At 32.6% G+C, this 144179-nt stretch overlaps 2 protein-coding genes and 1 non-coding gene across 10 annotated transcripts; 2 read left to right on the plus strand and 1 right to left on the minus strand.

Moving 5' to 3' along the window:
- Positions 1–1445: 1445 nt before the first annotated feature.
- On the minus strand, positions 1446–71829 carry LOC118193612 (uncharacterized). 2 transcript variants are annotated; one of them, XM_035364719.2, is made up of 8 exons: positions 70927–71829; positions 49697–49818; positions 47684–47841; positions 27390–27562; positions 23351–23453; positions 13702–13793; positions 13369–13474; positions 1446–4335 (listed from the first exon to the last, which is right to left on the minus strand). In XM_035364719.2, the coding sequence occupies exons 1-8, from the start codon at positions 71016–71018 to the stop codon at positions 3271–3273; spliced, it is 1911 nt and encodes a 636-aa protein (XP_035220610.1). In that variant the 5' UTR covers positions 71019–71829; the 3' UTR covers positions 1446–3270. The 2 variants fall into 2 exon arrangements, with proteins under 2 accessions (XP_035220610.1, XP_085669965.1); XM_085813839.1 differs by lacking the exon at positions 70927–71829 and adding an exon at positions 50309–50645.
- A 121-nt stretch (positions 71830–71950) lies between these two features.
- On the plus strand, positions 71951–101850 carry LOC118193613 (GPN-loop GTPase 1). 7 transcript variants are annotated; one of them, XM_035364723.2, is made up of 5 exons: positions 72052–72306; positions 72761–72841; positions 72935–73041; positions 73158–73266; positions 100606–101850. In XM_035364723.2, exons 4-5 carry the CDS (start codon positions 73212–73214, stop codon positions 101712–101714), a joined length of 1164 nt encoding a protein of 387 aa, XP_035220614.2. In that variant the 5' UTR covers positions 72052–72306; positions 72761–72841; positions 72935–73041; positions 73158–73211; the 3' UTR covers positions 101715–101850. The 7 variants fall into 7 exon arrangements, with proteins under 7 accessions (XP_035220617.2, XP_035220614.2, XP_035220616.2 ...); XM_035364725.2 differs by having other exon boundaries at positions 72935–73026; XM_035364721.2 differs by having other exon boundaries at positions 72761–73041.
- Positions 101851–112707: 10857 nt separating this feature from the next.
- Positions 112708–112779, plus strand: TRNAN-GUU (transfer RNA asparagine (anticodon GUU)). Its single transcript has one exon. It is a non-coding gene; the product is annotated as a tRNA-Asn (tRNA).
- The last annotated feature ends 31400 nt before the right edge of the window (positions 112780–144179 follow it).

The following is a 144179-nucleotide window of genomic DNA, read 5'->3' on the forward strand; positions in this document are numbered from 1 at the left end:
ATTTTTTATAAACAAAGTCGGAGATCTTGTATTGGATTGTATAAAATTTCAGATATAGCTTTTATACAGTTATGCTTAGAGATATGGATGGATAGTCTATAGAAATTTGTACTGCTTCTAAAGGTCCTACATATAGAATTTTGCGCAATATGTGTAGAATTCCACTGAAAATATCACATCCAGTTTACAGGAAACTGGAAGGATAGACATAGAATATAAGCTACAAAGATGGGAACACTGGGAAATGCGTAAACAAAGTGTTAGATTATGTGGGTGAATAAACAGCTTAATGACACTGAAAAAATATCACGACTAAAAAAAAAAAAAAAAAAAAGGGGATTAATTAAGACTTGCGTGTATAAGTTTTCTTATGTACTGAAGTGAATTTTCTGTCTTGTATTCTCAAGCAGCTGGTAAAATTAAAGTATGTTCCTTATGCAGAAAATTGGTACAAAATAATAATAAAATAATAAAAAGGATTACACACATTTGTTGTAAAAAGCTAAGTGGATATATATGAAAAGCAGAATTAGTTAACCATAAGCAAAAATTCTATATTCTGAAGAAATCTAGAAATTTACTATTCAAGTGTTAAAATTTAATTTTTTAAATTATCAATAACAGTTTTTATAGCAGAAGCCATTACAAATAAGCCTTTCATTATCAATAGAAATAAGTTTGCTTTGATTAAAAACGCAATTTTAGTACATTTAGCCAAAACTGACTGCACCTTGTAAGAAACTTAAAATTTTTAAGAACACAGGATTATTGTTTTATTTAATTAAGATGTAGACTTTAATGTACTTGTTTTCCAAAAACATTTTACTAATGTAGTCTTTAAACTGCATGATTGCATTCTTGGATGGGGGAATGCATTAAAAATAGCAATAATAGAAATCATACAGATGGAAATAAATGCTATACCAAATAATTAAAATATCTATTCATTACAATATTAAATAGAAAATATGCATAAAATTTAATTAATTGCATTTATAGTTATTATTTGTTAATAGAACTGTTGCATTTATGTTTAGTTTACTAATGGAATATTACTTAATTTACTTCTGTTTTTTCTGCCTCTTTTTGCCACAAGGTTAATTTATTTCAGAATTATATACATTTTTAGTGCTGAGTAGTTTTATTATAAAGTTTAGGATTTTACAAATAAACATGCAAGGTTTTGGTTTGCTTTCACTGCCCTGCCTATCAAAGAAAGATTATTGGCAACAAACACTAAGGCTGTTTTTGCTGAGATTATGTCAGATGGACTCTAAATCTTGTTTGATAAGCGTGTGTGTTCGAAATTCTGTCATAAGTCATGAAATCTTGCAGTCTCTGCTAAATTAGCTTTAATTTGTTGATTGAATTTAATACTTTTATTTTTTTATTTAATTTGTAAATGTGTTAGATGTTTATATTCTTGCATATAAACTGGAAATAGCTTGCAATTTTAGGAAACTTTAATATGTTATGAATGCATTGTTACAGTATAAGCAAAATAGTCTTATTTCACAACCTGAACTGGAATCACATAAAATCTTTAGATATTCAAACATGCATGTATGCATGTATTTGATATGAATGGAAGAAGTTCAAAATCAGACAGAGAAGTTAACCATTATTTCTCATACTTAAAATACAATAAATAATAATGATATTACATAAAATTGTGTAAAATATTTTCCAAAAAAAGAAAAGTATAGAAAGATTCTTGTTGTGAAAGGAAGTTTTTGTGTCAAAACTCCACATTGCTGGTAAAATTGAGTTTGTCTAGTATAATTTAAGCACTCACATGCACTAAAGTAGAATAAACTTAAAAGTATTAATTCTGTTGCCAGTTTGAGTGCTTATTAATTATTCAGGTGGTGATAATTCACTACACAGACCAGACAACACCTTATTGAGTCTGAGCTAGCTAAGTAGTTGGAACCCTCACAGGTATTACAGAACTATAATGACAAAATAATTCAATAATTTATTTTTTTTTGCAACAAAATTTCATATATTTTTTTTAATCCACTGGAATTATGCACATTATTTAATCAAATTTCATTACACAAACATTTTATGCATTTTAAATTACTTTATTTCTTATTCATTCATTCCTGCGTTTTCATTACAAATTAAATGTATTTTCTTGTTTTTATTGCTTACCTATTGATTCAATTCATTTATCATATGATAAAGCTATTAAAATTCTGAGATTAGGTTTACATTTTTATTAGAATTTCAATTGATATTTCACAAAATTTGGAATCCTGTATTATGCATGTTTTCAAATAAATAGCATTACCCTATGAGTTTTTAATCCATGCTTACATTTTCAGTATTTTCACTTTGTAATTTCTCTTGAGGCTGCTTTTATTGAATAAATAAATCTAAACTGCACATTTACTTACAATTACATATGCTATTCTTGATTTAAAATAAAATAAAATAAACTAGCTAAAAATATAGCGTAATATATATATACATACACACATACACATATGTTAATCAAATTCATCTACGTGACAAGATCAATTTGAAAAAATTGTCAAATCATGAACTGCTTCTTATATATTTATGCATAAAACCTATGTAATAAATTATATCAAATTTACTTAAACAAAAATGCATTAATAACTTTATGGCACAAAAATTTTAGTGTTTATATTTCAAGACTAAAAGATTAAAAATAAAATCATATAGCAAAAAATTGTAAAATAAAAATATATAAACTATATTAATTTCCTAACCAAATGCTTTATAATGAGTAAATTTAATTATGTTTCCCAGATTCCTTCAAGCACTAAAATTTGATCTGCAATCAAATTTACATGAAATCCATTTACAATGTTAAAATATCTTATATCAAATATTATTGATATTATACAAGAATTGCAAACTGCTAAAAATTAAAACTATTAATCAAAGAACATCTCTTTATGCTATCTATCACTAATTAGAATTAATTTTTTAATAAGAACACATATTTCCTAAGAAATTAATAACTGTATTGCAATTCCTACAGCTTATTTATTTATGATAGTAGACATCTTATATCAGCTACCATTGGATAAATTATAAGAACAATTTGAATCTGTCAATAATTTCAAATTATTTATAGCCTAAAAATTAATAAAAATCTTCTCAAACTTCTGCACAGGAGATAATTCATACTTTTAATTAAAATTATGGCAAAAATGTTAAAATTTTTGCCATAATTTTAATTAAAAGTATGAATTCTCTAACTAATTTGTTATACAGAAACTCTAACTAAATTTGTTATACAGAAATTTCATAACTTATTTCATGTTCTTTTTTTTGACCTTTATTGTCTTGTAAAGTGCTAGAATTTGGAGACTGCAGTTTATAATTAGATGGCATATCATGAGGCATTTTGTAATGTAAAGCATTTTCAGAAATTTTATATTGTTGGAGATTATTTGCACTCCATTCCAATGTTTCAGACATTTCCATTGCCTTTACAAAAGATAATGGCCTGTTACCTGGTGTACGTACAAATTCACCAGATACACTACTTTGGCAAGAATGATTTGAAGAACTCTGCTGGCAGTCAACACAGTTGTTAACAAAAAGTTGTTGTGGTGTCTGAGCAATCAATAACTGGTGAACATCATGGCATTCTTTGCTTGGGCTATTATGAAAACTACTACAGCCTTTAGGGAATGCTTCAAGCACAGAAACTTCAGTACACTGGCCACTGATCATAGTCCTATTTGCAAGCTCTTGTAATTTATCAACAGTCTGATTACCTAAACAACAAGTATCAGATGTTAAAGCTTTGCTGCTACTTGAAGATTCAGGAGAAGTAAAAGATAACCCTTCTTCTTTTGCCATAATATCTTTCCTCTTATAAAGATATGAATAAAAATTTGAAGATGCTCCACAACCATCAGTGGAAGAAGTCCCGTAATCATACTTAATTAGTGCTGGATTCTGATTTTGTGAGTAATACAGTGTAGAATTAGAAGAATGACCAGATGTACAAGCACCTACTTTTGAAACATCTTTCTGTGTGTGAAATACTGTTCCATGAACTGATTGAGCAACTACATAATGAGGAGAAGGAGCATGAAGTCTGTTATGTGGGGGTAAAGATCTTCTTGAGCAATCAAATCTAATTGGCACAGGAGGTGTAAGTGCACGAGATCCTCTGTTTTTAACAGAAGAATCTGGATGCTTTACATATAATGATTCACTAAGACTTAAGTGAAGTCGTCCTCTGTTTAGATATGAAGGAGGTGATTCTTCACAATCATCTGATTTGCTTTGTTTAGGCAGCATGTAATCTGCTTGATCAACGAACTTGAAATGTACTGACGAAGTCTGAAATATATCAGTAAGAAATTTAAAAAATAAATAAATCAGATAATTAACTTGATTACTACAAAAAAACTTTTACTATTTGAACACTGAAAGCCACAAATGCTAAAATTAACTGAAAGGTAAAATTATACAAGATGGTGTGATTAATAATTTCTCAAACATACAAATAAAGTAAAGCAGTACTAATTCTAAAGTACAATTTCCTTTGTACTTCAGAAGTTCAAACTTTAACAAAATCTAAAGTGCAAATTCTTTTGTACTTTAGTTTGTTCCTTTCCTCAAAGTACAAATTCTCAAATGCCTTAGTACAAATGAAAATAATTTTATTTAATAAATATCACTTTAATAAACATATTAATAAAGAAAACAGATTTCACTTGTTTGTAAAATTTTTACTACAGTGCCCCAGTTCAATCAAAATACATAAAGCAATAGTCAATTCTATGATATATGGGTTTTAGTTTGATCACTCATAGAAAGAACTAGTGTTATACTTCACTGAAGCTTTTAGAAAGTAGTGACTAAGGACAGCTCATGCATATATTTTTTAAAATCTCCAGAGAAAAAAGGTCACAAGGAATTAGATCTGGAGACCCAGGTATTCAAGATTACATGTGTTACAACATGAACCATTTCTGAGTTGGTGTATACCAAATGGTTGAAAAGAAAATTATGCATTAAAAAATATAATAACTTTGCAAGCCAGTAAAATCTGCTCCTTCTTTTTTAAACACCTTAAATACAGATAAGATTAAATTAAAATTTTATATGCCCGTCATACAGTTCTGCTTATGTACCAGTGGGAAGTGAGAATAAAATCATTGCTGTTGTTGTCTTGTCCATATCGCATGGAACAAATTGCTATCAGAGCCTACTCTGAAGAGAAGTTAGACTCTACTTTCCATCCCCAATTTTGAAGGAGAGCACTGTGGAGGAAGCCAGGGGTGTGACACCCCTCTCCCCTTCCACGAATCCACACGAGAGGACTTTTGGCTTGCTGCACGTTTAGAATGCTGCCATGATGCACCGACTATACATTTACAAACATCCATGTCTTCTCCGAGATTCGAACCCAGGCCCTTTGGTACCGTAGTACCCCTAACCAGTATATTGTCTGGGCGATTATAAAATCATTTATCCAATGTATTAATGATAATTTTTTTATATTTGGTAATCATAAAACAATACTATGTGGATCTATCAACAAATAAAGTGACCAAGTGATAATAAGCTAATAAGATACATGTAACTAATTTTTAAAAAATGTTAAGTCTGTCTCTCACAATTTTCTCCCTTCTGAATTCAAGAAGCAAGCAGAGTTTCATGCTTTTGGTATTTTCACCTGCCAGTTATTTAGCCATTGTACAAAGAACTGCTCTAATTTTATTTAATATGTTCAACATCTGAAAGAGCTAATATAAAATTAATGCTTCAAAAGCCAAAGCTGCCTCCTACATTATATATCGGATTTTAAAGAAAGTTTCTCGCCACCACAAATATTGTCTACGCAAACAGTTCATGTTGGCATGTTTAATCATATTTTGTTAAACAATTTTCAGCATTTGAAAGAAACAGACTTGCTTTAGAACACTGCAGATTAGAACCATCATTTACTTCCAGTTCTGCTGCAAAAAGTCATCTACATAATGTCAGCAAATCATGTGTACAGCTTTAGGTGCTAATGCTGTATCATATGACAGTGTGAAGGTTTGGTACTGAAAGTTTAAAAATAAGAACTATGACATTCAAGAAGAGTCTATCTTTTGCTTGCACTCTGGCCAGCCTACTGATGTTGATGAGACCCACCTGCAAGAAATTGTGGAAGAAGATCAGTATACAACTACTCAAGAGCTTGCTAATTATCTAGATGTTAGTGCCATGTCCATTAGTCGTACTATGCATCGCCTAAACTTGACTTAAAAGTTCAATCTCTGGGTGCCACATGAGCTGACTCAAACAGATAAGGACAGACGTGTTCGGGCTTGCACTAATTTGCTCAAATATCAAAGCAAGGACAAACTTCTGGACCAGATCGTCACTTGTGATGAAAAGTGGATTTACTTCAATAACACAGGCCAGGCTTCTGGCTACCAAGGGCCGAAGGTTTTGAAAAACTACCAAAACATTGGAAAAAAATCATAGATTTGGATGGTGTTTACCTCCTGCACTAAAAGTACTGATTTCATGTTTTTTTTTCCGCCTAACTTTATTAACAATGCTTTTTTCATTACAACCAGATAATTAGTTAATAAGGATAAAGGAAACTATATTCTTAAATTGATTTTGAAAAGCTATTCATTTTTGCCTTAATGTGTTCATGCCAGTTGCCCATAGTTATGTCTTGTGGAAATAGAAAATGAAGAATATAGTTATTAGAATACTATCTTTTGCTTTGTACCACTCAAAGCATAACTTTAATGGATTATATAATTAGCTAAATGCTTGAGATTTTAGCACGATTTGGTCATAATGCTTTTATTTATAGATTAAACTTGCTATACCATTAAGAAAACCTTACTTTTAAAAGACTGTTGACCAGAATTTTTTTTCAGTTATCTCATGTCACCGACTATTATTTGGGAATTGCATGCGGAAGTGAAACAATGTAAATAATTTTTTATAATGGTTTAATATATAAATGAATTGTACTTAATATATTTTTTGGTATGATAAGCAGTGAAGCAATCACCTATGTGCAATGTTGCACAACAGGTTTTGCAAATATACCTTTTTTTTTGCTATGTTTTCCTTTTGATTAGCATGCTCTAGATGTTCTAATTGAATTTTCTTTTTTTATCACTGACTATTTTTTCTAAAATGTGGTCTCTCAGCTGTCCAGAAAGTTTGCTGGGTGGATCATTGTAAGGAGCTGCAGAAATATTAGAGGAAGCATCATGTACTATACTGTATTCATTGGAATCTACAGTTATAAATTTCCTAGCCACTTCTAGTAGAAATTTTTGTGTATATTTTCTGACCAATAGTAACAGTAAATTTTGAATGAAATTAACAAGTACAGTTTATGAGAAAGAATACTACTTTTTTTTTTCTTTTTTTTTTTTCTATTTCAAAACTTTGTAAGATACTACTGTTCACCAAATACTAATCTGCACGATCGAATCCATTCATGTGTTAACTGTATTCTAATATGCACAGAGGTTTAACCACATCATCCACAGAATTTCTTTTTTGCTTGCTACTTGATTTCACAGAATTATGAATAGCTGTTATCATGCGCACTAGCCCTGTATCTCTCCACACAATGAAAATATATCCTTTCCAGAAAAAAATTCCTTTCGCTTTTGCATAGACTTTTGGACTTACCAGAACCTTTGGCAAATCATAGTTATCTCATATGGTATCACAGATTAGTGTTTTTCCTTCTTAGTAATACTTTGGCTGTAGAAATGCTGTTATAATAATTGCCTTGGTATATATGATGCCAATGATCAAGGTATGGCTCTAACACAGACAGATGGTTTCTTGCACTTTTCCCCCTGTTCCGAATAGACTTTCAAGTTGCATATGTACCCACTCTGACTTTCACAAAGCATTCCAACTAAATTTCTACATTTTATTATCTCTGCCAGATTATATGTTCTGAAGCTAAGGCATCTACTGTACAGTACCATTGCTTCATCTAGAGCTAACTCCTTTTTGGGTATGCATAGGGATTGAAATTTCAGAATAATATAATCCAGAAGTGGTCTAATTTGCAAGGTCTCTTCAGTAGATGTATTTTGTGTATTGTTATTCAAATGAGAAAAAGAAAGTAAGAATTTGGTCAAATCACATTCTGGATATAGTTTTAAGAGCTACTGGTGTTTAACCAAAGGGTCTGTTAACCAATAATCTTTCCAATGTGATGTTTTAGTTTGGTCATCAGTATCAGTAATCCAAGAAAACTTTATTTCATTAGTTTTAACATCTGACCATGGTAACATTTTCACAGTTTTTTTTTTTTTTTTTTTGAATTCTTTCATCTGGCAATAGTACAAATTGGTCTGCACAAAAATTGAATTAAAAAAACTATTAAAAAGTAAAGCCGTTACTTCTAAATAATCCTCTGAGGTTGGTGTTATATTATCCTTGATCCACTCTTCTTTTCAATCATTGTCACTATCAGATTCTATTACATTTCTTCATCATTGCATTCCATTATGGTTAAAATTTCTTTTTTACAGCAAAAGGGACACAACTTGAGAGTTTTTATTGGCTAAATATTAGCTAAAGAAGCTTGTGGTATGCTGAACAACAATTACACTATAATCTACAAGAATGCACTGATTGAACGAAGCTGACATGAAACAAAGGCGTACTAATCATGAGTTTACTCGTGGCTGGTCAGCAATGTTTGGGCATGACATGGTGAGTGTACTTATGACCGTTCAGCAGTGTTTTGGCATGAAGACACAGGTTTACTTATGGCTGGTGAGCAATGTTTTGGCATGACATCAATAGTATACTCGTGGCTGGTTAGGTACATTTTGGCATGATGTCACAAGTTTCCTAGCAGCCGGTTAGCAATGTTTTGGCATGACGACATGAGTTTACTCGTGGCCAGTCAACCATGCATTAAATGATCAAACACTTAAATCTATGCTTATAGTTTCTTTACAGTACAACTTATCCTTAGATTTCCTGCAACTAGAGCAGAATTCATTAGTTGAGTGGTATTTCTTGGGTTTAATTATTTAAAAATACACAGAACATTTTTCAGAAGCTTTTGTGCCTCAGAACTGAAAAGGTCCATTTTACTTAAACATATTTCTTAAAGATTTCAAAATTGATTAAAACATTAACAAATTGGGTTTCAGATAACTTTTCAGTTAAGTATGTTTAATCTTCTCATGGGACGCATATATTATATTAGAGACGCACTAGAGTTGAATTTAGTTTTACAGCTTTAGGCTGGAAGGCACTATAAATGCCTAGTCTTGGCTATCCTCTCCACTCTCTTTGATGTATTTTCAGTTATCATCTTAATTTTGAAGCACTAATAAGACACTGAATATTTGGCATTTGTATTTTAGAGATATGCACAATCATTCAGATAAGTTCTTGTTAGATCAGAATGTTATTATTACTATTATAAGAAATATTTATTGTTTTAGTTTTAAACATTTGTTATTTGCCATAATTTTTGTGTCTACTTATTTCCAATGTTAAAATATAGGCCTTGTATCTATCACATATGCACAACTGTTAATGATATATGAAACTTGTTTATACACTCACGTTTGTGAAAATTGCAACACCAAGAAGGAATCGTCATAATTGAATGCAATTTAATACACAGTTGAGTGGTAGTGGTACAAATAAATGATTAAATGTTCAAAGCAAACAAACAAGAACAAGAGATCAGAATCAGTATTTTGTGTGGCCACCACGCGCCGCAATAAGTGCTGCTACACGACGTGGCATGGAGTCAAACAAAGTTTGAATGTCTGACTGAGGAAGAGCATTCCATATCGTTTGTATGCGTACCCAAAGTTCGTCTGCAGACGCAACAGGACGAGGATCATGAGCAAGACGCCGACCAATGACATCCCACACATGTTCAATTGGCGACATATCCGGGGAACACGCAGGCCAAGGAAGAAGCTGTACCTGCTGCGCTGTAAAGAAGGATTTAACAATCCGAGCAGTATAAGGGCGGGCATTGTCCTGTTGAAATACAGCGCCTGGCAAGCTTTGAAGGAAGGGAACAGCTTCGGGCTGTAGAACTTCACGGATATACCGGTTGCTGTTCAGATTGCCCACAATTCGTAGCAACTGAGATCGTCTATGATATGCTATGGCGCCCCAGACCATAACTCCGGATGTTCGTCCACTGTGGCGTTCGATAATGCACTCCGGAAGGTGGCGTTCACCGGCATAGCGTCTGACACGAATGCGGCCATCATGGTACCACAAATTAAAGCGGGATTCGTCAGAAAACACGACATGCTGCCAATCAGCACGCCAGTCTCTATGCTGATTGGCCCATTGTAGCCGCAGGCGGCGATTGTCATGCGTTAGGGGGATCCTGTATAAAGGAGTCCGTGCGCGCAGTCCACACTGCAGCAGACGTCTACGAATTGATGAAGCACACAATGAAACACCTGTAGCTATTGACCACAGTGCTGCCAATTGTCTAGAGGAAGCTGTATGGTCCGTCCGCGCCATGCGGACCAGGTGTCTATCATCGCGAGCTGACGTCACATTTCGGGGTCCACTCCCGGATTTCCGACACTCGCCCGTCCACTGCTTCCAAACGCGCATCACTGTGCTGCTGTTACGCTGCACACGAGAGGCTACTGCACGATACGACAATCCAGCTTCACGAAGGCCGATGATTCTCCCTCGTTCAAACTCTGTAAGTTGTTCAAATCTCGCTCTCTTTCGTCGACGAGGCATAAGTACAGATTGAGTTAACGTTTACCACTAGCAGATAACCACCGATAACCATACACGCCTCGCTACAGCCGTCTATTTATTCGGATCCATCAGCCGTTCAGAGGGCGCTGCTCAGCATACGCATGCGCTACGGATTTGCAATTCTAATCATTTGCATATCATGCGCTACTTTGCATTTCCTGAAAATTTCGGCTCACTCGCGTAAGTCCTTCATGGTGTTGCAATTTTCACAAACGTGAGTGTATGTGAGAGTAACAATGAAAAGTAGTGTTTTAGATGAAAATGGGACAGAAGGAAAGAAGCTTGTTTATCAAGGAGAAGGCAATTCAGAATTAGAGTTAAGTGCATCAAGCAGTGCAGAAGATGAAGATAATGATGACAGCTTTTATGAGGTTTATATAATTCGTATAAAGAAAAACAAAACAAAATTATAGACTCATAAATATAAAAAATTGAAATTAAAAAAATCTAAGAAAACTGAATGAGTACTTTGCAATAAATATATGTATTCAACTTCCTGCAGTGGCCATCACTGAATCAACTACTACTCTCATGGATATTTTGGATACATAGAATTGTCTTATTATCAATCCCATAATTGAAAGAATAGTTGAAGAGACCAGGTACAGGTAGAAGTGGGCAAGATATCTGAATTTAACCATCAGTCATATTGTTCCACCGCACTCACAGTGAAGTTCAACTTCAATATTGAGGCATGAAAGCTCAAGGCTATGTGCCTGAAGCCCTTCATTACCTATCTCATTCAAATGGTATATATTGTATAAAATTTCTGTTCCTTTTGCTACTGCTCTAATGCTTTTTACAGTCTAGTCTATTTCTCTTTGAAGGGGGGATATGTAAGATACAATAAAATATGACAGAAAGTTATTAGTAAATTAAATAAAATTAATTGGAATAAATTGGCAATTGTCTTTTAAAGTTCTAATGTTAATCCTAATACAACCCTCTTCAATGCATTTACACTGTGCCACTGACATCAATCCTTCACTACACTTTCTCTGATTGCTTAATATAATTCTATTTTTAACTTGCTGCTGCCTTGATAAGGCATGTCTCTCATTTCACTGTACTTCTTTTTCTATTGCCTAAAAATGTAAGCTGCATATACAAAATTGTGATGTGGCTATTGCACCCATAATCATGCATGAAGTAAATACATACTGTGTCTTCACAACTGCTTTATCCAATAACAAAATTATGTTGAATTTGGCCCTGTCTGTCTGTAAGCCCATTATTCATCTACGCAATAAACCACTGCCATTCCATTACAGACATTATCTGCAAAGTTTTCTCAGTCATTGCTAAAAAGTGATTGGTTTCATCTTCTCTAGCCAACTCTTTACTAAGTTCTATCGATGTACCAAGGAAAAATATTATTTATATGTAAATACTGATTTAGAAATTGATAATGCATTAAGATGATTCACAGACTGGCAGAACATGATCTATAAAGATATTAACAGATGTACTTTATATTATTTATTTAGTATTTTATTATTTATTATTAGTATTTTATATATTTTTATTCTTCAGGACATTCTTATCATGAACTACAGTACAGTAAGTACAATCTGCACACCTGTTCTTTATCACATTTGTTGCTTTTCTATATCTGTTAAACAATTAATTTCACTAAGAAAATAGCAGGCATCAACTTAAAGATAGAAGAAAAGTGGGGGCAGGAATGGGACATACCCAACATAAAAATTTGGTTCAGAAAAATTTAGTTTTAGTTCAGCTTCATTTTTATTACTTTATTTTATTAATATTCCTCTTGGGAATATGTAAGATGAAAAATATATTAATCAAAATTTCAGAGTTCAGGGACTAATTAGCAATAGCACTGTAACTGCCATTTTAATTTGGTTAGTTTTGCTTTCCATCCTAAAAATAGCAACTGTTTACAATATATCTATACGTTGCACATTTCATAATTATTCAATGTCACTGATTCTTACATAATGCTAATAATGCAGATACTTACATAATGCTTCAGCCAATAATAATTTTGAATGTGGAGGAGAAACTTAATATTAACTAAGCAAAATAAATCTGAATTAAAGGTAAATCATTCTGAACTGGGTTTCATCTTAAATACATAGAATTTCTCTTTTTGCAGTCACCTGTTTACTCCTTTATCAAAATTAATTGTTAGAAAGATTTAGAAAATGTGCAAATGTGATCAAAAACAAACATGCCGAGTGCATCTAATGCATGCAATTCTTCCAGGAATGTGTTTCTCAAGAATAAAAAAAAAGTATTAAATCAACATTATTGATGACATTTTTTATGCACCAAACTCCTTTACTCTGAAATCATATTATCAGAGCATCATCAATTTCTAAATGATTTTTTTATATATATGTTCAGAGATGTTTTTCATATATAATATTAAAATTTTACTAATGTTAATTAGGAAATTAGTTATTGTTTTATTTCAATTCTTATTTTGTTAAACAAAAATACCAAGAACTTCAGTATTCTAAAATAATGTAATGAACATCTTTTAATTGAATAAATTTTTTTTTTATTATTTTACTTTTAATGGGTCAAATTTACAATAAATGAACAATTTAGGGACATTAAGAAGCAGAAAAGGAAAAAGCACATTACTTTTTCTGAACTCTTAGATTCACTGTCTGTTACAGCTGGCTGCTCTGTCAAATTTCTGCCAGAATATTGATTTACAGATGTATAAAATGAATTTCCTTTTTTGTACCTAAAACATTTAAAATGCTACAATGCATTAAGATGAAAATGACTGAAGTAAATTTATAAAACTTTAAAATAATATTTTTTTCAGAAAATATTAGATGATATAATTTTGCTTACTTGTATAAAAATAAAAGTTCTCTTAGTTTTATAGGGGTAGACTAGTTATGGATTTTAATTATTTCAAAATGCCACTCATTGCCAAAGTAGGGGGGGGAATCACCATACACTTACCTAGGAAGTGGACTATTACACAAACTATACATGATATTTTTACAACATCCTCTAGTGTACGGACTTTGGCCATCTAAAAATTTTCCAGTAACCTACAAAAAATGGTTCTTGTATAATATATTAAAATTTGACATAATTAAAAAAAATAATAATATAACTTATGTTTCTAAAAATATATATATATATATATATATATATAAAATTTCAGAATTCAGATAGCCTGAATCAATAATTTCAAGATATAACTTGCATAATAAAGGTTTACAAAACATAGAATTTCAAATGAACAACTTTGAGATTGTTATAACACTTGTAACTGAAATATCTGCAATTGCAAATACTAAATAAGCATAAGATGTAAATAAAAGGAGAGCAAAAGTTCTTGGACTCTATATCTAAAACATTTCTAATTAATTACTAAAAATCTGTTTTTGAAAATAAATTAGTTTACAAGTAAAATATGAAACTACACAGCTGAAAAATAGTTTGCAAACCCACACATTATCCATTCTTTAATCCTCTTTTATTTACTAGAAAATATTTTCCATTTATCTCTAAATTAAGCCTGACCCTAAAACTAAATTTTTAAATAAAACTGTGATTTCTGCTGGAGCGCCAAACAAAATGAGACTACTATTTAACTGTTAACATTAATTTAACTTAATTATTTGATTTTTTTTTGTTTATGTCTTTACATTTGACTTCATTTTAATTACCCCTGGCAGTAGCATACTGCATTGGCAGGGATCTGTACTCTGGCATTCTCAGCAACAGGGGATAAAAAGAATGAGCCTATCAGTTCCCCATGGCCTGTGAGAGAAAAGTTTTATCCCAACTTTCCACAGGTCTTGGTGGCATATATCCTTTCGCTGGTGGTGTCAGTACCTTAGTGGATGCCTTGGGGCATTTAGAGTATTTTATATAAATCATTTTAGTAGTTTCACACATCCTTCTGGGCCCACACAGTTTTCTTTACAGAGTGTGTAATTCCTCCAGTGACGGATAACCCATGTATTACTGATGGGTAGCAAAGTGACCAGTCTCACCTTCCCGCTAATATAGTCACAGTCTCCATAAGTTCTGGAACCAAGAGTGGTGGCCCGGGGGTCCAGTTCAATGGTGGGTTAAGAAGGAATTTTTGAAGTCTATTGTCTAGTTAGTGTGGGATTAGGCAGCTGCACATAAATGTCTTTTAGCTCTCTAAGGTGGTTTTTTTGTCCGATTCCCGCCTAGCAGTTTAACAGGCCATGTTTTGCCCTTAATAGTGTGGCAGTACACATATTCTATCAATCAATCTTTATTTTAATTAATAATTATTTATTATATTATTTATTTATTTATTTTCTGTTCACGTTTCCTGATGGCCTTACATATGTTTTTGGTGCTTTTAATCTTAATAAGTTAAGCCGTATCTAAATGTAAAATAATTGGTTTGGTTATATGAATATTGCAAAATATATAAAAGTTATCTGCCCTCAAGTGCTCAGAGAGATACATTCATGAAGCACTTTCTAAGGTGAAATAATTGTGAGTGTATGTAAAATGAATATACATTAGTTAGAAGGACATCTGCAGACTTATCAATAAATCTATGAAGTGACACATCACATGCTACTCTATTTTTTAAATATATAATGAGGCTGATTATGACATTGAGAATTAATCTTATTCTAGAAATTTCCATATATTCCTTCCATTTAGCAACTGAAAATCAAGTTGATAATGCAATGCTTCAATATAGATAGGACTGATGGATTGTGCCAAGTGTTTGTTTTCACACCCCAGCAGAAACTTTCAAAAACAAAAAGAAATATCACATCATATTATGAGAACTGCTTCAGTTCACAAGGTTCAGAAGTTAAGGCCTGTTGCTTGCATAATAAAAAATTTATCTACCTTTCTTGTCCACTTTTAACAACAAAATGGAAGTTGCTTTCTGAATAGACCAACCTATCCACATTATATATCCAAAATACTTTATGTTGTATGGAAATATATTATTTGAACTCATATGTACAAAAATAAATAAATAATTTAATGTTATTTAAAAAGATAAATATATTGTGATTAATAAAAGATATTTTTGATTTATGCTCAAAAAACTGTTCTCAAACAATACAAAACATAATTACCTATTCAATAAAAATAAAATTTCATATTTAATATCACCTTTTTAAAAATTACTTCAAAGTGCTTCACTGAAGAATTAAAAAAGAAAAAAACAGAAACTTTCATTACAAATTTCAAAAATCTTTTTAAAGTTTAGAAGGGGGGGGGGCAGATCAAAATTAAAATTTAAATACAAATTTTAAAAAAGCACCTTCTACTCTCAGAAAATATATATATACTATTCATTATTATGCACAATGTATGCAAGAAGTAAAAATTATTTTATATGCATTTAAAACTATGATAAAACATACTTAATTGAAACTTAATGTAGCTGATTTAATATAAATATTAAGAAAAATGGGCACATTGCAACACAATCTCAGATAGGCATCAAATTAAACCTGATACCACTGTTTATACATCTCTTCCCAATACTAAGACTTATTTGCTATTTATATGCAAGTAAAAAAAATAAAAAATTATGTACATTTTAACTAAATGATCTTTAGATCTTAAAGTGTGTTGCATTAAATACATCTAGGTTAATGGTCGGCAAACCATGGAGAGCCAAATGTACTCTTTGGCTCCTTGAGTATGGCTCTTCACAAAATAGCACATGCAGGCATCCACACTTTAAAGCAAGAAAAATCTTGACAATACAATACAATGGCAAATTTTTCACAGGCATAAAAACAACTGAAAACATAACAGCCAATGTTATTCCTTGGAAAAATTTTTTTTGGTATTGATTACAGCTTATTGATTGCACTGATTATACATCAAATTGTGCTGTCAATAGCTGTCATATGCTAAATTTTAACTAATGAAATACTTTGAATTAATATACCATTTAATGGAAAATTTAACTTGAATGAGAAACCATATAATGTAAAAATGAGTTTTAGTTTCCGAATATCAGGATTTTTACCCTCTGAGATCTTTCAAATTTGAAGTTTTTCCAGGGTCTGAACAAAAGTTTTCCTAGCAACTCAATTTAGGCAACATAAAATATATAGATGATGTTTGGGTTGCATATAATATGAAAAAACTTCAAATTGAAAATGTCTAAAAACTAAAAATCCAGACACTTTGTGTGCATACATTTCCAGAAAAAATTTGAAAAATTACAGAATTGGTGATTAAGATTATCAACTCCATTATAGCTAAATATTTTAATCATCACCAGTTTAAAGAATTTTTAGTTGAAATGGAGAGTGAAAACGTAGATCTTCTGCTGCATAAAAAAGTATGTTGGTTATCAAGAGGAAACGTTTCACCAGCTTATTAACAGAAATTAAAGCATTTCTTCTTGAAAAAGAGTGTTTATTATCCAGAACTAATGAACAATCAGTGGATCCAAAAATTTTATTTCATGGTAGACGTTACATCTCATCTGAATCAGCTTAATCAAAAATTACAGGGAAAAGGAAACACAATGTTTTCAATGTTAGAATAAGCTATTTCATTTGAAAACAAAAGTGAAAAAGGTGAAAAAAAGATGTAGTGTTGAGAATTGAAAAAGGTATGCTAAGATGATTTGGACATATAGAGAGTATGAATGAAAGAAGATACATGAAACGAGTATACAACACAAGTGAGGATGCAAGAGCTGGAAGAGGGTCGACCTCAGAGAATGTATGCTGATCAGACTGAGGTCGTTTTTAGTAAAAGCTAGCCTAAGAGTACCTTAATTAAGTGAATAACAATACACCTACCTATAAAATTTAAGTTAAAAAATGTGGCTTTCAAAAGAGATTTCAATCGCTGAACTGTCGATAATTGGCTCTGTTCACTAATGAGTTTGCCGACCACTGATCTAGGTGCTTGAAATATTTACATTTCATCACTTAAAGTAAAGTAAATAAAAAATTATAATAGATATAGAATAATATTAGAACAGAATAATATAACTTTATAGTTTTAATATATGCATTAATATGCTTATTTTCCCATGTGAACTGGGCACACTACTTATTCAAAAGTAAAATTCTAAACTAGTTAGTTGGTCATACTGAGAATCTTCAAAATAGCTTTTAGAAACAATCTGTAGTGTGACACCAAAGCCTTTTTTAGCTGAAAATTATTCCTCAACCCAAAAAATAAATATAAAAATCTCTATTTACATTTTGACATATGTTCAACACATATAAAAATAAAAAATACTTTTCTGTTACATGGATGCCAGAAAAAAATTGTTAAAAGGTGTGATAAAAGACCAAAGATAACAATAATGCGATTAGCTAATATACTTTAGTTTCACTTACGAATTTGAAGTAGTTTCATGAGTGCACTTGAGCCATAAGTGAAACTGAGCCATGAGTCAGTTTCACGAATGAACTCATCTGTTATGGTTTGCAATCCTTTTCTAGAACTGCACAAAACATAATTTAACAGGGTTCGTACACATTTCCTTACATGAAAATTAAGGACTTTTAAGGACCATCAAAGAAAAAATTAAGGACCTATCAGCAAACAAAAAAACGAATAGAATAAAGCAATTATCCATACAACCGACTTCATGCTTGTAATTTCACTTTAAGAAACTAGCAGAAGTGTGTATTATGCACTATTATTAAATTCACTTTAATACTTACCATAAAACAATTTTGAAAATTAAACTAACTCCCTACAAGTTATGAAGTAGATAATATTAAATAATGAACATAATTTCTTTAAAAACATGTATAAGTGTATTTTACACTAATAACAATCACTATTTTAGTGATTTACATGATTATTATTTAACTTATTTGATATTTATTTAAGCACAGTCAACTACTATTATAATCACAATGTAAGAATATTTTGCAGATTAAAATAACTGATTTGTAAACATACAATTTATTTCCTTGGTTTTTTTAAAGATACTAGAATAATAAACTGTACAATAAAAGATACAAAACATTTGTGCTTTTTTTAACTCTGAAATCTTTAAAGCTATTTTAACATCTAATTTATTTATGTCTATTTCCTTTTCTTTAACTATTCTTTTAAGTTCATTTGCTTTGATAAACAAATCAATGTTCATGCTGGTCTCAGCTTCATCTACTAAAGCATCTACTTCTTCATTAATATCTTTAATGTCCCTTTGAAGAAATTTTTTCTTCTGCTTCATATAATCAATTTCTTCCTCAATGATATTTCTTTTCCTCTTTGAATTTTCAGATTTAGTTAAAGATTTTTGTTCTTCTAAATACTGCATATATTTAGACCTTGCAGAAGCTGCTGCTGATCTCATTTCTTTATTAATTTCGATATTAAGAACACCTCCAGAAAATTCAACGCATCAAATACTGTGCATACATCAAATACATTTTTCAACGCATCAAATACTGTGCGTTGAAAAATGTATGATGACTCACTTAAATTTTCAATTTCAATTGCTTTATTTACAGAGAAGCCCCTTTCCACAGAGGCCTGTCCATGTGACAAGATAAGAATCATTTTCACTATTTTCCATACTTTTGCATAGTGAAAATCATGAAAATAAGAAGTGAGAAATGTGTCAAGAGAAAGATTTTGAGGATCAAAAGTAGAAAATTCATGTAAATTTGTCTTAACTACTTTGTCTAGAAACTCTCCAAACTGCAGCAGAATTTCATCCCAATCATCTTGTAAAACATGTTTATTCTGCATTAATACCATTAGAACTATTTTCATTTTGTTCTGGGCCTTTTCTGGACTTTTAACCATCAATCCCGGGTCTATACAAGATGCATTTCGAATAAGAGAATAATTTATTGGACATTTAGACATTAAGTGTTGTACCATTGTTAAGACACATTGTTGACCTTCTTGTTTCAATGCAAAACTTTCAGCTTGTGAAATGTTGTTCTTGCGGCATTTATCATTCATTAACTGCTCAGCAATGAATCCCAAATAAACTTTACTTTTATCATTATAACAATTTGGATCATTAAAATTAAATTTATAAAGATTTTCTGCTTTAGTTATTTTTGAATATTCTAGTTTCAAAATTTTAAAGTGCTGAAGACAATCATTTATGAGTTTTAAGATATCTTCAGCAAAAAAGGGAATAAGTGGTTTATCACTTTGATAATATTCAAGGAAAGGCAATAATATTTTGGACAGAGAGAGAAAAAAATTTAATTTTATAAGAAATGTTTTATCTTTAGTTGCCTCCAAAATATTTGAGAAAGATTTCGATGAATTTTTTTTAAACTTCTCCATTTCAACTTCTTTAATTTACAGTAGCAAGTCATCCCATATTTCAATGGCTCTTTCAACTGCTCGGACATTTTGCAACCATCGGTAAAAGCAGAACTTCACAGGTAGCTTTTTTAAGCCAGATATACTTAAAAAATCTTCACGTCTTGCAGGAGAATCTTTAAAAATCCAATATAAGGAGTATAAGAATGATGGAATGTCCCAGCCAGTGGATGACATCCTATGCTTGAAATCATTGTTAAGAATGTGTAAACCACATGTCCTAATGTCAAGCATTGAATGTTATATTCCTTTGTCAAGTCCTGTTGCAATAAATCATAAAATTTCCAGTTTACTGCAGGACCATCCATAGATATTTGTAAGAGTTTTGACACAAATATCGATGGATGACACAATTTGTTTTAGTTTTTCAACACATTCATAAAATTTGGATAAAATAATTTCACTTGTTGCATGCCCTATAAATGCAGAAGTAAGGTACTGAGTTCTGACCTTATTTTCGTGATGCCAGTACCTCACATAAATATCTAGTTGCTTCTTTTGATTTGTCAGATTAAGACTCTCATCAAATAGTAATGTAAAAAACTCAGCATTTTACAATGCTTTAGTAACAAAGTTTTAAAATAAGGGCCAAGACCAAAATAACAGATATAAGCACATTTCTTTTCACCACATGAAAACTATTTTGCAATGGAACTATCCAGGAACATTTTAGTGAATAACGGCCCAATATCATCGCACGATTTAAAAGAATAGTGGCTTTTGATGCACTTAAAAGCCCACAATATTTCTGCATCTGTAACTTCAGATTTGAAAAGAAAAGAATTGATTTTATTATTTTCTACACTTATTGATGTTGAATTAGCAGTTACATCTTTTCCTGAAGTAGATGGTTCTTCTAACTTGACAAAATTCATGATACTGTTAGAAGAAACTCTGCAGTTGAGAAGCGAAAGATGTTTTGCAGCTAATCCTGATTCTTAATCTTCCTGATTCTTATCTCCCGATCGGAAATCCCGATTCTTAATCTCAGTTTGGCGCTAAATAAAATATCTCATTATTGAAGAAATAATTATTTTAGCATAAATTTGTGTGATTAGTAACTTGACTCCATAGCTGCGTATCTGCTTGGCATAATCTCAAACTGAAACATTTGTTAATTTTACACCAACTAATATTTTATATCCTTGATGCCGAAATCGCGAATCATTATTTATTGTATTTTGCTTTCATCACCGCATGTTTATCAACGGATGACAACTTGAGTGATGACTCATGCAGCGACGCCAAATAACAGAGTATCCGATTACAGATTTAAGTTTAATGTGCTAAAATGTTGACAAGGGGAGATTTAACAGAAATTTCTTTCCTTATGCTAAAAATAGATTTTGTTAATGATAATCATAGGACAAACGATTATATTTAGTGCTATTTGAATTAAGAATAACTGATTTGTTATTCACATAAAGCCAGAACCAGCGCCAGAGCTCGCATGGCCACACCAGGCGGCAGAATTTAGGGAAGTTAAACAGAAGTTTTTCATTGCGATGACAATGCCCCAATCATCAATCAATTAACGGAGGGCGAAATCTGTAGTATGGTTCTAAATCCAGAAAATACAGCTACCGATAGTGAAGAAAGTAACAGAGAGGTTACTGAATGAGAAAAAATTTTGATTGACAAGTTATTCGGAATTCTCGACACAGCAATTACAGGACTTGAACAATGGAACTTAATAACTCAACAAGAAATTATATGTCTATAGTATTAGTCTAAAGTATTAGCAGAGAAAACAAATCAAACAACTCACATTTAAAGAAATGTTTAATAAAGTAAACATATAAATATTAAGCTCTTTTCTTTTGTAAATTTTGATACCCTTTAAATCATAAATGCTTCATTATTTCATAAATCACGATTTCATATTTTCAATTTTATAATTTCTATGTGCCATCTTACTAGATTTAAAATGATCTAATATCCGGAAAAATCTCAAATCTGGGATCGCCGAGCTGTGCAATTTTAATTCCATATTCATGAGAAATCGCAATTCACACATAGTAGCTATGTAGACCTGAAGTTAAAATTGGTGGAAATGACATAATAGCAGAGGTTGGCAAAAGTCCTTTTATGAGAAGAAAGAGTAACTTTGGATGTGTATTTATTTTACAGTGGGTTTTTGGAGGCTTATGTAGGGAAACAAAAGAATGTTTTCTCTTAGCTGTTTCAGATAACTCGTCTAAAACGTTAGTTGGTGCGATTGAAACAATTTTGCTGACAGTAGTAAAATTTTTCTGATGGCGTCTGTTCAAATTTAAATTGTATTTCATTTATAATGTATTTAAAATTTATACTGTTATAATAAAATACATCTTTTATTTTAAAATTAATTTTTTCATGTGACCATATAATTGAAATGTACCAAAAATAATTTTGATTTCTAAATTTCTCTTCTATCAGAGTATAATGAGGCAAACAATTTTATACTAGTATTGAAAAAAAAAAAAAAATAATTTATACCCCCATATGATGTTAAAATAATTTTCATTTCTCCACTTTTTTAAAATCACTTTTGGGTAGCTAATAAAGTTTTAAAACTTTTATTTTAATAGCCAATAACCTTAAAGAAAGAAGATGAATCATCATTCCTTGTGAAGAATGTATCATTTCCACATTCATATACAAATGGTGAAGTTTTCTTTTTTTTTTTCCATTTAAACACCAAACAAAAAAAAAAAAAAAAAAAAAAAAAAGGGATCAAGTTAACACAGGGATTTAAATCAATTAACATAACAACAATAAATTCAAAAGCCAGTTGAATTTTTATGGTGTAACTTGAATGAGGAGAAGTAAAATAATCAGGTATTATATCATGAAAACAGTACCGTTGACATTACAATAATTTTTAAAAGGTTTATTAGGGAATGCTTTACTTATCATTTTTGGCCTTTGTACATAAGAAAGGGTATACAGAAAAGACAACGAATGAAAATTTCCAGATTAAATTATCTATAAAATGGATTATATTATATATGCTACTAGTTTACTAATATCAGTACTAATAGCAACATCTTGTATAATCAATGGATAAAAAACAGGATGAATAATGAAGACGTTTTGAAGAAAAAGTTAATCCATTTGGGCCTACATATCTTTGCCTTTCTTTTTCCTTTTGCTTCTTTTCTTTCCCCCCCCTGCAATTAAGGGGTAAAATTTAAAGCTTGACTGACACATAGGAATTTAGCTATACTTTAGACTTCCTTAATTATCAAGAAATATCTGCCAAAAAAGTAAAAATAGAAGCAAGCAAAAATAAATTCTTATATAAGTATACCCATTATTAAATTACCTGTTCATTGGTAGTCCTTCCTTGCATTATCAACATCATATGATATGCTGTTAATCCAAGAATAGGGATGAAAAGAATTATGATAATACCTACAATAACAAGCCTTTAAAATGTTAAGCAATATAGTGCAATCAGAAGAAATAAAACAATGTTAACCAATATTATTATGGAGCTAACTATACATGATTCAATTTTTAACATGATATAGCCACTGTTGCTCTATTTGTTTTCAGTTGGTAACTGTATACTTTTATCAAAGACACATTTGAAACAACTACAAACTACAAACACTGCTACAAACAATTATAATATGTTGCTTCTTCAGTACATTTTTAATGACATGCCTGAAATTAAACTAAATTAGAAAATAATCAGCATTTTAAAAATTAACATATTTAATTAACTTTTGCAAATAGATAAACATACTAAAACTTTATCTTTTAATTAAATGACAAAACAGTACCCAAGAATCCACAGATATGATTACAACTGACATATTTTATATGAAAGAAAACATGCCAATGAAAAATGAGGGCCGAGTTTTCCATAGATTTCATATAAATCTTCATTACATTTTTAAAAGCACAGAAATTTTAATAATAATCTTGCATCTTTATAGAAGAAAAATTAAAATATTTGATATAATTTCAGCCATACTTTAAAAAAAATACAGTGGAGCACTGTACACGTTTCTCATTTATGCATTTTTTGCATTTATATGTCATTTCATCTTGGTCCTGATTCAATCCTTTACTTTTTTGGAACTAATTCTTTAATAGGAAAATATTTCTTTTATACATTGCATAAATTTAGTTACATATCATTTTTGCTTGACTTACTACATTGGTTTTACATCTCCCAGTCCCAGCATTCAAGTTTTTTCCCCAAAAATGGGGATAAGAGAAGGAAATACAGACATCACAATCTGGTTCAAGAGTTGAATAGAAGGGATACGTGAAAGACAAAATAGATACAGTTTATTTCTTCTGAAAAGGATGCTGTGTTAAGTAAACTAGGTGCAGCAAAATTAAGCGATACAAAATGTCATCAAAGCGAAAGGCACTCTAAAGATAAAATCTTTGTTGAGAATACTGGTTTAATGAAAGTTGAGTTAACAAAGAAACTGGACATTACTGAGACAACACTAAAAATGGTTGTTTATAATAGGGAAAAGTCAAAGAAAGAGCATGAATTTGTGGACAGTCCACTTCAAAGAAACTGCATGTTCAAGCTTCCTGAGATCAAAGCTATTTTGCTAAAATTTTTGGTTCAGTGTCGTACATCCAATATTCCTGTGAATGGTGTTAATTGAAAAGTCAAAAGAAATAACACTTTGATTCAATATGAAAGAAGCCTGCCTTTTAATTGGATGGCTGCATAAATTTAAAGTGTGGCATGGTATCTCATGTCATATAATAAATAAAAGAATCAAAAAGATTTCCTGATGAGTCATTTGAAGAGTGGTTCAAGAATTTATCCACCAAAATAGATGGATTTGAATTAAAAGACATTTTTAATGTTAATGAAACTGGTTTTTTCTTTAAACTTATGAACTCTAGCTTTCAAAGGTGACCATTGTCATGGAGCTAAGCAAAGTACGTCTCACCGTTTTACTTTGTGCATATGCTGATGGTTCAGAAAAAATGACTCCTTTGGTTACAGGAAAGTTATAAAAATCAAAGTGCTTCAAATGTGTCAAACTCTGCCATTAGAATACAAAGCAAATAAGAAAGCACGGATGACTATGGAATTTTTACAGAATGGTTCAAGAAAATAGACAAAACTATGAGGAGGCAAGACTTCAAAATTTCCTTTTTATAGATTAGAGTACCCCATCCTCAAGCCACAGATCGCAAAACGTGAAAGCCATTTCCTTTACGGCAAATTGGACTACAACAGAGTAGTTCTCTAGATCTGGGCATCATGAGGGATTTGAAAATATTCTACAGCAAAGTTTGATTTAAATAGCCCTTCAAAATACAGGAAATGCATAGAAACATTTAAATAGCCTTAAGACTATGGAAGTAAAAGCACAAACCTGAGATCAAACTGTGATTATGGATGAAGAAGATGTGAAATCTACTGGGATTAGATATCACAGTCGGCAAATATGTAAACTGTAATGCCAACGTAATGATGTCAAACTTGTGCATGGTTGAATAATTGTTCGAAAACGTTTTACTAGATGAACATTTAAGTGGTAGAGATGAAGAAGGAAATGAAGAAATAATACCAACTTCTTTTCAAAATGCTATCTATTATCTACTGCACTGATACCCTCAGAAATTTCTTTGTGTATAACAGTGAGAAAACATTTCAGGAGCTGATTTTGATTCATAGCACTTTGCTTACGATTCAAAATCAAAAGACTTGTCAGATGACAATGAAAGATTTTTTTCTTTAAAAAATGTTTAGATTTGCTTTAAAATGTTCTTAGAAGAAAAAATGTGACTGATTCAGAATAGTTATTCAAATAAAGCTATGACATATTTCCCCCCTAATTTTAAATTAATATGTACAGAAATTTGCATTCTTAGGATTAAAAAATTATTAAATTTGTATTGATATCATGTTTGAAATATTAATTATAAAAATTATTTAAATTGTTTATTAATGCGTGGGGAGTGATAACAGTTGCCTTCATGTGGTGTTCCCTGTTTAAACTAAATGACTGATACCTATCACCTTTAAAGTAGCCCTTATTGATGAGGAAGTAGAAAAGAATTTCTGACCTGGTGACAGGTTCAAGCTCTTGAGGGTTTTGGAAGTAAAGAACTAAACCAGCTCTTATGCTTTCATTTTGGAACACTGGCAGTTTAACTCATGACAAATTTACTGAATTGAAGACTTATTTCTTATCATGATTTTGACGTAATGGGCATTGTTGAGAGTGCAACCACTGCAGACAGTGAAATATATTTTAATATTCCTGGATATCAGAAATTTGTGTTAAAGTGACCAAGACAGATTGCTTCTGACATTATTGTTTTTGTAAAACATTCTTTATAGGCAAAGTTAATTGCCTCTCATGGAATGACTACTAATGATAAATTAGAATTCCTAAAAATACATGTATGGAGACAAGAAACTCTACATAAGATATTCTTCTTGTACAATCCTCTAAATAATAAACCCAATTTGAAAGAATAATACTCGACTGGGATAGAAATTCACTTATACTCGGAGATTTCATTGCCCCCTGAAATTGCTGAGGTTATTCGACATCAAATAGTATAGGTCGTATAGTCAAAAATCTTACTGATTCCAACCCTATTGGTTTTATTGAGAATGAAGGAAATTCCCCAACTTCCCTCTCTTACAATTGATGTGTCTTCATCCTGATTTACTCTTACTTATGATAATAATACGGTTGTAAATACTGATAAAACCACCTTTCAATTGTTTTACCTCAGTACAAAACATCACAACATCCAACTTCAGTTTAATGACAAAGACCTGAATAGAACTTTCGATACTGTCTATTTGGGTATTCACTTAGACCCAAAATTAACTTGGATGAAGCATGTTGATTCAGCCACTGATAAAGGATATGCCAGATCAAGACTATTGAAACAGCTGGTGTCACTTAGGGCTCAACCCAAATGGCTTGTGCACAGCCTATAAAAGTTATGTTTGTCCTGTTATTGAATATGGAAACAAGGCTTCGATAACTGCCTCCGCCAGAAACAAGCTTGACCTATTCCAAAACAACAAGCTGCGATTTGTGAATGTATAACTAGTGCTCTACTGTATTAGCAAATTATTTTCCAGAAAAATATGATTAATGCATACACATAGCACCACACACTAATAGGTGTGTTTAAATACTAATATGTATGTTTACATGTAATTAAAAAAAACTTTTCATGAGAAATATTAACTGCAAGTTCATCAACAAGGAAAAACTGCCAAGAAAAATGATAACAGATATTCAATTTTTAGTAGTTTGTGTATTATATAAAATATGTAATTACATAAATATAAGTTTATAATAAATAAATACAGAAATAAGAAAATAAGAAAGATTGCAAAAGGATACGTCATAATAGTTTCTAACTGCTTTAGATTGTTTATGTGATCCTTCAGGTAAAGAGCACAAAATGTTAATATAGAAACCATATGAATGCTTAGCCAAAACAAAAACATGAAAAAATAACGATAATTCCGTCGACCAATGCAATTATTCACCCACGGACAATGATGATCAAATGTCTATGAGAAATAAAAAACATAAAAATTAACATACAAATTAAAATAAATAATAAAAAAAAAAAAAAAAAAAAAAAAAAAAAAAAAAAAAAAAAATTAAAAATACTGCAAAACACAAAACCAGTTTAATGCAGAACTATTCAAGATTAGAAAGCAACTCAATTTCAACTTTAATTGAACTAGATTATAATAAAATTTATTTTCAAAGAAATCTTATCTTTGTTAATATCCACATAAAAATTAAACATTTCAAATTTATTATTTGTTTTACTTAATTAAAATATATCAAAACTAAAATTAGTATTTAAAAATATCACAATGTAATATTATAGTGAAACTGACATTTTAAGATCTTTACAAGTGTCTCACCTTTTTTTTTTTTTTTTTTTTAGATCACAGGGAAATTTGCTTAAAAACCTAGACTATTTTTATAATTGTGGATTCTAAGCCCAAGAGAATGACTGATACCATTAAATTAAACACTGCACTTACATACCAATGAACTGAAATAAATACACTAATGTTGAGCACTGAATAAACATAAGGGAAACAAATTTTACAAAAAGAATAATTTTAGAAACATATCTTAATCCTTATATTTCCTTTGTTTAAATATTGTTTACACTCAAATTATTTTCCTTATCTTAGCAAATAAAAATTAAACTTTATGAAATGTATGAAGTACATTAGCAATATCTCTTCTCCTAACATTAAAATAAAATTTGTATAGGTTTCTAAAAACTGCCACATTACTTAAAAAACTTCAGAAAGGTTAAAAGAATTTAATACATATCAAAAATGAAATGCATGATATTAATACTAGCATTACGGCATTTTCTGTATACCTATAACTACAATCAGCAGTCATTTTGACTGCTTGTTCTGAATAGAAGAAAAAGCTTGCTTTTTGCTAATATTATGTAAAGTTAATGCTTATAATGATACATTTTGTTTGTTTAATAAATAAATAAAGTAAACTGAGTAAATATGTGCAACCAAAAGATAACTGATTGTAACAAAGAACAAAATAAAGCAAAGTGAGTAAATACAGGATGATTATACAGAGGCTGTTCGTACATTTTTTAGACGGTTTTGGTAAGCGGTAATAAAAAATCGTTTGCTGCAAAAGAAGTAATTGCAATTGTACTATGTTTTTAAAAGTCAAAATTATCGTCTGTGGCTTGAAAGTTTTGTTTTTATTTAAAATGGTGAATTTAACAAAGCAATGGTTCGAAGGCTACATTTACGTTTCTCCCGAACAGAAATAAAAATTCGTTTGCTGCAAAAGAAGTAATTGCAATTGTACTATGTTTTTAAAAGTCAAAATTATCGGCTGTGGCTTGAAAGTTTTGTTTTTATTAAAAATGGTGAATTTAACAAAGCAATGGTTCGAAGGCTACATTTACGCTCTTTCTGAAGAGAAATAAGCATATTCCATTATCCAAAAACGATGTGAGAGTCATGGTTTTGTTATATCTAAAGCATCGATAGGTAATATCATCAACAAGAAAGGAAATTAACCGTCAAATTGCAGCTTCAGGTGGGACAAAAATTCCAAACAAGTATTCAAGGAAAAAACGGACATCTTCGACTATTGCAAAGGTACGTTGCTTAATGTTAAAAGAAAATCCCTTTAGTCAAAGGACAGTTACAAAATCATTAAAATGCTCGGAGTCCGCTGTAAACAAAATGATAAACGTTGATTTAAATCTTAAGAAAGCGAAAAAAACGTAATGTGCATAGTCTTCTTCCAAAGCATATCGCTCAACGCAGGACACGCTGCAGAATTCTATATGAGAAACACTTATCCAAAGAAATATGGAAAGCAATTGTCACAATAGATGAAGCATGGGTGTATTTAAATGATTGTAACAAGAAAAAGAGCCATTTATTATCATAAAAGGGGAGAAAAAATTTAAGTACATGGTTCAAAGAATCGAAAGAAAGTTTTTCTAAGGGATTCATGATTGTTGCTGGTTTTTCATATAATGGCAATTTAAAAATAAAGAGAGTGCAAAAAAAATGTCAAGATTAACTCCAAATACTATCAGAAACATATTTTATTGCCAATTTTTCTGAATGAAATGCCATCGCTTTACCCACAGTGCCATCAATCTGAGAGACTCCATCAGGACAAAGCTAGCAGTCACAAATCAAAATCCACTGTAAATTTCCTAAAAGAAATGGAACAAAAAACTGGTATCAAGGCCATACTCTTCACTGATATTCCTACTAAATCTCCCGATGTGTCACCTATGGATTTTTGTGCTTTTGGAATTTAAAAACTGCATTATCCAAATGTTGTCCCAAAACCCTAACAGGACTCTGGAACGCTGTTCGGGAGGAATGGGATAGAATACCTCTTCTGCCACTTCAAAAGGCATTATTATCCTGGAAATTGCAGTGTCAAAAGATAGTTCAGAATAAGGGATGCCAAATAGAACATTTAAAACACAAGAATTTTATGTAATTTAGTTTTGTGAATACAATATACATCGTCTAAAAAATGTGTGAACAGCCTCTGTAATTAAAGTTGCGATTTCAAAACAATCTAACTTTAAAACTACAAGTCAGAACGACTTGATATTTTACCCGAACAATCCTGAGGTAATGGAATTTTGTTTGGCGAAGGAAAAACGATAGTTCTAAAATTTATCGATAGATGGTGCTGTCAGTGTTCACATTGCTGTTGTAGATGTATAGCCAAAAGGAAACAATAGACTCCAAGTGTTTATGGCAACTTTATTAGCAAAAAAACAAGAATATGTATTTACAGAGAAAACAGCAAGAGTGACAAGAGAAGTTTCATGAAACAAACACCTTACGGATGATTAATTCATAAGTTGTTCGATATGCTTTCCTTCTTGTTCCGCTGCTCTGGAAGCACAGAATTTCATGTTCTACAACAGATCGGAAGGTATCTGTGCTGATGCTATGAATGTGGTGCATGATGCTTTCCTTCTAAGTGATCCATACATTGACATTGCTGAAGTGCTGGAAGGACATGGTTATGCAAAAATGCATCATACTGCTTGCCAGTAATGGTGCAAGTTAAGGGACCCACAAGTGTGATCTCCTCGAAGAAGAATGGACCAACAACAAACAGAGTGAAGAGGTAATGGCTGTAGTGGGAACGGATTCTTGGTCTCCCATATCCTGCAATCTTGCGTATTTACAGAACCTTGCAAATGGAAGTGAGCTTCGTCAGACCACAGAATGTTCTAAGGCCATTCATTATCCACTTCGATCCACAAGAAATTGTAGTGCAAATGATTCATGTGTTCCAGGTCAGAGTGCTGCTGCACATGAGTTTTGAACGGAAACATACATCAAGGGGTGGGGTGTCGAAGGTGTGTAAGGAATCGGAGGATATGTGGATGTGTGCCAGGCAGTTGTTGTCGGAGATGAGTTAAAATACGTAATAATTTCAGATTATTATGATTTTGAAATGTTTAGTCATGTCATATATATATTTTTTTTGTGATTTTATGATCCTACTTTTCTGAAACGAAAGATATGCTTTTATGATGTTTTGGTGTATATACATTGTTTTAATTAGGTATCGAGTTGACACGCTTATATATATAATGGTGAGACGCTATGTGATAATAATTATTCGCTTCCCTTGGAAAAAGGAAGGAGGAAAAATAGTTTTAGAACTAAAGAAAAAAAAATGAGGATACACGTCCGAACGAATTTAGATTACAGGATGTTTTTTTGTTAAAAGGATGACAACTAGATTGGTGTGGTTCTTTATTAAGTCTATATGAGTATAATGACAGAATGATATATGGTATTTTTTTTTACTTTCGGAAAAGAACAGAAAACGTTTTTAAAAGGAGGAAGGAAAAAGGTTTAAAAAAGAATGAGGACCAAAAAAAAACTCGAGAGAATATAGATTACAGGAAGGAACGGTTCTTAATTTGTGATTGACATATGACATGATTTATTTTACTTATGGAAAAAGAGTAAAATAAAAAAACTTTAAAAATAATAAAAAAGGAGGACGCACGTTTTTTCTAGAGAAATTAAAGATTGCAGGGGAGCGCACACGTTATCAAAACAGATGAGTATTCCGAGGGTGGGAGCATAAAAAGATGTGGAAACGAGGATAGTTTTTTTCCTTCTTCCTTCTTTGAATGTGCCATCAAAGTTGCATAGAGGGAACGTGAATGGAGGTCGTAAAAAGGGAGATGGGAACCTCAAGTATGGAAAACGAAAGCAGTTAGTTTTAGCGCAGGTGGGTCAATCTATTGGGTCGAATGTGAAAAAAATGTGGGTCACTGAATAAAGTTTAGCAACTCGTTTTTCTTGGTAATAGAAATAATATGTGAGGGGAAAAAAGTAAGCATATAAATGTACTGGAGAGGCGACGAGGGAAATTAGGACACGAATAGCGTATTTAATGAGAAAAATTCACAACGAAAAACATATTCCTTCACTCGTTTGATTTGCAGTTCCTGAAACAATGGAAACTTCAGCTTCGACGAGCAATGGTAAGACATTTTTATTTTATGCTTTGCGCTACGTTTTTCAAAAAACTATTTTTTTTTTTCTGCCTCCTAGAATTTCGTTCATAGTATGTGTAGTTTTAAATTATTTTTTTAGACTGTAAAGTGAAAAGACACATTAACTTGCTTGACGATGAAGATGTGGAATTGAATAATCCCCACCGTAAAAAAGCAAAGAGCTTTGATTTAGATTTAGCAAGTGAAGAGAAAAAAACCCTCTTCCCATCGTACAGACCTCCAATAACGACATCAAAAATCGGTTTAATATACCTTTGGAAATGCTGGATACCTTGAAACAGGCCTGCGAGCACATGATCAACCACATTAAACGCAATCGAGTGGTAAAAAAAAAAAAAAAAAAAAAAAAAAAAAAAAAAAAAAAAGCTTGTTTTTAAAATTTAATTGTATTATTTATTTAGTTATTTTTTCATTTTCTTTTTTTGAAATCAATGTGTTATTATGTATAAATGAATGTGTTATATATTTAACATTGACTACTTTTTTTTTTTTAATTGTGTAGCATTTGTAAAGTACATGTTGTTTAAAATTATTCAAAAAAAAAAAAAATGAATATGTCAATTTGAAGTAATTTAAAAAAATCATATGAGGTTGTTATGTTCAGCAAAACCTTTTTGTAACAATCCAAAATAATAGTTTCTAAAATCAGTATGCTAAATTTTAATGTGCACAGAAATGCCCATCGCGGCTTTGTGCGTTCGTATAGAGCTATTTGCAACAATTACAGAGATCCTGATTTACTATATCAGGACAGTCGACAAATAATTTTTTCATTATTAAGTAGTAGTAATATTCTTAGGTTAAGAATACTTATATGCTTAAGCATATTATTTAAGAAAGGTGACGGAGACAAAGAAACAGAAAAAAGTTTCTATTTTTGCTCCAAATGTGAACGAATCCTAACACGAGGACAGATATTGATAACGATTGACAATGCATTTCGAAAAATATTCCTAGGCATTGATAACTTTATTAGAAACGGTAGTGGATGGACAATAAAGTGTCTGAACTACATCGACATTGAAGTAGGCAATTTAAGGGAAATAAGAGGTGGATGTAAACATATAGAATTGCCAGCAAAAATTAGAAACAAAAAAGCGGTTTTAAACATTAATTGTTATGATAATAAATGCTTTTTGTATTCTGTTATCGCAAAACTATATCCAAGGAAACAGAATAAAAACACGTTAAATTATTATAAAAAATATTTGAGATGTTTTAAAATTAACGGGATAAAATTTCTGATTTCCTTAAGTGGAATTCAAAAATTTGAAAAGTTAAATGATTTAAAAATTAATGTATTTGCGTTTGAAGAAAATGAAATCTTTCCTTTAAGTATAAGCAAACAAAAAAATATCGACTTAATGAAAGAAATTGATTTACTTTTTTTTTAAAATAATTTTTTTAATCACAAACTTAAATAGATTATTAAATGTTCATAAAGGTATTCATCACTATTGTAAAAACTGTTTGTTAGGGTTTCAGCGAAAATGCAGTTTAGAAACCCACATAAAATTGTGCAAAGGCAAAGAACCTCAGAAAGTAAGCATCCCTCAAAATTTAGTAGTTAAATTCACTGACTTGTCTAAACAATTATATCATCCATTTTGCATTTTTGCGGATTTCGAGTCTCTCACTAGAAAAGTTTCTTCAGCTTTTCCGTCTGAGTTTCAGAGTTTTTCAGTAGCAGTAGAACACCACGAACCTATCAGCTATGCAATTCTTGTCACAAACATTAATGAGGAAATAATATTTACAGAATACTACTCCGGAAATAATGTCATTAATAACTTTCTAAAAACTTTGAAATACCTATCACATAAATTGTTACAGAAAATGAAAAGGATTCTACCGATTCTGAAACTTATGACAGAAACTGTTGTCACATATGTCAAAAGCAATTTTTACCAAACGAGATACGTGTTCGAGATCACTGCCACTGGAGCGATGGACATATACGCGGATTAGCATACCAGGCTTGCAATCTAAATTATAGATGCACATATTTTATTCCAGTGGTAATACATAATGCACGTAATTACGATTCCCATTTAATTTTACGAAATATGCCGAAAGATGTTTTCAAATGCATTAATATCACACCAGTAAATTTTGAAAAATTTACTATGTTTACTCTAGACGAAATCAAATTTTTGGATTCTTATCAATTTTTAGACGCCTCGCTAGATACATTAGTTGAGAACTTAAAAAAGTCCAAACACAAGTTTGAGATTTTTAATAGTTTTTTCAAAGATGAAACAAACAGTTTTTTACTGCTGAGGAAAGGAGTATTCCCATACAGTTATCTGGATTCAGAAGCAGTTTTAAAGGAAACCTGCTTACCAGATAAAAGTGCTTTTTTTAATATTTTATCAAATAACCATATAACAGATGATGAATATGAACATGCACAACTCGTGTACAAAACATTTCACGGTGAAACAATAGGAGATTATTTAGAGCTTTATCAAAATGTTGATACTGTTCTACTAGCCGAAATATTTTCGGCCTTTCGCCGAATGTCCATGATGTACTATAATTTGGATCCCCTCCATTTCGTGACAGGAGCGGATCTCACATGGAATGTGGGATTGAAATATACAAAAGTAGAATTACAGCTATTCAGCAATGCCAACGATTACATGTGGATAGAATCACAAATGCGTGGGGGGATTTGTTTATTAGGCAAGTGACATGTAATGGCTAATAGTCCGTATACTTCAGATTATGACCCATACAAACCCCATAATTCATGAGTCAGTCGCTATCATATGGACATTTCACATGGTTGACGACTGACGAAGTACGACATTTCGATATTTTGAACATCGATCCTAATTCAAGCGTTGGATATATTTTAGAGGTAGATCTCCTATATCCACCTGAATTGCATGATATCCACAATGATTTTCCGTTGGCCCCAGAACATTTAACAAAAACATATAACATGTTGTCTCCATATGCGAAAAAGATGTGCGACAAATTAAACATGAAAAGTGTTTTACCCTGCAAAAAATTGACACCGAATTTTTTCGAAAAGAAAAATTATATGTGCATTATTTAAACTTAAAATTTTATCTTGAACAAGGACTTGTTCTACAAAAGATACATAAGATTTTGGCTTTTTCCCAATGCAAATGGTTAGAAAGCTATATAGCTTTTAATAACGATAAAAGAACGGCATTCGAAAATGATTTTGAAAAATCTTTCTTTAAAAAAATGAATAATAGATTTTACGGCAAAACATGTCAAAATGTAAGAAAGCGTGTTAATGTTAAAGCAGCCTTAAATGAAATTCAGAGCAAAAAATACTTGCAAAGTCCCTTACTGGATTATTTTGAAGTGATAAAATGAAAATTTATCATTATATAAAATGAAAAAACAAAATTTGTGTTTAGATAAACCAATTTATGTGGGTTTCACTGTGTTAGAATTGTTGAAATTGCATATGTATAATTTATATTATAAGTATTTTAAGAGAGTGTACAATGATAAATGCGAATTGATTTATACTGATACTGACTCATTATATATGAATATTGAAACTCACGATAATTTTAATGAAATGAAAAAGTATTTCAATGAAATTTTAGATTGTAGTAATTTCGAAAAACATCATTTTATGTACAGTATAAATAATAAAGGCAAATTAGGGTTTTTGAAAAATGAAAACAATTTACCCATCAAAGAATTTGTGGGGTTAAAGTGCAAAATGTATGCATTCTCTTTCGGAAATACATGTAAAAAAAAGTTAAAAGGAATTAAAAAAGCTAGTGTCGCAGATCTGACCATTGAGTCATATAAAAAGATTTTGTATGATGAAACATTAATGAGACAGTATCAATATACAATTACTTCCAAAAAGCATGATATATGCACTGTTCTTCAAAACAAAGTAGGATTGTCGCCATTTTACGACAAGAAGTTCTTAAAAGCAGACGGCATAAATGCCAATTGCTATGGTCATCATAAAAATCTGCTTCTAGAAGATGAATGTATAGAAAACACATTTTAACATGTAATTATTTTTATATAAACAGCAGTCATTTCAAGAAAATTGAAAAAACTGTTTCATGTATTTTTTTCCTCTACTTAGAATATAAAAAACAACGAAATGTTGTTCCACGTCGATTATTCGACCCCGAATTTCTTACATCATGTAAAAGAAAGAATCTCACTACGAAAGAACTAATCAACATATTTGTCAATGGATTTTATCCACTCCAGTGACAAACATGCTACACACAATATGGTTTTTTAATAATTTTTTTGTATGTATATTTTTGAATGCTATGTTTTTTCATGTTATTTTATGTTATTCATATTCTGTTATTATGTATTATGATTTGTATAGTTACTTTTTTCATGTAGACTAGTTTTTACAATAAAAGTGTAAAAAAGAGAGAGAGAGAGGGAAAAAAAAAAAAAAAAAGGCAAGCCCCCCAAGGGCTTGCATATTCACGATGAAGAGCAATCTGTCGGAATATATCAGATGCTTTTTAACGTGAGTATGTCAGACAGAGGGAAAAGATGTGGTATGAAACTTATAGTATAATTTGTATATTTTTAAAAATATCTAGTCTGTGTGATTATAAAATAAGGGTGAGTAAAAACATGTTTTGTTAAATATACTTTTTTTATTTATTGCAGAAAAAAAGAGATTACATAGTTTTTTTTTTAACATAATAATTGTTTACAAATGAAGTTCCCGAATAACTTCGTCGTCAGGAAGGATGATGAAGTATCCAATCTTCTTTTTAGTGCAAGGAACTGTATCTGGAACATCTTCACCGCCGCATATATTTTGTTTCCCCATCATCACACAGTCAAATAAATTGTTAAACAAATTTAGTGATGAGTCATGCAATAACATTTTATCGCAGGAGAGTTGTAGTAGTAAATATCCATATTCATTTGCTTTCGAATGAGCATGAATGTGATTCATCACTTCCGAATTGTTCAAAATTTTAAAATAGCATCGTTTTCCCAATCATTTCATTTTCAATTGAATTCCTGATACAGCTAGTAATACCTTTAAATAAAACATTATGCACATAATAATATTCTGTGCCATTGGAATCACACAACAGATATTCGTAACGTTCCATGTTTTGTCGATGAACTAATGTTTGGTGGCTTTGCTCATATATATAAGCGCAGTACAACGTTGATTTCCCCGACGAAATGTGTGGTGGCAACATCTATTCAGTTTAAAATTTTTCTTCACGAATAGTTTGATAAATTTTTCATTTTTTCTTGTATTTCTTTTGTTAAGATCCTTTAATGTCAAATTTCTTGAATACTGATATAAAAAATAAAGTGTAAAGTAACTGCACGAGGAAGAAAAATTATTCTGAAAGCAAAACTTGTTATAAAATACTTTTTGAGAATTTTGATTCAAAAATCGCAGGATGTTTTTGTTTGATGGTGGTAATCCATAGCTGTCGAAATAATACGCTTCACCGTTTCTAAAATAAATAGCAACCCAGTGACTGCCCGGTAGATTTTGAGGTTCTAAATTCACTATAAAGCTTCTAAATTGATTTTTTACTTTAGGTAAAATATCCGATGCATATACTCCGCCAAAATGTTCCTTGATTTTTAAATCACTACAAGCTAATCTACACAAAGTTATTGTATTCATTTCTCCTTTCACCACAAGATATTTTTTTTTTTTTTAAGTAATCCGTAAATACACTTCGAGATTTATCAATCTCTATGACATTACGATATTCTGCAAATGCCAATAAAGTGACTGTCTCTGGTAAACTATGGGAAAACTTTATATCGATTCTGATATTTCCATTTTTATTCACGCTTGTATGTGATTCACTTGCCGCATAATCAGGAGTCAAATCAAAAACATAAAGCGTATATCCATTTTTATATTCCTCATAATTAATGTTAATATTCTGAAAATTATGGTAGCGGTTTAAATCAGTAAAAAGATTCATATAACATCTTGCATAACAATCCTGTTTAAAATCAGGTTGGAGAGGCTTAGAAGGAATCATTTGGCTCCCATTTAATATACAAAGATAATTTAAATTATAATGAGAAAATTGAAAAGGATTTTTTGAAACGTTCCCGTTATATGCTTCATTTGATAAAAAACCTAAAATGATGTGCGTTGGTAACTGCCCAATAAATGTATTCGCTATTGTTGTCGATTGTAGCCCATATGATAGAGCAAAAATCTTAACTTCTATTCGAGGTATTGGCATTTTAATCACGCCACTTACTAACGCTTTTTCATGCGCCAGAAAAATGGAAGGTGAGACGTTTACCTTACGAACATATAATTTTGCAGAATGAATCACAGTTTTAAATTCGTCGTCTTTGGACATCAAAGAAAAAATGTCTTTGTTCTAATTTGATGCGCACATTAATGCTATTAATCAGTAGCTTCGGCTGAGTAGCTAAATCAAAATGAAGAGGTCCTATTAAATCCATTAAATTGCTTTTAGCACAAATTTCATGTCGCTTCTTGTATCCTGAGTTGGTTGAATTTTTGCCAAATACATTATGTTGTGATGCCGTATCTTTATAAAACAATGAGGATGTTAACATATTCTATTGGCTAGATTTAGAAGAAAATAAAAGGCTTTCGAGGATTGAGTGATATGCGTAATTTCCCTGTGAAGAAATTTGTCTGTCATTGAGGTAAACACTGCACTCGGAAAACATAGTGTTGAGGAAATAATCGATCGGAGCAACATCATCTCTTTCTGTTAAATCGTGTCCGTTTTTTTTTCACAATCTTTGCCTGTATATGTATAAGAGTATGTGCCAAATCTAGATAATGCTCTCCATTTCCACTTATATAAAACTCTATCGGAGTTTTATAATTCAGCGAAGCCACAGGATGAATTTCTAAAAATGAGGATTCTTCAATAGCAAGTTGTGTTGGTGAAGATGTAAAAAGATCCAGTTCACTTTTTAAGCACATGGATTCCATCGTGAAAAATATCTTTATGCTGTGTTTTTCAACGTTTCGTTTTAGTAGACTGAGTAGATTTTTTGTTTCGCTTTCTTTTTATACCCTTTCCATGTTGTAATTTGTTAAAAGTATCATCTTTTATTTTTTTTTGTTGTCTCATGTAATCTAGAGTGCGCCGAGTCTTTTAGAGAAGCACCAGATGCGACATCTGAAAGGACATTTTTTCCAGTTTGTAGCAAATGCCTGCCTAAATAGCGTGAAGCTCTTAATGCCAATGGAATAATATATCACCTCAAATCTCCAAAAATTCCATAACCTCGTTGATGTGCTATACCTTGAAAGTAGGGACCTCCTCCACCAACTTGGAAACAGTAATAAAATTTGCACTCTTTTGCGCTCAAATGCATGTTGTTTTGTTTCGGAAACAAAGAATGAAAAAATTTTGCTCAAACTATTTAATTTATAGAGTGTTTCGTTTTTTAAAGGACAACACTACAAACGTTTTTCCACCAGTAAATATTATATTATTACCACTACTTGTTTTTAATTCAATTTCAATTGTGTCAACAAAATTCTTTCTGATCGGGAAATAAAGCGGTTTATGATAGTGTTTCACTACTTGTTCTTCCTTTTCATTCATACATGGTATAACTCGAAGAAGAGGCGAGTAAGAATCTTTAACATGATATAGATGTATTAAATCTGTGTAAACAAATATTTCAGTTATTCCAGCATCCAACTCTAGTGGATAATTACTGATATAATTTCCGGCCTTAAAATGCAAGACATTAAATCCTAACATGTCTGCCAGACCTTTTCCGAAATTTACTTCATGTTCGGAAGGAACGTTTAAAGCAACTTTTTGGTTCGGTAGCTGTTGCAATCGAATGTATTTAAATTCTTCGAATAATTTTAATGCATTTTTATGCATTCCCACATTCACTGATAGATGTTCAGTTTGCATTTCTGTCCTTTTTGTTTGATGATATTCTTTTATAATTAACTCCATTTGTTCTCTCTCTGCTATTAAAATCAACGGGTTGCAAGCGAATCGTTGAGTTTTTTTTATGACTGTATCATGATTCAAATTTAGTTTTTGCATTAGTGAATTAGCGTTGCTTTTTTTCAATACCAATTCGACATAATCTGAAAGTTTAATTTCCACTTCTTTTTTTATTGGTTCACATAAAAACTTAACATAATTCTGAAGCCCCAATAATTCGATGTTTTCATTTATGATGCTGTAAGCGTCTTTTTCATTATTTACACCACACTTGATAGGTGTTGCTGGTATTATATGCGAAATTATATTTTTAGGATTTTTATTTATGATATGTTTGTTGCATTTGTCTCTGAACTGTCGGTCTAAACCTGAAAGTCTGATTCTTTTTTATAATTATATCTTTAAACGGCAAATTCAACATATAAAGTATTATGGGAGCTTCTTTTGTTGTAATATGGACTTCAAATCCTTCTTTGACTTCGACTGTAATCCGATTTTTTCTGTCTCCATCCGAAGCAAATCTTACATTCGAGTTCACACTATGTGTCTTTTCAGTTTCTCCATTCACTTTTAACAAAAAATTCTCAAGACTATCTTTTGATTCGCACATTAAAGATATGTCATATTGTATGTTTTCCATTACTATGCTTTCCTCTTTTCTAAAAGAAACAGAATATTTTTTGTTATGATCACCAATGTTAAACCAATTTCGTGGAATGAATATCTCAGAAAGTCCTACAACATAATTATTATCATTAAAAATAAGAGGTTTGCAGAGTTTGGTACGATATGAAGATTGAGTGTTTTGTGGGAAATATTTTATGCTGGAATTCCTTGGTAAGGTAACATAAAAATCAGTTACTGCTTCATCCATGATGCTTTTACCCAAGAATTAAAACGATGATCAAATCCTTTCCACTTCACATAGAATTCTTTGTTTTCTCCTGTTCCTTTCGTTTTCAGAATCTTTTCTATTCACCAAAAATCACTTGATCGCTTGTTCACTTTCTGAAGCTCTTCCTCATAGAACCTTCCTTTTAAAATTTCTTCTTTCAACACATATGTAGGAGGATTCGAAGGATATCGTTTAACTATGGTAAATATTTCATCAGTCCAATTAGGTAAATATCCACGACGAAATGTCTTCTTTGCTTTCGAAATTCTCACTTGATCACCAATATTGAACTTTTATTCTGACTCTATTTGAAAATTGTATAATTTTTTAAAAATTTCAGGTTCCAGTTCAGACGTGACTGCAGCAGGAGCAAAGCCGGTACTGCGATGCACACTTTCATTATAACTTTTTAAAACAGATTTTAAGATGTCTAAATATTTATAGGAATTTCGATGTGTAAATATTCGATATAATTTCGATTTTAGAGTACGATTAAATCTTTCTACAACACTAGCTTTATGCTCACTATATGAGGAATAATGGTGTATCTTATTCTTTTTGAGTAATGCTTGTACTTTTTTATTATAGAATTATTTCCCTTCGTCAGTTTGCAAGTTTACTATTGTCTTTAATTGCTTAAATAATTTTTTAAAAGCTTCAACGAGTACATCAGCATTTTTAGATTTTATTGGGACCGCATAGCCATATTTTGAGAAAACATCTATCGCAGTTAAAAGATATTTTACACCTTTATTGTATCTAGATACTTTTGACATGTCGACTAAATCACATAGGATCAGTTTACCAATTCCAAAAGATAAAACTTTTCTTCTCTTAAACTTGTATCTTATCGGTTTATGGAGTGTATAAGTGTCTTGTGTCATTAACCATTCTTTAGTCTTTTTTATGCGAATGCCACTCGTTTTTGAAAGACGTAATACACCCCCAAATGCTGCTGGATTATTTACATCATAATATATTTTTTCTAGAATTCTAGCCACTTTTCCGTTTTTTGATCGTGAGCTTTTCATCTTCTTGAATAGGGTCCAACAAGCGAAGGATGACTTTGAGTCTTCTTTCCTTTTAATATTCTACTTTCAGGTTCTTGCAAAATTTCTTCGCTTCTGCTTTTCTCTCGTGTTAGTTCGCTTTTTGTTTCGCACAACTTCGATACTAATTTCTTATTTCCTATCCAAGACAGGGGAATATTTATTTCTTTAATAGCTTTTAAAAATTCACTAAAATGATCGAGTTCAATTTGAGATTTTGTATTTCGAAACATGTAGGAGAAGAAATCGGCTACTCTGCTGCCTCTGACAGGAATACCATCATGGGTGAATTCTCCCTTTTCATTCCAGTAATATTGTCTTGTTTTAAGTTTTTCAACAATCAGCGGTACATATTTGGAATACTGATGAGGTGATGAAACCACAATATCTCTCACCTTGGTATCGTTGTCGTAATCCTCTTTCAAATGTCTCTTTTTGTCTTCCTTCTCATCATCTAGTAGTTGTTCATTAGTAATGCTTACCCGCACTGGATCTGCAGGCGTATGAATAGTTTTTTGCTAGCGAGTGATAAGTTGACTTGATAATTTTACTTTCATATCATTTGGTAATTTGTTTCTCTCTAACAAAGTTTTAATATCGTCCTCAATGCGAATTTCTGGTTTGTGCAAATGATACGATGAAACCAACTCTTCAGGAATAAGTGCTACCTTTCTCGCCATGATATCCTTTTTCTTTCTTTTTTTTTTAAACTGTAATAATGTATATCATGAAATTTTTTTTTTTTTTGCTTATAGTGTTTGTTCAATATGTTAATAATTTTTCTTTATATTCTTTAACCAATAGCACTCCCAGCAATACCAGCTAAAGCAGAAATTATAGCAGGAGCTATCAGCGGCAGAAAACCACCAGTCTGATTTATTAAAAGTCTTTTTTTACTTTGAATCGAAGATGATCGTTTGGCCAATCTTCTCACGATATTTTTATATTTTTGAAGTTTTTTTACATTTACAGTAAGATGTCCAGCTAAAATGTTTAAACAAATTTCGCACAAAGAAGCGATTTGTGTGTTATTTGCAATTCTCAGTAAGGTTCATTTTTGATTAGGAGATGATTTGGCTAACACTTGTAGAAAATGATAGTTCTTTTTCAAATTCTTTTTCATTTTGGATGGTAAATCCGAAAAACTCCTTCATTAGTAGGAAATAAATTTCCTCGTAGACGATACTCTTCCTCCGTCTTGAGATGTAAATCAATAACTAAATATTATATGGTTCAACTTCAACAGTAGCTTTTATATAAGCATCCAATAAAAATTGTGAATTACGTGGATATATTTGCCTTCCTAGACAATTAATTTGGCTCATATCTCTTGCATTTTTAAATAAAATAATGTAATGAGAATTAAGACTGATGTCTCTCATAACTTTTAAACGAGGAAATAAATTTTTTAGTATTAGTATTACACTGATATTGCAATGATGAGATGCCGCTGTGAAAAATCTGCAATTTTTTCATTTAATCGATGCATTAAATCATCTATGATTATCAAATCTCCATTTTCATATACTTCTGGCAACCCGTATATAAATTCAATATTTGGTTCTTCTAGAAACCATGGTGCACTATATGAATAACACCACTTAATGTTTTGTTTCGGAATATCGAAGATATTATTTTTTATCATTTGTCGAACTAGTGATGTTTTTCCTGATTGACTCGGACCAACAATCAAACACAAACTTGGATGTTTTAACTTTAACATCTTCTCAACAGTGTTTTTTTTTTTTTTTTTTTTTTTTTATAAATTATAAGTTTTATTTTTATAAATTGTTTTAATACTGTTTAACAACAACGGAAGGTAATGTATCTCATCTTTGCATAATGTTCCTTGAATTAATAAATTTTTTGTTGTTATATCTGTGTTTTTATCGCTGTGGATTTCTCTCTTTAAAAAAAAAAAAAGTTTCAGATCCCCATTCCTTATTGACTATTTGATTGTATATGGTTTTTTGAATTTTTTAGGAAAAAATAAATAAACGTACAATTCAAAAAAAAAAAAAAAAAAAAAAAAAAAAGTTACTGTAGAATGAAAAGTGTACTTTTTCAAAATAAATAAATAAAGATAGAAGAAAGTAAAGAGAAACAACACAAGAGTTTTGCAATTTATCCATATCTTTTTTATTATTTTTTTAGATTACATGTTTACATTGATAACAAACTTATTTCTTAAATTCATTTTGGTTTAACTGTACTCCAATAATTTCGGGTTTCAAATAATCAGTTTCATTTCTCCAAAAGTAACATAAATCATATATCCTTTTTCCATCCTTAATACAAATATGTAGAAATATTCTTCTCCCAACATGTTCAGAATATATGCAAGATGTTTTGTTCAAATCTACTTTTGGTTCCTCTTCTTTCTGTCTTTCCACACAGTTTAAACATATGTATATTAGAATTTCTATGATACAAACACTGAGACAAATTAAGATTATTTTTTTTCGATCTTGTAACGTCCACTTCATTTTTATAGTCTTTCTATTACGACAGCAACAACTCAAATGAACCTTCTCAAAACATTTCATGAAAATTATATTAAAAAACACAAGAAAAATCATTTTTTTCCCCTTACAATTTCTTGCAAATATGTGCTAAATATTTTAAAACCAATCACTTGTATACCGTATTTATTACATTTTCAGAAAAATGCTTGTTTAGTATTACATCGCATTCAGATACTTTATGCATATTTCTTGAGATAAACTCTTCTGATATTTCTTGATGAATTAGTACTTGATTCCAGTCAATGACATCTTCTAGCTCTTCAATTGTATCTTCATCCAGCTTTTGATATTTTTCAATACGCGACATATCCAAAACTGCTGCATTATTTCTGATGAATTTTCCACTCAAATCCTGATACTGAGAAATTTCTTTCCAATCAACTTTTTGAGCAAACTAAACCATAAAATCTTCTGATAAAGACTGACATCTAGATATAAATTTCCAATTCACGACATCTTGGTGGGCTTCAATAAATGATTGAGATAAAGTTTGATATGCTGAAATGTTATCCCAATCCACAAGGTGTTGAAATTCAAGAATAAAACTTTCACTTAATTTCTGATATTTTGAAATAGTCGACCAATTCACCAAGTTCTGTAAATCTCTAATAATATGTTCACTTGGTTCATTTTCCTTCCCAAAATTTTCCCAATTCATTTCTGTTTTCGACATCTTCATCAATTAAAAAGCACTCGTCAAATCAGGTTATCTAATCGTTACACCTTATTAATATAGTCTTTTTTTCGAACATTTCTTCACTTCTTTTCTTTCTGCATGTCAAAACATGTCTATTAAAAAGTATTTCATATTCCGCAATTCTTTGACAAAAACGCTCAGCGTCTATTTCCCCAAAACCTCTTCGTTCTTCATGTTTTCATAGATCACATTGACATAATCCGAAAATCTCACGCATTTGCTCATTTTTTAATATATTTCTATGATATGTACAAAATTAAAAAAAATGCATTCAATATGCATCAGTCAAATTTTGTTTCCCTTCCCATTTTTTAAACATCAAAATAAATGTTTCTTTTGCAGAGCGAATACGGAAAGATTTCATGAAGATGGAAAAGGAAAATACAGAAGGAAAAAAGCGATATTTTTTCCCAACGAATGTCTACAATTAATATGTGTTTCTTTTCGTGTCAGTACACACATAAATTTGATATTTGAAATAGTTTATGTGCGTACTGGCATGCCAAGCAATGCACACATCAACACTCCATCCAAGACGAAGATATCTCCATATTGAAAAAATCTCAAAATATTCAGAGAAGAAGAAGAATATTCACAGTTAATATGCGTTTCTTTTCATGTCAGTATGTGCATAAATTTGATATTTGAAATAGTTTATGTGCGTACTGGCACACCAAGCAATGCACATATCAACAATTTGTCCAAAACATTCCCAAGAATCGAAAATATAAGTATGTCTTATTATGCCAATATGCTCACAAAAAAGCTGTAAACAATGTATATACATCAAAACATCATAAAAAGCATATCTTTCGTTTCATAAAAGTAGGATCATAAAATCACAGAAAAAAAAAAAATATATATATGACATGACTAAACATTTCAAAATCATAATAATCTGAAATTATTACGTATTTTAACTCAGCTCCGACAACAACTCCACAGCACATATAATCCGACATCAAGTTTCCTTACACATCATCGCCAGCATAGCCACTAAAGAGAGTAAAAATATATCCAAAGTACGTCAGGGGAATATTACTAATCTTACTAGAAGAAAGCTCATACTTCGTATTTTTGAAAGAATAAGGTACTTCTCTTTTTTAATGCTTTATTGTGCCAACGCAGCTTATCCCTGAATTTCTCATTTCTTTTACTAATTTCAGCGGTTCCATCAAGCGAAAAGTTGCATGTTCACCAACTGTTTCACTGACTGGTCTTGTTTCGCCTTTTCCCAAATAGAGAAATCTGTTAAGCACTTATTTTGACTGTACATCAGAGCTAAAATTTAATGCGAAATTTGTCCAGCTTTTTAGGCATATACTGAATAAATCAGCATTGGGTCTTCATGGGAAATAATTGTTCATCCACTGTTATATTTTCGACCGGTTTATAACTTTCAAGCAGTTTTCTATAAAAGCATTCCAGATATCTGAAACAAGAGTAAATGCATCAGTTTGCAGTCTTTGGGATCTTGATATAAATTTTTACTTTCCTTTTCTGTTTCGTGAACAGGTTCTCCATCAGATGAATTTTTTACCAATGCTTCAACGTGACATGATATGATACACAAGTCAAAACAACAAAACTATCCAAATGAAGTAAAGTACATTTGTGTCAACTGAAAAATAAACTTTCTAGCACAAGCGAAATGCCTTGACAAATGGTGCACAAAAATTCCAAACAGGTGTTTTTATCCCACCCCCTCCCCTCTCACTTCTGTGAAATATGCCATCTTCCTTACCAAAAAATGTACTTGCTTATCTATCAGCAAACTGAAAATAGCTAAAAAAGTCACCAAAATATTGAGAAATCTATAATTTTCTGGATACGGTCAAAATGACTGACGGCCATAAATCTAGGTACAAACAATAATATTGTGGAAAATAATTACTTAAAATGAAAAAAAAAATATTATGTAATATTCATATGTTTTTAGAAAAAGTAAAAAAAAAAAATATATTTAAGTTATAAGTACAGAATTAAAAAATTTATATCCCATTAAAATCCAAATACAGTCAAAAATGACCATGCCTACAATTCTAGTGTTAAAGCACTATGATTAAAAACAGTATCCATAACAAATATGATATCAATGCAAGAAATTTTTAAATATAAATATTTAAACCTAAGGGGCATGACCAATTTTTATCTGATCAAGAAACTTGTTGCCATTTTGTATTTACTACCCTTAAAATAACCTACTTAAAATACTTTATTTTCTTACTTCTTTAATGATCTCATACATGGAAAGTTAGAGGAACAAAATACAAATTATATAATTCTGACTAATAATTGCTGTTTAAACACTGCTCTTCATGCGCAGATCTTAAAAGGTGTACTACTGAGAGGATTAAAAATTCAACTGAGAATATATGACTTTGATAATTTTTCTTTTTAAAATTATAACATACATGAATACTCAATGTTATGCAATTATTTTATTCAAATACATACAACAGAATATTATCAGAATTATGTCATACCTCTATGCAAGTATTACACACACCACAATGAACACAACGTGGGGGACGATAAAACTGACAAGTAACACACCACTTTAAACGAACACGAACACCTTGAATTTCAATTTCTTGAAACGCTGGAGATCCAATACCATCTCCTTTTAATTCATCTGATGCAGCTGGAATATTTAACAATTATTAAAAATCTAACATTAACAGAGGTTTAACCAATGTACAGCAAGCTGGTGGTGCCAAAGAGTTCAGCTTAAATTGTAATAAAGGTATTTGCCACACAATAGTTTGTAACAGTAAAAGGAGTAAAATTCAATACAGTACAAAGTCCGTAATTCGGACTCGTTGGGACTTCAGCGATTGAAGATTAAGGGTTTTTCTGGATTATAGATCATCAATTTAAATCTGGTAAGATGGCATGCAGAAATAATACAATAAAAAATATGAAACCGTAATTTATGAAATAAAGAGCAATTATGATCTAAAGGGTATCAAAATTTACAAAACAAAAAAAAAAAAAAAAAAAAAAAAAAAAAACTTAATACGTATTTATTTGTTTACTTTATTAAAAATTTCGGTACTATTCGATTTCGAGGGCCGTAAAAAATCCACAAACTATTGTTGATGCCAATGCTGCCAAAAATAATTGTGGCAACCCTAATAATTGCGGCAAGAAAGGAAGTATAAGAGTAAATAACTATTTAAGATTGATATTTTAATTTAGATGAAAGGTTCATTTCATATAATACTATTTTATTATTGTAATTTATATGAAAAAGGCTAAACATGACTGAATAGAAGCATAAGAGTAAATAACTATTTCTATTTCAGATCATTATTATATTTTATATAAAAATTGATAAACATAACTGAATGAATGCCTGTACCTCTATTTCACTACCGACTCTAAAGCATAATTTCATCTCGTTGGTTGTTCAAACGTAATTTTCTATAATGAATGATGCCTTTTCTTTGAAAACATTCTCAGTAAAGTGCAGAATCGCCCACTTATTTGTTTGCCGCTTTTTACAAGGGTAAAAACAATTGGATTTTTGCCAATTTTCTTTTACTTGTTAAGTGAGAATAGGTCGATATCTACATAGATAAAGTCAAGGGTGTGCGCAGGGCCATTTTTGTGCAATTCTGTTTTTTTTTTTAAGTGAAAATTGGTCGATGTGCACATGGATACCGAGTACGTGCAGTTCTTAAAAACGCGTCAAGCAGTGGGCGATTCTACACTTTACCCAAAATTCTATTGCCGACTTTTCGTCACAGGCAATTCCCAAATTGTTAAATCCATAGGATATCAAAAAAGGATTTAAAAATTAAACTAGTATTTCAATGGCGTCTTAAGAAATATAGAACAGTATAAACTTACGCAATCTGAAATCAGCGCGTACACTAGATTTGGTGCGCTGTTAAATGGGCGCGTTAGCTAGATTTGGCGCTTTTGCGCATACATTTTCGCAGCAATTTTTTTACAGCCCTCGAAACCGAATAGTACCAACATATCTTTCAATGTAAGTTGTTTAAGTTGCTTCCTTTTTTGTGCTAAACACGCATGCGTAACATTAAATGCATTACACATATGCGTAAAGCATACAAAAAAAAGTTTGTGGCTTTGAGGTCCAGATTATAGATCATTCCGGATAATGGATGTCCGGATTACAGATCGTGGACTGTATTATACTTATTATATTTTCTCTAAAATGCTATCACAAAAATTCTATAAAATACTATCAATAAATTTTCTACAAAATGTTATTTTTTATAAAACATCATAAAAAAAGCAGCATTTTGTAAAGCTTCATTATGAGAGAAAACTCAAGTAGATTTAAGATTATAAGAATTTATTGCACAAACTTTAGGAAAATAAATTATAAACAGATACAGCAAATACTTTTAGTAACAAAAATAAAATAACTACATGCCTATATTATAAAACTAAAACATCTAATATAATGAACATGATTTTTACAAACAGAGAAAAATGAATTAATGAAATTGAATTAAATAATATACCCTTAGGGATCACACCAGGATTCACAAATGTAGCCAAAGAAAAATTCACAATTACAAAAAAAGTTATGATACTTTGAAATACTGGAATTCCAATACTGTAGACCAGCATCAGGTGCCAGCATCTGTAACAAAATACTTCTACTAAATTCCTTAAATATAAAAATACAATAATTAAAAAAAAAAAAAATATATATAACAAAATTAGCCATTTAAAGTATAATTGAGATAAATTTCCTCAGCAATAGGTTACAATATAATGGTTACTGTGAAAGGGATTATAAGATGCACATTTTTACTTAGGAAAAGCAATTTTAAATTGGGAAGTTCCCAATGGATTGAAGAGAGATTCATAACACAATAAATAAGAGTTAAAACAATAGTCCAGATAGTAAAAATATATCAGCTGACGGCAACAAAATGATCTAAAAATACATGAAAATGAATGTCAATGGTTTCAGTTATGGTAATAATAAATAAAAACTACTAAGAGTTGCAAATACTTCTGCATAGTATTCCCCCCCCCAACTGCCTTGCATAATTAGTGTGCACCTTATGGAATAGTGTATCTTGCAGTCCTTCCCCTAAAAAATACTCAATTCACTAATTTTATACTTCTAAAAAATCCTTTATATATTTTATTTCATTGCACATTGGAAGTCCAGCAATACAGGGTGTATCCGTACAGCAGTGACAAACTTTCAAGAGAGATAGAGTACACCTAGACAATGGGAAGTCATACAGCAATGCAAGGTCAGAAATGCTTTCCTGGCACGGTAGTGAAGACACAAAATGCAAAAAAAGAAAGGACACAAACAGCAAGACAAAACACGTTTTATTACGTTTAGTAGAGCAAAAACCAGCAAATACGAACAAAAACAAACAACAATCATCATTAAAGAAGGTGTTCAAAATTACGACCCTGGACCATGATACAAGCCTCACTTCTCTGGTGTATGGACGATGCATGACGCACAGTTCCTGCATCATGGTCTGGGTCGTACTTTCGAACACCTTTGATGATGATCATTGTCTTTTCTTTGTTTTTGTTGTACTCAATAATAAACATATTTTCTCACCCCATTCGTGTCCTTTCTTTCTTGATTTTTGTGTCTACTGTGCGAGGAAAGCGTTTCCAACCAAGCATTCCTATGTGATTTCCCATCGTCTAGGTATAGTCTATCTCTCCTGAAAGTTTGTCACCACTGTACTGATATACCCTGTATTAAAAACTGTTGCACAATACTGGGTTATAAGCCAGATGACTAGTAAACAGGCATGCCATTGATCCCAAGCCATCACTCAAAAACTTACACTGAGGCATCAATGGAAGCTAGAATAGAGAATTACTGCCTTAATCAATACATCTTGTTTCCATCTCAAAAGCAATGATGGCCAAAGATTAATCCAGAGACCATATAGTCAATGTCATAAAAAACCTTCGTTAAAGAATGCCCTGCTCTTATAATGGCATGAGGTAGCATAACGTACTATAAGTAGAACCCACTAGTATTCTTTCCTGGTACTCTAACAGCTCATTGTTACGTGATTTGGTGTTGGAGTCAGTGGTATAGCCATTCCTACAATGTGTCCAGGGCACAGGAGTCCAGAAGCCTATGTGGTTTTAATGGATTACCAGGAGCTGCTACATCTCTGGATATCTCCATTCAGGCACATCTGGAATATTGCTGATCCTATTGGAAAAATGGAAGAGTCAATTGCCAATCTCAAAACTTTATATGTCCAAATGCTTGCAACAGGGCAAAATATTCTTCAGACAATGATCTAACTGAGAGTATACCAAGATCATCAATCCAGATTTTCTCGAAGATCACCATTTATGGTGAAGCTATCACATCTTAGAAAAACAATTTTTGATAAAATATATCAAATAAATGATATTATAAAGATAATCCGATTTGGAAAAAAAAAAGATATTCACCGTGGAAATTAAAAGCCTAAAAAAATTTGTCCACTTGATATTCACAGCACTTACAAAGGTCATATAGGGAATGTATGTAGCACATCAACCAGATTTTATAATCAGGGAAAAATAAAAATCAGGAATTATTTTTCTACCCAAAGAGCATGGCCCCTAGTATTCAACACTAGAAAGACAAATTCAAAAAAACATATTGAAATTGTAAGGAACACAGTTCCAACTCTGATAAAACTATGGTTGACAGATATTGGATTTTTCAACAAAATTTAGCATTATGCCACAAATTTAACCCGCGAGCACATGGGACGGGTATGTCATACCCATGTGCATTTTTTCTTTTTGTATATTTCTCACCCTTTCTTTCATAAAAGGACAAAACTTGGCGTAGTTGAATTCAAGGTCATATGGTGAAGCTGTTACATCTTTGAAAAACAATTTTTAATAAAATATATCAAATAAATGATCTTATAAAGATCATCTGATTTGGACAAAAAATTATTCACCTTGGAAATTAAAAACCTCAAAAAATTTGTCCACTTGATATTCAAAGCACTTACAAAGGTCATCTAGGGAATGTATGTCTAGCACATCAACCAGATTTTATAACCAGGGAAAAATAAAAAACAGGAATTATTTCTGTACCCAAAGAGCCCCTTGTATTCAACACTAGAAAGACAAATTCAAAAAAAGTACTGAAATTGTAAGGAACACAGTTCCAACTCTTATAAAACTATCGTTGAAACATATTGGATTTTTCAACAAAATTTAGCATCATGACACAAATTAAAAAAATTTAAAAAATACTCAATTCACTAATTTTATACTTCTAAAAAATCCTTTATATATTTTATTTCATTGCACATTGGAAGTCCAGCAATACAGGGTGTATCCATACAGCAGTGACAAACTTTCAAGAGAGATAGAGTACACCTAGACAATGGGAAGTCATACAGCAATGCAAGGTCAGAAATGCTTTCCTGGCACGGTAGTGAAGACACAAAATGCAAAAAGTAAGTGCTTTTTACAGGCACCAAATATGTATTCTTTGAATGACCATGAAGCTCATCTAAACCAAATTATGCAAGGCAAGCTGAAAACAAACAATAAAAGTCAATGAATCTTCTTAATTTTTAGTACCAACAATAGGTACTTTTCAGTCAACAAAGAACCACATTGCAATAAATGTAAGTATTAGCAAGAAATCTAATTATAGATAGTAAAGGCAACTGTAATAATATAAACAGTTTCACAAAAGAATTATTTTACTCAACCCGAAGTAAGTAACTAAAAAAGACAAATAGAAATTCATAAATAAGGACATAAGAAACAATTCCATACAACAGTTATACACTGATTTATTCTTTGTTGCAGATGACAGAATTTTACCATTGTAAGTAAGTGACATTAGAAATAAATAAGGTGTACAGCTATCAGCTATCTACAACCACCTGCTCTGTTAACCTTTCTTTTCACAATAAGATCTTTAACACAGCTAAATACAATTTCATTTTATGGTTTTTGTTATAAAGTCTTTCCCTATGGATGATATCTATGTTTTGCAAGAATCTGTCATTTTTTATCATTTTAGGGATTCCAAAATAACACATTCCATATTCGTGCTTTTTTATATACAGTAAACCTTTGCTAAGTGTGAATTTGTGGAACATGATTTCACATATAAGCATTATGGTTTTATTTAATTTGTCCAATGCTAGGGGTTTCATACATACATGGTTCAACATTCATTCATCAACAATGAATGCTTGTGAGCATCAGCTCTGGCTAAACATTTTTTGCAATTTTAAAAGATTTCCATCAGCTGAATGAAGTCAAATAAATCCTATAAACTGCAAAAGCAATTGATGGAAAAGGATTTTCAAATACAAAGAAGTCAAAAAATTAATCAAGAAATGACAAAGAATTGGATGATCTCACAAAAGTAGCTCACGGCGAAAACAATGATAATTAAGAAGAAAATAAAGTGCCTTTAAATTACAAAAAGTTGAAAAAAAATTTTAAAAACAGCACAGGAATTGTCTGATTGTGCATTGGAGATTGATTCAAATGAAGAAAGAAGATGCAATGAAAAATTGTGTGTTTTCCACCAGAAAAATTTTAGAGTTGCGTCGATCATTATTCCAAGCAAAAATCACCAGGATTTTTTTTACATAGTATCACATGTTTATTAAGCAGTAATAAAAATATTTTGAATTAACAGTTGTTTCATTTTTTCCTCTTTAAATACAACAACTGGTTTAAGCTATAGCACATTTTTTCCGTAGATATTTAACTTTACAAAGTGCAGTTTTGCAGTATGTACAAGGTTTTAATGATGTAACTCCACATTTGTCAAGGGTTTACTGTATATAAGAAAGCACTTAAAATGGCACCAAAAAAATCAACTTAAAATGACAAAGGAAAAATTATTTGATCCATGTCAATTTTTTCTGTTTATTCAGAACATCACTGTACAGTTACTTGTAAGGTGAAATACACAGGTGCTCAGATTTGTGTGGTGAACAAACATGACTGATTCACAAAAGTAAGCATCAAAATTTAGCTTTGTGATGATCAACTGAAATTAATTGTATACAATATTGATGTAGGGAAAAAAAAAATGTTTAACATGTTGATATCAAATTGCAGATTACTTTATTTCGTGTGATACATAATTAAAGGCTTAAATTTCCAGTTTTTATTTAATAGCAAAATTATTCTGATGGATAAACAAAAGGAGTTAAATTTTAATTCACTGTAGTTTTCTTGCTCTTTTTTTGTTTAACTGAATATGGTAAAAATATGATGGCTAGCTATGCAGTGCTGTGCAATTTATCATAATCCTAAATTGTTTCCACAAACTTTTTTTTTTTCCTTTCCTGTCTCAGCAGCTTTCATTTTTAATAAATCAATGTTGAAATTACATCAAAAGTAACTCATTTCTGTTGCTATTGTTATCAATAGCAATAACTGAAGTTTTAATGCATTTATGTATGTTTTTTTACTTAACTTCCTAAATCTTAATTTGCCTTACATTAAAATATTTACAAGTAAAAAAATAGAAAGCTTACGAACATGTGGAAGTTCTTCACTTAAAGGAATTGCAGACTTAATGAATAATTTTAATAAGAAAGGATGGTTTTTGAAATTAGTGAACAATGTTTACAATGCAAAGTTTTATTTGTTGCTTTTTCTTTGCTTAAATGATAGCTTGGTATTTTTCTGTTATCAGGACAGGATTCAGAAATAAATGTATGAATGTATGTATGCACGAATGCATACATTCATATTTCAGTGTCTTGCCCTGATAGCAGAAAAGTACCTATTTCTTTTCTGTACTTCAAAGTATTTTTTACTTAATTTTACATTTTAGTATGTTTGAAAAATAGGTACAAAATAATTTGTTTATTTATTTTGCTAAAATATTTGTTATTTATCTTTGCAATTGATTCACAACTTATTAACAAATGATTATTTATAATTTCATGGCACATTATAAAAATTCATAATAAACTACACAACTAATATCATATTTGTTATACTGCAATCAAAGCAACTTGCTAAGTTTTTTTTTTTTTTCACATTCTTTTTTGCCCGTTTAATAAATACTGATATATCTGTGTGGTAATATACTTTCTTCCACATATATCAGTAAGTGCCTTTTTATTAAAAGGGTACTACTTAGCCCAAACAATACACCTCGGTTCAAAATTTAATTATTTGGTGGCAACCCTAATGATATTCAAGGCTTCATGAAAAGAATGATTATTTTATTAAATCCAGAATACACACAAAATGTAAAGACAGATATAAAAATGCAAAGTAGATTTTACCGGATTAATTTCAGACTATACAGGACACGTAAAACTGCTGATCATATTTAAATTCCTGAAAACATTTTCATACATCACGTAAGTTTTTTCATGCAATCACTGACACATGAATTTGACGATGTAAGAATCTAGATGGCTGCTGCAAGTGCTAGATTGTTATTTATTTTCTGTATCAGGATCAATAATGTTGTATTTGTGGTTAACTTGAAGGTATTCATATCTAGCAACTGGCAATTCATCTACATAAGCAACAGAAAATCTAGGAGAGAAAATTCTCGGACTGATGTTTTTTTTCTTCTCATTCACTTGAATTGTCATTATATAATTAAACATGATGCAATAGAAACATGATATTCTATTTGGTAATTACCCCTTGTTAATACAAAAGTATCCATTAGTATATCATCATTGACAAAAGCCATAGCCTCAGTGATAAGGTTGTGAATACCTCTGAGTATTTTGGGTTTAGCCCTAAAATTTTAAAGTTGTCCAATATTTCATCAATAAATAATATTTGCTTGATTATAATTCCAAAATGACCCTCTTCAGAATTACATTAATTCAATTTCTTTCAATATACATCAAACCAAAACTGGATACTTCTGGAGCTGGCAGAAATGTTTGTGTTGCGGCAAATTGCAAAGCCATCCTTCGATATGGAATTTTACATCCATAATTATTGAAGTGCTATATTAGTAAAGAATAGTGACAAAGAGGAAATTTCTTGAAAATTTTCCATAAGAAACAGTCAAATAGGGTTAAATTTGGAGGTTGTGGTGGCCACCACATTATAACACCATTAACACACATTCATTTAAGTGATATCCACCTTAGAAAGAAATTTTACTCTTGAAAATGGTCAACACTTTTGTGGCAAGTTCTGATTGAAATAATCATAGAAGTGATCATGATAACAGTCTGGACTGGACAACTCTTCTACTGTAAAAAGTTGTCATTACCATTTTCATACAAATGTGGCATCAACCAGCTTTTCAATATAGCAAAGTAAATGACTTCAGTACCACGCATGTATCTGGCATATGAGCAACGAACACAAACATTTGTGAAGTACATAGAAAAAAGTTCATGGTTTACCTCTAATTCAGTGCAATAAAATTTAGCACCATAGTTTATTTGTATATATGTTTCATCCCTTATTATGACGCTACTATTAAATCAATATACCATGTTTCTACTTTGTAAGAAATTGCTCTGAACTCTTAGATAGTTAGAAATTAAGCTCTTAATGAGGTTGTTAAAGACCTCTTTTGTGCATACTTAAATTCTGGCAGGGAAAGATGTGGAGGCTTATTTAATTTACTTAATAGTTACTTTATGTTTAAGTAGCTTTCCTATCGCTCTTGCTTTCAACTCGCACTTTCTTGACAGAATGCAAATTGACTGGCGCATGTGTATTCAAATGAGGTAGAAAGAAGTTAGTATTTAAGGGAAGGTTTTAAAAAGTGTTCCGCATGAACACTATGTTGATATCTTTGATCCTCTAGCAATAAGATTTCTGCAACACTGAGTTATTCTTGCCATTAGGCTTGTTTATGCTGACTTAGCTTGCATGATAGTTAAACTGAGAAGCCATTAGGCTATACTTGTAACAAACAATTTTTAAGTTATTCACTACCTTTTGATTTAAAACAAAAGTTTTGTCTTTTGTAAGCACTATTTGCATGACAGTTAAACTGTAAAGTCGTTCTATACTTAATTAATTTTCAAATTATTCATTACCTTTAAGCAAGTGTCATCTTTTGTAAGCATGAGTTGGTGCCATCTGTGAAACATCATTTGAGTTAATAATGGGCTCCTTACACACTCTCCTGATTTTTTAGTATTTTAAAGGACTTTGTGATAATTCACAAAACAGTCTTCAATGTTGAGCACATTTTATGTTAGCTAAGCATACACGACATTACATATTGTTAAACATTTAATATGCTTATTATTTTAATGTGCCTTTAATGGAAAAATATATTATAGCCAGAAAGTAGAATGCTGAAAAGGTTATATCTCATTGTCTAGAGTCATATTCATTTATCACATCAACAGTGACGCATTACAGTCAAAAGTCGTTAATTCGGACACCCATAATCCGAATGATCTATAATCCGGACCTCAAAGCTAAAATCTTTCTGCGCATGCGGCGCGTTAATGCATGCGCATAGGCGTTTACGCGTGCGCGCAAGACCTTTACGACTCGCATATGCGTCTGCGCAAGCGTAGAATACGTTTTCGCGTGCGCGTTTAATAATGGACAGTATAAGCTAAAATTATCTAATTATGTATTTCAGTTAATGTTGATGATTGCGTTGTTCCTTAATCTTCAAATTGGATGCGGCTTATTATTTTTTGCAGACTGTAAGAGCAATTTTATAAAAGTAAGCTTGAACTTTCGATTATGTCAAATAGAATTTCCGATGCTGGAGCTCCCAAAGGATCTACAAAATGAAAGTATGCTTCGATGTCCATCAAACAAAAAGTGGAATTGCTACAAAAAATGGATAAAGGCATATCCTTTGTTTATCTAACCGTTCCGAAATCTGTTTATCAATTTCACGCTGCTCTGCGTGGGGGGGGGGAGGCGTCGCGGTGCGCAATGAACTGGAAGTTGATCTGTCAGCACTATCGTTATCTTCAGGGCAGATGTTTTTATTTTATTCGGCTTATAATTCCTTACTAAATGTTGTATTTCATCTCGATCTACTCCATCTTTGATATGATTTAAATCAAATTCCTCGTCATTATAAATATCACAAATACAAATCAATAGTTTTCTGGTTGCAATTTTCTAATTTCGACTATGCGTAATGTATGCTTTACGCATGCGCGCGTTGAAAGAAATGTTTAATAAAGTAAACAAATAAATATTAAGCTTCTTTTTTTGTAAATTTTGATCCTCTTTAGATCATAATTGCTCATTATTTTATAAATTACGGTTTGATATTTTTAATTTTATAATTTCTGCATGCCATCTTACCAGATTTAAACTGATGATCTATAATCCGGAATCGCCGAAGTCCCGACGAGTCTGGATTAAAGACTTCTGACTGTATTAGCAGCAATTACTGAACTGTAGTCACCAAAAAATCTTTTTTTCGAAAAGATCCAGTACCTTCTGATTATCTTCCTCCCAACTGAAAAGCTATGAAAAAGCATTGATGAGGCAATGCATGATAATGCAAAAAATATTTATGTGGCAACCTATGTATGCATGTAGCATCCTCCCAGATGACTTTTCACTTTTTTTGTTTGCATTTTTGTCAATGCGAGTGCAGATTATGATCCCTCGTATGGGCATTTCAATGTTTCAGTATAACAGTGAACAACATACTGTAGTTTTTATCGTCATTAGGGAAAGCTTGGACTTAGCTTTCTGCATGTGGTATATGGCAAAATGCGACTCATTTAAAAGTATCACATGCTATTTTTCCTTTCTCCTTTTAGAACTTTGGTGCTGAATTTGTGCAAATCTCTAATTTTTCTTTAGTGAAAACTGATTGCTGTGTACATGAAAAGAACAGCACAAGAAACCACAAACTGTGCATACCTTGTTTGGGAAAAGAAGAATGCGAAAGAAAAAAAAAGGCATCACTGGATGCATTAGTGAATAGATATAAAGACACTTAAACACACATTTATCTCCAAAGTTGCGGTTTTGGGTGGGGTCCCAGATAATCATAAAATGCTGAAGTTTCTATGAGTAGTTATGAAAGTAATATTTCTTTTTTTAGTTTATAATTATTATTCTAATGTATAACATTATGAAAGTGGTATTTTTGAAACCTGTGGGAGTGGAAAGAGTGTTCTACACTTTAAAAAGTATAGAAACCAACACCTTTTTCAAATTAATCTTTGTATCAAAAAGGTGCAAATAAAACCACTGAAATTAATTAATCATTCAAATTAATCTTTGTATCAAACTCAAATTTTTGCATCATTTAGGTGTAAAACTCCTGCACATTATACAGTCAAAAGTCTTTAATCCAGACGTCCATAATCTGGACCTTAAAGCTACAAACTTTCTGCGCATGCGCATAATACATTTACGCACGCGCGTTTAATGTATAATGGACGGTATAAGCTAAGCCAAAATTATCTAATTATCCATTTCAGTTAATGTTGCAGATTGCGTTGTTCCTTAATCTTCTAATTGGATCTGGCTTATTATTTTTTGCAGACTATTAGAGCAATTTTATAAAAAGTAAGCTTGAACTTTTGATTATGTCAAAAAGAATTTCCGTTTCTGGAGCTACCAAAGGATCTACAAAGCGAAAGCATGTTTCAAACAAAAAGTGGAAATGCTGCAAAAAATGGATAAAGACATATCCTTTGATTTTCTAATTATTCCGAAATACGTTTATCAATTTCACGCTGCTCTGCGGGGGGGGGGGACGACGAGGCGCGCAATGAACTGAAAGTTGATCTATCGGCACTATCCTTATCTTCAGGGCAGATGTTTTTATTTTATTCGGCTTATAATTCCTCACTAAATGTAGTATTTCACCTTGATGTACTCTGATAAGATATAATCAAATTCCTCGTCATTATAAATATCAGGAATACACATCAAATAGTTTTCTGGTTGCAATTTTCTAATTTCGACTATGCGTAATGTATGCTTTACGCATGCGCGCGTTGAAAGAAATGTTTAATAAAGTAAACAAATAAATATTAAGCTTTTTTTTTTTTTTTGTTTTTTGTTTTTTGTAAATTTTGATACTCTTCAGATAATAAATGTTCTTTATTTCATAAATTACGGTTTCATATTTTTAATTTTATAATTTCTGCATGCCATCTTACCAGATTTAAACTGATGATCTATAATCCGGAATCACCAAAGTCCCAACGAGTCCGGATTAACAACTTTTGACTGTATATGCTTAATGCTCCATACATAGGGCAGAGGTATTTTTTCATAATAAAGTATGTGAAAGGTCCTGATTCTTAATTTCAGTTTGGCACTAAATAAACACCTCGATGCTTAAGAAACACAATCATTAATTAGCTTAAATCAATATTATCAATAATATGTTGGCTCAATAGCTGTCATTTTGCTTCACACACATCTTAAACTGAAACTATCAAAGTTCATCATTGATTTTACTGCTACTACTGAATTCTTATATCCCTGATGCCAATCCGACAATCAATTATTTATAATTTTTTTCTTTTATTACCGCCTGCCTATCAAGTTGTTATCAAGTTGTGGCAGTCTGAGAAATGACACAATGCTGCAGGGATATCTAAAACATTTTTTTTAAATATTAGTAACTGATTATAAAACAGAATCCTTTTATGCTGACATTACGCTTGACCACAACTACATACTTCAGCTAACTGCATTGTGAAATTATAAATTGATGAGAGAAATTTAATAAAAATTTCTTTCCATGTGCATAAAGGATATTTTGCATATTTGTACACAGGCCAAAAATTTATATTTAGTGCTGCTTGAATTAAAAATAACTTAGAGTTGACATTAGGGTACCCCTTGTATTATCGTGAAGTTGTTGTTTCATTTATCGCCAAGTTGTTGTTTCGTTTATTGGCAAGTTGTTGTTTAATTTATGGTAACCTGAGTAGTTGAATGTTATGGACATTGTATTATAACGTAATCATTTGCATTATTATGGGAAATATTGAATCGTGATATGTTTTGTAAGGGCTTTTGTGGTGTGTGTGGTTAGGAAGTACATTGCTTGTTTTATTGTTCAGAAGATAGAATGGCAGAATGTAGTAAGATTAATATGAAGTTTCTGTAAGATTTGGAATGAAAGGGGAAAAGTGCGTTAATTGACTGGTGTGTAACTAAAGGTTTACTTAGTAGCCATTTTCCAGACAGTACGGAATACGTAGGATATTTTTAACTCTTATTTTTGTAAATTTATGTGGCGACGCCGATATGCGGATTCTAGTTCAGATAATTCTAGGAAGTTTTTGGATGCTGTTAAGGAATTTTGTAGAAGTAAGTGGATATCTGCCACAGAGGTAAGTGGATATTTCCTTTGTGTAATGCTTAAATGCATAATGTTAATGCATAATCCTTTTTCATGTTATTTTATTGTTTTGTTTAAAATGTTTTTTGAGATTATGTATTTTTTGTTTGCCTCTACTGTAGAATTGAGTGCTCCTTTGACTTTTTAAGTGAAAATATATCGATGTGTACAGGGAGAAACTCAAGGGAGTGCGCAAAGTTTAGTTTGTGCAATTCTCTGATGTTTTTTTAAGTGAAAATAGGTTGATGTGTACATGGATAAAGGGATGCCATTTTTGTGCAATTCTGGGATGTTTTTTTAAGAAAAAATAGGTCGATGTGTACATGGATACCGAGTTTGTGTGTTTTATTTTTTCTTGCTATTTTGGCTTTTTTGTAGCCAAAATAACAACTTAAAAACTTGCACAAATTCGGTATCCATGTACCGCCAAAAATCGCCAAGGGGTACCCTAAAATATACTTTTATGATAACTTATTTGTTATTTAAATAAGTTTTAAGTATATGTGACAATTTATTAATCAGAGACTCGCATAAGCTTATGCATACGCAAGAAATATATATATGTAAAATATAAAAAATACGATGGCTTTGCTCTAAGCGAACACGCAACCTCTAATTAACTGTCCACAATTTAGGATCTCCCCCCTAGACCAGTAATTTCGAGAACATTCTAGCCTATTACGTAACAGCTACTATAAATAACGGATGAGCGCCATTTTGTGGACAGAAGCTTCCCTCTCCCTGTGCTGTTACAACCTATGCTGCTGCTCCCATCATCCTTTCCTCTATGATGCAATAAATTTAATCTTATTTAGTAACGAATATTGATCTGCTTCTGAAATTGAAATAAAGATATGGAATAGTAAAAAATGAAATCCTGTGTCTTCTTTGGATACCGCCTTAATACTCTGCTACAGAAATGCCTGGACTTTGATGCTAAACCTCGTCATTCATGTGCCACGACTACCGTATCATCACATATATAATTATGAAATATAACATAATTAATATTATTCAGGTTTAACTTCTACAGTGCATAATAGAAACAAGACAAAATTTAACAAAACAACATATATTTAGTCGCCAATCTCATGACACATTGCTAATACTGTATAGCGGAGGCTAGCTATGTGTATTAAACTATGCTAAAACAAGACACTATTCAAATCCATACAACGCTTTTAAATGCAGAAAATATCACTACCAGTAATGATGAAATAAATGAAGAGGTTATTGAGAATGAAAAAATTCTGATTTACAGTCTAATGCAAATTCTTCACTCAGCAATTATAGAATATGAATAATGTAACTCAATAAGAAAATATTAGAAGTAATTTAAACAATTTGAATTGAAAGAAATGCTTAATAAAGCAAGAAATAAATAATGAGCTTATTTTGATTTCCTTAAGATCATACATGCTTCACTGTTTCATAAACAATTATTTCATATTTTAATTTTGTAATGTCTACATTCATCTTACTTGATTTAAACTGATGAAACAAAAACAGAATCACTGAAGTTCCGGCAAGTCTAGATCTCAGACTTTGTAGTATACATAATACACTCACGTTTGTGAAAATTGCAACACCATGAAGGAATCGTCATAATTGAATGCAATTTAATACACAGTTGAGTGGTAGTGGTACAAATAAATGATTAAATGTTCAAAGCAAACAAACAAGAACAAGAGATCAGAATCAGTATTTTGTGTGGCCACCACGCGCCGCAATAAGTGCTGCTACACGACGTGGCATGGAGTCAAACAAAGTTTGAATGTCTGACTGAGGAAGAGCATTCCATATCGTTTGTATGCGTACCCAAAGTTCGTCTGCAGACGCAACAGGACGAGGATCAAGAGCAAGACGCCAACCAATGACATCCCACACATGTTCAATTGGCGACATATCCGGGGAACACGCAGGCCAAGGAAGAAGCTGTACCTGCTGTGCTGCAAAGAAGGATTTAACAATCCGAGCAGTATGAGGGCGGGCACTGTCCTGTTGAAATACAGAGCCTGGCAAGCTTTGAAGGAAGGGAACAGCTTTGGGCTGTAGAACTTCACGGATATACCGGTTGCTGTTCAGATTGCCCACAATTCGTAGCAATTGAGATCGTCTATGATATGCTATGGCGCCCCAGACCATAACTCCGGGTGTTCGTCCACTGTGGCGTTCGATAATGCACTCCGGAAGGTGGCGTTCACCGGCATAGCGTCTGACACGAATGCGGCCATCATGGTACCACAAATTAAAGCGGGATTCGTCAGAAAACACGACATGCTGCCAATCAGCACGCCAGTCTCTATGCTGATTGGCCCATTGTAGCCGCAGGCGGCGATGGTCGTGCGTTAGGGGGATCCTGTATAAAGGAGTCCGTGCGCGCAGTCCACACTGCAGCAGACGTCTACAAATTGATGAAGCACACAATGAAACACCTGTAGCTATTGACCACAGTGCTGCCAATTGTCTAGAGGAAGCTGTATGGTCCGTCCGCGCCATGCGGACCAGGTGTCTATCATCGCGAGCTGACGTCACATTTCGGGGTCCACTCCCGGATTTCCGACACTCGCCCGTCCACTGCTTCCAAACGCGCATCACTGTGCTGCTGTTACGCTGCACACGAGAGGCTACTGCACGATACGACAATCCAGCTTCACGAAGGCCGATGATTCTCCCTCGTTCAAACTCTGTAAGTTGTTCAAATCTCGCTCTCTTTCGTCGACGAGGCATAAGTACAGATTGAGTTAACGTTTACCACTAGCAGATAACCACCGATAACCATACACGCCTCGCTACAGCCGTCTATTTATTCGGATCCATCAGCCGTTCAGAGGGCGCTGCTCAGCATACGCATGCGCTACGGATTTGCAATTCTAATCATTTGCATATCATGCGCTACTTTGCATTTCCTGAAAATTTCAGCTCACTCGCGTAAGTCCTTCATGGTGTTGCAATTTTCACAAACGTGAGTGTATATAGCAGATCTTGTTTATTTAGTAATACTTTAATGTAAAATTTCTGTAATGATGTATTATGCCATTCTTGTCAAAGAAAATCAAAATTATATTAGTGGCCCTTATATATGGTGCTAATACAACAGTAGTCCTTGCTTTTGAACCTATGTACAATAATGTTACTTTAGCACTGAAAATAAATTTTATAAAATTTTCTTCACAAGCCACAGATGTAATTATTTAAAACTTTCTAACCAATTATTTGAAAAATTCATCAGTGAAAATATTTATGCCTTACATATAATAATATCCAGCAGCAGGAGAAAAGAGTAGTACTTTGGGATATGTTCCTATTCCATTCCAGATCCTTGGACGCATATAAAATCAACTTTTTCAATAAAGGGAAACTAATTAATCTGTTCTTATAATAAGCATCGGTAAAAGTATATTTTAGGGTACCCCTTGGCGAAACTTGGCAATTTTTGGCTGCACATGGATACCGAATTTGTGCAAATCTTTGATTTGTTATTTTGGCTCACGTAGTGGCGATTTTTGCACCAAAAATCGGCACTACACAAAGCCAAAATAACAAGACAAAGAATTGCACAAACTCAATATCCATGTACACATCGACCTATTTTCACTTTAAAAAAAAAATCCCAGAATTGCACAAAAATGGCATTGCGCACTCCCTTTATCCATGTACACATTGATCTATTTTCACTTAAAAAATCTGAGAATAGCACAAACTAGATTTTGTGCACTCCTTTGAGTTATCCATGTACACATCGATATATTTTCACTTAAAAAGCCAAAGGAGCACCTAACTCTACAGTAGAGGCAAATAAAAAATACATAATCTCAATAAACTTGATTTTAAACCAAACAATAAAGTAACATAAAAAAGGAAAAACCTGTTATGCATTTAAGCATTACAAGCAAATATCCACTTACCTCTGCGGCACACAAAATTCCTTAACAGCATCCGAAAACTTCCTAAAATTATCTGAGCTAGAATCCGTATATTGGCGTCGCCACATAAATTCACAAAAATAAGAGTAAAAAATATCTTACGTATTCCAGTTTGTCTGGAAAATGACTACTAAGTCAACCTTCATTTACACACCAGTCAATTAACGCATTTTTCCCCTTTCGTTCCAAATCGTACAGAAACTTCAAATTAATTTTACTGCATTCTGCCATTCTATCTTCTAAGCAATAAAACAAGCAATGTACTTTTTAACCACACACACCACAAAAGCCCTTACAAAACATATCATGATTCAAAATTTCCTGTAATAATGCAAATGAGTGCGTCATAATATGGTGTCCATAACATTCAACTACTCAGGTTACCAAAAATGAAACAACAACTTGCCGATATACAAAACAACAACTTGGCGCTAAATGAAACAACAACTTCGGAATAATACAAAGTGTAGCCTAAAATCAACCCTAACCCCAAAACCTCTGGGTGAATGAATATAACACTGTTTAATATTAAAATACAAATGCAGTGCGCAGAATATATGCTGTATATAAGTGAAGCACTATATACATTATTTTATACGATACTATACATTTTTTTTTCTGTTATCAAAAAAAAAAAAAAAAAAAAAAAAAAAAAATAAATAAATAAAATATTTGGCTGTACTCTTATATGCGCCGTAATATCACCAAATGTGGCAATATGTGTTCTGAGCTGATTTTGGCATGATTGCGTGTCATATGGCACCCCTGCTGATGTTGAAAAATCGGTACCTTTCCGTTTTGCCGCCGCAAACGATAAAGTCGCCAATAATGGTACAACAGATGCCAAACAGAATATCTTCGCTGGTAACCTTTTACACCTTATTTTCAAAACAAGCCGCAGCCATTTCTTATCAGATTGATTGTTTCTTTCAATACTGGCATACAATTATACAGAATATTTACGAAGAAAATTAAATTTTATGCCCTAAGACCATTCGCGATAATTAAGTCAATTATGATGCAATCACACCACTCACCCGCAGGCTAACATTAGATATAGAATATATTTGATATAGAAAAGGCAAAATCAAGAGTTAAATTCATCAATTCTAATGAGAATGCACTAGCAAAGTAAAGCACTACGGTTTTTACATAATTTCTCAGTAAGCTATTTGTACGAATTGAAATAATTCTTGCATTTAAACTTGTATTCAAAATTAAGATTTAACTTCAAATTAATGTAGATAATTACTGAGAGAATTATATTTTTGTAGTGTAGTTTACGTGAGATTACTTGGGGTCACTCGGTACGAATTGGCGAATCAGGATGTTGAACCATGATAGCATAGTAAATTCTTAAATTAATGTCTTTTTACAAATTTATTGTCTTTATTTATCGCTTTTTACAAAATTATAAACCATATTAAAATGTTTATGCCTTCAAAATAAAAAATTCTTAGAACTAGCATATCTTAACATGTTTTATGTGTATACCGTATGTTGTCGCAAGTCCGCTTGGCCAAATTTGCGCCGGTGAAACGAAAAAGTACCGAAAAATCTTTTGCTGGAGTGATTTAATTGTTCGTTGGTCATGTTGTGCATGTTTTGAAATGGCCTATGTTCCAATGATAGACGTGGTGGCAAGATTTCAGTCGCATATTTTAGACCGTGTGGAATGTAAATTTAGTATTAAAAATTACAATGTTGGAGTTGTTAACGAGCGTTTTGTTCACGGGTGTGTTTATGAAACTGAAGAGTACTTTTGGAATTTCTGTGTGACTTTTAAAATGGAGTCCGAAATGCAGAGCTGCTATGAGAACTCGGACAAAGAAGGGCGTTTCTGATAGTTTTTGTGTGGATTTGCAGTGAAATGGTTGCTGGTAAAGTATGTGGCTGTCAGCGGAGTTTAAGATTTGGTCTGTGGTTTTCGTGTAGTATGTTAACTTTGGAGGAAGTTTTTATCCTTTGTTTCGAAATTTTGAATCTTAGAAACAGATGCGATATAGCAAAATAGTGGCACTTTTGTTCTGTAGTTCTTTTTTACATTGTACATTTTTATATGGTAACATTAATTTATTATTCTTTACATAAATGCAACTTACAATATTTATATAAATATGCTAACATACGTTTATTGAATCGAATACAGTCAAAAGTCGTTAATTCGGACACCCATAATCCGGAATGATCTATAATCCGGACCTCAAAGCTCAAAACTTTCTGCGCATGCGCCGCGTTGACGCATGCGCACAGGCGTTTAAGCGTGCGCGTAAGACCTTTACGACTGCGCATTTGCGTGTGCACAAGTGCAGAATACGTTTTCACTGCGCGTTTAATCTATAACGGATGGTACAAGCTAAAATTATCTAATTGTCTATTTCAGTTAATGTTGATGATTGTGTTGTTCCTTAATCTTCGAATTGGATCCGGCTTATTATTTTTTGCTGACTGTAAGAGCAATTTTATAAAAGTAAACTTGAACTTTCGATTATGTCAAATAGAATTTCCGATGCTGGAGCTCCCAAAGGATCTACGAAAACGAAAGTATGTTTCGATGTCCATCAAACAAAAAGTGGAATTGCTCCAAAAAATGGATAAAGGCATATCCTTTGTTTATCTAACCGTTCGGAAATCTGTTTATCAATTTCAGGCTGCTCTGCGCGGGGGGGAGGGGGAACTTGGCGGCGCGCAATGAACTGGAAGTTGATCTGTCAACACTATCGTTATCTTCAGGGCAGATGTTTTTATTTTATTCGGCTTATAATTCCTTATTAAATGTAGTATTTCATCTCGATGTACTTCGTCTTTGATATGATTTAAATCAAATTCCTCGTCATTATAAATATCACGAATACAAATCAAATAGTTTTCTGGTTGCAATTTTCTAATTTCGGCTATGCATAATGTATCCTTTAAGCATGCGCGCGTTGAAAGAAATGTTTAATAAAGTAAACAAATAAATATTAAGCTTTTTTTTTGTAAATTTTGATACCCTTTAGATCATAATTGCTCATTATTTTATAAATTACGGTTTCATATTTTTAATTTTATAATTTCTGCATGCCATCTTACCAGATTTAAACTGATGATCTATAATCCGGAAAAATCGATAATTCGGAATCACCAAAGTCCCGACGAGTCCGGATTAAAGACTTTTGACTGTATATGCTATTGCTTTTTAATGGATTCCTGCTGCAGTGCAGCAAATGTTAAAAAGCATATTTTCATTTTTAAAAATCATATAAAATCTGTTCGATTATTTATTTGCCATTATGATTATTTCAAAACAACTTAGAATAACCAGTCAGCGAAAAACATAAGTACTGTTTAATAAAAACGATGTTTAAGATCTTTTTATAAATTTATTGGTACAGAGAACCAACTTCTGCCTCTCCTATCATGAATCAGGTAGGTGGTTATGAAATAAATAGAATCATTGAAAACACTTGTTTTTTGCAGTGGCATAGCTGCAGGGGAAAGGCAAGGAGACTTTTGTCTCTGAGTGCAGCAGCTAGAGGAGGCCAAACTGACATCATGAAATTCCACGATGAAAAGTTTTTCATTCTTGGCAAAAAAGAGGTAATGTGAAATCTTCAATGTCCCTGGGCACTGAAAACCCTTGCAACAGTTTATGTTTTTTTTTTAACTGATACCGGCACAGATCATCATTTATATGAAGCAATATTTAAGTATCTCTACAATACTGTAAGCTTGCCACAACCATGTAATTTTTTTTTTTTTTAAATATTAATCTGAAAGCTTTCAGATTTTATATTACATCCCAAAGGGGCATTTATTTAATGTTTTGTGTGTTACTTTTATTTATTAAATATAATGTTCTTTCTACTTAAACCGTACAATTCAATTCAACAGCAATATCAAAAAATATTTAAAAAGAGCATATCTTTAGAATTTCTAATGCACAGTCTTGCACGCTAGAAATGAAAACGTTTTTTTCCCCCATACAGTACTGCCATTGCTCGCTTTGAAATTGTTGAGTTTGTTAATAAAGAATTCATTAAAGTTTTACAAAATATGAAATAAATAATGAAAAAAACTTCAAGTTTGGCTTCCAGATGCCCATATTTCAGTGGAGGACTACATTATTTAAAATCTGATGTCATTAGCTGCTGTTCTTTTTCTCAATGCGAGAAACATACATACATAAATGCAGTTTCTTCATTATTTAATTTCTTTAATGCAGGAGTCTAATATCTGGTGGCAACAATTTGAAAAGTGAAATACCATTTTATAGTGGACGACCCAAAATACCAAAACGAAATTAATGGCCCTTCTGGGCAAATTTACCTTTGGGTTAAAACTTCGTACTTACTTATTATTGAATAAACTTTAGTAAAGCTGCCAAATTTTTAGAAGTTACCAAACTCTGGCATCCATGCACATAACAATTCTTTAGATAACCATACCTATTATACATTGCAATCTGAAAGGTCACTGAATCACTTTTGGTACTACTCTTATATGCGCCCTCAGATCGGCAAATGTGTTTTGTGCTGGTTTTTGGCGCGATTGCGTGTTCTGTGATGGTTTTGGGGACGATGTTGTTTGTATGATAACCCTTTTGATGTTAAAACTTACTCTTTCACGGAGTAGTTTTATTTGCTCATTGGTTCCTGTCGTGCGTATTTTTTAAATGGAATGTTGTAATAAGACATGACGGGAAAATTTCAGTCGCGTATTTTAGATTGTGTGCAAAGTAAATTTAGTATTAAAAGGTATGATGTTGGAGTTGTTAACAAGTTTTTGTTCACGGGTGTGTTTATGCGAATTGTATTTTTGAAATTTCTGTGGGAGTCAGGACTTCTGAAGCGGAGTTATGCGTGTTGGAAATGCGGAGTTGATATGAGAAGTCGTAGGAAGAAGGGCGTTTCTGATAGAATTGTACGAGTTTACAGGCAAATGGTTGCTGGAAAAGTATGTGGCTGTCAGCGGAGTTTAAGATTTCCAAATTAAAAATTTAGGTGTGAACTCAAATGCAACAAGCATCACAAAAGGAAAAAACTATAATTTTAGTAATTAACTTTAAAAATAAAAAATAGCATATATATATATATATATATAAATAAATAATAATAAAAAAAAGACATCTTTACTGTGAAAACATTTCAGCATCTACGAATGAGATATGAGGAAAAGAATCAATGCTTTGATATTTTTGCAGAACATTTTACAGAATGCTCCTCTAAATACATAACTTCATGAATAACCCATTTTCACTGCTAAATATTTAGTTTATTATCTATACTTTTCAATTCTATCACATGACACTAAAAAATAAGACTATTTAATACAGTATATTAATCAGAATAGAATAAATTAGTAGCATGGGGAAAAAAAAAAAAATGTAAGTAGTTTTCAAAGGTTTCAAAATGGCAAATAAATAATTTTATTATTTATAATATTAATGTCAAAAAGGATGATTAAAAGAACTTATTCGTCAACCTGTATTCAGCCATATATTTCAAAACAATGAGAAAAATTTTTACTTCAATTTCAGTGACGTACTTACGGAAAAGCAAAAAATATTCCAGTTGAAAACAATAATACAATCCATGCAAATGATGCTGGTATTATTCTCGTTACAGGATTGCACTTTCCCATCTTAGGTTTTACAGAAAATTTCGGTAGAGACTGAACTAATCTCCATTTTTCTTTAACACAAATACTTTCATGGAGTCATAAATTAAATACGGCTGAATTTAAATGTTCTACAAAACTTTCCTTTAGTGGTATTTTCAGGGGCTGTAAATGAAGCCAAGAATTTTTGCAAATATCACATGCAGCGAACGAGCAGTTTAGAAAGAACATCACGAAAATATAAAAAAATTCATGCACACTGTATGTTATAATTTTGGAGATTCTTAAACTAAGGTAATATTTTTCCGCTATCATGCAATATGATTGTTTCGTTAACGTGTTTAACAGTCAGTGCATTACTCATATTTATTAGTTTTCACTGGCCATTTAAAAAAAAAAAAAAAAAAAGGCGACTGGATTGAGCAGAAATACTCAGACATTAAGAGAACACTTAAGGGGAAAAAACAGCAACAACAACAAAAAAAAAAAAAAAAAAAAAAAGGAGACAAGCTTAGACAACTTTTGACATTTGACAGTTTTCACAACAGTCATTACAGCGACAGTTAAACTAATTACTTTTTTTTCGGAACATTTTATGAAACGCTTTAGTTTCTATTTTGAAAATTACATTTTTTACGAATACATCTGACATTTATGGGAGATGGGAAATATAAAATTCTTATTTAAATTTTATCCATAAATATTTAATTTTGAAAAATGAAATAGTATTTCCCGAAATTGTCTGCATATCATCATATTTCTGGGAAACTGATTCATAAGCATATATAATAGTAACTCAAAACTTCAAATGAATTTCCTTTCACTTCTGTAAAGACAGAGTCTAGATATAAGCCTTTTCTTTTAATGGTCATCTTCTGAATGCATAAATGCTCAACTTCTGGATGGGTCAACTTCTGAAATATATAATTCTGACGAAGAAGTTTGCAGAGCCATCTGTCGGTTATTGCCAGATGGAAAATGAGGAAGTGCAAGGCCAACTTAAACTCGGCCTTGGGAAGTGCCTTGGTGGAGGTCCAGGTTTTATATCGTCATAATAAACACGGCCTGCAGTAATCACTTTAGCGCAAGTGTAGTTTTGTCGGTTTTTATAGAAATTTTTAACTAATAATTTTAATTTGAAGTGTGCTTTCGTAGTACTCAGTTCCTTGACCATTATTTTTGTAACATAAATTCGTTTATAAACGTCTGTATTAGTTAAAAATTTTTCGATTTCAATTAATGGATTAGCTTTAGCAAAGCATGTTTTTCACATTCAGTTTTTCTCCATCCTACATTTAAAATAATTTAAACGGTAAACAAAAAAGTTCGTTAGTTAATAACTTTATGAATTAATTGCTGAGTTTATATTTGATTCTGATTCTTACTTTTTAAAATTTCTGTGCCGGTCTTTATAGATTCGATTATGGATTCGGAAAATTACCATTTTATTTATGTATTGTATAATTTCATTCTGTAAAACTTTAATAAAATTATTTAGCCGATTTAGTTATTGTATTATAATCTTATTTAGTGGAAGCTATTAGTTTTTATAATTTAAAAATGCAATATATATGTATTTTCTGTAATCATAAGTTACACATTTTATTATAAATGTGGTATTTTGTTATTTCTGCATTTAAATAAATTTTGTAAGGCATTAAATAAATGCTTAAGTTATTAAATTTCTTTATGTAATAAGATAATGACTACAGCCACGTTAGTTTTTTTTTTAATAAAAGAATGGTAACTTGATTGGATTCTAGCAGAGCCCATACCCTTGCTGCCCCCACTTATATGGCGCCTATCAATGTGTGCATGGACAAAGTCAAGGGAGTTTGCAATGCCAAGTTTGTGCAATCCAGGACTATTTTTTTAAGTGAAAATAGATAGATGTGTACATGGATACCGAGTTAGCAATTTTTTTACTTATTATTTTCAAGTTGGCAATTTTGAGAAACGTGAGAAGCAGTGGGTGATTCTGCACTTTCCCAGTTTGTCGCCAATGTTGTGGGCTCTCCTAGGATTTTACCTGGTAACTTTTTTAATGGTAAAATTTTTTTCTAAAATTATTATTATTTGAATATTTTTGGACCAATTTGATATGAAGAGTATGTGCTTTTTATATTGTCTGAAATTTCTTTTAATTTCCTTTATGAAATACAGGAAACCAAGCAAAAAATTAATGGTGATTAATTTTTGAGTTGTGAAATTAGAGAAATGGATATATCATTAACAGAAACTTCCGATTTACCAACTGCACTTGGAAACAAAGGTAAGTATCTGCATATTTACTGTTTAATATATCTTAGACTACATTTCTTGGTACTTATATTAGTGCAACTACCTTAGTGCACTTTGTAGATTTTTTAGACAAGAAAAAAGTGAGAATGTACTCTTATGTACGACCTCGCTTGGCAACAAATTTCTTGCCAAATATTTTTAGCAAGAAACTCCATGGTGCCATATTACTATCCAAATTTTTTGTCTACATTTCGAACTTAATGCCTGAAATGTCTCCAAAAACGCGGGTTTCACATCTGCGTTTTTTTAAAACTACAAAAACCATGTTTTGAACACACAATTTAAACTAAAAATCCGAAACAAAAGCAAAAAATTTAGATAGCAAAAAACATAAAGTTTCTAACCAAAAATATTTGACAAGAATCCATCTACACAGCGATATGTTTTAACTAATAAAAAAATCACAATTGCACAATCTATGCAGCGAAGGAATATACTAACTGCGCACACCTAGCTTAAATAAATTAATATTACAACAATAAATTTTGAAGAATACCATGTACACAGTGCTCTGTTTAAACTTTAAAAAAAATACACAATCTAAGCATTGCGCACTAATCAACAAAATAAACTAAAATAACTAAACTAAATTCCAAACAGTTAAAAAAAAACAACAAAAATGACAGAAATTCATAGTAAAAAAACAATGAATATAACATTCTACAAAATAAAAACAGTAAAATAAAATGTGCTTACCATAATACATTCCTGAATAAAAATTTGCCAGTCACACAATGTCTCTGAACAAAAGTGCCACGATTTTGATATATCACATGTCTTTCTGAGATTCAAAATTTCGAAAGTAATGATAAAAACTTTCTCCAAAGTTACCTAATTATATGAAAACCACGATCCAAATCTTAAACTCCGCTGACAGCCACATACTTTTCCAGCAACCATTTGTCTGCAAACTCGCACAATTCTATCAAAAACGCCCTTCTTCTTACGACTTCTCATATCAGTTCTGCATTTCGAACACGCATAACACCGCTTCAGAAGTCCTGACTCCCACAGAAATTACAAAAATGCACTTCGCATAAACACACCCGTGAACAAAAGACTTGTTAACAACTCCAACATAGTACCTTTTAATACTAAATTTACTTTGCACACAATCTAAAATACATGACTGAAATTTTCCCGCCATTTCTTATTACAACATTCCATTTCAAAAATATGCACAACATGAACCAATGAGCAAATAAAACCACTACCGTCAAAGAGTAAGTTTGAACATCAAAAGGGTTATCATACAAACAACATTGTCCCCAAAACCATCACAGAACACACAATCGCGCCAAAAACCAGCACAAAAACATTTGCCAACCTGAGGGCGCATATAAGAGTAGTACCAAAAGTGATTGAGTGACCTTTGAGATTGCAATGTATAATAGGTATGGTTATCTAAAGAATTGTTATGTGCATGGTTGCCAGAGTTTGGTAACTTCTAAAAATTTGGCAGCTTTACTAAGGTTTATTCAATAATACGTAAGTACAAAGTTTTAACCCAAAGGGACAATTTGCCCAGAAGGGCAATTAATTTCATTATGGTATTTTGGGTCGTCCACTATAAAATGGTGTTTCACTTTTCAAATTGTTGCCACCAGATATTAGAACCCTGCATTAAAGAACATTTAAAAAAATTGGTACTATTCGGTTTCAAGGGCCGTAAAAAATTGCCAAACTATTGTTGATGCCAATGCTGGCAAAAATAATTGCGGCAAGAAAGGAAGTACAATAGTAAATAATTATCTAAGATTAATGTTTTAATTTAGATGAAAGGTTAATTTTATATAACACTTTTTATTATTATAATTTATATGAAAAAGGCTAAACATGACTGAATGGAAGCATAAGAGTAAATAACTATTTCAGATCATTATTATAATTTATATAAAAATTGCTAAACATAACTGAATGGATGCCTGCATCACTATTTCGCTACCGACTTATCACTAAAGCATAATTTCATCTCGTTGGTTGTTCAAACATAATTTTCTATGATGAATGATACCTTTTCTTTGAAAATATTCTCGGTAAAGTGCAGAATTGCTCACTTATTTGTTTGCCGCTTTTTACAAGGGTAAAAACAATTGAATTTTTGTCAATTATCTTTTATTTTTGAAGTAAAAATAGGTCGATGTGTACACAGATAAAGTCAAGGGTGTGCGCAGTGCCATTTTTGTGCAATTCTGGGATTTTTTTTTAAGTGAAAATAGGTCGATGTGTACATGGATACCGAGTATGTGGAATTCTTAAAAATGCGTCGAGCAGTGGGTGAATCTGCACTTTACCCAAAATTCTATTGCCGGCTTTTCGTCATGGGCAATTCCCAAATTGTTAAATCCATAGGATATCAAAAAAGGATTTAAAATCGAAAAATGATTTAAAAATTAAACTAGTATTTCAATGGCGTCTTTAGAAATATAGAACTATATATAGTTCTATATTTCTAAAGACTATATTTCTATAGATTGCATAAGTTTATAAACTTATGCAATCTGAAATCAGCATGTACGCTAGATTTGGCGCGCTGTTAAATGGGCGTGTTTGCGCATACATTTCCGCTGCAACTTTTTTGCAACCTCAAAACCAAATAGTACCAAAAAATTAAATAATGAAGAAACTGCATGTATGTATGTATGTTTCTTGCATTGAGAGGGGAAAAAAAAAAAAAAAAAGCACCTAATGACATCAGATTTGAAATAATGTAGTCCTCCACTGAAATACGGGCATCTGGAAGCTAAATTTGAAGTTTTTTTTACATTATTTGTTTCATATTTTGTAAAACTTTAATCAATTTTTTTATTAACAAACTCAAGAATTTCAAAGCGAGCAATAGCAGTGCTGTATGGGAAAAAAATATTTTCATTTCTAGCGTGTGAGACTGTGCATTAGAAATTCTAAAGATGTGCTCTTTTTAAATATTTTTTGATATTGCTGTTGAATTGAATTGTACAGTTTAAGTAGAAAGAACATTATATTTAATAAATAAAAGTAACACACAAAACATTAAATAAATGCCCCTTTGGGATGTAATATAAAATCTGAAAGCTTTCAGATTAACATTTAAAAAAAAAAAATTACATGGTTGTGGCAAGCTTACAGTATCGCAGAGATACTTAAATATTGCTTCATATAAATGATGATCTGTGCCGGCATCAGTTAAAAAAAAAAACATAAACTGTTGCAAGGGTTTTCAGTGCCCAGGGACATTGAAGATTTCACGTTACCTCTTTTTTGCCAAGAATGAAAAACTTTTCATCGTGGAATTTCATGATGTCAGTTTGGCATCCTCTAGCTGCTGCACTCAGAGACAAAAGTCTCCTTGCCTTTCTCCTGCAGCTATGCCACTGCAAAAAACAAGTGTTTTCAATGATTCTATTTATTTCATAACCACCTACCTGATTCGTGATAGGAGAGGCAGAAGTTGGTTCTCTGTACCAATAAATTTATAAAAAGATCTTAAACATCATTTTTATTAAACAGTACTTATGTTTTTCCCTGACTGGTTATTCTAAGTTGTTTTAAAATAATCATAATGGCAAATAAATAATCGAACAGATTTTATATGATTTTTAAAAATGAAAATATGCTTTTAAGCATTTGCTGCACTACAGTATGAATCCATTAAAAAGCAATAACATATACTCGAGGCAATAAACGTATGATAGCATATTGATATAAATATTGTAAGTTGCATTTATGTAAAGAATAATAAATTAATATTACCATATAAAAATGTGCAATGTAAAAAAGAACTACAGAACTAAATACTTTAAAAAAATATTTTTGTATTATATAAAAGTGTTGCAATTAAGGTTAAATTTAAAACAAAACACTTCAGTTTTCAAAGTTTTAACATCCCAAATTGCAGATCGTATTACAGTTTTCCCCAAGCTGTGTTTTGCTAACTGTGAAACTGAAGATTAGCATAACATTTGGTAAATTTGGTATCAAAGACAGAGTAGATCGCGATGAAATACAACATTTAGTAAGGAATTATAAGCCGAATAAAATAAAAACATCTGCTCTGAAGATAAGGATAGTGCTGACAGATCAACTTCCAGTTTATTGCGCGCCTCATCGTTTACCCCCCCGCAGAGCAGCGTGAAATTGATAAACAGATTTCGGAATGGTTTGAGAAGCGAAGGATATGCCTTCATCCATTTTTTGCAGCAATTCCATTTTTTGTTTAATGGACTTCTTAACATACTTTCGCTTTGTAGATCTTTTACATATTAGTAAATATATATCGGAAATTCTATTTGACATAATCAAAAGTTCAAGCTTACTTTTATAAAATTGCTCTAACAGTCTGCAAAAAATAATAAGCCGGATCCAATTCGAAGATTCAGAAACAATGCAATCTGCAACATTAACTGAATTAGATAATTTTAGCTTAGCTTATACCATCTGTTACACATTAAACGCGAAATCGTAAATGTATTATGTGCATGCGCACACGCAAGATTGTAGCTTTGAGGTCCGGATTATAGATCATTCCGCATTATGGGTGTCCGAATTGACGACTTTTGACTGTACTTAAAATATGTGAAAATTTATTTTGCCTGTTAACTAAAAGTACAGTACAGAGGCTGTATGCACATTTTTAGGTGATTTTCCTTGTTTTTACAGAAATATTTTGCCTGAAATTTTTGTGTTTAAATGTTCTCTTTGATAATCCTTATTCTTCACTATCTTTCCACATCATAATTTCAAAAGCAATAGAGCCCTTTGTAGTGTCTGTATATGAGATAACTGTATATGAGATATGTACCTAATAATAAGTTTAATTGATTTTAACATTTTACTCCACTTTTTAATTTGCTGAAAAACCAGCAGCAGACAAATCTCTTCGAAAAACTTTCTTTAGATTTTAGAGTTATTTTATACCATTCCTCTTGAACAGGTTTCCAATGTCCAAGGAGGGTTGTAGGTCGATATTTGGACAATCACTTTTTAAAAGTCCAAAAGCCACAAATCCATGGGTAATAATGTCAGAATATATAGTAATGATATGAGTAAAGGGTAGGGGGCTTGATACCCATTTCTTGTTCCATTCCCCCCCCCAGGAAACTAACATTGGATTTTGACATGTGGCTGCTTGCTTTGTTTTGATGCAGTTCTTACTGACCCATGGCACTGTGGGTAAAATTATATTTGACGGTGCCCCTTTGGCAATTTTTGGCGGTACATGGACACAGAGTTTATACAGTTTTTTCTTTTGTTATTTTAGCTTTGTTTAGTGGCAATTTTCATGACAAAAATCGCTGCCAAACAAAGCCAAAATAACAAGTCAAAGAAATGCACAAACTCGGTATCCATGTACACATTGACCTATTTTCACTTAAAAACATCACAGAATTGCACAAACTCGGCATTGCGCACAAAAAATATATAATCTCAATAAACTGCGTTTTAAATCAAACTATGAAATAACAAAAAAGCACTACTCACCACACAAAGGAAATAGCCACCTACCTTATTTAGAAATTTCTCTGTCTTTAGTCTGTGGCACACAAAATTCCTAAGCAGCATCCAAAAACGTTCCTCAAACCATGTTCCATATCTAATGGAACACTTTATATATTGACTATTTGAACCTTTCTTGCGACAAACCCATTCAAAGCCATCTGAACGATCTTTAAGTTCGAGCATATGCATTTCCTTTGTACAAAGAGGACACTTATAATTGCTACTAAGTAAACCTTCATTTACACATCATTCAATTAATGCTCCCCCCTGTTCCAAATCCTATAGAAATTTCAAATTAATCTTACCATATTCAGCCGTTTTATAGTGTAAACCACAAAATAAGCAACTTCCTAACCAACATCCAACATGCAAACAAGCCCTTACAAATCTTTTCCCATTAGTAAAATTCACCCAACCAATTGCATCATAATAGGGTTTTCATAACATTCAACTACTCAGGTTACCAAAAATGAAGCAACAACTTGGCGATAATACAACGGGCACCCTTTACTCGGGTTCCCATAAATGAAACAACAGCTTGGCGAGGGCACCGCCAAATATAGGCTAGCTGCACTGAGGCCAAAGAGAAGGCATTTCATATTTGAAAACTGTATATGAGATATGTACCTAATAATAAGTTTAATTGATTTTAACATTTTACTCCACTTTTTAATTTGCTGAAAAACCAGCAGCAGACAAATCTCTTCGAAAAACTTTCTTTAGATTCTTTGAACCGTGATCTAAGATGTTTTTCTTCACTTTGATGATAATAAATGGATCTATTTTTATTGTGGTAATTTAAATACAAAGATTCGTCTATTGTGACAACATTTGTCTGATAATTGCTTCTCGTAGAGAATTCTGCAGTGTGTTCTGCTTTCTGAGGTATGCAGTCGTAGCTAGGGTTTTCAGTGCCCAGGGACAACTGAAGATTTCGCGCCCCCTACTGCTTGCCAAGGATGGAAAACATTTAATTCTAAAATGTCATAACATCAGTTTGGCGCCCCCTTGATTCTGCGCCCGGGGACACATGCCCCCTCTAGCTACGCCCCTGGGGGTATGTCATGGAGAAAGATGATGCATGTTATGTATTTTCGCCTTAAGACTCAAATCAGCATTTAATCACTTTGTCTACAGTTTGCACTGAGCATTTTAATGATTATGCAACTGTCCTTTGACTTTTTGATTTGCAAAATATCTTCTTTAAATATTATTCTTTGCAGTGTTCGAAACATTCTATTTCTTCTTTGAATATGTATTTTGAAGTTTTTCTCCATGAAGCCAAATTTTGCCTTCTTTGGCCCCCTTCTTATTGGCAACATCTATTGTTGCTTTAGTAACCAAAAAATCATGGCTTTCACATCATTTTTTAATAAATAAATATGAATAATTTTCTTCGGAAAGAGCAGAGCCTTCCATCCATTGCTTTATGCAAACCACCAGCAAACAAAACTTTCAAAGTAGCAGATAATTAATACTTTCAAAAAACAGCTGCAGTTAAAAAACAAGTTTCCAAGCAGACAAATTTTTTGTATAACAAAGCAAAATCATCTAAAAATTGTGCATACACTCTGTGTGTGCAACAGTTTTAAGTGAGATTTGTTTCTGCAAGAATTTCCATAATTAAAATTTGCATAATTTATAAAGTATCATATTTACCTTAAATTCTTTTAAGTTTTCAGAAATTTCCTTTATTGTTCCGATCAAAATATTTAAAACCCTTCAAGCATTAAAAGTTTAGCCCTGAAAACACAAAATTTCATAAATAAGTGGTATTTTCTTGATTTATAATTCTACAATGACCCACTCATTTTGTACCTTAACTCTTTTTTTTCCAATATATATATATATATGCAACTCAAAATCTGGTTAATTAGGAATTGGATGTTTTTTTGTTTGTAACGAAATGGAAAGCCATAGTTCTATGCGGAATTTTATGTCCATAACCCTTAAAAAGTTAATGATTTCCTAATAATTATTGATACCAAAGAATAATTTCTATACTTTTATGTGCTGTGTTTGGAAACCGTATTTTCTTTTTTCTCGCTTAAAATTCATTCTTATTCAAGAATTTTTTTATGTATCTCAAACTTGTTTTATATTATGTATGTAAAGATTTTTACAAATTTTGATATTCTGCTTTTCGTGAGTATATCTGAAAAGTGTCCAACAAAATGTGAAAATTGTACTTATGCTGAATAAATACATAATTGACTATATTATCATGCATTTCATTTTTAATGACTGTCTGCAACTATCTTTTATTGTAACTGTTCATTCAATTGCGGTCTAAGGTAGATGCAGTTTTTAGTCTGTTGACAAAATTAAATGTAACAAGTTATTTTTAATAACTAATTAACTTAACCTGTTTAGTGCAGAGATTTAACTCAGGAGCGGCACTGAACGGGTTAAGTGTAAAAAGATATTTAAAATAAATGAGAATCAATTCTCCTTAGAAGATTGTATATGAAGATATTCCTCCTTCAGATTTTCGTGTCCTTTTCCTCAATCAGTAGTGCTGTCTAGTTTATTATATTTTTATCCTTGGTTAATGCTTAAAATTTTAAAAAAAGAACAGTTTGTTTTCTGTTACTTTAACTCATATGTAATAACTAGTATACAGTACAAAGTCTTTAATCCGGACATCCATAATCAGGAATGATCTATAATCCGGACCTCAAAGCTACAAACTTTCTGCGCACGCGCATTGTTAAGGCAGAAGTGATCTGGCAACCACGATGGGAGAAAACGACAACGTGGTTAGCTAGCGGCCATGATTATTGTGTTTTGATTGCGTGATGGGAGGTGCACCTATGCGATGGCAAGAGTGTCCATCCAAACAGAAGTTAAAAGAAATAAAGCTACAGTCCATTAAAGCTTAGTGTTTGTGTTTCATGAGTATGTTTATTCTCGAACATATTTTGTGGTCCGTGCAACCCGGTAGGAAGATTAGTGCCTATGGATAAAGTGCTGGTTAAAAAGCTTAAAGGTGAAGTGTTAAATTGATAAAAAAATGTGATATGTTACTTCGCATTCGACATAAAAATTAGTGTGTGTTTGGATTTACAAATTTCGGGTTCATTTGGATTACCTCAAACGGAGGTAAGTGAATTTGCTCATATGTTCGGTATTATTAATTAACGTTAATTATGGAAGCATTTTTAATTAAGAAAAGAATTTTAAAGTCAAATATAACGAAAGCGACATCAGATTTCGAAAAATATACTTGTGATGAATTTCAGTTACAACTTTTTGAAAATAAATGTGCAAAATTTAATAATGAGTGTTCAGATATTTTTGATAAATTATTTGTAATAGTTGATGAAAAAGAGTTTGACAAATATGTAACTGAACAACAAACTATTCAAGACAGTATTGATACTTTGTGGGTTAAAGTTAAACGACAAATGTCAAAATTTAGTGCTAAAGATGCAAGTAATGTAAAGAGTGAAAATACCAGTGCCCAAGGTATGAAATTACCTAAATTAAACTTGCCGTCTTTTAGTGGAAATATTCAAGATTGGTTAAGCTTTCGGGATCTTTTCATTTCAAGCATTCATAATAATAATGCATTATCGGATTCCCAAAAGCTCTCGTATTTGAAGTTATCGCTTCATGGCAAAGCAGCTAGGATTATTCAATCAGTCACAATTTGTGACAATAACTATAAAATTGCTTGGGATTTTTTAGAAGAGAGATACTCCAATAAACGTGATCAGGTTTTCGCTCAGATAAAGCGTTTCATGTCAATTTCTCCCATACAAAATGAAAGCCCGTCTTCTATTTTGAAATTAGTAGACACAGTGAATGAAAGTGTAAGGTCTCTGGAAATATTAGACCAAAAAATAGAGGGATTCGCAGAAACATTTCTTGCATATATTTTGCTGCAAAAATTGGATGTTTCCACTCGTCTTTGGTGGGAAAGAGATTCAAAAACAAGTGAGTTACCTAAATTATCTGAGCTTATTACATTTCTAAAAAATCATGCTAGAACTTTGCAGTCGTCAAAGTCGTCTAATGTGTTTAATGCAAAAAAGGGTCAACCTATTCAAAAGGTGACTGCCTTAGTGTCAAATGTTAAAGGTCAAGATTTTAAATGTATTTGTTGTAAAAGTATCAATTTTCACAAGTTGTATAAATGTAATTCTTTCTTGAAAATGACTGTAAGTGAACGTCTTGAATTTGTTAAGAAACATAAATTATGCTTTAATTGCTTGAGTTTTAATCCGACTCATACTGCAAAGAACTGTCGTTCAGAATTCAGCTGTTCAAAATGCATGAAAAAACACCATAGTTTACTGCATTTTCCCAATCAAGACATTTTGCATTCACCTGCTACTATAGCGAGTTGTGTGGGGAAGGAGGAAGCACCGGCTAATAATTCTGACCCTCCTTTAGTAGACAACTCAAATCTAAACCCTGACGCCAGATGTTTTGAAATGTTATCTAATTGCAACCAAATAAACAATTCGGAATTTAGTGGTTCGTCTGTAACTGCTTCACAAGTGATTTCGAAGGAGGTATTACTATCTACTGCTATTATTTATGTTAAAGATTCTTGTGGGAATTTTATTGCTTGTCGAGCTTTATTTGACTGCGGAAGTCAGTGTTCGTGTTTCACCTATGATTTCACTAATAGGCTTGGAATAAAAGGGAGTAAAATTAACATATCAATTTCATGTTTAAATGGAAAAGCTCTATCGGTAAAATCCAAGCTTACTGCTGTGATATCAAACAAGCGTGATTACCACCGTGCTCTCGAATTCTTTGTTGTACCTAAAATTAATGATTTGGTACCAGTGAATTATTTTAAATTTTCATTTTCACAGCTTCCGCAAAAGATCAAACTAGCGGATCCTCATTTTAACAAGCCCCAGAAAATAGATGCCTTGTTAGGTGCAGAATGCTTTTATGAACTATTGAAGGCTGATCAAATTCATCCACGAAATTCTAATTTAACTCTTCAAAATTCCGTATTTGGATACATTGCTACCGGTGTAAATGTTGGTCCAAATTCAGGCAATATGATTCAGTGCGGATTTATGAAAGTCGAAGAAGACTTAAATTCACTAATCAAGTCCTTTTGGGAAATTGAGGCTGTTACAGAATCACTCAAACTAAAAAATAAAGAAGAAGTAGAATGTGAGGAGCATTTTAGAAAAACCCATCAGAGGGGTATTGAGGGTAGATATGTAGTGATGCTACCATTGAGGCAAGATGTTCATTTGGGTGATTCTTCGCAATTAGCCACCCAACGGTTAAATAATTTGTGGAAGAGACTAGACAAAACCCCTGACATGTCTAGGATGTATTGTGAGTTCATGAGTGAATATGAAACGTTAGGGCATATGCAAAAAATGCAGAGTGTGACGGAAACTCCTAAATACATAATGCCTCACCATGGTGTTTATAAGGCAGACAGCAGTACAACTAAGTTACGAGTGGTATTCGACGCATCGGCTCCTTCATCGCCTGGTTTTTCATTAAACGACTGTTTGATGAATGGAGGTGTAGTTCAAGATGACCTGTTTGCTATCTTGCTATGATTTAGAAAACACAAGGTGGCTTTCACTGCTGATATATGCAAGATGTATCGGCAGATTCGTATAGATCCTGAGCAACGAAAACTTCAATGCATACTTTGGAAAAATACGTTGAATGATGCATCTAAACTTTATCAATTACTTACGGTAACATATGGAACAAAATCAGCGCCTTTTTTAGCAACAAGAGTTTTGAGGCAGTTAGCCTTAGATGAAAAAGATAAGTATCCATTTGCTTCTAAAACGACACTCAACGATTTTTATGTTGATGACATTTTGTCTGGTGCAGAAGATGTCACCTCTGCTGTAGAATTGCAGCGGCAGTTAATAGACATGCTACAATCTGCGAAAATGGAATTGCACAAGTGGTGCTCAAACGAAAAAATTCTTTTAGAACAAGTTCCATTCGAAAATCAAGAGTATCGTTTTGGAGAATCTTCAGAAAGCACCGTAAAGACTCTGGGTTTAAGATGGAATCCAGAAGAAGACTCTTTTAGTTTTACTGTGTCTAGTTCGTCAAAAATCTGTACAAAACGCACGGTTTTGGCTGATATTGCTAAACTGTTTGATCCTTTAGGTTTCCTAGGGCCTGTAATCATGCGTGCTAAGATATTCCTGCAAAGGCTGTGGCTTTTACATCTAGAGTGGGATGATCCACTTCCTTTCAAAGAGCGACAAGAATGGGAGACATTTCAAAAGGCCCTACCAGAGTTGAAACAAATCAAAGTCCCTCGTTGCACTCTAATAGAATCAATTAAAGAAATTGAACTCCACTGTTTTGCTGATGCTTCAAAGTTTGGATATGGTGGAGTAATTTACTTGCGCTGTGTCTCTAAAATTGGCGAAGTTAAAGTGACTTTACTTTGCAGCAAATCTCGAGTATCGCCTATCAAGGTAATAACCATTCCTCGTCTGGAGTTGTGTGCAGCAGAGCTCCTTTCCAAACTTGTGTGTAAGGTAATAACATCTTTGAATTTATATGTTGACAAAGTTATTCTGTACACAGATTCAACAATTGTGTTAGCTTGGATTGCTACATCTCCTCATCTTCTAAAAGTGTTTGTGTCAAATAGAGTAGCTCGTATCCAAGAGCTAACTAAGGATTTCTGCTGGCAACATGTCAGAACAGCAGACAATCCCGCTGACCTAATTTCTCGCGGTCTGAGACCGGAAATTATTGCTGACAACTCTTTGTGGTTTCAAGGACCAAATTTTCTGCATCAACAGATCATCAATTATAGTGTTAATAATAACTTTGAAAATTCAAATGAGAACTATGTGCGCGAACTGAAACTTATTTCTAATGTAAACTTGACCGTAACTGTTAAAAGTTCTCTTTTGGATTATGTTTTTAGTATTGCTAATTGTTATGCTAAATTAATTAATGTTTTTGCTGATGTTTTAAGATTTATAAGAAATTGTAGATCCAAGGAAAAACAAGTAGGTCATCTGACAGTAGATGAGGTTTCGTTAAGCGAAAATAAATTACTTTCCTTAGTCCAATGTCAAAACTTTCCTGAAGAATTCAAGAACTTAAGTAAGAGAAGGGAAGTATGTAAAAATAGTCAGTTAAAATTTTTATGTCCCTTTTTAGATGAATCTCAAGTTATTAGAGTAGGTGGTAGACTGCAGGAAGCTAACTTACCCTTTAACACAAAGCACCCTGCTGTCCTGCCAAAAAATCATAAACTGATTTAATTATGTTACACTACCATATTCGAAACTTTCATACTGGAGCACAAGCGCTCTTGCATAGTGTGAGACAAAAATTTTGGCCGATAAGTGGGCGTAATCTTACTAGAAAGATAGTAAGAGAATGTGTTACGTGTGCCAAAGTAAAACGAGTATTGCTGGATCAAAAGATGGGAAATTTACCATTAGAGAGACTGAATCCATCCTTTCCCTTTAACCATACTGGTGTTGACTTTTGTGGCTCTTTTGGTATAAAGTATACAACTCGGAAGAAGAGCGTACTGCGCAAGATTTATGTTGCAATTTTTGTTTGCCTCTTGACTCGTGCAGTCCACCTCGAGATCGTTTCAAATTTGTCTACAGAATCATTTATTGCTGCTTTGAAGCGATTTATTTCTAGAAGGGGTAAATGCGCAACCTTATTTAGCGATAACGCTCAAAATTTTGTTTGGGCTAGCAATGAATTGAAGCGACTCTACAATTTGTTGAAATACCCTGATGAATTCTTAACCAAATATCTGACATCTGAAAGAATTCATTGGAAGTTTATCCCTCCCAGGGCTCCTCACATTGGAGGTATCTGGGAGGCAGGTGTTAAGTCGTTTAAGTTTTATCTTAAGCGTGCAGTTGGGAGATTGATTTTTACATTTGAGGAGTTTCTTACAATTTTGAACCAGTTTGAAGGAATTTTAAATTCACGTCCAATATCCCCTTTGTCAAATGACACCAATGATTTAGAAGCTCTTACACCCGCACACTTTCTAGTCGGGCGACCTTTAACATCAATAACAGAGCCTGATTTAACTGATTTTTCTGATAGTTCTTTAAAGCGCTGGCAGCGCACTACTAAACTAACGCAATATTTGTGGAAAAGATAGCAAAATGATTACATCAGTCATTTACAGCAACGATTTAAGTGGTATTTCTCTAAGGATAACGTTAAAAAGGGCACTATAGTTTTAGTAAAGGAAGACAACATGCCCACTTCGACTTGGTTACTGGGTAAAATAGAAGAGGTAATTTATGGTAAGGATAAAAAGGTTAGAGTTTGTATTGTAAAAACCAAATCAGGTTTTTTAAAAAGACCAATAACTAAATTAGCTGTACTACCAGTGGATGTGACATAATTTCATGTATATTTCCTGAGTTCAAAAAATTGTTATATATATGCATTGTATTTTAATTTAGATGTTGTGCATTTCATGTTCTGTGGTTAATTATGTTTATTGCTTTTGTTCATGTGTATCAATTTAAATTTTGTGATATATGATTTGGACTATATGGTGATTTAAAACTGTTTAATTTTGGTCATTGTTAACTATGTAACAAATGCCCAACCCGGGTGGTATGTTAAGGCAGAAGTGATCTGGCAACCACGATGGGAGAAAACGACAACGTGGTTAGCTAGCGGCCATGATTATTGTGTTTTGATTGCGTGATGGGAGGTGCACCTATGCGATGGCAAGAGTGTCCATCCAAACAGAAGTTAAAAGAAATAAAGCTACAGTCCATTAAAGCTTAGTGTTTGTGTTTCATGAGTATGTTTATTCTCGAACATACTCATGAAACACGCATAATACCTTTATGCACGTGCATAATATGTTTACGCATGCGCGTTTAATGTATAGCGAAAGGTATAAGAAAGGCTAAAATTATCTAATTATGTATTTGAGTTAATGTTGCAGATTGCGTTGTTCTTTAATCTTCTAACTGAATCTGGCTTATTATTTTTTGCAGACTGTTAGAGCAATTTTATAAAAAGTAAGCTTGAACTTTCAATTACTTTCGAACAGCGGAACTTTGTAACTGAACAAGAAATTATGTCTGTTTATAGAATTAAAGAGGAAGTATTAGCACATAAAATGAAGCTACTTAAACAACTTACATTGAAAGAAATGTTTAATAAAGTAAACAAAAAAATATTAAGCTTTTTTTTTTTTTTTAATATAATTTTGATACCCTTTAGATCATAATTGCTCTTTATTTCATAAATTATGGATTCATATTTTTAATTTTATAATTTCTGAATGCTATCTTACCAGATTTAAATTGATGATCTATAATCCGGAAATACCCCTAATCCGGAATCACCGAAGTCCCGACAAGTCCGAATTAAAGACTTTGTACTGTATCTGTATTTTTAAGATATTGTACATAAAAGCATGGTTTAAAATAGAACAAGAATTCCAAGTTTTAGAATACAATAGACCACTTAAGGATGATCACCCATGATTCAAGATAATTTTGGTCTTTAATATAAGTGCGTATGTTTTCAGAAACACGGGTTTCTTTCAGAGATGGTCATGTTAGTGAGTTAATCACATAGAGAAATTTGCTGTATTTTTAGTGTTTTCATTAAATTAAAAAACTAATTTGGGATTTAACACGGTAAAGATTTTCTAAAAACTTTTTTTTCTCTAACACTCGTAAATTTATGCCATCTGAGCTATGCTCAAGGTCAATAGCCACTTGGCAAAAAGGGAACCATCTGTCTGCATGGCAGTTTTCATAGTTTTTCCATGTTGCAAGTTTCACAAATATTCTTTTAGGAGTAGAGATAAAATTTGCCATAAATGATGTTTTTAAAAGGAGTGATAGAAATAGATACTGTATTTAATAGGAAACACAAATACATTCCTATAAAAAAGATAATAGTATCATTAATTCTCTTGGAGTTTATAGATTAATTAGCATGTCAGAACTTTACCATTCCATACTCATATTGCTGCATTTTCAGTGAGAAACATTGTTTACGTCGGTTTGCTGTCTCTAACAACAGGTATGTTTTCTTGTAGCTTTGTATTTCTTCACACGTGTTTTAAGAATATCACACATTTGTTTTTGAAGAACTTGTAATATATTGTGCATTTAAATATTTGTGAAAAAATCGTAAAACAAATCTAGATTTTTCAAAATGGAAAAATGGTTAGGATTGGCTGAGCAAAAAAGTGACGATTCGCAGGTGATGAATCCAGGACAATCTGCTAGCAATAAGAATATTGAAAAGAAAAGAAAAGTTGTTTCTAGAAAATATAATGAAAGTTATTTATCATTTGGGTTTACTTAGAGTGGAGATGAAATGGACCCTCAACCTCCATGTGTTATTTGCAGTGAACTGTCATCCAATCAAAGAATGAAACCATCGTTTCTTAAAAGACATCGTGAATCTAAGCATGTAAATTTAAAGGATAAATCTGAAGAATATTTTAAAAGGAAATTATTGGAGTTCAAAAGCAGTAGACAAGTAATGAAAGGTTTTGTTACTTCAAGTGAAAATCTTTAGAACTTATTACCTTGTAAGCCTAAGAATTGCTAAGACTGGGCAAGCTCACACTATTGGAGAAAATGTTATATTACCAGCAGCTAAAGATATTGTTTTAACATTAAGTAAGTGGCTAATGAACTTAAGAATATTCCGTTATCAAATGATACAGAAAGTCGATGAATTCATGAAATGGCAAATTCCATAAAAGAGACACTCATTCAAAAAATAAAACACAGTTGGTATTTCGCATTGCAGCTGGATGAAAGTACTGATATAACGAACTTTGTTCAATTATTAGTTTACATACGTTTCGAACAAGATAAACAAATTTCTGAAGAGTATTTATTTTAATGATATTCCTTGGAATGAGTGCATTGCCCTATGCAGTGGGCTATAACAGGAAAATATTCTGGAGTGATTTCTTAAGTAAAGAAAGTCGCACCTGAAAGTAAATTTACTCATTGCGCCATACATTGTGAAGCTTTAGCAGCCAAAATAATTCCTGAAAGCCTGAAAATTGTTTTAAATCAAGATGTGAAAATCGTTTATTTTGTTAAAAGCTGAGCTTTAAATTCAAGAATATTTACGATTTTAAGCAAAGAGATGGGCAGTGAACATGAAACACTTTTGTTATATTTCAAAGTAAGGTTGTTATCCAGAGGCAAAGTTTTAAATCATTGTTTTGAACTTCAATCAGAAATTCAAATTTTCCTCTGTGATTCAAAATTAGATAATAATACACTCACGTTTGTGAAAATTGCAACACCAAGAAGGAATCATCATAATTGAATGCAATTTAATACACAGTTGAGTGGTAGTGGTACAAATAATGATTAAATGTTCAAAGCAAACAAACAAGAACAAGAGATCAGAATCAGTATTTTGTGTGGCCACCACGCGCCGCAATAAGTGCTGCTACACGACGTGGCATGGAGTCAAACAAAGTTTGAATGTCTGACTGAGGAAGAGCATTCCATATCGTTTGTATGCGTACCCAAAGTTCGTCTGCAGACGCAACAGGACGAGGATCACGAGCAAGACGCCGACCAATGACATCCCACACATGTTCAATTGGCGACATATCCGGGGAACACGCAGGCCAAGGAAGAAGCTGTACCTGCTGCGCTGCAAAGAAGGATTTAACAATCCGAGCAGTATGAGGGCGGGCACTGTCCTGTTGAAATACAGCGCCTGGCAAGCTTTGAAGGAAGGGAACAGCTTCGGGCTGTAGAACTTCACGGATATACCGGTTGCTGTTCAGACTGCCCACAATTCGTAGCAATTGAGATCGTCTATGATATGCTATGGTGCCCCAGACCATAACTCCGGGTGTTCGTCCACTGTGGCGTTCGATAATGCACTCCGGAAGGTGGCGTTCACCGGCATAGCGTCTGACACGAATGCGGCCATCATGGTACCACAAATTAAAGCGGGATTCGTCAGAAAACACGACATGCTGCCAATCAGCACGCCAGTCTCTATGCTGATTGGCCCATTGTATCCGCAGGCGGCGATGGTCGTGCGTTAGGGGGATCCTGTATAAAGGAGTCCGTGCGCGCAGTCCACACTGCAGCAGACGTCTACGAATTGATGAAGCACACAATGAAACACCTGTAGCTATTGACCACAGTGCTGCCAATTGTCTAGAGGAAGCTGTACGGTCCGTCCGCGCCATGCGGACCAGGTGTCTATCATCGCGAGCTGACGTCACATTTCGGGGTCCACTCCCGGATTTCCGAGTTGTCCGACACTCATCCGTCCACTGCTTCCAAACGCGCATCACTGTGCTGCTGTTACGCTGCACACGAGAGGCTACTGCACGATACGACAATCCAGCTTCACGAAGGCCGATGATTCTCCCTCGTTCAAACTCTGTAAGTTGTTCAAATCTCGCTCTCTTTCGTCGACGAGGCATAAGTACAGATTGAGTTAACGTTTACCACTAGCAGATAACCACCGATAACCATACACGCCTCGCTACAGCTGTCTATTTATTCGAATCCATCAGCCGTTCAGAGGGCGCTGCTCAGCATACGCATGCGCTACGGATTTGCAATTCTAATCATTTGGATATCATGCGCTATTTTGTATTTCCTGAAAATTTCAGCTCACTCGCATAAGTCCTTCATGGTGTTGCAATTTTCACAAACGTGAGTGTATTTTAAGCTTTTTGACACTTTTAGAAAGTTTTCTAACTGAAAATAACTTGAAAATAGAAGAAGAATTAGCATCTGACATTAAAAATCATTTTTTTTCATTGATAAATAATTTCAACATGTATTTTCCCTAAGATTATAAAAAAGAAAATTGAATTAGATATTCATTTTGTTCAAATATACCTGAAATGTTTATCCCGTGAAGAGAAAGAACAGTTGATAGAAATTTCCTTTGATCGACCTCTAGCTGAAGATTTCAGAAATAATACAGTTGTTAACTTTTGGCTTACCCGAAAAAAATAATTAAGAAGCGTTTCAAATAAAGCTATTAAAATTTTATTTCCTTTTTTCAGTCTACATGTGCAAGCAAGGATTTTCTTCTGGGTTATATTTAAAAAAATAAATGCAGAACAAAATGAAATGTAGATTCTAGTTTACACTTGAAACTAAGTGAAATAAGACCAGACATAAAGAAATCGATTTCTCTTAAACAGGCCCAAATTTCACATTAAATTTGAGAATTAAAATGTTGTAACTTAAATTTGATACTTAAAAAGGTAACCAATTTTTAATCTAATATTCTTATATATGCATATTGAATTCAAATAACCAATAGGTTGTGCAAATGGCAAAATATTTTTTAGCGGAAGGGATGTTAGCCCAGCAGGGCTGTTAACCTTTTAACTGTCATGCCCGAGATTATCTCGGGCACAGCACTGGTGTTCGAAAATGTCACGCCCAAGTATTTCTCGGGGTAATTTTGTTTTGAGTGCATCATATTGTCATACCCGAATATATATCGGGAGATGTTTATTTCGGCTATATTTGGTTTTTCTAATAAAAAAATTTGACAATTTGTGTACCCAAATCATCAAAATAACTTGACAGTTAAAGGGTTAATTTCAAAACGGCATTTTGCGTCGATTCAGTTTTCAAACTGTTGCCACCAAATATTATCACCATATACTATATTTAAAGAAACTGAATAATAAAGAATCTGCATTTATAAAAGTAAGCTTGAACTTTCGATTATGTCAAAAAGAATTTCCGATTCTGGAGCTACCAAAGGATCTACAAAGCGAAAGCATGTTTCGATGTCCATCAAACAAAAAGTGGAATTGCTGCAAAAAATGGATAAAGGCATATCCTTTGTTTCTCTAACCATTCTGAAATATGTTTATCAATTTCACGCTGCTCTGCGGGGTGTGTGTGGTGTATGTGTGTGGGGAAAACGAGGAGGCGTGCAGTGAACTGGAAGTTGATCTGTCAGCACTATCCTTATCTTCAGGGCAGATGTTTTTATTTTATTGGGCTTATAATTCCTTACTAAATGTAGTATTTCATCTCGATGTACTCCGTCTTTGGTATGATTTAAATCAAATTCCTCGTCATTATAAATATCACAAATACCCATGAAATAGTTTTCTGGTTGCAATTTTCTAGTTTCGACTATGCCTAATGTAAGCTTTACGCATGCACGCATTGAAAGAAATGTTTAATAAAGTAAACAAATAAATATTAAGCTTTTTTTTTTTGTAAATTTTGATACCTTTTAGATCATAATTGCTCTTTATTTCATAAATTACGCTTTCATATTTTTAATTTTATAATTTCTGAATGCCATCCTACCAGATTTAAACTGATGATCTATAATCCGGAAAAACCGATAATCTGGAATCGCCGAAGTCCCGTTGAGTCCGGATTAAAAGCTTTTGACTGTATATGTAGATATGTATAATGTAAATATATGCATTTGTATATATATATATATATATAGTGAAATTATGTGTAAATTCTTTTATCGCTTATATAATGTAACCTTAAGTTGAATGGGGGGTTAGCAAGATACTGCAAGTCACCAAGCTTGGCTACCATTTGGTGATATTTTGTCCAATCCATATGTAATTGTAATTGTATATGTCTTCCAGCAATTGATACAAAATTTCTCAGCACAGGGGAGAAAACTATATAAGCCCTGCGAGACCATCAATTCGCTCTTTAGTTCAGACTAGAGTTTGTTAAGCTCAGAGTAATGAGAGATTGTTGTGAAAGCTTATGCATTTGAGGCTTAATATTATGCCGTGTTTAACAGTAGTTTGAAATGGTAATTACTGATTGTGCTCTGTCATACTGTGAATAGCTGTATGAATACTTTTTTGGAAAAGTTCTAGAAGTGTAAAATGTCTCTTTTAAGAAGAATAAATTTTATCAAGCTGTCATCAGTTTTCTGTGCATTCAATCCATTACGAACACATAGCACATAAGTTTTTGGTATCAGAAGTAAGACTGAATGGCAGTGATGGAAGCGACAGAGGTGCAACTGAGACAGCTGGTGATAGCCTTTTCTGCATTCTGAGAAAAGATAGAAGGGGTAATTAAGTCCATTAAAGAAGAGATGAATGTGGTTCAAGAAAAATGGAAGGTGTGGTCAGATGAGCTGAAGAAAAAATGGAAGGAAATTTGGAAGATGGAAAGATGGGAGAAAGAGTTTCTGCTGTCAAGAAACAAATCAAAGAAAGTTTTTATTGTTGAATTGGAAATTCATGACAGAGTTCGCTGCTGTTGCAAAAAAAGTTGACATCTTAAAGAAATCTGTAGTGATAAAAAACAATTCTGACGGCTTTGAATTCCTATGTCTACTTGACCCTGTTTAAAGCTATCTACATAATATGATGGAAATACTTCCTGTCAAATTTCCAAGATTCATTTCTATATAGTAGCAGATGCAAATGGATGCGATTCTAAAATTAAGGCCTGCCATCTTGCCACTATCCTGAGAGTTGACTCAGCAGATCTCCCGAAACTAGAGGCTGGACTTCAAAACTTTATCTGGCATGCTCGAGCTACGCCTTGGCAGAAAGTGTTTAACCTATTTAGGCACCATAATTGAGAAGTAAATGCTCTGAAAACATCAGCTTTTGTCAGCAAGTTACTCCCTTAAAAAAATCTTTCATTTTCCGAATTCGTTCTAAGATAGACCTGGCCTCGAGCACTATTTTGCCTTTTCGCTCCGTGGAGATCTATGTGATTCATTTAGGTGAACATTAAGGTCATGAAAAACCTCTCCCTATTAATGACTGGTAACCACACTAAGTCTAATTCTTTTGTTAGTTTCGTTTGGTATGTATATCTGTGTTCTTTGATTTTTTTGAATTTTTTGCAAAATCTTTTTTTAAACGTTTTAGACTCGATGCTTTTGAATGTTTTACGTCATATTTGATTAGACAATATTTATTACATAGTTTTATTTAACTTTTTTGTCTGATTTTTCTGGTTAAAATTTTGAGATTACTATTTGACCTCTTTTTAATGCCCCAATGATCTTGACATTATAAACACGTCTAGATTTGTCATAACAATCCAATATTTTCAAAATTTTGTATTTTTTAAAAAATCTGGTTTTTTTTTTTTTTTTACAAATTGTTCTTTAACTGTTTCAAGAATGGCCTTTCTTTGTTTAAGACGTTCCCTCAGGATGGATGGGAGTTGAAAGTAATCGTTTCACAAGATGGGGGTTTTGAATCACTAAGCCTAACTTGAAGGGTGGAACACACAAAAAAGTTTAAGTCCTAACATCACAATTTTTGGTATTGTTTTAGATTATTAGTCATATGTGTTAAAATTTGCATTTAATAATCTTTTCCCTTTACTTAACATTAAAATATATAATAAAAATTGCTTACTTTGAGAAATAATTTTTAGAAGCACTGTCCAAATTATTCCCAAGTTTTATTTGACAAAATAGATTAATAAACTTTAAAATTAATAAAGAATACAAGACTGACTGTTTACAAGAAGTAATAAAATCTTTCATGGGACTGGAAGGTAGGCATTTTGAGCACAGTCTCTGACAAAATGTCCATATCAAAATCACTAGAAATAACACTCTCTAACTCTTCAGAAAATGAACCATCACTCTCATCTTTATCCTACTTTACATAATGTCCACTATTATCCATGGTTTTACATATCCACAGTTATAGGATCTGACTCTTAAAATCTTATCTGGGATCTTATCTGGCCACATAAACTAATCTATCCTACTAGTGAACCTGGTGACTTCTATCACAGGCGTGAAGTAATACTAGCACAGAAGAAGGGTGAAAATAACCCTTTATTAATCTCAACTATGAACAGAAAAGCACCTACTTCGTGCTTTACAATAACAGACAACTTGCGGTGGAAACTAAGAATTTGTAACACAAATATATTCAAGTTTAAAAAGAATAGTGCTGGATTAGCACTTTTAAGTTACGGCTAAGTAGACTGACTCGACAACTTAACAGGTTTGATAATTATTCAAATTGCTAAAAGTCATATTCAGCGTAACAGCAAGGTCAGAAACAAAACGTGCGCTGGCTAGCGAATACATGCTCTGAATAAACTCCAAGATTTACCCATTTAAATAACCTCTTAACTTCACTTTAAATTTACATCCTCCCGAGGAAATGTGAGAGGAATTTGAGGAGTTCAAGAAAGATAACAATAATTTGAATAATACGTTAGTTGAACTAAAGAAAACTCTACACAGTATGTTTCAGAATGAATTATATGTGGATATGATGCATTCTGGTTTACAGTTAAGTAATGCTTGATATATTTGCCATTGAAGTTCTTGCTTTGATGTGATTTCATCGAGATGAAGATGTTTATGCATAACTCGGTGAACTTTTATTAAAGATTTAACAAGCTCATGAAAGTAAGTCATCATGTATTGACTTTAACTTCTCTTAGCTAAACGGTACACATTCTTGTCTCTATCTGAAACTGATGCTCCTGTATTGTTCATTTTTGAGAGCAAGATTTCTTCAGTGCACTCCCAATATTTTAAATTTCATTAGCAATTGATTTATGCTGTCTCCAACTTTATTTCATTCAGAGTTTTTGCTAACATGTTTGAGGTACAAAAGTCCGAAATCGAGGCGTCCATTATCTGGAATGATCTAAAATCTAGACCTCAAAATCACCAACAACGTCTTTCTAGTAGGCTTTACCGTGACCTTCGAGAGGGAGAAGTAATAAACATGGCGGAGCTTTCCATCCGATGTTACCGTCGGAAAGTCATCTGAATTTTTAAATTTTTGTCGGAAATATAACTTTATCATGTTGCTTAGTTAATTAAAATAGCTGAAAGAAAGGAGGATTTATATACATACACACTTTTTAAGCTTTTTAGAAATATTTTAATTAACTTTGTGAATAAATATAATTGAAAGAACTGAAAAACAAACGAACATTTTACAAAAATTTAAACGCTGATTGAAAATTGCCACTGTCATGATAAATTGTAATTAATATTTTACCTAGGCTCAAGTATTAATTTATTCGCTTTCCAGAGCAAAATATATAACCATCAACTTCTATATCTCCAGCGTATGTAAATGAAATGCTATATAAATTAGCTAATAAATGTGATTAAAAAATAATACATACCTAAATCTTATAGAAAAAAGCGCCTTCCAGCATTCATATTTGAAATGAGATAACCTAACAAACAACACACACTATTAAAAATATTAAAAAATTTTTTTAAATATTTTTAAATAGTGTATGTTGACATATTTAGTGTATGTGGCAATATTTTAAAAAACACATAAACTATGCAGTGTTTAAAAGTTACAAGAAAAAAGTAACAGAACTACTATTTCCAATTAATAAAAAATCATTTAGTGTTTTTTAAATAACAAGCTGTTAAAAGTACAATAGTTAGTAGCAATGCTGATAATTTAACATCATTTCTTTCTATCATATGTAAATATATTTATATACGCTTGTTTTAGACAAGGTTGAAAGTTCAGGCAGGTTCTCACGGCCATTTTATTCATTTTTTCAAATCAATAACATTCCTTTGGGTACTTTCCCTTGTATACTTGGCAGAAATGATTTGAATAATATACACAATAATAAGAACTGCACATTTAAATCTGCTCTTTATTAAATAGCACACAATAAAAAGTTTTTTTCCATTCATCTTGAATTTTATTGCTATCACAAGCATGTACAAAAATTAACAATGAAAATGGAATGTATTCAAACGTAATAATTAAAAAACATAACTTGCAACATTCGTATTCATACCAAGAGATATACTACAAATTCAAAGAGAAAAATAACAGAACTGCAATTTGCACTTAATGTAAAATTTAATGTTTTTTAAATATTATATGATTTAAAAATGCAACAATTATGCATTAGAATATTTAGTAGTAATGCTGATGTTTCTTAGCACCATTTCTTTCAATCATGCATGTGTATATACATATTTTTAGTTTCTAAATTTTAGGATAATGGGAATTATGATTATCATTTGTATGCTTATTATTTTTTTTATTGCCAGTTGTGCATGTTGTTTGTTAGGTTACTTCATTTCAAATATGAATGTTGGAAGGCTTTTTTGTTATAAGATTTAGGTATGTTTCTTTTATGAAATATTTTAATCACATTTATTAGCTAATTTATATAGTATTTCATTTACATATGCTGGAGATATAGAAGTTGATGGTTATATATTTTGTCCTGAAACACGAATAAATTAATACTTGAGCCTAGGTAAAATATTAATTATTATCTTAAGAGCCCCTTCCCAATTTATCATGACAGTGACAATTTTCAATCAGCGTTTAAATTTTTGTAAAATGTTCGTTTGTTTTTCGGTTCTTTCAATTATATTTATGCACAAAGTTAATTAAAATATCTGTAAAAAGTTTAAAAAGTGTGTATGTATATAAAGCCTTCTTTCTTTCAGCTATTTTAATTAACTAAGCAACATGATAAAGTTATATTTCCGACGAAAATTAAAAAATTCAGATGACTGTCCGACGATAGCATCGGACGGAAAGCTCCACCATGTTTATTAAGTGTCATGACCTTCTCCCTCTCGAAGGTCACGGCTTTACGCATGCGCATTTGATTCCCCCTCGTCCCATAATATAAGACCTGGAGCGCCTCGATTCTTAATTTTACTTCTGCACCAAATAAAATACCTTGTTATTGAAAAAACAAGCATTTTAGCATAAATTTGTATGATCAGTAATTTGGCTCCATTGCTGCGTATCTGCTTGGCACACATCTCAAACCAAAATATTCCACATAGATACATCGTTGATCTGATGCCAACTTGACAAATCATTATTTATTATACTTTTCTTTTATCACCGCATGTTTATCAACACATGACAACTTGAGTAATGACTCATGTAGCAATGCCTAAAAAAAATTTTTTTTATGTTAGTAATTGAATAATGAAGGAGTAAGAGGTAACCTTTTATGTTGACTTGCTTGGTGATGATTACAGATTTAAGTTAAATGCGCTAAAAATGTTGATGAGGAAAAATTTAACAAAAATTTCTTTCCGTATGCTAAAAATAGATTTTGTTGATGATACTCATAAACCCAATGATTACATTTAGAGCTATTTGAATTAAGAATAACTGATTTGTTATTCACATAAACCCAGAACCAGCGCCAGGGCTCGTAAGGCGGCACCAGGTCGCAGAATTTAGGATCCACAGAGATCAGGTAGTAAGATATCTAACGCTGACCGTCAGCAAGGCTTAAGTATATGTGGGAATTTATTTATTGAAAACTCTGATAAGCCTTAAGAATGTGCAAGAAATAGATATAAGTATAATAAATAACTAATACAGTTCAAGCTTAGTTGACTCAGTGCCGATAGAAGCAAGATAAAATTTAATGGAACAACTTGTCATTAGTTGCCAAGCTAATGATGCACAGCCAAATATGTATAGTGAACGATAGCTAAATTTGATGATGATAGCAGTGAATTTTAAAGGTTTTTGGATATCACAAAGCAAGAGTGAAATTTTCCAATTAACGGATTTTGTAAAGATGTAAATGTGGAGAAGCGGTAATAAATGAAGGTGATATAAAAGAAGTTTTTCATTGTGATGACAATGCATCTCAATCATCAATCAATTAGTGAATGGCGAAATCTGTAGTATGGTTCTAGATCCAGAAAATATCACTACCAATAGTGAAGAAAGTTACAGAGAAGTTACTGAAAACGAAAAAATTTCGATTGACACGTTAGTTGGAATTCTCAACGCAGCAGTTACAGGACTCAACAATGTAACTTAACAAGAGATTATGTCTGTCTACAGAATTAAAGAGAAAATATTAGCACAAAAAACAAAGCAACTTAAACAACTTACATTGAAAGAAATGTTTAATGAGGTAAACAAATAAAGATTAAGCTTTGTAAATTTTGATACTTTTTAGATCATAAATATTTCATTATTTCATAAATCATGATTTCATATTTTTAATTTTGTAATTTCTACATGCCATCTTACTAGATTTAAACTGATGATCTAATATTCATAAAATCTGGAATTGCCAAAGTCCAGACGAGTCTGGATTTCGGACTTTGTGCTGTATTTTATTTTACAGAGCCAGCAAGCTTAATTTGAAAACAGTGATACATCAGAAGTTTGTCTGAAATTCATGTGCTGCTGTTACATATTAGGCCCATATAACACGGCATTTGTTTCACACGAACAGCTGTTTCAGACAATTTTTCTGCCTGGTTTACTATTGAAAGAAAGACATGCGACTTTTTCCTTTCTTTCCAAAAAAATTGCAAGTTTTTTTTTTTCAACCAATCAGCTATCAGCTTGTTTGTAATGGGGAACCAGTTTACCCTGTATTAACCCCAAAGCGATCTATGGTGATTGGCTATTGTGACTAAGAAAAATTGTTCCAAAGAGTTGTTCTTCCGAAACAAACCGATGTGTGATAGCAGCCTAATTAACATCTTTCCTTTTCTTCTAAAATCATTATTTTTGTTTTTATTTCACATTTAATATTGCTTGTTACGTGTAGTATTACCTATTGCTAGATGTAAAAGAACTTCTACAGTTGATTCAGGCTGTAAGTATTATAAATTAGTTCAGTGTTTGTTTAAATACAGCATGTAGCTGCATACTTCACTTGTGGAACCAGATATTTTCAATAAATTATAATTATTATATTTAAATATGTTTAATACATTTCTGTTTTTGTAATTACATGAAGTCGATAAATTTTGTGAAATACATATATGTATTTTGGGAACTTATGTTAACTTATGTCAAAGAACTTATGTTATTTAGTTTTATGATATTTATGATGTTATGATTTAGATATTTATGATTGTGTTATTTATGATGTTTTTGCAGATGTGATGGTAAATGAAACACCAATACCAGGATGCAGTGACTCTCAGACTGATGCTGCTGTTACAAATGTTGCTCATTCACTTTCTGAGGTCAGTTTAAAGAAAGACAAGAAACCTGTATGCTTGATAATTTTAGGAATGGCTGGTTCTGGAAAAACCACATTTGTTCAAAGAATAACTTCATTTTTGCATAATAAAAAATCCCCACCATATGTAATAAATCTTGATCCTGCATGCCATAATGTTCCTTTTCCAGCAAATATTGATATTCGAGACACCGTAAAATATAAAGATATAATGAAACAGTATTCTTTGGGACCTAATGGAGGAATAATGACATCATTGAATTTATTTTCTACAAGGTTCGACCAGGTATTAAATTTTGTTGATAAAAGTAGCTCAAAGTGTGACTATGTTATATTGGATACACCTGGACAAATTGAAGTGTTCACCTGGTCAGCATCTGGTATGATTATTACTGAAGCATTATCATCTTCCTACCCTACTGTTGTAGTTTATGTTATGGATATTGTAAGAAGTGCAAAACCTGTTACATTCATGTCTAATATGTTATATGCGTGTAGCATATTATACAAGACAAAATTGCCTTTTATTGTTGTTTTGAATAAAACAGATGTTTTAGACTGTAGCTTTGCCATTGAATGGATGCGAGACTTTGAAGCTTTTCAAGAAGCATTAGAGGCAGATACATCATATGTATCAAATTTAACACGCTCCATGAGTTTAGTTCTTGATGAATTTTATAGTGATCTTCGAACTGTGGGAGTATCATCATTAGTGGGTTCTGGAATTGAAGAATTTTTCAAAATGGTTGGAGAAGCTGCTGTTGAATATGAGAATATTTTCAAGCCAGCATACGATAAAATGGTGCAGAAAAAGAAAGAGATAGAAAAATCTAAGCAAGAGAAGGAAATGAAACGCTTAAAAAGAGATTTAGGAAAAGGTTCGGAAGTGCAGTTGGAACCAGAAAATATGGATCTGAAGGAAGTATATTCAGATCCAGTTTACGCACAAGAGGGTATGGATGATGGAGATACTTCTGATGAAGACTGGACAACTGGAAAATTGAAATATGGTGATGACTCCTAATATTACATATTTTATTAGATTTTTATTAATAATTTGGCTTTATTGTGATAATAAGCCATTTGACATTAAAAAAGCTATTATTTTCATGTGATTGAACCTTTTTTTTTTGTGAAATTAAAGTAGTTTTTTCACAGTGTTTGTGTGGTATATTTTATGAAATTTATCTTTTGATGGCCAACTCATGTAATTTGTAGTAATAGTTTAAAGCTCAGTTAAATATACTTGTCCTAAAAAAATAAGCAACAGACTCAAGAAGGAGAGGTACGAATGTAAAAAAGAGAAAACATACAGTTTACATATGAGGTAGAGGTTGCATTGGCAAATGCAAATAAGCAACCAAAATTAGCATTAAACATAATCCCGCTGTCACACTACAACGCCTTAAAAATGAGCTTTCGACCTATATATCAGTTCGTAAGCAGCAATATTCCTTATAATCAGAGATAGACAGAGCGGAAAGCATGAGCTGAAAACACGATTTGCTCGGTGAAATGCATTATAGGACATTCGGGTGTTACAATCAGTTGTTGCGAGAGAGTTGAATGTGCATCGTAGTGCCATCAGTAGGCTGTGGAATCATTACCAAAGGGATCCACACTCCATGTAGAAGATGTGGGTCTGGACAACGGAGGCTGATTACCAATATGGCAGATGATCCCTTCCTGTTGCTATATGTAAGATGCCATAAATCACTAACAGCATGACAGCTGCGTCACATCTCTCGGCTGCTGTATATCCCAGCAAACTGCATCGCATATTCATTAAACCCCAAAACCACCAGGGTTCGTATGGTCCTTAAACTCACTTATAAGTCCTTAGGTTTTTTTTTGGAAACGATTTGTGGTCCTTAAATGTCTTTAATTTTGAGAAAAATTGGCAAAAGATGTATTAATCTGACATTTCTATTTTGTTCGAATGCTATTTTTAGTGTTAATTAAAATTGTGAAGGAATATTTTTTTGGCGATTCATTGACAAATGTGTATTTAATGCATTATCATTTAGATTCTTTCTTACTTCTATGAATAAATGGTGCGATACTCGAATTTTTGGGTTTGACACTCTGCCGGTATTGAAATATTAACATTTTGAAATTATTTCTTTTTTAAGAATGAAGAGTTCATAAAATAATTACATTAAAAACAACTTTTCCCTTTTTGAAATCCTTTTGTTTTGAGGTGCTGCATTTGGCGACTTATCAATATTTTGGCGATTCCAAGATCAATTTTTGTACAGAATTTTTTATCCGGAGATTCGTGAATTTTTGGATGTTTTCCTGTTTACAAACGCAAACAAATTTATATTAAAATAGAGAATCTCTCAAAATTTTAATTAAAAACTTTTTATTTTCCCATGTCATACTTTAAAATAATATTACTTTCCATTTTGGCCACTTAACAATACTTTTATTTTGAAAAATAAATAAGGTAATAAATGCTATGAAACAGTTTCCGAAGCACTACTTAGCAGAAGCAAAAGCCCTACTGTAATTATTTAAAATTAATTTCATTTGTCATTTGTAATTTTTCATAAGAGTTTTTTTTTTTTTTTTTTTTCATGCAGTTGTTCCAGAATATTCAAATTTGTGTCAGTTTTCTCTTAAAAATGCACTTTTTCTTTTCTGTATCTTTTGTTTAAAAATTGTCTGGCCCCTGCCCTGATCTTATATCGTTTTACACTTATTCTCTAGCAGTTTCTTCTATACGTTCTAAGTACATGCAGTTCTTTAGATAAATAGAAATCTTCATTTAAATCTGAAATCCTAAAATAAAGAGGAATTTTATTAAGAAAGAAATTGATTACATAAACAGAAAGTTAGTTATTTCTCAAAGGTGCATTGCTTAAATATTAACGAATTAGGGAATGAAGCAGAAACCAGTGGGAGTATTGATTTGTTTATTGAAACAGATAAACTTCAGTGCTTAAAAAAAGAAAACTGATGTAAATTAGCTAAAATACCTGGAAAATTCCACATTGAAAAGGAACATAAATATTTTGTTATTGCTATGAAACATATATGTTTTGAAGCTTTTTATGTTTTACCATCCTAATATCGTTTTAGAATCAATATCATAAATTAATGCGTAACTATTATTACAACATGTCCAGGCGCGGTGAGATAGCTTCCAAGCAAAGCAGTTCTAGGGTTGCCACATTTGGCGAGAAATCGCCCGTTTGGCGACAAAATTTTCGATATGCCATGGATGGAGAACCTTCTGGAACGAATTCTTACCAGTTTAGCCCAGAATGTTCTCCAACACAAGCAGAAAGCTATATAAACCCTGCTGATCCGCAGTTTAGTGTGTGTGTGCCTTGTCTAGCGAGTCAATCCCTGCAGAGTCGATCGAGCTGGCAGCGAGTGCCGAGTGGGTTATCGAGTTCACCGAAGGAGTCTGTTAGTGTATCACGGTTAGTGCATCGTCGAGAGAGCGTGATGAGCTCCGGGAAGCATATTTCACAAGCGCACATCTGCGTAGCTTCTAGGATGAACCAATGGGCTTCCAACAATTTTTCTGTCATGTCACATGACCTTCCGCACACTTTAAGCAAGATGGTTGAAAATATTTTGCCGTGCAATTTCCAGTATAAAATAATTAAATCATCGTCAATTTCTTCTGAAACTTTTCATTGTGAAGATTTCACCACCTGGTTGAAAGAAATACTAACATGTTGGATACTCCGAAAAAGTTCAACTGATCAATCTCGATTTCTGTTTTCAAGGAATTATATTTGTCAGCATTCTTCATATTGTAAAGGAAAGGTATGTACTTAAATTTACAACTTCTATAACAGTTATGTAGCATTTTGTATTTAAGGGTAATTGACTGCAAAATGGTAACTGTAATTATTATTTAATGTACTGTATCTGAACTGAATGTAGTACTGTTTCAGTTACTACATACATTCAGTTCAGATAAAAAAGCATTTGGAATAAAAATTGTCTTAAAATTTTTAAATACAGTTGCATAAATTAATTGTGAGTAATTTAAAACTCTCAATAAAATTAAGCAATTTGATATTATTATTATATCTATATTTTGCATCCACATAAAGATTTAATCCAGATTCATTAAATTATTCAGGCTTAAATTTACTACTTAAAATATTATAAATGCTGTTATTTTACAGAAAAAAAAAAAAAAAAAAAAAAAAAAAAAAAAAAAAAAAAAAAAACTATACAACAAATAAAAGAAAAATAAATGCAAATTAAAAATGTTACTAATACCTATTAGTACTAGTATTATTTTAATTAGAGTTACTCATGATTCATCATAGTTAGTTTGATGTTGTGAATACTATGTCAGCCTGAAGAGAACTTTATCAAAATATAGTTTCTCAGTGCATTTAAGAACTTCATTTGTGTTGCTACAGTTATATACTGTATTAATTTATATTAAATGATTTTAACATTAAACTACCTTTTAAAATGGTACACATTATATATGTACTATTGACTTTCAGATTCCTAACTGACTAACTCAGATTACTAAGGTAAAAATTGCAATACTACTGTCATATTAAATTTGCTATGAATTTAATCGGATTTGTCAACAAATTATAGTATTTACTTATACATGTATGGTGGTGCTCCTTTCATCAGTATTTGATAAACAAAGTATTAAGAGCTGCAAAAATTTATAATATCTGAATCAGTTAATAGCCCACCCAGAGTCGTAGCTAGGTTTTCAGCGCCCAGGGACAACTGAAGATTTCACGCCCCCTAGTGCTTGCCAAGGATGGAAAACATTTAATTCTAAAATGTCGTAACATCAGTTTGGCGCCACTTGGATTCTGCGCCCGGGGACAGATGCCCTCTCTAGCTACGCCCCTGAGCCCACCAGTGGCTGAACGGTAAAGTCGCTGAACACTAGTTCGGTCCGAGGCGAATGGGCTGGCTGCATGGGTGTTTTTGTGGTTGTCCCCATGTGTAACGAGCCAGTTTCCATTAGAAAGCCCTCCATGAAGGCATTCCTCCCCTTAGGCAGATAGCCCTTGAGGCTTTGCCATAATCACACACACACACACACTGAATCAGTTAATAACTGTAAAAAATAACATTCTCTTATGACAATATATAATAATGGATTGTGGCTATATATATAACATATATTAATAATATTATTATATTATTTATAATATATATATATATTATTCAACATTTATAATATATGTATTATAAATAATATTATAATGACATTTTAAATATATGAAGTATAATAATATCACAGAATTAACACAATGAATGCATTAACTTAATTAGACTTTGTAGATATTAGCTCAAAATTAAGTCCAGGTCTCAACACTGTTGTAACTCTAACCAAAGTAAAGTCCGATTTTTTATTAAGAAAGAATTTATAAAATTAAGAAAAAAGCCCACAAATCTATCTTTTTTATAGCATTTGAGTAAAAACATAATGGATTGTCTGAAACTTGAGACACAATGAACATGTTATTAACCTAATCAGTCAATTACCCTCTGCTTGTACACTTTTTGAGTTTTTGTGTTATTTTTTTTAAGTACATCTTCCATAGAAATCATGTAATTATATTCAATAGACTAATTTATAAGATGAAATTATTTTTATAACATTTTTATGATGGTCAGTGTCAAGCTACTGATCTTAAAAGCTGTGCTTGTTAAGTATAGAAATTTTAATTACATAAAAATGAAAGGTTTCTTTCTGTTAATAATGTACCAAGATTTTGTATTCATTATGTAAAGAGATTCTGTGAAAATTTTATTCTAATCTACGTCTGCTCTGTTTTCAAATAATGATCTTCCTTTTTTAATTTAGACTGAAGGTAAAGATAAGAAATGCACTGCTTCTGTAAACATTTGAATAAAACGAAACAGCAAATACACTCGCTACAGAGATCTTTTGATCGGTGAAGGTTACTGTGCTGTTATTCATATAAATAATAATCACAGTCACAGAACTGGAGTTGCAGAAGCATGGAACTTGCTTCGCAGATCTGAAGAAACACAAGATATTTTTATAAATTTATTTAATAATGGTAAGTTATTTGTACATTTCTTGTAAAAATCCTTTCCTATACAGAAACATATTTCTTAATGGTGGTTTACTACCTCTACACATTTTATTCTTTCACGACAAGCTATAGTTTTAGTTTGAACTAATTAGTTCAAAATGCTCCAACATATTTTGGTATTAACAGGCATCAGCCAATCTATTCATGCTGTTTGGCAAAGAAGTATATTTTCAACATCAGCAGATAGATTACACAGGTATGTTGATTTCTAATGTACATTATTTGGCACTCGTGTCAAACAGATTACTGTTCTTTACAGTTAATCGCTGCCTCCATATAAACACTACTACAAAGGCAAGTGACTTTTCTATACCAATGTTCACTTCTTAATTTTAACACTTTCATGGCAGGTTTGTTGATGTTACATATACATGGTATATCTTCCATAATGTACAATGTAGTTGCATAAGAACTGGCAGTCTCATTTTCTGTCAAAGACTTATCTGAAACTATTAAATTATTTTTTGGGGAAAGTGTAGAATCGCCCACTGCTTGGCGCGTTTTTAAGAATTACACATACTCGGCATCCATGTACACATCGAACTATTTTCACTTGAAAAAACATCTTAGAATTGCACAAAAATGGCATTGCGCACTTCCTTGACTTTATCCATGTACACATCGACCTATTTTCTATATAGGTCGATGTGTATAAAGTTAAAAAAAAAAAAGAAAATTGACAAAAATCCAATTCTTCTTATTCTTGTAAAAAGCGCCAAACAAACTCCAATCAAATAAGTGGGCGATTCTGCACTTTAGCCTATTTTTGCTTCATTTCTTGGCAGATCTAGTAAATACATTATGTAAAATACAATAAAAACTAAATTTATAAATAAATAAATAATAATTACAATAAAACAATGATATAAACAATGTTCTTAGAACTTTACATAGGGAAGAAATTATCTAAGTTACGAAATGCAGTTATCCACTGATAATGGTCTGAAGTTGATTTGAAATGGGCGAAATGCTATCCTCGTTTTGTCTAAGCCAAAAGAAGGAAAACAACAAATATAAACGACATTAAAAATTGCATCTTTCTATCAAATAATCTAGACTAAAGTAATATCTAACACTTGCAAGAATGTAAAATTATGCGTTGTACTATTTGGCAGTGTATCGCACACACCAGGCAACTATATGCCCAAATCTTGGACTCGTACGACATCCACATTCTTTTTAGGAGTAACTGTACTGTTATGAAAAAGATAAATATAGTCAATGATTCCTTTAAGTACAAATATGCATGTGAAATATTACTTAACTAGTGGTAAATAAGATGAATGAAACGTGATAAACATCTGAGCCCAAATGCTTTCTTTACATAAAATTATGCATATGAGAAAAATATTTACACCAATTATACTTGTATATGTACATAGAAGTCAGCATGTTTTATTGCAGTCTATATGAAAAAGATGTTCTATAATAATAGCCAATGCAGTTTTATTTGAAGTGAATGTTCCAAATTTGCATTCGTATACATTTAGTGTGTTAAATTTCACATTTAATAACTGCTCACTCTCAAATGTAATCTCTGCACAAGAAATATTCATCAAACAGAATGAATTTATCTTATTCACAAATTATTCATATATAACTTTTAATGTTAACAATGGATATAATCATATACACAATAAAATTTCTGAATTTTACACTTTCAAAATCAACAGAATGCAAGCACTGAGACACGAAAATACTAGATTTACTGTAACACTTCCAGTTCTTCTCAGCTCGATGAAAAACAAAATCTAATGTGTATACCACATGACTTCCTTGTACGGAATATTAAATTATACAAATTTTTTCTTGCATTTCATTTAAACTTATTGTATTGAATTAAATCTACTTCGACGACAGCGGATAAACTTCAATAGAATAAATACATTCTTTAAAATTCACTCTATTTGTTTACTATAGCGACACTCTGGCACTAGATTCACTTAATAGTATTATATTTAGTTCATATTATAACTCAAAATGCACAAAATTTATATCATTTAAATAATTATCTAATCGTTGCCTGTTCGTTGTTCTCTTCCAATACTATAATAAAGTTAGAACAATGTATAAAAGAAATTAAGCAAACAAAACAAAAAAGAAACGGTTTTTAACAGACGATTAAGTATTTCTCATTCAATTAATTCAGTTCTCACTTCGCGACAAGGCAAAAATACATAAAAACTCAAAATATCTGTATTAAAAATTACGAAGTAAATCTTAAACACCTATTTCCTTGAAAAAATTCCAGAAAGTATTATGCATGATTTAATTTGCAATAATAAATGAAGGCGTTATCCTTGTTGTTTGTAAGCTAAGTTTCTCTAGATTGGCAACAAATCCACTATCCTGTTGTTTCAAATGTAAACAAGCAATGGCCGCCATCAAAAAAATGATTAGGCTTAGCGACACTTAAACAACTTTAAAATTGTTGATAATTCTAAAAATAATCCATACAGATTTACTAAAGGCTTAAAAACCTTAACCAGAAGATAAGAACAACATAATTCAATCATATTTAAAGAAAAAAATGTACAATTTACAAACATATATGAAATGGTGAGATGGCATGCAGAAATTATAAAATTAAAAATATGAAATCGTAATTTATGAAATAAAGAGCAATTATGATCTAAAGAGTATCAAAATTTACAAAAAAAAAAAGCTTAATATTTATTTGTTTCTTTTATTAAACATTTCTTTCAATGTAAGTTGTTTAAGTTGCTTCGTTTTATGTGCTAATACTTTTTCTTTAATTCTATAAACATATTTAATTTCTTGTTCAGTTACAAGTTCTGTAATTGCTGTGCCGAGAATACCGACTAACTTGTCAATCGAAATTTTTTCGTTTTCACTAATCTCTCTGTCACTTTCTTCATGCCTTTATCTGTTTTTCAGCCGTTCCATTTTTTGTTTGATGGACATGGAAACATGCTTTCGCTTTGTAGATCCTTTGGCCGCTCCAGAATTGGAAACTCTTTATGACATAATCGAAAGTTCAAGCTTACTTTTTATAAAATTGCTCTAATAGTCTGCAAAAAATAATAAGCCGGATCCAATTAGAAGATTAAGGAACAATGCAATCTGCAACATTAACTGAAATAGATAATTAGATAATTTTAGCCTAGCTTATACCGTCCGTTATACATTAAACGCGCATGCGTAAACGTATTATGCGCATGCGTAAGCGCATTATGCGTTTACGCATGCGCATACGTTTGTAGCTTTGAGGTCCGGTTTATAGAGCTTTCCGGATTATGGATGTCCGGATTAAAGACTTTGTACTGTATGTTGTTTGTTTTTACCAGGGCTTAATTTCTAAAAAAAGAAGTGCCGGAGCCCTATGGAAGACCGTCATCATAGAGGAACAAGAGTAAATAAATAAATAAAATTACTATTGAACTCATTAATAATTTTAAAATTAAATAGTTTATTATCAAATTAATTAATAGCTATTTAATTGATGTTTATGAATTGTTATTTAATCAATAATTATTATATACTTAAATAATTAAAATTAAATGTAAAAAGATAAATTAAAACTTTATAAGCGATTTTTAATATAATTTTATTGCTAAAAATAAAATTTTCGAGATCAAATTTCTACTGAAATTGTTATTCAATTACATTAAAGAAGCGCCGCAACTTTCTTATTTAGGGCTCCGGTGCGCTCCGGCTAGAATTAGGATTTATTACGAAAACTAAGAAGCATCGGAGCTGGAATCCGGTGAGCTTCGGCGCTCTGATCGTAGGGGGAGGGGAAGATCTTTTGTCATCACAAAAATTAAATATACTTAAAATATAGATGATGAAAATTAAGATAATGCTAAAAAGAGGACGAAACAGAATGGAGGTATGAGTGGGTGGAAACAAAAAATAAGGGGAATTTTGGTGAGAGAGAACATTCTCTTTAACCGCAGCTCTTTGCTGATATAATTATAGACATCAAGCGAATGTATGTCAGGGGTAAAATGAGTCCTGAATCTTGCTCCTAAGGATGAATGTAAAGTTACTGGTTACGTTTTTCGCCCCCTGTATTTGATTACATTAGTGGATACTGTGGAAGACGATGTATAGTATGTGCTTGAGCAGTTTATCTCAGTACTTCACTCTTATTGCACTCGCTGTCACTTAACGCACATTTAAAAACACAAATTTTCCTTCCTGCGAGGATAACTAACCGTCGATAACAATACACTAGATACGATGGCATGGCGAGAAATTTACGTGTTCCTAAACAAACTCCCCCAAATTTATTGCCCTTATTAAAGGGAAAGGTTTCTGCATGGGAGTGAGGGGATTTTACTTTGAACATCTCATGTTCTCATGAGTCGTGTTTCTAGGAAAATAGAGTATTGCAAAACCTGCTAATTGTTAAACTAAAACGCTAAGAATTCTAATTTTTTTTTTTTTTGAAATTGTGGCTCAATTTTATTAAAAGAAGTACCGGAGCTCATCCTATTTAGGGCTCCGGTGCGCTCCGGCTAGAATTGTAATTTATCTTAAAAATTGAGAAGTATTGGCGCAATTTAAGAACTGGTTTTTACTATCTTTCACAAATAACGGACCAGCATAATCGATCCCAATTACTGTAAATGGGGCTGAATTTTCCACTCGGAGAGCTGGTAATGGAGTATCATCTGGTCTCCTGGAGAAATACTGAATCTTTTGCAAATAACGCATTTACCTAGAAGAGATTTTATAACTTGTCTGGCCTTTAGTATCCAGTATTTTTCTCTCACCTGCACCAGCGTATGAGATACGTCGGAATGAAATATTTTATTATGAAATTTTCAAATCAATAATTGAGTTTAGAGTTTGACAGCAGTATAATAGGGTATTTTTCATCCGTAGATAAAGGAGTTTTTTCAAGCCTTCCCTGTCACTCGCGAAATTTCTTCATAATCTAAAAATAGGTTTAAGCATAACAACTTATAGTCTTTTGGTAAAGGCTTGCCCTTCAGATAGTTTCCTCAGAGAAAACGTCCCTTTGAACAGCTTTTCCCCAAAACTGTTCAGCACGATTATATTCTTCAGTAGTAAGAGGACCCATTGTACTCGTTTTCCTCCTGAGAACTTCAACAAACTGTAATACCCAATCAATCATCTTCAGTAGTTTGCGTAAGCAACTAAACCTATTAATATGTATAAGGTATTTCTCCCCCTTTCCTATTTCCTATCGTGCCTTCGTGGTGTAGTGATTCTGCACGCTGGGTCGGTATTCCAGAGGTCCGTAGTTCGGTTCCCGGCGAAGGCGTTTGCTATTTTTCATCTTTCTTAATTCCAAAAATATACCTAATGTCTCTACACATCAATCTACAGGTGACCAGACAAAAGCCCACTGGACGAAAGCGCACGCGACAAAAGCCCACTATGATAATTGCTCACGCGACAAATACCCACAGCGATGAAAGCGCACATTGATAAAAGCCCACACTGATAAAAGCCCACGTTGATAAAACCCACATAGATATAAGCCCACGCTGATAAAAGCCCACACTGATAAAAGCGTACATAATCAAAAGGAATAAATATAATAAATAATAAAATTTTGTAACTACATAAATATATACTTATAGTCATCAGATCCAAAGTTCATCGTTTTTAAATTCTAAGTATACATATTATATAAATTCATCATTCATTAATAGCATTATGTATAGTAATAGAAAATTAGTATTAATGTTTCAAATTGTAATTTTTTAATAATTTGTCTTGCATTTGCTGTATATTTGTTCCAGACGTATAGATATCAGTTATATAGCATGGAACATACACAGAAAGCAGCTATCTTATATAACAGCTAATTGTGAAAGAAAAATTACAGTGCTTTTAATTACAGTTGTAGTGCTTTTAAACCTCCCTATTGTAAATATCCGTTTTCTAATTGACATTAGATTAAATTAATTCCATTATAAGGTATTTCTCCCACTTCCCTAGCGTGCCTTCGTGGTGTAACGGTAGCACGCTGGGCCGTTATTCCAGAGGTCCGTGGTTTGATTCCCGGCGAAGGCGATTGCATATTTTTCATCTTTTCTGCTTCCAATTAACCTAATGACTCTACAAGTGGCGCCCGAACTAAAAGGGTTGGGGATGATGATTCTCCGCACCCAGGATTTGGCGACTAGGTCCCCTAAAACACTAGTCGCCCTTTAAAAAGGGGAGTGTATAAGGTATTTCTCCCACTTCCCTAGCGTGCCTTCGTGGTGTAACCGTAGCACGCTGGGCCGGTATTCCAGAGGCCCGTGGTTCGATTCCCGGCGAAGGCGGTTGCATACTTTTCATCTTTTCTGCTTCCAATCAACCTAATGACTCTACACCATTATCCATTAGAAAATAATTATAGTGAATTATATCTATTGACGACATTTCTAAGAGGTCGCCTTTGGAAAGAGTCCTGCATTTTTTGTGAACATAAACGAAAATTGCCAGCGAATATCAGATTTCTAAGAGCACCATATCTACAACAAAATTCCTTTAAAACCGTGAACCGAATAATTGTTACATTCAAAACAGCTTTCAATGAGAAATATGTTTAAACTTTGATAATAAGCTCAGTCTAAAGTAAGGAATAAAATATCTCTTAGCCAAAGTTTTCATTGTGCTTAACTGTTTTAATATTCCTAAACTAAAAAGGAACTAAAGGAAAAACTAAAAAGAAATAAAATAAAATTCAAGGGTTTTTAATTAAAAAGTTAATAGTTTTAATAATGAAACATAATTATATTTAATCTCAGCCATAATACCTTAAAAATAGCATGTGAGAAACTCCACAATGATATTTTTCATTTTCACATACACATACCAAAGTTAAATAAGTAAATAAATAATAAAATGCAATTTCAGATTTATCATCGAAACATTATAGCTAACCACTTAATCAGAAAGTAGAAAGTTTGCTTTCAACCTAATAAATTAAACAAATAAAGTAGTGATAAAATATACAAACAGACATATTTGAAACATTAAAATTCAGATCTGAATACTCCATTTATTATAATTAAAATTATAAGTACATCAAAATAATTTAAAAAGCATAAGTCTCTTTTGATTATGTGCGCTTTTATCAGTGTGGGCTTTTATCAGCGTGGGCTTTTATCTATTTCACCGAAAAGCTTTGAAAAGTGTAGTTTTGAAAATAAAGAGGGAAGAGTTGAAGACTTTCTAATCGCGATGCCCTGTCGATATAATTCTAGCCGTCAAGCAGAAATTTTCCCTGACTACTTTTCCTGATAAATTTTCCTAAATACAACGTGAGAATAAATATGACACTTCTTTGTTCAAGTGACAGCAGTGATTCCCGCGTTTGGTTATATCACTCAGAAAGTCTACATGAGCTCTGCAGTAGGAAGTCACTAGCGTGGAACGTGCACGACCAGACTATCACTTTTAGTTCTTTAAGGAATACATTTACCCGCTGTCATGAATTCATTGCATATCCTATAGAATAAGTCTGACATATAATTGGGGGCTTTTCGCACCTTAAAAGTCTCAATCTCTGTGTAAGACTTGAGTGCGAGGGAAAGGCAGGCCTGCATTCAGATGTTAGAATCGGATATTTAAAACATATTTACTATTAAAACAAAATTTATGTGCTAAAATTGTGGTTCACATGCATAAAAGAAGTACCGGAGCCCTTTTATTTAGGACTTCCGTGCGCTTCGGCTGAAATTATAATTTATCTCGAAAACTGAGACTCCGGTGGGCTCCGGCGAAATTTAAGCTCTGCAGAAGCTTTATATTCAGCTTCAATATCCTGGTCTATTGAGTCATATTCAAATTTCTTCGGCTGGGGATAAGTATTCTCCGAGTATAATAACCATTTTGAGCTCTGTCACCATTTTTTTGAAGTTAATCTTTACTAATTTAGAAGTCAAACAACAAAAAACAGCGTTATGTTTTCAAATTTTCACCGGACTAGTTTCGATGGTTTTACCGAACCATCATCCTCAGCTGCAAAAGCGCAAATGAAAGAGATAAGATAAGACAAGAAAGCCTGGACAGCAGATAAGCTACTGGCGTTATCTGTTGATGAAACCAGAACTAAAACATAATTTCTTTAAAGGCTGAAGGCAAAGATGAATTGGAATTAGGGTTGTTAACTAGAACAGAAAGATTTTTTGAATGTGAAATGCCTCTAAAAAATCCAGTTCACCAATGGAAGATGTTTTTTGTATAATTTTGGCAGCAGAAAAATTGAAAGTGTGATATTCGGACCAACAATGTTGGGCAACAGAAGACTTCTGTTTTCCTTTTAACTAACATATGTCTCATGTTCCTTGACGCGAAATTTTAAGGCTCTCTTAGTTTGGCCAATGTAAATTAAACCACACTGGCAAGGAATCCTTTAAATACCCCAGGAATTCATATCCGGAATGGGTCCTTGAGTATGGAACTCGGAATTTTATTGATGGGAGAATAAACGACCCGAAAGTGAAATTTCTGCAAATTATGTACAACTTTATAGCTAATTGATGGAAAGAAGGGAATGACAACATAATTTTTATAATCTCCTAAAACAAGAGAGTCCCTTTTAGTGTGTTGAGATGAGAATTTTTTAACTGCTTGATTAATAATGTTGGGTCAAAAGCTCCTGTCAACAGCTATTGCTTTTAAATAATTTAGTTCTTTATCAAGGGATAGTTTGGAGGAGCAAACTTGAAGAGCACGGAAAACGTACGAATAAAATGAAGGTAACTTTTATTTAGTCGGATAACATGATTTAAAGTGTGGTGAAAGGCAAACCGATGAAGGTTTACCGTAAACTATAGCACTGAAGTTGGATGTGCTAAGTGTGACCAGAATGTCGAGAAACGGAAGAGAATTGCAAGTCTAAAGTTCAAAAGTGAACTGAATAACAGGATCAATAGAATTCATTGTTGAAAGAACTTTATTTAAATCATCTTTATTACTTTCAAACAGGGTAACCAGCGGCAGAGCGGTAAAGTCGCTGAACACTGGTAGTTCGGTCCGTGGTTCGAATCCCGCGAACGGGCTGGCTGCATGGGCGTTTTCGTGGTTTTCCCCATGTGTAACGTGTATACGAGCCAGTTTCCCTTAGAAAGTCCTCCACGAAGGCATCCCTCCTCTTAGGCAGATAGCCCTCTTGTGCTTTGCCATAATTAAATGCACCACTTAAATGCACCAAACAGGGTAAATGTATCGTCTACGTAGCGGAACCATACCAGGAAGTTTAAAGCTTCAAACAATTTTGATTCATAATAATGCATATAGATATCAGCCAGGATGGGACTGAGGGGGCTTCCCAAGGCTAATTCCTCAGTTTGCTTGTAATATTTATTTTGGAAAACAAAATGCGTTTGTTTCAAAGAGTTGAGTGAGAGAAATTAGCTCATCAATTTCGATGCAAGAGAAATGAAATTCGTGAAGTCTGATTTCTAAACATCTTAATGCACCCTTCTCTGGAACATTGGTGAATAATGATTTTACATCAAAAGAAACCATGAGTAAATTTCTAGGAGAAATGTTTTTAACCTTTTTTACGAACTCTATTGAATATTTTATGGTATAAATGTTATTGTCTAATAGAGTTGAACATCTAGAAACTTAATATTTAGCTAACGGATACGAGGCGGTACGTAAATTTGATACAATAGGGCGGAAAGGAATACCACTTTTATGAATTTTGGGAAGAGCATATAATTTGGCACAATTCGCAACAGCGAATTAAGGGATAAGCGAATGTTTTAAGTTGCTTGAAAGAATGTGTGAAGATTTGATCGCAGTTTTTATTTTTGAAAGGTCCGAAAGTGAAGAATCCTTAGGGACCGGATTATATGGTCCTTCGTTTAAGAGTTTAGTGACACCATCGATGTAAGTGTTCTTATCCATGACGACTATCTGGCCAGCTTTGTCGGCCTTTGGAATGATAACGTCCGGGTTAAAATGAATTTTGCGCATTGTAGCTTTTTCTCTCGCGGTTAGATTTGGTTTCAAAGGTTTATTATTGAATTTCACATTATGAGCGATAAGATGCCTAACCATTTCTTTCTGTGAATCTGAAACTTTACTGAATTTGAAAGCTTTTTCGATAGAAGCTAAAATCTTGGAATCGAGGGTTTAGGGTTTCTGAGAAGTTAAAATTATATTTTAGAATTCTCTCTTGTTCTTCTGATAAACCAACATTAGAAATATTAACTATTGGCTTAACGTTTACATTGGGAAGATTTTTTGAACTACTTGAACTGGAAGACTGTAAAAGACGTTTTTCGAATTTAACTGCAAGGTTTTTTTTTATGACGGTTAACTTCATTCTCCGGTCTAGACCAAGACTTTTGTTCAAGGGCAGTGAATTTTGTATATGAATTAGCGAGTTCCAGATGAAGCTTATAGAGCTCATGTTCAATTTTGGATAACTGTTGACGTGTCTCCCTTATGATGGACCGAAGTAAGGCTAGCTTGCAGTTTAACAGAATTCTTGAAACGCGACTGGAAGGTTTTTGATTAGATTAGATTTGAATGAAATTACGGAGATACTCGTTCCAAGTCTTCGTTCTATTAATTAGATTCATACTCGTTCCAATCTGCACTTTATTAATTAGATTCACTTGGAACAGCAGCCTTTCCCATCACTTGCAAAAGTAAGTGAAAGAATGATTCCTTACCTTCTCGAAGCAGCAGCTAAATACCATTTCTACTTAATCACATGCCCTCCAGGTCATCCAGATGAGTTCATTGAAGAATGTGTGGATGGTCATGATATATTGCCTCGTCAGTGTATAAATATACTCATCCTCTTACCCGGATGGGCAAGCTCTGTTTTTATTCTTATATGTTAGTAAATTGTGCTTTTTTTTTGCTTTAAAAATGATTGAATTATGTTGTTCTTATTTACCGGTTAAGGATTTTATGCCTTTAGTTAATCTGCATGTAATAGTTGTAGAATTATCAGGTAGCGCTAGGCCTAATGAGCTGCCACCTGTTTACATTGGAAATTCTTTGTAGAATAGTGACTTAAGTCAATTGGTGCACATCAGTGTCTTTTTCCACAGTGGGACCATAAGTTAATTTTTAATTTTGTGCTTCGAAACTGTTGTCTTCCTACCTGTAGGCCGAATTGCTTGGTTTTGCCTAGAGATTCTAATTTTAATTGTGAAAAAATTTTTTTAGCTGTTTTCATTTGTATTTGGTGTTTTAGGATTTTCTGTACTTTACAATTTTTAATAAAGATGTTCTGAGTTGGTATTATTTTTGCCTTGCCACGAAGTAAGAACGAATTGATTTAATGCGATTATACATATATGTAATGTTGTATGATCTTAAATTCATTTAGTGCGAAAACAAGTTACTACTACTTGCGCAATGTTGCAAAGTAAGTTAATAATAATTTATTTACTAAATAATATTGATTAATTGATTATATTATCTTATTAAGTTTAATTATAGTAGGATTATCTTAAAAGAGTGAATCCATACTAGTAAGTTATATTTTGAAAGATGTTTTGAAGTAACTTGAAAGTAAAATGTTAAAAATGTTTTAACGGGGACTGGAATTAAATCATGAATAACAAAATTTCAATTGTAAAAGGAATAAATTAAAGGCAAGAATTAAATTAAATGCATGTAATCATTGTCATGGATCGGAAATTAGTTGACTTTTCAAGGGGAACAAACCAACTCCCGTTCAATGAACAATAATTAATAAATAAATACGAAGGTGTTTCGTTTTTACTCGAGCAATAAGGCTAAGCCAAACCAGCAATTCAAGTCAGGCCAAATATTTCCGTGAATAGAAGGGATTATGAACCAATGCTGATATCCAAAGAACTTATTCCTATTAAGCATTTTAGCCGATTAAATTTTGAGTGAAAAGCAATTTCTGCAGTAAATTTCGAAAATGCTTGAGTAACCGTTCCCCGACACCCTCGTGTTTATGCGTTTGAGTTCAATATTATTTGTAAAAATTAAACATTGGAAATTGTCATTATGAAATAGAATTCAAAGTAGTTGAAATGAACATTAGAAAATTACAAAATATAAGATAAATAATGCAAACTTTGTAAAAACAAATAAAAAATAACATAAAAATAAAAAAAAATATAATAAGAAAAGTGAATGTACATGAAGAAAGTCACCGAGTGTGAAGGTTGTCTGTCAGCAGCTCGTCGTTTCAACTGTGCGTATGCGGAAATATTGAAAAAAGCTCGACAAAAGTCATATATTCTTAAAGAGGAAGACCCAAGGAGTCCGTGGATATTAAATTTATTACTGTACGACGTATATAAAAATGTTCATGGAATTTTTTAGTATTTCAACGAATTCACGCATCGTGTAAGCCTCGCACAACGTCTTTAATTAGCCGTCCAGTGGCCGACGCCTAAAGGATTGTCTTGAAACGTATATCAATAGAAGCGCAATATCAGCAGGATCATTTTAAGCCCAAGTTCTACTCTGAGGAATAATTAGAACTCAAATTATCGGCTAATTAACTTATTTCACGTGGAAATCTGACCTCTGACCTTTTGCTTCGACTCGACCCACGTCCGGTTCAACTACCCCCCGAGATAAGTACAATAACATGGGACTGAAAGCCAGCTAACAAAGGATACTGAAGAACTGTTTCAGAAGGCATCGCGGCTCTAATTATTACGCTACAATCACAGGACCATATGCATATTTCCTTACGAAATGTGCGAAGCATAAGTTACTAATTTTCAAAATAATCGACCCAGTAGTTCATTTTCTACACATTTTCGCTCGATTTTCCAGACAGAATTTTTTTCATGTATTCATAGCAGCAAGCTTGTAAGACATCCTAATTAAGCGTGTTACTAATTATTGACTTATCCCAAGGTTACGTGTTGTAACCTCTACCACGTGTTTTAGCGATCAAGTGTGTGCTACAGTGTACAACTGTGTGCATTTTATTGTGTTGTGTTAGTGTTATAGTGATTACGTTGTGATTTACATCTTTAATTATCGCCACTGCTAGTTGGATTTAAAACAGATGAAGAACTGCGCCCAAGGTAGGACCTCACTCTGTCTCTTATTAACAGTCAATCTATCATTTGCATATCCAGCATACTTATAATTAATATTACACCCCAGTAATAGTTCCATTTTTTTCAGTTAATTATTTCTTAAATTTAATACAGTCTTGTTTTACAACCATTAAGTCCTGATTGCTACATCTGTTATTATTTCAATCTTAAAGGATATGTTATCGATTTCTGTAAATGAAAGTTAATGTCAATGCACTCTTTCTGCCTTATTCTATGATTATTTAATTCAGTAAATTCATGCCTCACAATCTTACTATATTAATTATCATGTTATCTGTAATTAGAGTACCTATTGCTTTTAATTAAGTGTATAAGCGTTTGCTACAACATTTATTATTGAATTCAGTACTGATTAGAAATACTTCTGTTATCATATATATGTAATAATGTGTAATGTTCAAGTTACTGAAGCAATTAATTCGTATATGTATATACGCATAATTATCTATATTCTCATTTAACTCGTATATGTATGCGCCATTTCAATGATTGCGGTTCAAGCTATATTCATATATGCATTATTAATCTCAAGTGTTTGTTAATAGCTTAAATAGTCTCTGCTATATTTCCAGTTTTTGTTATAATATTACTATTTCTGTTTACACTATTCCACACACTCACCTACACAGCGTCTCACAATGTTATAACGAAAATACACCTCTTCCACCTATTCTCAGTGACGAGCACTCCCGTATGCCAAAAGCCTCACAATCCAAGATTCTCCACTATGATACAACCGGAAGGCGCCGGTACTGAAATTCCAACCACAGCAATTGATATTTACTGCCGTTGTGTTGAGATTGCCAACGCGCGGCATAGCTCCAGGTATGTCATACCAGCTGCTTTAAGAGAAGAACTCAATGCCCTCCTCACTGCTCTATTCAATCTAGCCTCAGATCACACTACTGATGTAACAACTGCCACTGAAAATAACTTCTGCCTCCCCAACACAATAGCAACAAACACAAAATTGCACCAAACTAATGACAGCCAAACAGCAGTACGACCAACTACCCCGACAACTGCAAAATACCAGCAAAATAACTCCCATCCCAACTGTTCCTCAGTACATTGTCCAACAACTCATGCTCCAACGCAACACCACCACAATGAAATCCCAAAGGAGCAAAATAATCTGACCCAGAATCCTCCAACAACGAGTATGCATCCAGCAGCCAACTTGCCTAACAAGAACGAGCCAACTCTACTGATATACGCCAAGGACGCCAGAAGCGTAAACAAATTACAAGATATGCTCCAAGAGATTATTTCAATAGAAAACATCTAATCGCAAGTCAATAAAATTGTTCCAATAAAACAAGGCGGGCTAGCAGTTAAATGCACACGAAGATGTAATTAAAATCAATCAGCTGCTCAACAATTCAGAAAAGGCAAAACAACTAATTATCACCAGGATTCCTAAAAAGAGAACACCGAAATGTACAGTGCACCTATTGCCATCGCATATTACGGCTGAGGAAGTTCGAAATACCATTGCAAGAGCAGCGGAATGTAACCCTCAAGACGTCACCCCGCTATTTAAACTGAATGACCGAAAGAACACTATAAAATGGATAATTGATTGCACGCCAACTGTCTTCCACAAATGCATCTCTCTTAGGACTGTTAACTTTGGATGGCGATACAACCTTATCACAGAATTCATAGGAGCACATCGCTGCCGCTGGCACAAACTGTCAAGCATTCAGTCACCGTACAAAAGAATGTGAATACCACTCTCACTGCGCTTACTGTGGTGGAAAGCACAAAGAAGGCGACTGTAATGCTAATTCCCCAAATTGCATCAATTGCGAAATTAATAACCTACACTACGGAACAAGCTATACCTGCAACCACCCATCGTATGCCAACTTCTGCCCATCTTACAAAGAGAAAACAACCAGAATTAGATCTAGAACACAATATCAAGAGTAGTTCGATAACATTTTCATAATATTCATCATGTACCAGCATCCAATTTCATTAATCAAGTCCGCTACCTCCGATACTCTAGTACCATACGTCTCTGAGAACTACTATGATGTCATCTTCGCACAGGAGCCCTATTGCAACAACGGAGCCCCAAGAAATATTCCAACTACATGGAATATCTTCTCGCAACATAACCCAGTACCTGACAAAACCCCAAGAGCAGTTATCTTTGTCATCAATAAATCATGGTCTCCTCTTGTGATCAAAGATCACAGAGACATTGTTACCATTGCTATAACAACTGCAGGCACGCAGCTCCTCCTAACAGGCGCTTATGCATCTCCAGCGGAGGACCTAGACATCACACTGCAAGAAATCAACCACAATCTACAAAGCATGCAAGTCCCCCAAGTCATCTGTGGCGACTTCAATGCTCAAAACCGTCTATGGAGTTACCACTTCACATCGCCACGTGGCTTACAGATGGAAGACCTAATACACTCTCAGGATTTAATACTCCACAACATCCCTCATGACTCACCTACTTTTAAAACAATTAACGGTAAAGGTTGGCCAGACCTTCTACTTGCAACCCACCATCTGATCAATAACATCACCAATAGAAAAATCAGTGACGACCACTCCAATTCTGATCATCACTACATCACCTTCGAAGTCAACATGCAAATTGAACAAATCCATACATACAATGCGCTTCAAAATCAATCAACAAACGGAGAAGAAATTCACCAAATCTCTAAGAAGGATCGCCAACAACATTCTGCAAGAACTCGCCACATGCAATTCCAAAGATGAAATCAATGCAAGCGCAGAAAACACCACTCGACAAATCCAAGAACTTTGTCAAAATACACTAAAAATAAAAAAGGCCAACCAGTCTACAAGAGCCAATTGGTGGACAAAAGATCTGCGAGCTGCAAGACAAAAACAAGAGCCCTCAGAAGACGTATGAAAACTCGCACCACAAAGGAAGAGCGAAAATCAGCATGGATTGAGTATAATAAACAACGGGCAGTATACAAGAAAATGATAATTACAGCTAAATTACAATCATGGAGCAAATACTGCACTGCCAATCAAGACACCTATGGCACAATCTATAAAATGGCCACATCAAAAATATTTAGACCTACGCAAATACATGCCACCCATCAAATCCAACAAAATAACAATGCAGATACCACGCTGGACACTCTCAATGCAATAATGGATGAAGTCTTCCTTAAAGATGACAGCAATCAAGACACCCCTGAACAAGCACAAATGAGAGCTAACGACAATCTCCCCTCCACTGTTGACGACACCCCATTTACTAAACATGAATTGAGGCAACACGTCAAATCCTTAAATAATAAGAAAGCCCCTCGCCTTGATAGCATACCGAACAAAATTCTAAAAATCATATGCAGGGAAACTCCAGATCTTCTACTCACTCTCTACAACAAGTGCCTGGAATACAAATGTTTTCCAGACTGCTTCAAGATCGGTCAAATAGTCTTCTTTTCCAAGAAGAATAGAAACCCAGAGGATCCGCGCTCATACCGTCCGATCAACCTACTAGCAGCAATGGGCAAATTACTAGAGCGACTGACAATTACAAGAGTCAAGTATCACCTCTATAAAAATAACAAAATCAGCAAGTATCAGTTCGGATTCAAACCTCATAGATGCACTACTCACGCAATTGACTCTGCACTCTCAGAGATCTCAAAGAATAAACAACACCAAATGTATTCTGCACTTCTATGCCTGGACCTCCCAAAATGCTTTCGACTCTATCTGGTGGCCAGCCATAAAACAGGCCCTCAGAGAGATTGACTGTCCCAAAAATCTTTACCAATTAATAACTTCTTACCTCGACAATAGGAAAAGCATCGTCATTTACAACAACTCAACCATCTACAGAAATCAATCTAGAGGATGCCCACAAGGCATCCTTCACCTTCAATCACATTATGTGACCACACCTGGCCGGAGTACACCGAAATTGTGGCCTTTGCCGATGATGTTGCTTTTATCGTCAAAGGCTCCACCCGCGACCATCTTCAAGAAAATTGCAACGTTACGCTTGACATCTTCAACCAGCTGTGCCACAGGATTAAACTGCAAATCTCTCACTCTAAAAGCCAAGCCCTGATTATTCACAAGCTTGGACGCTCCATCACCAGATACCCAGTTCTGAAAATAGGCAACAACAAAATAAATACCTTGGCTTAATTATCGACCATAAGTTCAACTGGATCGAACATCTTCAACAGAAGAAACTCCCCACCGCCAAAATTGCTCAATCCCTAAAGACTATGAGAGGTTATTTCTGGGGCCTCAACAGCAAAATCAGGAAAATATTACTCAAAACTGTAATCAACAAAATCATCACCTATGCAGCAGCAATATGGGCATTTCCAATGACAGAGCGCAAAAGAAGATTATTAAATTCAATTCAGCGACCATTCTTACTCAACATAACAAGAGCATATGTCACAACTTCAACAAACGCCCTGCAAACACTCGCCGGAGTTATTCCTCTACCAATAGAAACTCAAGTAGAAGCAAAATCGACAATAGTATTACAGTTAAGAAAACCAGCCAAATTCTCAGATACCATGTTCCACCCTGATGAATATGAAGAAAAAACCCCAAAATACCAGACACATCCAGCTTTCAAACTCCATAACCTCTACTGCAACTTCAACCAATTCTCCTAATACCAATATAACAGCTTTCACAGATGGATCCAAAATTGACAATAAAGTGGGCTGTGCAGCAACAATCTGCATCAACACCAGCACACCTCAATCAGCCCCAGCACAAGTTCACTCGCAATGGCAGGGGCACCTGAGATCAAATAACAGTGTCTAACAGGCCGAATTAACCGCTATTCGCCTCGCCATCAACCACCTGCTACGAGACCCAACAGACACCATTCATATCGTGACAGACAGTCAGTCATCTATACAAGCTATTCAAAGCTTTTACACCAACTCACCAATAGCACAGGACATCCAGAAGACCATAAGGACAAGTAATAAGCAGTTCATTCTCTCATGGACCAGAGGCCATAATAATTGCGAAGGTAATGAGAGGGCGGACTTCCTTGCAAAACAGCAGCACTTGATCAAGTCGGTGACAGTATAAACATCCCTTGGCCACAATCTGCATTAAAATCAAAGCTCAAACAACTTGCAACTGAGACATGGCAGCAAGACTGGGAAAATGGTACAACAGGACGACGTACCTGCAGCTTTATACCGAAGATAGACGATACACGCACAGTATCCAACTATTTCTTGACACAATATATCTCAGGTCATGGCCCTTTCCCTACATATTTTTTGGAAAGAAATTTTACTTCAACTAATTTGTGCGTATGTGGGGAAAGAGGCGACCCTGACCATTATATCTTTCATTGCCCACTAACCGCCAACCTACACGTCAAACACCCTACTCAAGTGGGAATGGAATTTAAAAGATTCCTAATCAACCATCAACACACCTACAAAAACATTAAACTAATCATAGACAAGCTACAACAACAAGGTAGAGAACTATGCCACTCATAAATAACAAAACGGACGTAATGATGAATACCTAGCAATCGAAGAGCCATCACACAGCTGTCCAAAGAATCATGACTGTTTGCTCACCTCCACTGAAGAACGACACCTAATCTGCAGTTTCACCATTTAACTTTCCATGGAAACAATCTAAGGTACTCAGTATTCAACAGGGAGTGCTCCTATCCTAAGTCATCACTATTTATATGAGTGATGATTATCAATTACCAGTGCCTTCAAACTGCCAAAGCGCAGTACTTTGAACTTTACACTATTATCTGATGCTCATCATACAAAGTGCTCTCCATGCTGCTGCGCACAATTCTGTGCACATTGAACTCTATGCACAATGAACTCTGTGCAAAGCAAACTCTGCAAAATCTGTGCACAATTTCACAACGATACCACCAACACAAAAATAACATAACATTATAACTCACATCACATCCATTTTCCCAAATGCTAAGACATTCCTCCAAGCACACCAACAAATGTCAAACTGCAACACCTAATTAATTGTAACATGTTATCTCCATATTGATTCCTGTGTACCAATATATTTGTATCTCGATTACCTGTACTCCAGTTTATCTGCATAATTGTTCTTCCTATGTAAATAACCTGTTACTTTAATGTAATTTATTATGTCAACTACGTAATGTAATGACTTGAAATGTAATATTTTGTCTTAATAAATGCCAGAAAAGGTTAGTGCAGTGGGGCAATACCATTTTTATCTATGACGATGTCGTGGCGCCCCCTGCACTTTTTCCTGTCCTGTCCTGTCCTGCCACTAGATGTTATCGCCCTGTGTTATATTTAAAGAAATTAAATATTGAAAAATCTGCATAAACGTTTTTCGCATTGTGATAAAACAACGGTACCTAGAGCCATCAAATTTTGAATAACATACGTTTCCAAACTAATATGGGGATCTGGAAGCCCAAACTTGGAATTTTTAATTTTTTTTTTATTATCTGATTGATATTTTGTAAAACTTGAACGAATTTTTGATTAACAAACTCAAAGATTTCAAAGCAAACAACGGCAACACAGTACGTGGGAAAAAAAAAGAAAAAAATTACGTGCAAAGCGCAAAACCGTGTATCGGAAATTCTAAAGATATGCTCATTTTAAAATTATTTTGCGATATTGCTGTTGAACTGAATTTTATGGTTTAAGTGTAAAGAACATTATATTTGATATAGAAAGGTAACACACAAAACGTTAAAAAAACGCACCTTTGGGCGTAATGTAAAATCTGAAAGTTTTAATTTAAAAAAAAATTTTTACTTGTTAATTTGAGCAGTTAATTCTGTTGCGGTTTGAATGTTCTTATGTGGTGGTTCTTTTTTTAATCGAGTATTTCCCCCCTGTGGGTTTTTGCCTTTTTTCTGCATATATTACGGAAACGGAGTATAAAAAAATAGTAAATTTATTTAAAGATGAGGGGGGATCCAAAAGGGTTTCCCCCTGAGATAAATTCAATATACATATATAAGACCCCTCAAAAAGATTTTACATTTTTTCTTGAAAAAGGGTAAGTGAAAAAAATTTTCTTTTATGGTTCGTTTAAAAAAAAAAGTTGCTTATTTTTAATATTTTGTATTTCTTTTTGGCTAGATCCTGGAAGATTGGAAAAGCAGAGGTTGTGCAATTCTCTGATGTTTTTTAAATGAAAATAGATCGATAGGTACATGGGCAAAGCCAATGCAGTGCGCAATGCCGAGTTTGTGCAATTCTCTGATGTTTTTTAAGTTAAAATAGATCGATGTGCACATGGGCAAAGCCAATGCAGTGCGCAATGCCGAGGTTGTGCGCGATGCCGAGTTTGTGCAATTCTGGGATTTTTTTGAAGTGAAAATAGATCGATGTGCACCTGGACAAAGCCGATGTGGTACGCAATGCCGAGGTTGTGCGCGATGCCGAGTTTGTGCTATTCTGGGATGTTTTTTTAAGAGAAAATAGATCGATGTGTACATGGGCAAAGCCAATGCAGTGAGCAATGTCGAGGTTGTGCGCGATGCCGAGTTTGTGCAATTCTCTGATTTTTTTTAATTGAAAATAGATCGATGTGTACATGGGCAAAGCCAATGCAGTGCGCAATGCCGAGATTGTGCGCGATGCCGAGTTTGTGCAATTCTCTGATGTTTTTTTAAGTGAAAATAGATCGATGAGTACATGGGCAAAGCCAATGTAGCTCGTAATGCCAAGTTTGTGCAATTCTCTAATGTTTTCTGAGTAAAAATAGATCGACTTGCGCATGGACAAAGCCAAGGCATTGCGCAATGCCAAGTTTGTGCAATTCTCTGATTTTTTTTAGTGAAAATAGATGGATGTGTACATCGACACCAAATTTTTTGTAATTCTTTGAAGTTTTTCGAGCGAATACAGATCGTTGTGCACGTGAACAAAGCGAGGCTGTATGTTATACCGAGCTGTAATGTAACGTATTTTATATGCAATGTTTAATGTGTCGTTTGTGTATTTTAAATTTGCATTGTTGTTTTAATTGCAAGTTATACTTTAGACATCTTTTTTATTGTATTTTTAATTGTTTGGTTTTGATATGTTGATAATGCTTTCCGAAAAATATCGATAATCCGACGATCTACTCAACAGTATCAAAATTTGACCCTATAAATAACTTATACTTTTTTTTTATTTTAATACGTAGTATTTGCTATGGCAATTGCACTTGATAATATGAGTTCATTGATAATATGTGTGTGTGTGTGTGTGTGTGTGTATGTGAAGCATTGCTTAATGTTCCAAATTTGTTGTGTTTATTTTCTTTCATTGTGAGAAATTAGATTTTTTTTTACTTGTAGAATGTATAGAATTCTAGTAGGACTATAGAATATGACGTGATTTAAGAATTTAAGAAATAGTGATATGAAAGCTGTGTGTGATGTTGACCTGCAATAAAAATAATAATTATTTTTTTATTAATGTAAAGTTTAAAATTTTTAGAAAATAATGAAGATTGTCTACTTACTAGTGTCGATACGTAGCAACATGGTAATTTGTAAAAATGATAAATTAAAATGTTCGATAATATGAATTTAAATTTGTTGGCAGCTACTCCGGTAAAAGAAAGAAAAAAAGAGGGAAATGGTTTTTGATTCGAGTGTATTGGCAACAGAGAGAAACCAGACGAAAACCGTAGAACTAGCACATTTTTTTTAGAACTTGAACTCGATTTTTGGTAGTTTTTGAATCGGCTGCAATCAGATATTGTTCTTTAAATGATTATTCGGTACTTTTCCGTTTTGCCGGCGCAAGCGATAAAGTCGCCAATAATGATACAACCGATGCCAAACGGAATATTTTCGCTGGTAACTTTTTACGCCTCATTTTGAAAACAAGTCGCAGCTTTTTCTTATCAGATTGATTGTTTCTTTCAATACTGGCATATAATTACATAGAATTTTTATCAGATAGTTCAGTTTTATGTCTAAGGCCATTTTCGGTAATTAAGTCAATTAGGATGCAATCACAGCGCTTACCCGAAGCCGAAAATATAGAAAAGGAAAAGTCAAGGGTTAAATTCATCAATTCTAATGAGAATGCATTAGCGAAGTAAAGCACTGCAGTTTTACATAATTTCTGAGTAAGCTATTCGTACGAATTGAAATATTTCTTGCATTTAAACTTGTTTTCCAAATTTAGATTTAACTTGAAATTAATGTAGATAATGGCTGAGAGCATTAGATTTTTGTACAGTAGTTTACGTGAGATGAGATCGCTTGGGGTCACGTGATATGAACGGGCGAATCAGAATGTTGAACCATGAAAGCATAGTAAATTCTTAAATTGATGTCTTTTTAGAAATTTATTGTCTTTATTTATTGGCTTTTTATAAAATTTTAAGCGATATTAAAATGTTTATGCCTTCAAAAAAAGAATTCTTAGAACTAACATTTTTTAAATATTTTTTATGTGTATACTGTATGTTGTCGCCAATAAATTCTGCTTGGCGAGATTTGCGCCAGCGAAACGCAAAAGTACCTAAAATGATAAATTAAAATGTTCGATAATATGAATTTAAATTTGTTGACAACTACTCCGGTAAAAGAAAGAAAAAAAGAGGGAAATAGTTTTTGATTCTAGCGTATTGGCAACAGAGAGAAACCAGACGAAAACCGTAGAACTAGCACATTTTTTTTAGAACTTGAACTCGATTTCTGGTAGTCTTTGAATCGGCTGCAATCGGATATTGTTCTTTAAATGATTATTCTTTTAAACTAAAAATGTAAATAATGTTATGTCAATATAACCCCCCCTCCAAAAAAAAATCAAAATCATGTGTATGATTTATTTTACGTTGAATCATCCACAAAAGAAGTTAGTATTTTTCTAGTAACTATCCGGAATATAATCCAGCATAAGAAAAATCATAAAAGGGGGGGGGGGTAAGTCTTGAAATTAAGTCCTTATATTAATAGATTTAACTTAAATTGGATTAAATACTATTTTATTTAAAAGACACGCAATAATTTGCAACATTCTGATATAATTACCGCAATAAATTTAATAATAAAAATCTTTTTTTATTTTTATAAATTCTAAAATCTTTGAAAATACTGAAGTTGTATGAAATACAAATAGGAGAGACTGCGACGTTGTTTACCGTTTTAATAACTGGTACAATTCACTTACTGCATTATTATAACTTAAAATATAAAGAATTTATTATACTTATTTCTATATCTATAGAGAATAAATTGTGACGTCACAATTTTAGTCCCACCCATTTAAGGACGTCACTTAGCTCCTTAGCAACTTTATACCTTAGCAACTTTGTTTACGCAACGTATTCTGAGATTTTACTGGCGATTTTCAAAAAATCGCCAAGCAGTGGGCTAAAGCACATTTTCACCTGTTGGCGCAATGTTTTTATAGCGGTGTTTTTATTCTATCTTAATTAAGTAATAATTTAACCTTACTTTAGCATTTTATACTTTTAGTAAATGTATTTATTTACATTTTCCAGCCATCTTAAAAAACAACGTTTTCAACAAAAAATTAATCCATTATTTTTAACGATATTTATTAGTCCAAAGGGATTTGAATCCCGAAGGACTATTAGTTTCGTTTTGGCATTTTGCGTCGGACTCATAAATGTCGGTTCACTTTTCAAACTGTTGCCACAAAATGTTAGAGTCCTGCATTATATTTGAAGAAATTAAATAATGAAAAATCTGCATAAATGTATGTATATTTCTCGTATTGTGATAAAACAACGGTACATAGAGTCATCAAATTTTGAATAACGTAATCCTCCGACGAATCCTTCCAATGAATATGAGCATGTGGAAGACCAAATTTGAAATTTGAAATTTGTTTTATGATCGATTTCCTATTTTTTAAAACTTTGACGAATTTTTGATTAACAAACTCAAGGATTTCAAAGCGAGCAATGGCAACGTTATGCAGAAAAAACATTTTTTATCTCCGGCGCGTGAGTTTTTGTATCGGAAATTCTAAAGATATGCTCATTTTAAAACTATTTTGCGATATTCCTGTTGAATTGAATTTTATGGTTTAAGTACGAAGAACATGATGTTTAACAAATAAAGATAACGCACAAAACGTTAAAAAAACGTAATTTAATTTGGACGTAATTTAAAATCTGAAACATTTCAGATTTTTTTTTTTTTTTTTTTTTTTTTTTAAAGTTTTGAATACTTTACTATGCGTTAAATACGTAAAAACAGCATTTTTTTTTAAAGATGGCTGACGACTGTAAAAACCGCGACAACAATTGCGCCAATGTAAATCGCGAAAAATCCGTGCAACCGTCTACCAAAGTAGCACCGAATAATATCTCATTCCGGCTTACAAAAGGAGTAATATTACCAAGATCTGTGCAAAAGTATTAAAGTTGAAATCTACGGGTGCAGTATATACTCAGCAAGGATTATTTGGAGGTAATAAGGCTGCCGTTACTTCACATAGTATTTATAAGCTTTTATTGGCAAATTTAGACTCTGATTTCCAGTGCAAAGTAATGTGGTTAAAAGGGCTGCCGCGTAGGTATTAGGCGCCCTTGTTCAAATTAAAATTTGGTGCCCCTTTTATGGGGTTCTGTTGCACACTTATAAAGTGCTGCAAATTATATGTGAAATACTCTTTTATAGTATTGAAAATTTGACTTTCTAACTGAAAAGCTTAAAAATTATAATATTAAAACACGTTTGCTTATTGTTCTTACAAAACAATGATAAAACATTTTTTAAGTAAAATATAAAAATTAGAAAATACAGGGTGTTTATAAAGTCCCGGTACCATTTTGATGTTTAATAACTCATAAAATAATAAAGATAGATTAAAATTAATAACATAAATGGTTAGATAGACTCAAAAAGTTTCATGACCCTTGTCAATGAACTTCCTCTGTTGCACACTTATAAAGTGCTGCAAATTATATGTGAAATACTCTTTTATAGTATTGAAAATTTGACTTTCTAACTGAAAAGCTTAAAAATTAAAATATTAAAACACGTTTGCTTATTGTTTTTACAAAACAATGATAAAACATTTTTTAAGTAAAATATAAAAATTAGAAAATACAGGGTGTTTATAAAATCCTGGACCCATTTTGATGTTTAATAACTCATAAAATAATAAAGATAGATTAAAATTAATAACATAAATGGTTAGATAGACTCAAAAAGTTTCATGACCCTTGTCAATGAACTTCCACGTGTGCCTCCTTCGTCGCGCGGAGAATATCAAGTCGATATTCAATTTCACGCCAGGTACCGGCAAGCACGTCGGCATCCACAGAGGCTACTGGGTTGTAATTTTGGCTTTTGGTCATCAATGTTCGACACTCTCCTCCTGTAAACGTTGTCCTTTATAAATCCCCAAAGGAAAAAGTCTAGCGGCTTTATATCAGGTGATCTGGGTGGCCAAGGAATTGGACCTCCTCGCCCAATCCATCTTCCTGTAAAATGGTCATTCAAAGAATTACGAACGATGGTACCCCAATGAAGTGGTGCACCAGCTTGTCTAAAAAAGACATGTGGCTGAAGCTCTTCTAGTTGTGGAAATATGAAGTTTTCCAACATGTCTAAGTATACGACTGATGAGACCGTCTTTTCTGTAAAAAAGAAAGGCCCAATGACTCGATCGTGCATTAGTCCACACCACACATTAACCTTTGGGGAATCCCTTTGTTCCTCACGGTATTCACGGGGGTTTCCAGATCCTCATATGCGCACATTATGGCGATTAACAATGCCAGAAAGAGGAAAGGATGCTTCGTCGGAGAACATTATGCGCTTCAGAAATTCAGCATCATCTTCTATCCTCTTCAGCATATCTGTTGCAAAGGCCATCCTCCTAGGCCTATCGTCCGTGTCCAAAACTTGAACAATTTGAACTTTGTATGCATGCAGTCTTTACAAATCCAAGAGTTTTTAGCAGGCACATTAGATCAGTTTTCGGAAAGGAACACAAACTGTCGAATATGGCGAATGTGAATTTTTTCAAACTATGTAAGCAGAGCTGGGGTAAGGGTGAGTCATTTCCCTCAAGATGAACGACTGGCAGAGGCGCCAAGTTAGCTGCGAAATACATTTTAAATTAAATTATGGTAGTTAACTTTCAATTTTGAAATGCATCGAGAAGTACTGTTTTAAAATCAAAATTGAAGTCAATAAATGAAGAAATCTGAAGCTTTTCATATTTTATATTATGCCTAAACGGGCATTTTTTTAACGTTTTGTATGGTACCTTTACTTATTAAATATCATGTTCTAAGATAGTTTTACAATACTTTTTAACCCGAAGGACGTTAGCTCAGAAGGGCTATTAATTTCGTTTTGGCATTTTGAGTCCATTCACTTTCTGCGTTGATTCACTTTTCAAACTATTGACACCAACTATTGCAGCCCTGTATTACATTTAAAGAAATTAAATAATTTTTTCTTAATAACCTTGTACACCGTCGAAATTGGCATATCCAATTCTCTTGCCGCTGATCTCACAGATCTTCTAGGATTGTGTAAAAATGTCTCTCTGACACGCTCAACATCAAAATCACTTGTGCAGGGACGTCCGGAACGTTTCTTATCTGCGATACTTCCAGTTTCTAGAAAATTCTTTTTCCACCACAAGATGCTGCTTTTGGATGGAGGATCTTTTTGGTAAATTCTTCTGCAATTTCTCTGTGTTTGCATTATGGATTTCGTTTCTATGAACCACCATAAAATCTGTGCTTTCTCTTGTGGTCATTCTCCTTAATATCCGGTCGAATGAAACATCAGATACAAAAGTACTAGAACATACACATCAAAAGTAAACATAACATTGCAATAGTGGACAAAAACAAAAGAGAGAAAAATGCAATTAATAAGCAGACGATATTTAGAAAAGTACAGATATTTAGACTGGAAAATGAAATTATCTGAAATTAACCACACGCGCTGACGATATTTACAAAAGTAAAGATATTCAAACATGAAAATGAAAATATATGTTATTCCATAAATAAATGCCATAAGTTTGTTTATATCTTCATTATTTTATGAGTTATTAAACATCAAAATGGGTCCGGGAATTTATAAACACCCTGTATATTCAAATATTGATCCTCCTAGCTTTAGCAGCTACAAACGCACGTATCAATTCCTTTATATTTAATTTATGCAAAATTTCGCTTTCTATGGATATAATTGACAAATTCGATAATCTCTCCTGCGCCATGGTAGATCACATGTAGTTTTTTTTTTTATAATTTTAAGTTTTCAAAAACTTTGTTTTCCAGTAGCCACTGAAACTTGCAGCGTTAAAGAAATCTGTAAAGCTATTGCAATATTTGGAAATCTATTCGTAGATTGTTTTTATAAATATAATTTAAAGCATCAATAGGTGGCATGTCCTCTTTGGTAAATCATCGCAAAGATTTTATTTCTTCGAACAAATTTAATCCATCAATGCCCTTTTCATTAACATTTTTAATATCCGTTAATTTTTGTTCTAAATCCTTACAATGTTTTAAAATTTCATTGCCACTCCAGTTTTTTTTAATTAGGTATATAGTTACCTTGAAGTAAGTGTAATGTTCTCTTAATTGACTGAATCTTTCAGTAATTGAAGAAATAGCAGTGTCTAATATTATATTGTAAAATTTAGCCTTAAATTTTTCTCTTGGATTGTAGATTGGTTTATCGGTATGTTCATCTTGAAATAGTTTCTTTTTAAATCTGTTTCGACTTTGGAAAATCAGTATCCACCCCCAAATCATCAGCAACAATGCTTGCACTGGCAATTGCATGTTCATACGTTTCATCTGATCTACGCTTATTTAGTTATGATATAAAATTTTGTAAATTGTCAGTCACTATTTGTAAATCAGATTTAGAATATTGCATTATTTCATTTACCACATTTACTAAATTTAAAATATCGTGCCAGATGTTAATGGAACAAAAGATTTTAAACGAGGAAACCTTCTGAATCAAATTTTTTGTTTGAGCTTCTTGAATATTTATTAACGCTTTCAAAATTCCCTTCAAATCGTTTTTCAACGGTCTTAAAGCTTGAATTCTACTTTCCCATCTGGTGATGGATAGTGTCTTTAAAGTTAGATTTTCAACATACTGTTGCAAAATAGACCAACGTTTAACCGATGAAGAAAAGTAGTTGTAAAGCTCCTGCACTAGTACGAAGAAATTAACTGTTTCGAAGGAAGTTTTAGCTGCATCATTTACAACTAAATTTAGAGAATGGACAGAGCAGGGGATATAGAGTGCTCTCGAATTATTTTCAATAATTTTTTGTTGCAATCCTTTGTGCTTTCCTCTCATATTAGCACCATTATCGTAAGATTGGCCTCGTAAATCTGGTAAATTTAGTTCTAACGATTTTAAATGTGCATTTATGAATTTAACAGACCCTATCCAAGAGTGTCGTCGAGAGATTGAAATCCTAGAAAATGTTCTTCAATTTGGGCTTTATTGGTTTCCTCGTTCTTATAAAATAATCGAATTACAACAGTCAACTGTTCGGTATGACTGACATCAGGTGTAGTATCCAGAATTAGTGAGTAATATTTTGACGATTTAATCATATGGTAATAAATGCTTTTTAATTGCTTCTGAAATAATGATTACAATTTCATTCTGAATTTGAACCCCTAAGTGTTTGGTGTTTGTGATTATGGCAAAGCCTTGAGGGCTATCTGCCTAAGGGGAGGGATGCCTTTGTGGAGGACTTTCTAAGGGAAACTGGCTCGTATACACGTTACACAGGGAGAAAACCACAAATGTTAAATATCTGAAAATTTAGGGGTTTTAAACTTTTATATACTTTAACCTTGACTCAACTTAACACATGGTGCCGGACAAAACTCACTAAAAATAATAAAATCATCATATTTATCATTCATAACATTCATATATCATATCGAACAATAAATCGCATAGTGGTATAGGGTTAGTACAATAGGGCGCGTTGTGAAGCCCACTAGAGAAAAATCAATAACCCAAATTCAATAAAACTCCATGTTTCTTAACAGCCTCCCGGCTCAAAGAAATGAGGGACATGACAGACCACAGTAAATTACACACAAGATAAATACACAAATGCAATTAAATTTTAAACACACATTTATTACATTCTTCAATATATTACATTATTAGTAAATACTTGGGTAACTGATCAGTATCCCCAACCACATATTTTTACTATGAAAATATCTCATCTGTCACACAGAATTTCAGCTTACAATAATTAAAACATTTAATTAATAATTCAAATTTTTTTCACAAATTAAGAAGGTGTAACATATTATAATTCTCCATATAAATGGTTCTCATTAATTAAAGGTGAACATTTTTCTAACTCGCATATAAAGCAGGCGTAACAAATTTTAATCCTCCAAAATAACTGGTCATTTCCTTAAAATTTCCAATCACTTCTCAATATTACCAGCTAACAATATTTAATTTATATAAGTAATAAAAATTTATATATGGGGATAAATGGTTATTAACTAGTCCCCCATGGCATTTGGGAAGACAGAGAAAATAATCTTAAAATTTCACTCACAGATGGAAGACAGTTTTTCCGGATTGAAGGATCTTTAGTGCCCAATCCACTTGGAAATGAGCTAAGACAATTTTTTTTTTGTGAAAACACTTTCAGAAGCGTCCATTGATTTCAGGAATCACAGGTATATTAAAGATTTAGTATATTAAAGACAAATTCTTCAATCAGCCAGGAACCGCTTTAAAGATGTCCATTAAGTGAGAGACAATTTCCGAACAGAAAGATCTTTAGTGTCCAATCTATTCCACTGAGAAATGAGCTAAGACAATTTTTTTTTGTCAAAACACTTTCGGAAGCGTCCATTGATTTCAGGAACAAGGGAAGCATGATACCTCCTTCTGGAACAAATTTGTATCTCATGACAAATTCCTTCAACTGGAATGTCTCAAACATGACTATTCAAGTTCTCCAAAATACCCGATGAAGCGGCGAAACTAAATTTTGCGTAGAGCACACTCGGCACAAACTTCTTAGCTGTAACCAATCTCTTCTGGCTATGACGAACAATTCTAACTGGAAAGCCTCTAACATGACTATTCAAAGATCTCAAAATACACGATGAAATGGTGAAATCAAATTTTGCGTAGAGCACTTTCTCCGTTCGATGAAATTCTCATCAGCAGGAAAGTCGCCAGAAACCTCGCCTCAGACCGAGGCTCCAAATCCGACGCAATAGCCGGCGCTCGCGAGAGCAAGCCCCGCAAGGGGTCAAGCCCCCACTCCTTTTCTCCTTTTTCTTTCTCTTACTATGAAAATCAGAATCAGAAAGAATTCTGGCAAGTTGAAAACCTCCCAGGAAATCTCGGTTTCTCCGCCTCTGTAAGTTCATAGGCTTACAAAAAATTATCAAATTAAAATCACACCAATGCTGGAATTTAATCTAGACTGAGAAAATGACACCCCCATGACGAATCAAAAACAAGAAAAATCTCACAATGAGCCAACATCTGTACTCAGGAAAAATGTGGGAACTAGAGTGGACCCCCAACTAACAAGCGGAACTAAGCTTTACGAGAATCCAATTACCTAAGCTTACAGCCACCCCCACTGTCTTGAAGTAACAAAATTGCAACTACAACAAAGCGAAAGCAAGAAGATTTTCGTTTCAAACGCCATTAGTAAAAGGCGACAACACAACACCCTACTGCCTCCATTGTTAGTAAAAAGACCATAAACCAATAAACCAGGTAGCTCTTGCAACCGTTTCCTGTCTTTGTTACACTACACTTTCAAGAACTACCAGTTAAATAAGGCTTTAACAATTTAAGAATACTCTTTTTACCAGATTAAAACATACATGAATTAAAGAAAAACTAGAATACTGAAACTTAAAACACGTATTAATAATTAAATTCGTGACATGACACGAACACATGTCCATGCAACCAGGCCCCTTCGGGGGATTATTCGAACCTCGGAATGAACTACCAGTGTTCAGCGACTTTACCGCTTGGCCGCTGGTGGGCTAAACCCCTAAAGTAATGAGCAATATCCTTCTTTTGAGATGTTTGAATTTTGTAGAGATGTTCAGCGATTATTGGATCAAATTTTACTATGGTTTGAACTAACTTCAAAAAATTTCTATTGTCACTATTGCTTGTCCGTCTAATCCTATTGTGTTTCTGAGATATTTTAGAAATCCCGCCATTTTCTAATTAGCGTCCTCTGGTTGTAATTTCCTTTTTCTATTTTGTGCTCCAGACTTTTTTTTTGACAATATATTTCTAAAAAAATATTTGTTGCACTAAATAAAACAGTATAATTTTCATTCCATATACAAAATGCATCATATGATTTTCTCTCAATATACTATTTGAAATTCGAAAGCCATTTATGTCATTTGCTACTAAATAAAGATTTAAATAAAGGAACTAATTTGACTAAAAATTTAGAAACAATTTTTTTTTTCGGAAAGTTTATTTCTAAGAATTTAGTGTGAATTTTTTTCTTTCTGCTGATTCAAAATATTTAAGTAAATTAAACCAATATTAACACAAATTACTAAAAAACATTTGTTATAAGCAATTGAAATATTGAAAACATCTCAGGTACATAATAATTATAAACTTTTAATGAAAAATAGCTATAATCATTAGTAATTCTTTTAGAATTTTGTTTCAATTATTTGGAAATTGTATTTGTACACCAGAAATAGATACATCAAATTATTCCCAATTAAGGGTAAGATTTATCTGGGTTTTATAAACATAAATAAAAAGTTGCTTTTTGAATTATTTTGTTAATTAGAAAGATAAAAGTTTTTCTTAATGAATTGTTTCTTTTTCTGAATCTTTACTACTATGAAAATAATACTAATAATATATTTAGATTGTTCACTTATCTCTAAATAATAATAATGCTATTTTTTGGAGCAATTATAAACAAAAAACGATTTTAAAACAATTAATCACAGTACTCTGCTTGTGAAGCAATTTCACAGAATGTACGCACTTTATGAGCAGCGACTACGTATATGATTAAAAATCAGGGTATTTCCTGTTAATTCAAGGGCACACACACACACGGTGGCACGTATGGAATACTTATTCTTACATGGCCCATTTGGGTGCTAAAATGGTAAATTAGAACCTGCAATAGATATCTGGTTTACCTCACAAAGTCTAACTAAATCTAACATAAAAAGATTGAATAAATTTGCATGTAGTAATCGTAATCAAGTTTTTCAGAAATGACAGCCATTTGAGAGGGTCGAGCGAGCCCATGGCTGAGCTGTCTTACCACATGCAAAAATACCAAAAAAGAATACTATTAAACACACAAAACAAAACAAACAAACAAAAAAAAATAGAAAATAAAAAATAGCAAACATATGTGCCCTTAAAGTGATGAAAATATATTTAAATTGGGAATAATAATTTTATAATAATTTTGAATGGCGTCTTTTGATTGCCACATTTAAAACATATATGTATATTATCATTGGGGGGGGGAACTAAACAACGACGTTGAACCGCAACAGCCTTTCAACACATAAAGAATAAATATATGCCGATACAAAATATTCCCAATTGCTGTTGTACCATATTACAAACTCTTAGATTTTTAACACGTTCCGTGTGGTAGCGCGAAATCTAGACGGAACATGTTTTTATTGTTCGTATCGGCAATCAAATTTTGTTTTGCACAAACGAAAACAACCCGCAGAAACGCAAATAAAAGTAAAATAAAATTAAAATAAAAGGAAAATCTAATTTTGTTGCTTAGAAAGTATAAAACATGGAAAATTGCAAGCGTATAATTAACAAATTTTATTTAAGTAACATTATATAAAAAAACTATAATTACTATAAATTTCGGCGCCTTAATGGCGGCCCTGGTGGTTAATCAAGTCTGCATCTGCAGTTAATGTTCCTAAAATTAGTGATGTCGCTCTTTCTACAAACCTGAAAGGAAACAGAATCTCTTTAATGAATTTTTCAAGCACACACTTTTATCTTGCTGATATTCAGATATTATTAGGAGCTGAAATATGGTTTCAAACTATTACATCTGAATTTTGCAAGCTTAATGAAAATATATTGACATAAAAACTAAATTTGGGTCGTCACTAGTTGCCAGATCAGGAAGTGATAGAAGCATCTCTTCAAATATTTTAGTTGCATTATTTTGTTCTCAAGCTGTTTTAGAGTTCTGAGAGTTGGAAAGCTTGGAAATCAAAGAATCTGGAGTAAAAGTACCAAAAAATGAAAGAGATGATGAAGTTTGAAAATTTTGTTTAATAAACTGTCAAAAGATATAATACTGCGCGAAATGTTATAACATTACACCGGATCAAAGGCTCCCCTCCCCTAGTAAATAACTCGAAACCAGCATAAAGAAGCTTACGTACCACAACCGAAATTTGAATCAGCAAAAAGCCAAATATCAAGACTACCATTAAATCATACAAGACTGGCACAAAAAGAGGTATAACTGAACCAGTTGAAGACGAAGTTCATTAAATTAAATCGAATGATGAATTCATTTACATTCAACACTTCACTTAGCTTAGGAATTGGGTTTAAGTGTCTTCAAATTAATAAATCTTCAGTTAGATTAGAAATTTGGAAAAATAGAGCTCATTCTATTCAGTTTCAGACAACATCGCATTGGATTATTTGCTGATACTAAGAAAGCCTTTTTACAGATAACATTTGATGAAACTCATCGTGATGCATTAAGATTTCTGTGGAGTTTTGCCTCCACGATCAAATAGCCACTTTTAGCTATTGCAGGTTGTTTTTTTGCAGTATCACCTACACCTTTTTTATTGGTTGCATGCATGAATAACCCGTTGAAGAATGCTCCAGCTGATCTTGAAAAGACAGCTGAAAGATTTCTCGAATCCCATTACGCAGATAATCGTTTAGCAGGTGTGCAAAATGTTTATCTCAGAGGCAACAGTAATGACATCTTCAGCTGGATTTAATCATAGAGGATGGGTTAGGAACTTATCATACATATTGTAGAAAATGATTTAGGACTTAGAGGTGATATTGTTCAACAGATGAATTAGGATGTAACGTGCCAATAATAAAATGCTTATAAAATTTCTTGAAAAAACAATCACTTAAATCCTCTGCTCAAAAAAAAAAAATATTGAGTTTTACGTGTAAAATTATTCCTAGAAATTCAGCTTCACCAACGTGTGACCTTAACAACCCTACTTTAAAATAACCTTAACAGCCTTCATGCTGTGCTGAGCTTCAAGCTGTGCATTTCTTATCGAATTGGGAGAAAAACACGTCAAAGTTAAATTTGCGGTTAGTCAAAAAAAGCAAAGGTCATTCAAAATCCACATTAACTTTAGTTTGCTGCATTAACTTTTGCCTAATATTGAAAAGATTTTAAGTTATAGCATTTGCAAACTCATTTACAGATGATTCCATTCCTTTCCTTCCCTTACAGCGTTTACGTTCACCGAAAGTTCTTAGCAAAGAAAATATGCCTTAAAAATACCACAATGGTGTCTTGATCCATGGCCTGAATTAACAATATAGTGATGGGAGGACGAAGTTATTTTTACATCTTCATCTGAATCAAAAGTTCGAGTCGGGCGAGTGGATGAATTATTTGAAATCAATAAGACTTTGAAATTTAAACCGTTTTATCCGAAATACTACTTTGTTAAAGGGCAAAAGTAGTCGACGACCCAATCTTCAAATTGGATTGGATAGGTTTATTTTATTATGGCAAAGCATAAGAGGGTTATTTGTGCCATTTATCTTCCAATAAAACGTTTTTGAGTTATGTTTCTTATTTTCACTCAACACTACTTAGAGAGAAAGTATTTTTTGAGAAACCCTTAAGAACTTTAAGTTTTTTTGATACACAAACATTGATTTTAACTTGAAATCCACGACTTCTATTCCACATACTAAAAATTTTGCAATTTTATATCGACAGCATGACAATCCGTTTGCTGCTATAAAAGCACAGTTGGCAGTTTCTTCCAAGACAGTCCGATGGTTTCAGCAACACTGAATATTTGCTCCTTTTTATAGCCGCTTTCTTGTATGATTTCATTAAATTTCCGAGGATGTTTTAAAGCAACCTTTTTGTCCACATTAAAAAATTCACTAAGAACAAAGAGACATTAAGTTGTAGAACTGTAGTCGGTTTTTTAAAATTAAGAAAGAAGCATCCGCGTCTGTTTTAAAAACTGCATTATTTTTCCTTCAAACGTTTTCTTTTCTATCCTTACTTTTCTTGAAAGATTTTATACTTGGTTGAATTATTGTGGATAATTAGCTGCTTTATGCTTACAATTCTAGAATTTTCCTCATCAAATTACTGCTTTTGACACGTAGATCCGTAAATATACTGTTGCAAAATACCCAGCTGCGGTGAGATAGCTTCCCCCAAAGCAGGGTTACAGTTGCCAGGATTTTCGCGAAATCGCCCATTTGGCGACAAAATCGGCGATATTCAATAGACAGAGCGAGAACATTCTAGAACGCATTCTTAGCAGTTTTCTTGAGAATATTCTCGAAAGTAGGTTAAATATACTCTGCCTGCCCTGGGAGAAAGTAGGGTAGTAGTGTGTCTTGAGTTTAGATCTTAGCTTGAGAGCAATCGACCGACTTGAGAGCTGTACTTTAGTGCTTTGCCGTGAACCTGCCTGCACCGTTATAGCTTGAAGGCTGTGTTGCTGATTGTTTCAGCGTGTTTATCGTAGTTTTTCGACAACTACGATAAACACGCTGAAATAAACTGTTTATCTGTGTGTTTATTTCAGCTGTGTTTATTTCAGCGTGATATAAACTGTGTTTGGAACTGTCCTGTTAATACTGGCGAATAAATTGTGTTTTCATTCTTCGTCAAGTGTTATCATCAGTTACTCCAATTCCACGAAAGCGTAAAACGCAACAACCCTTTCTATTTATATCGATCTTTCTGTTTAATAAGTTTTTGAACTCATGATTTGACCATTCCTTTTTAACGGTCTATTTTTAATATAAGATGCACTTTCTTAATAAATCACGATTATATCGAGTTTCTGTGCTAATGTTAGCCACGAGAGTGTTTTCCCTTTGATACAAAAGGAAACATTTTTGTCTTTGATAAAAGAATTCACTTTCACGTAAAAAAGAATTCTTCAAGATTTTGGTATTTGATTCCTTTGTCTGATATTTTATCAGCGTAACTTTTACAACAATCTATTATAAGAATGCAATTAGTTTTTGACGAAATATTTTTATTACTCGTATATATATATATACGAGTAATATATATTTTGACCACATAGGTCTTTTATCGTTTGTTCTTTCTACTTTACTTTAAATTACATATATATATGACGAAGTCTTACATGAAATGCCAATGTTATTTAAACATGTATGATATGGTATAGTGTTGTTGTAAACTAAGCAGTTATGAGACATTTGAATGTTAATATGGTGTTGCGAATTAACACACAGATGAAAGTGAGGATGTTTACCGATTTTAGAAAGATTTCAGGACAGTTTAATAAATGTTTAAAATTTAAAGTGTAATATTTTAAATGTTCTATCTGAGTGCCTTTTTTTTCCCTCTGGACTATAAATCCTCATCGTGATTTTCATGACAGAAGGGCTTTTCGTAAAATTTGCTATACTGAGTATACTGATTTTCATTCCTTTTCCACTACTTCTCAGAGTCGATCAATCGTGGTGGATTTGCTCTTGAAAAGAACTCTTTTGAAAGAAGCAAGGTGCAGTAGTCCATAAATGAAACATCATGAGACTTCGCAGGAATACGTTGAAAGTATATATATGCAATACCTGTATCAGTCTTCACGTTTTTAAATGTATCGGGGAGTTTCACTCACTAAATCTTGTTTTTTTTTTTTTTGTTTATTAATTTATTTATTGTTGCTACAGATGTATTTAAAGACTTCGCAGTTGAGTTTTATGTCGGCGGATTTCCTCTTGTTATTAATGATTTAACTTTAGAAACAGTAAAAATATATAATAAAAACATAAAAAATATATAATAAAAACATTAAAAATATATAATTAAAACATTAAAAATATTAATAAAAAAATAATCGTGTATCTTTTTCGTGTACTCCTTTAGGGTCTTCTTTCCGTGTAGAAATAAAGATTGAGGGTTTTTCCATTCTCGATTAATAATCCTTATTTTATATTTAGAAATTTGAATATCATGTATTTTACAACGTTTATGAATTACAGAATAGGAATATTTCTCTCCTGATAGCGCAAAAACATATCCTTTAATCCATAGCTTGTTTATTCGACATTTTAGAAGAAGAATATACTTAAAAAATAGCAGACGGTATTCCTGATTGCAAATAATAAGATGCTGCCAATTGTTCTTTTTTCCA

This window comes from Stegodyphus dumicola, chromosome 3, assembly GCF_044657685.1.
Source record: "Stegodyphus dumicola isolate Sdum_Otavi_A_Nest chromosome 3, ASM4465768v1".
In the NCBI taxonomy this organism is placed as follows: Eukaryota; Metazoa; Arthropoda; class Arachnida; order Araneae; family Eresidae; genus Stegodyphus; species Stegodyphus dumicola.

What these genes read in the sequence shown, in the direction of transcription:
- LOC118193612 (XM_035364719.2), bottom strand. Translation starts at nt 71,018, where the DNA reads ATGGGAAAGTGCAATCCTGTAACGAGAATAATACCAGCATCATTTGCA. An exon ending in GAAGGACTACCAATGAACAG is followed by an intron (nt 13,794 to 23,350) that starts GTAATTTAATAA and finishes CATTTTTTGTAG; the next exon opens with GTTACTGGAAAATTTTTAGA. An exon ending in TGTAATAGTCCACTTCCTAG is followed by an intron (nt 13,475 to 13,701) that starts GTAAGTGTATGG and finishes TAAATGTTTTAG; the next exon opens with GTACAAAAAAGGAAATTCAT.
- LOC118193613 (XM_035364726.2), top strand. Translation starts at nt 73,212, where the DNA reads ATGGATATATCATTAACAGAAACTTCCGATTTACCAACTGCACTTGGA. An exon ending in AACTGCACTTGGAAACAAAG is followed by an intron (nt 73,267 to 100,605) that starts GTAAGTATCTGC and finishes ATGTTTTTGCAG; the next exon opens with ATGTGATGGTAAATGAAACA.